Source organism: Vulpes lagopus, chromosome 5 (genome assembly GCF_018345385.1).
Source record: "Vulpes lagopus strain Blue_001 chromosome 5, ASM1834538v1, whole genome shotgun sequence".
Taxonomy (NCBI): domain Eukaryota; kingdom Metazoa; phylum Chordata; class Mammalia; order Carnivora; family Canidae; genus Vulpes; species Vulpes lagopus.
This window is the reverse complement of record NC_054828.1, coordinates 24,340,904-24,485,082: the sequence shown is the minus strand read 5'-3', so window position 1 is coordinate 24,485,082 and position 144,179 is coordinate 24,340,904. Positions and strand designations below refer to the sequence as shown.

Below are 144,179 nucleotides of genomic sequence, written 5' to 3'. Positions count from 1 at the left end.
AGGGGAGGAAATTGGCTGGTTAGATGTGGAAAGAGAGGGAGATTGATTTTGTCAGCTTCCTAAAGAACACGGGTATTGTGTGAATGTTTCTAAAGGGCCAGTGGACATTTCGTGTAACTTTTTTCCTTTCCCTCCCTCCCTCTTTCTTTCTTTCTTTCTTTCTTTCTTTCTTTCTTTCTTTCTTTCTTTCTTTCTTTCTTCTTTCTCTTTCTTTCTTCTTTTCTTTCTTTTCCTCCCTCCTTCCCTCTTTATTTTTTATTTTCTGTCACTACCATATTGGTTTCTGTCTTGCATTCTCCTATAATTGTTTATTTGCATGTTTGTGTTGACAAAGACTCTTTTCATGACCAAATTTTGGTCAGGTTCTCTGAGACCTCTCCTCCACTAGGCCTTGAACACAGCCTCAGTCATATGTCTGGTCTGCCCAGTCCATTCTTAGGAAAAGTGTCCTGCTAAGCCATCCTCCCACCTTTGATGTCTAAGCCCCTGACACACCTTGCACAAGAACTCTGTTGGGTCAATTTCGTAAGAATACCTCTACACTCGATGCCTCCTTAGTTAATTTTCTAGCTCCTGACTGCCTACCTTGCTCCTTGGTTATATCCTCCCCTATTCTTCTTGAATTTTGAATTGAGCCTGATTTCTCTCCTCTACTGCAATATTCTTGAATAAAAGTCTTTCTTACTATTTCAATTTTTTTATTTTACATTGTTCTTCACATTGTAACAGATGCTTGAGGACAGGGACTCTGCTATTTGTTTTGTCTCACCCCATTATACACGGGTGGCTAAGCAGTTTAATGCCTGCCTTTGGCCCAAGGTGTGATCCTGGAGTTCCGGGATCGAGTCGCATATCAGGCTCTCTGCATGGAACCTGCTTCTCCCTCTGCCTATATCTCTGCCTCTCTCTCCTCAATTAGGCTACATCTCACCACCCATTACACACTATTCTGGATTGAATGTGTTCACTCCCAAATTCATATGTTGCAATTCTAACCTCCAAAGACACAATAATGATGGTATTAGGAGGTGGGACCTTTGGAAAGTTGCTTAGGTCATAAGGGTAGAGTCTTCATGAATAAGATTAGTGTTTTTATAAAAGAGACACCAGAGAGATCTTTAGTGACTTTTACCACATGAAGACACAGTGAAAAGGCACTATGCACTAGATAGAGGGCCTTCAGCAGATTACAACCATGCTAGTGACTCGATCTTGGACTTCCCAGCCTCCAGAAGTGTGAGCAATACATTTCCTTTGTGCATAAGCCACCCACTGTGTGGTATTCTGGTAAAGCAGCCCAAATGGATGAAGACACCCACCCAATGCCCTTATCTCTCATCTTTTATAAATGGCTTGAAAATTCCACTGGCCACCCTATTGATAAGAGAGACAAAAGTACCATGAACACAGATCAGGTTCTCATTCCCTATCTTCAGGTGATCCTGTCCCTCACTTTTTCTGTTTCAGAGGTTTGTTTACCCCCTCCCAACCCCATCTCATCTTAACTTTAAAAAGCCTAGGCCAGTATAAGAGTGTTTTAGGGCAGATTTTTAGGTAAAATTCTTTATTCCTACAACCAAGCTGAAGAGTGATACACACAGTAAGACAGTGACAACTTTTCCTTTCTTATTTGGGGAACAGAGAGTCTATTCTCTAACAGTTAACACAAATAATTAGTAAATAAGATAGACACGTGGACATCCTCAAGCTGTACACATATGAGCCATAGCAAAGGCTTCCATAACTGTGGAGTCCTGACATTTTTAATTAACGTGGGTCACCTTTTCAGGAAAAGTTTCATTTAACTGTTTCCAACATAAAAAAAAGAAGAAGAAGAAGAATTCCATGAAGAAAGGGCACCAAAAGAACATATGGTATGGAGCAGAGGTCCAAGTGTTTCCTGTGAGCTTGAGATACTCTCCCTCCTTCAGACGTATAAGAAATGACACATGCAAAGAGACTGCTACACACCATTGTGGGCATTTGGGTAGGACCCGCCCCTTTCAAAGCTTCCTGTGCGACTTGCATTTTGGTCACTGGTTCTGATTTCTTCATTTTTCATTTCTTGACTTACAGAAATGAAGACGATTCTCAGGCAGGAGCTCTGAAACACGAGGTACCACAGCCTGGCAACGCAACAGACTCACTGAAGTGATGACAGGACCCAGGAAGAATGATGCTTTCTTTGGGCTGGATTTTTCTTTGGCTTGTCACAGGAGAGAGAATTAAAGGAATGACTACTTCAGGTAGGGTTTTCGCTTATCATGTTCACTGTGAGTCTTAAAGTCAAGATTTGAAGTGACAGATAGTCTGATATATCAGCAGCTTGACCTATTAATGCAGAGCATTTCCTTTCTGCTGTTGAGATGGGTGCAGGAAGACAGAAATGACTGGGGTGAACAGCTTTCAGCTGATACCAAGCGTCAATAAGGAGCCCAGTTATGGTAGCCAGGTGTTCAGTGGGAGCAGTTGAAGAGAAATGAGGAGTGGATCAGTCGTCTTTAATAGTTAAGTGCTGCGGCTACTGGCCAGCTCAGGTCCACTGGGAGGGCATTAGAGCCTGACCTTCTAAATGGAAGCAGTGCAGAAGACAGACAAGGGAGCTTAATTCCTCATTAAATCATGTACTCTTTATAAACATAGGTTAGAGTTTGATCTTTATTTCCTCCAGTTTTGTTGACATATAAGTGACATACAGCACTGCACAAATTTGATAGATAGCAAAATGACTTTTGCGTATAGTGAAATGATTAGCACAATGAGTTTAGTTAATATCCATGATCTCATGTAGCTACCAAAAAAGAAAAAAAGAAACTTCCTTGTTCGTTAGTTGTGATGAGAACCCTTAGAGCACATTTTTTTAACTTTCAGATCGACCACACAGCAGTGTTAACTATAGTCACTGTGTTCTCCAGTATATTCCCCTTACTTATGTATCTTATTACTGGAAATGTGTGCCTTTTGACCACTTCATCCAATTCCCCCACTTCTCATGCAGCCTCGGGTAACCACAAATCTGATCTCTTCTATTTATAAGTTTGATTTTTGTTTTGTTTTGTTTTGTTTTGTTTTGTTTTGAGACTACGTGTAAGTGACATCATCTGGTGTTGGTCTCTCTGGTGTATTTCATTTAGCATAATGCCCCCAAGATCCATCTATGTTGTTGAAAAAGGCAGGATTTTTCAAAAAAAAAAAAAAAAAGAAAAGAAAAAGGCAGGATTTCTACCTTTTTTTTTTACCACTAAATAATATTCGTGTGTGTGTGTGTGTGTGTGTGTGTAATACATCTTTATCCATTCATCTGTTGATGAACACTTATTTCCGTATCTTGATTATTGTAAGTAACGCTACTATGAACAAAGAGGTTCAGACTGTGTCTTCGACATACTGTTTTCATTTCCTTCAGATATATTCCCAGAAATGAAATTTCTGCATCTTATGGTAGTTCTATTTTTAATTTTTTTGAAGGAGACTCTACTCTTTTCCATAGTGGATGTACCAATTTATGATCCCGACAGTACGCAAGGGTTCCCTTTTCTTCGCCCCCTTGCCAGCATTTCTTATCTCTTATCTTTTTGTTGATAAGCCAACCTACCAGGTAGGAGGTGATGTTTTACTGTGGTTTTGATTTACTGTCCCCTAATGACTAGTGATGGTGAGCACATTTTCACGTACCTCTTGGTCAATTATATATGTTCTTTGGAAAATGCTTATTCAGGTTCATTGCCCATTTATAAGTGGCTTATTTGGGGGTTTTGTTTGTTCTTTTTTTTGTGGTTTTGCTTTTGAGTTGTATGTATTCTTTTTATATTTGGATGTTAATCAGGCATATTTTATTAGATACATGGTTTGTTTACTTTTTCCCATTCTATAGGTTATCTTTTCATTTTGTTGATCATTTCTTTTTTTAAAATATTTTATTTATTTATTCATGAGAGACAGAGAGAAAGAGAGACAGAGAGAGAGAGAGAGAAGGAGAGAGAGGCAGAGACACAGGTAGAGGGAGAAGCAGGCTCCATGCAGGGAGTCTGATATGGAACTCGATTCCGGGATCTAGGATCACACCCTGGGCTGAAGGCAGGCACTAAACCACTGAGCCACCCAGAGATCCCCCTGTTGATCATTTCTTATGCTGTGCATAAGCTTTTTAGTTTGATGTAGTTCAGCTTGTTTATTTTTTCTGAGATTTTATTTATTTGAGAGAGAGAGAAAGAGGACCCTGAGATCATGACCTGAGCTGAAGGCGGACGCTTAACTGACTGAGCCACCCAGGCACCCAATACTTGCTTATATTTTTTATTTGGTTGCTTGTGCTTTAGATGTCATATACAAAAACTCACTGCCAAGAGAGAGATTTGTCTTCTAATGCGCCTCCCTTTCTCTTTGTTCCTTGTGGTTTTCAGATTGCCTCACCAAAAAACTGCTCTGGGAATATTCTTCAAGGAGTGAGGAGTTTGTCCTATTTTGTGACCTAACAGAGTTACAGAAATCCCATTTGTACCACAGAAGTCAACTCTCACCAACCCAAGGCTCTGAAAACTTGCCCTGCAGTGGTCATGAGGACCTATCTGATGTCCAGTGGTACCTACAACCTCAAAATGGCGATTCATTAGGGGAAATAACTAACAACTTTCCTCACATCACCCAGGACAAGAGCAACCTATGCTTTCTGACTGCAGGAATAAGTAATGCTGGGTCATATATCTGTAGACCTAGGATCTGGTATGTCCCAAATGCATTCTTAAACGAAAACATTCCCAAGCCCTGTATTACCTGGATATAACATCTATGTTCATAGGCCTTTGTTAACTCTCCTAGGACCCCTCAGGATGAGGCCTGTTGTATCAAGACCATCTTAGAAGTTAAGCCTAAGACAAATCTATCCTGTATACCAAATAACTCTGTATCACAGCAATACCTTCTTTTTGGTAGCATTGCCAAAATTAATTGCCCTAGCCTCAACTGCCAAAGTGATGCACAAAGTCCAGAGGTGACCTGGTACCAGGTAAGAATGATTTCTCCAAAGTATGATTTCTCAGCTTTGGAACTTTATGGAGCTTTATGGAGTTACCATAAAGTATCATTTTTATGGTAACCTACCCATAGACGCTTTATAGAAACGTGGGTTTGAGGATCTGAGGTCTAGAGCTTTGCAAATACTGACCTTGTGCCTACAGAGAAGACCTAACTTTCTAAAGTGGTCTCTCTCATAGGTAACCACAGGGAACCATCTTTTTCATCCATGCCAGCAAAATTTCTAAAATTCAAGTGTATTACACCTGAGGTAAGACATAAACTTATGAGCATCAGCCAATGCAGAAGACCAGATAAGTTCCTTCCTATTGTCTTTGGAAAGCAATGGGGATTCCTATGGGGAAGGGAGCTACCAACAAGTGAGTCCTGGAGGGTTTCTGAATAAAATAGGAGACTGGAATGCTTTCCAAAGAGAGCACATCTGGGAGGACAGTTATGGCAAACGCAGATGGCCCAGGTAACAGGTGCCTTGCAGAAGTGAGACTGGGGTGGGGGGGGAGGGAGTACAGTATAAAGAGGAAAAAGGGGCAGGGATGAGGAAGAGGCAAGTTTCCTAATGATTCTGAGTTATGAACCACATGTGAATAAGCTTCATGACAAAAACAATTCTTATTGCCATTGTGTCTCACGATTTTTCCAAGTGCTAACAGATACATAAATGTCACATAACCCCATGTCAACATAGCCTCATGGTCGTTGACCTCGTGGTGGCAGAAACAAAGAATAGAATTTCCATTGCCTCCTGTAATTGTAATAATTGTTGAAAGTCTAAAACTTTGCCTTAAGTAGTTGTATAAAACATTAAATTCTATTTCAAAACATATGTTTGTTAATACAAAAATATCTTTTTAAAATTATTATTTATTCATTCATTCATGAGAGACACAGAGATGCAGAGACAGGCAGATGGAGGAGCAGGTTCCCTGGGGGGGGGGGGGCCCAATGTGGGACTCGATCCCAGGACCCCGGGATCATGTACTGAGCCAGAGGTAGATGCTCAACCACTGAGCCACCCAGGCGTCCCCAAAATTGCCACTGATCAGTCATGCCAGTGGCCATGTTTATCTGGTGGCTCTACACACTCCAAGACTCAGCAATCAGAGAGTCCTGGCGGTACAAGCACCAGGGTATGAGAAGATATATCCTCACTTGATTCCCTTGAGACCTGCTGACAATGGGTAGACAGGTGTCATCATGTCCACTATAGAATTAATATACAGAGAGAGAACAAGTGATGTGATGTGCTGTAAGTCTCACATTTGTATTTTAAAGTGACACTAAAAAAAATGTTGGCCCCCATAAACTCCTAACTTAAGAAACATACAAATTTCATAACCTCTAAAATGAGGTTAGGCAGCAAAGTCCATGGTTCTGTTCATTATCTTCAGTTCTCTTAAGAATAAAACTTCTCTTGATTCAAAAGTATTTGGTGATCTGGGCTGACAGATTCCTAGCCATGTCAGGGTCGGCTGTTCCTAGGCCAGTAAAGCAGGCTTGCCCCCCGCCCCCCACCCCGCTCCCCCGTCATTTCAGATGAAAACACATTTAAATTTTCAATCATTGTATCCCTGAAGGCAGTTTTCATTTTCAGGTAAACAGAAGCCACACAATACCTGTCAGTTTTCTGCCTGTATCTCTTATAAACAAAATCCTAACGGTGTATGACATTCACAGAAGGAGGTCTGTGGGGTCTTGATTTCACGTCTCTGGGGTCTCAATTGCAACGTCAGGATGTGCTTAGCAGTGAATAGACATCTGTCCTTAAAGTGGGTGAACGATTATGGCTCTTATCAAAATTGTACTTTCTGATGCAGATTTGGATAGGTCATTATTCATGTGATGTTTCCTAATTGCATGTATGTGTGCACACTCATACATGCATATGTGCACACACGTACATACACAGGCACGCACGCACAGACCTTATGGAAGGAGTGTATCACTAGAAGTGGTGATACTAGGCAGCAGCTAAGACATGAGGCTCCTTGCCTTCATGCTAAACCCCCGGCACTCAGGTGATGGGTGGGTCGCATCCAAGCCATCAGAAGAGATGACATATGCTAACACTGGCTGAGCAGATGAAAACATGGTGCTATTGAATTCAGATGAAACTCCTGGCCAGGGAAGCCCCCGTCAGATGTACAGAATATGCCACTGAGATAAATTCAGGGGGTCAAGGCTCTGGGGGTTTCAAAAGATTTTTAATTGACCCATCAAAAAAATGTAGGCTTGGAGATTCTTCACTGAACTATTAAGTGACCAAGAAGTCAGAATTAAAATGAATTATCTGTTATTTACTCAAGAAACATTTTCTCTATATTTTGCTGATTTCTAAAAATATAATTAAAAACTAGCTGAATAGGCACCATCTTAAATAAATGAGAATTGCATTGAACGAGAGGGCATTTTATGTTCTCTGGCTAAGCAAATCTTGGAAGTAGGCAAAATTATAACAGGGCAGTGGGGTTGGCATTGAGATACAGGTGTTGGTGATACAGGTGTCAGTGACACTGCTGTGACCTCTTGTCAGTTAGACTTGTGCCCTGAATAATCTTTCCATTGGTGCTTTAAGACAATCTCACTCATAGGCCACACTCACTGGCCACAATGATGACGGAGCTGCTGCATCATTTGAGCCCTGCTTTCCATGTAATGTGCACACACAGACTTGCCACTTCTCCTTCTCGGTTCCTTTATGGCCTCCTCTTCTCATAGTCACTAGTACTGCCTGGTATCCTTTAAGCCTAGTGACATGGGGAACTGCTGAGTTGGTGACACTGGCTAGACCTAAAATCAATGTGGTTGCAAGTAAGGAATAAGTACCGATTGTTTTGACTGGGTTTCTGAAAAATATTTTCAAGGTCGATATACTGGCCCATTCGGTGATTCTCACTGTGCAGTCTCAGAGTGCTCATAATCCTGCACAACCTCCTAACATCTGTTCAACGCTATAACCCACATGTTGCCTAACTAATAGTGAAAACAGAGAAACTATTTTTTTTCTTTGTTCTACACAGTGTATCAATGTGGTCTACGATTGCATTAGCTTTGGGACAGGTCCCTTATGTGGTTGATTCATTCTTAGTTGGCAGGTAGGGTTTGTTTTTTTTTCTTTTTCACAAGAACTGCAGTCAGGCCAATTCAGCTTTGTGCTAACAGAGTAGAATTGTAACCCATGTTCATGATTTTACATGTATTCCTATTAAATTCTGATTGGATGGTTTAAGCTCATCATTCAACATATCAAGAGGTTGGCATTTTGATTTTGAAATCCACCATGTTAGCCATCATTTTCAGATTTGTGTGACTTGTAGATAAGATGCAGACATGATACTCTTAGCAAAAATTTTGAATGGCCTGGTACTGAGCAGCCAGTCAACTCATCTATTAACTCTAGCATGATCCTCTTAGTTATATACAGTCCCTTAATCCACAACTTGGGAAGTATTACTGTTCAATTAACTTTAAAAAGTCACCTAAATGTTGAGTCATTCAGCCCGTATGTATCTATTTTTATTTAGCAAAGACATCATCAGAGTATTTTCCAAATGACTCACTACAGTGAAGCCAGGACATCTATTATATTTCTATATTCCTCTGAGCCTCTGGTCTCTTCATTTTATCATGGGAGAAAATTACAAGACTGGCATGAATGTTGGTAGTGAGTGCAAGCTGGCTGATATTAACCCACTTTTTTAAGGGCTCATAAGCCATTTGTCCAATAATCCATTCAGGATTTGGCTAGAGATGAACATCTAGCTTTTCATGATACTTTTCATAATGTACCCTTTTCCACTTAGAAGACAATTATTAGTACAGAATTTATGTAAAAGTACAATGTTGTCAGTTGATGGATAGGGCAAGAGACTGAAGTGCAGGAAAAGGTAGATGGGCAATGGAAGCAGAAGCATGAGGGACACATCGTGTGAATGGTGAGTGGCTCAGCATGGTAGGACCAGAGTGTTCCTGAGAGGTGTGGTTAGAGCTGAACACAACGGTTGTACATTGATTATGTGATATGGTTATTGGGGGTCCCTGCTGATGTGATTGAACTTTATGAGTGTGAATCCTGATCCAGGGAATGAGCAGTGGGAACAGAAAGAAGTTGGTGGATGCTAGTGATATTTTCAAGAATAAAAAAACAAGGTAAAATACTCCAGGGGGACATAAAAGAGATGACTCATGTTTTGGGTCTTTCTGGCTCAAATATATTCACAACATTTAGCAAGTTGAGAAAGTAGACATTAATTCAATGAGGAATGAGAAGAGGTCAGGTATGCAGATCTGGACATAATGAGTCATTAAAACAGTCATGGAAATGTCAAATCCATCAGAGAGGGTAGGGCTCGAGATGTCCATACGGGGAGTCCTCCCAGACTAGGTAGCAAAAGCCCCAGTAGGAGCTCCATTGTGTTGTCCAATGCTGGGGAGCACCACCCCCACAGAATAGCACCATGTGTATTGTACTCCCGAGAGGGGCTGCACTGGCCAGTAGTGTTAGAGCTTGATGATACTGGCTGGAAATATTTCAGTAACTGCTCCTACGAGAAGACATTTTCTGTGCTCTTCTTGCTTTAACATTCCTTTAGAAGTCCTGTTTTACTGTCTTCCTTGTTTCTGCAAGCTTCGCTTGTGTCTAGAACTTACTGAAACAAGTCATCCAGGTTCACCCTGAGATGTTCCTCCTTCTGTATTTTGTTCAAGAGTGTGGCACAGCTGAGCAAAACAGCCCCATCAGCACCTCCCTTCCTACTGAAATCATTTGCTATCGTCTTACTGGAATGGGACTCCCATTGTTCTTGACACAAATTACCTCTCCCTTATCTGTTTTCTTCAATGTTTCCTTTTAGTTCCATCTTATTAAGTCTTAATAATACATATGAAGTCACGTTTACTTTTTTACATTTTTTAAAATTTTATTTATTTATTTGAGAGAGAGAAAGAGACACAACAAGAGAGCACAGGAGCAGGGAGGGAGGGGCAGAGGAAGAGAGAGAAGCAGACTCCTCACTGAGCAAGGAGCCCAGTGCAGAGCTTGATCCTAGGATACTGGGATCATGACCTGCGCCCAAGGCAGACCCTTGACTGAGCCACCCAGGCGCCCTCATACTTAGCTTTTTATGAAAAAAAAAAATCAGGGCAATTTTGATTTGACCCATCCCCTCTGTGGCACAGCTGAGGTCTCAGCCCACGACTCTGCAGCCCATCACTTCCTTGTGTGATTCATGACACATCTCTGCTCCAATTTCTGCTCTTCAGATGTGATTCTTGTATTCTCTAGAGTTTTATTTCTGACTTTTACCCCATGCCCTGATCCATCCTTTTAAGAGGTCCTTGACCCCTGAGATCAGCTGATTGATATTTAACCTGGTCTGCCTAACTTCTTTGCTTTCTTTTACTTCCGGCCTGCCGTTGCTGCTCTCTGACCTGTTCCTTGCCAACCTACTGGAAGTCCCTTCTTGGGCCACAAGAACCACACCAGAGACTTGGAGTAGGGGAATCCCTGTTCCTCTGAGTTAGCAGGTGAAGGAAGGGAAATTCCTCAATGAGAACATGAAACTCAAGAATTAGAAAAATTCACATGGATGCTCGGTCCTCTCAGTTACTGGCTCTGTGATAGAGAGCCACACACAAACTCCAGAACCTCAGTTTTCTCATAGAGTCTGTGCAATCCAGGTCAGGGGATCCTTTGAGTGAATCATATGAAATAGTACATGAGAAAGGATTTTTTAATCTGTATAGATAAGAAGTACTTATTTTGTGATTTTGTTTTGTTTTGTTTTTTGCTTATCTCTTTGTTTTTGACTGCTGTGGTAAGAGTCATATACTCTGGGGGCTATTTGTTGAAGATTGGAAGGCCACGTGCTACATGGAAGTCAGGGGCTACAGAATTATTGGTACAGTGATACTTCACCATTTAACAAATATTTATTTAGCCCCAACTATGTCCTAGCCCCTAGTGATACAAAGGTGATTACATGGCTCTTATGCTTCAAAACCTTTCAATTACACATACTTTATTCATTCATCATTTACAAAGAGCTCACTGTTGCTGGCCTGTCTGCTGTGTACTAGAGACACAAAGACCCAATCCATCTACATGCATCAGCCTCTTCCCTTTGGCCTTATTTCCTATATAGAAGCTCCATTTCAAAGGTTTCTAAGATGGCACTCAGCTTCAACGGAGTGATTCTCACATATTCCTCAAGGCTCTGACTAGCCCAGAGGGAGCATCCCTGCTTCCTGTGAACAGAGACAAGGCCGCCCAAGTGCATCATACTCTGGCTTACTGCTCAGGGGTCTGCCTTCTTCAACTGAACACTCTCTCAATCCTAGAAAGCAGTCATGACTCTGCAGTCTCTAATTGGAGGGACTTCTGTTTATTCCTGCCAGTGTGTCCAGGAGCAGTGATGTGTCTTGGCACAAAGGCTGTCTCAACAACGATAGAGGAAGAGGTAACCGTGCACATAAATTATGATCAGAAGGCTATGTGCAATCATAGAGGTCTGGGAGCATGAGAAACTGGTTCTGCTGGGAGAGCGCCTGATTGCTCCCACCATGAGAGTTACCTCCTGAGTTGGAGTTAAAGACTGAGCTGCAGCCGACCCAGTTGGGGGAAGTAGTGGGAGAGATGTACACACACATGGAGAAATAATATGGTTATTTAGGGAGTGGCAAGTGGGTGGAGGGGCAGTAGCAGGGAATGAGAGCAGGAAAGAATGGCACGTTCAGCTGGGGGAGAACGTTAGACCTTAGAAGAGTATCCCTGATGGATATGCTAAGTAAGAGAGACAAATGTTCCTAATTGCAGTTTAACTCTCACCTTAGTTTGGGTCCACCATGAGCTCATTGTTTGTCACTCATCGGTCATTCTTTGTCATATCTAGGTATTCCTGTTTAGTTATTAACTTAATATTTTAAATTCAAATTTCACCTTTTTTGAGTTAAATTTATTTAGAGAAGAAACTTTATCTTAGCCTCATTACACAAGAAATTATGTCAACTTCCACAAATGTAAATACACATTTTTTTTAAAATTCATTGAGGTATCAGCTACTAAAGGAAATGAGTTTTCTATAATGTTCTCAGAGGCCTGAGTCATGCTTTGAGAAATTCTAGGCTAAATAACTCTTTGTGGGTTAGTCAGATTTGGTGCCTCGATCTTAACAGATAATGTAATTGTATCTGAAAACGCCTCTCATGAACAAATGCGAATCTTACAAACAGTTTTTGAGCAGAAGCTCTTCATAGCGTGGGTGATGCTCTCATTTGTGAAGTTTTTCTGTTGTTGTGACGAATATTAATAACAAATCTCTGGTTAAGGAAAGTTATTTATTTTTCTTGTCCCCTGGATTAGAACGGAAAACTACTCCCTAAAGAAAGGAGCAACCCGATTGTAGTGAATGAAGTTTATGAAACCAACCAGGGCACATATGTATGTGATTACACTCAGTCGGATAATACAAGTTCATGGATAGTCAGAGCTGTTGTTCAAGTGAGAACCATAGGTAAGTGAGATTTTCATTTCAAGATCTGGGATTTGAAGCCCCATTACCCAATTAAAGATACCTTCCTTTGGCTTAGTAATGGTTTCCTTTTTGGGGAAAAAAAAAAGATAATCATATACTGGTAGTCATGTGAAGCCTTAAATGTGGGAAAACATTAATTTTCCCATTAACCTAGATTCCAGCCTCCAGAGAAGGCCTAGTTTTGGATCATATTCAAATTGTCACAAGTTGGGTTTTTCCTGCATTGACAATCCCTGGCTTGTTTTTGTAATAAGTTTACAAAATAATAAATATTTCATACACAGCAGTAAGTGACACTATGAACCTATTGCCAACTTTAATACATGTTCATGTTTTTCCACATGTTTAAAATCTTGCTTTTTCTGTAAAGAAACAAAACATTGCAGGGACAGCTTGAGACCTATGCTTTTATCCTTTCCTGCTTCCTCCCTTCCCAGCTGTAGTCTAATCTTGTATACATTCTTCCATTTATATCTTTATGCTTTTCTAAAAATGTAGGTAGGCATTAAAAAATAGAATATTGTTTTATGTTATAAAATATGTTTTGTGTTAAAAATATATGTTATTATTCTAAGGTATCATTTTGTTAATTTACACCACCCTCAGCAAGGAACAGATTCCCATTATTCCCAAATAATGTTTGGTGTTGTTACACTTTTTGATTGATGTCAAGTGAGATCTCTCTCTCTCTCTCTTTTTATTTTTTTAAGATTTTATTTATTTATTCATGAGAGAGAGAGAGGGAGAGAGAGAGAGAGAGAGAGGCAGAGACACAGGCAAAGGGAGAAGCAGGTTCCACGCAAGGAGCCCGATGTGGGATTCGATCCTGGGTCTCCAGGATCATGCCCTGAACCAAAGGCGGCGCTAAACTGCTGAGCCACCTGGGCTGCCCCCTCTCTCCCTTTTTAAATCCCAATTTACATTTCCATGAAGTTTGATATCTTGTTATACGTTTGTTGGTCTGTTAGGTTTATTCTTCTGTAGCCTGCCTAGTCTTTCCACTGGGTCATTCTTACTAGATTTACAAGTGCCGGCATGAATAAATTGTATAATGCAATTAATTTAAGCATGGCTTTTGCCAAAACACAACTGAGTCAGTCATTCATGCTCTGTATTAAATAGCTACAGAATGGTTGAGTCAGCTCATAGTAAATACATTGATTATTTTTACCTCCTCTTCTTTTAGTGTAATGTACAAATTACATTAAACATGCTGAGGCCGGGATGCCTGGGTGGCTCAGGGGTTGAGCATCTGCCTTTGGCCCAGGGTGTGATCCTGGAGTCCCGGGATTAAGTCCCACATCAGGCTTTCTTTGGGAAGCCTGCTTCTCCCTCTGCCTATGTCTCGGCCTCTCTCTCTGTGTCTCTCATGAATAAATGAATGAAATCTTTAAAAAACAAACACAACACACACACACACACACACACACACACACACACACTGAGACCAAGTTAACCACTTCTACCTACTTCCTGGATGTCAGTAATTTACATTTATATTATATTGCTCCTTGGGGGAAAAGTTAGAATGCAAGTACCCCACTTGTACCATTTGCTCCCTCCAAGGGATGTGTGATTGTTCTTCACTCAAGGCATGATAACTCAGCCCATCAAATTTTCAAGGGCAGAATGTGGTTTTCTCTTTTTTCCAAGGTATGCCTTACAATATCTGTTGCATCCTTTCAACCAAGCATTCCTGTCTTCCTCATTCACTCCTTCATTCTTTCACATATTCATTTTTTACACAAATATTTGTTGAATATCTAATATGTATCAGGCACTGGGCTTGGTGCTAAGGCTGTAAGCATGAGTGTCTGGACATTTTCTGTGACTGCTCAGAACTTCCCACTTTGTGGGGCACACAGGCTATCCCAATGCATTGTAATGAGTGGAGGGAAAGCAGCGGGGCATATGGGAGGCCCACCAAACCCACACCTGGACCCACCATGTCCAAGTGAGAACTGAGGGGCAAGCCCAAACCAGAGCAATGAAGATGGTCAAGATGCGGTTCCAGGCAGAGGGAACAGCATAGTCAATGTCCCAGAGATGAGAGAGCACACACAATCTGGGAAGAAAAAGAAGGCCCACTGAGAGTGAGTGTCTGGAAACAAGACTGACATCACACTGTTTTAGTGAGTTTGAATTTCATTTAAGGAGCAATGGGGAGCTTTTGAGGGTCCTAAGCAGGAGAGCATCATGAATAGATTTGCCTTTGAGATAGATCACTCCATCTGCTGTGTATAAAATGGGTTTGGGGGGAGCGAGAATGGAGAGAGCAATGACTGATGGTGGCCTGAACCAGGAGTTGCAGTGGGAATGCACTGAAGCAGACAGACTCAAGAAATACAGAGGAGGTACATCTGAAAGGATTTGGGAATTGGCAGTGAGGAAGAAGGAAGAGGTGGGATCCAGGAGAAAAGAGTTGGGTTTATGTTGAACAACTAGATAGACATTCTGTTAGGTACTGATGGAGGGTAGCATTGCATTGCATAGGTAAGAGCTGACCTAGGGCACAAATGGGGGAGCAGCAGGTTTGATGCACATTCTAAAAAGATGTTCCTGATTGCTCACTGCACTGACTTAGCAAAGGTGATGAGAAATGGCTATTTGTGCGTCAACAGAACATGATGATGGATTTAATGTGTAAAGAGAGAAATGAAGGATGCTTTTGTTTTGTGGCCTAGTTAAGTTGGTAAACGGTGACACCAATTCATGAAGCAAGAAAAGGCTGAAAAAGAAGAGGATCTAAAAAGAAATTAAGGATTAGAGTTTTTAAAGATTTTATTTATCATGAGAGAGAGAGGCAGATACATAGGCAGAGGGAGAAGCAGGCTCCCTGTGGGTATCCCTATGTGGGACTCGATCCCAGGACTCCGGGATCACGACCCGAGCCAAAGGCAGATGCTCAACCATGGAGCTACCCAGGTGCCCCAAGGATTAGGTTTGAAAGGACTTTCAGTGATCCAAATCCCAATGGCAAGGAAGAATTTGGATAAACCAGTCTGGAGGTGTTAGGGCTGGAGATGAAATTTGAGGGTGGTCAACATGATTATCTAAAGCAAAGAGACTGAATGAGGTCACCTAGGGAGTTAGTATAGAAAGAAGGCCTGGAACTGAGGCCTGGAGCATTGCAATACTTGCAGAGGTTGGAAGGAAGGAGGGAATCCCCAGAGGAGGTGGAGCAGGGGTGTGAGAAGAGAGGGAAACTGTCCCAGGGCAAGTGACTAAAGAATGTCGGGGCAAAGGGAGTGACACTCTGCTTCAGTGGTGATGTTTGAGAACTGGTCATTGGGTTTGTGCAGATGGCAGTCATTCTTTACATAAGCCAGGGGGTGCCAGTGGGAGGAAGTGAAATTAATGACATAGGAGAGAGAGATCATTTCAAGGTTCAAGACCTATGTAGGGAAGAGGCCTAAGGAGTGAACAGCACCACAGCAGAGAAAAGGGAGAGAACTGATATTCACGAGAAGCACAGAAAGCAGAGCCCCCAGACACACACCTGGAAACGAGCAGAGAGGCAGAAGGTGAACTAGAGAGCAGAGAAGCAGGGAACCAAAGGATGAGAGGGTTCCCAGAGACAGTGCTCAGCAGTGTCCAATGCTGCTGAGAAATGAAGCTGAAGAAAAACTCAGTTGTGCCCAGTGGATTGAGGTGCCAGAAGGTCACTGGGGACTTCAGTCAAAGCAGTTTCTGTGGAGTGATGGAATCCAGCTCCACAAGAAGTGAGAGAATGGAGATGAGCATAGAGCACTGTTTCAAGGATCTGCCTGGGAAGGAAGGAGAATGCGTGCCACAGGGAAATGGGGTGCAGGGATTTTTCCCTGTTTTAAGATGGAGAGACTGAGCATGGATAAATACCAATGGGAAGAAGCCAATGGGAAGATGGGGCAGGTGAGAGAGGAGAAAGAGGCAAATATACAGGGGGAGAGATGGAGTATTTGAGGGAAGGAGGTCCCCAAGAAGTAAGTGGACCATTCCCAGAGCAGAGGTGATGAATTTTCCCCTATCAAGAGATGGGACATAGTCAGGAAGAGTTTGACCACAAAGCCCCAGTTTGGCAGTTTGTGGCAGGAAGCTGAGGGATAAATGAGTAATGGAGTTCCGGACTCAACTTTATTTTGAAATAAACCATGTACTTAGTGATGGAGGAGGTGGACTCCAGTCTAGGTGATGTGAGCATTTTCTCAGGTGCATTCTTCTTCTGGAGAAGAAGCCAGATGGTACCAAAAATAATCTTGTAGGGGAAGACAGGAACAGGGGCTCAGGCTGGCGATGGTTGAGCAGGGCTGGTGTGGAAGTAAAAGCACACCCTGGTGGATAAGGATTTACCAGGATTTACTGGTATTTCGTTAGCTCCTGTGACCTGATGTCATGGTCATTTGGGGAGGCTCATTTCTCACACGGAAATCGAAGTTCCCAGCCTTAATAGAATCCGAATCAAAGTTGAAGAGGGATCTGCAAAGCATTTAGATCAAAGTGCCACTTGATGCACACATCTTCAGCAAGCAGGCCTTCAGATTTCCCAGTGCAAATAGTAATTTCTATTTTCATCTTTTAGTGAAAGACACTACTCTCAAACCAGATATTCTGGATCCCATCAAGGATGTGCTGGAAGTAGAACTTGGTAAGGTGGATTGTATTATCTCCGTTGAATGACCTGTGCTTCTGGGAGCGGCTCTAAGTGTGATATAAGGAAAAGAGCCTTGGAATTTTTTATAAAAAATTATTTATGAGAGACAGAGACATAGGCAGAGGGAGAAGCAGGCTCCCCATAGGGAGCCTGATGTGGGACTCGATCCCAGGACTCCAGGATCACAACCTGAGCCAAAGGCAGACACTCAACCACTGAACCACCCAGGTGCCCCAAAGAGCCTTGGGATTTTAAGTCAAATAGAATTAAGTGTGAATCGTGGTTGAGCCACTGGCTACCTTTGTGACCTGATAGAGTTACTTATTCTTTCTAAGTTTCAAGTTTTAAATATGTAAATAGACGAAAGAAAACTGGCCTCATCTGGATGCACTGAGAAATGTAGGAAACTGTATGTTAGGTGACTAGTGATTGGATATGATCAACAGATTTTAGATTCTTTCTTACTCATCCCAGAAACAGGTGTTATATGTATTAGGTCCATTGGTTAAGTCTGTAAATTTAACCAAATTACCAATCTGAATAGCATGAATCCTCGCAAACATGGTATTTGGTGTGGCCTTTAAGACAATTATGGAGGAACACTGTATCTCCTGCTCAAGTAACTCATATTCCTAAGTGTGTCTTCTTGTGGGTAGAGGGGCAAAGTGATTTTCCTCTGGTCCCCTTGTATTTTATCAACCTCAATAACATCTACACTTTCTCACACAGTAAAATGAGAACTGCTCTACTTAAAATCAAATGCTGGTTGTTCCAGTGAAATAAATGCTCTTTTAAATGCTAAAATATTTATAATTACAGAAATGTAAAAATAGAGACTATGGTTAAATACCGCTAGATGGCGGTATTAGCGTGTCCTGATTCTGGAAATAGACTGCAAAACCAGTGGCATCACAAGGATGCAAGGAAGGAGGAAAGAAACACAATTAATGATTCAAAAGTAGCTGAGCCACGTATGGTTTCAGTTAATTTGAAAGTATGACAGGGTAGGGGGACAGTATTAAGGCGCACAGATGATTTTTGAATGGAGTCTTTAACCGTTTCAAGGTGAAAATTTGAGTTTGAGGCAGTGTATCTGGATACCCCTTACGGGAAAAATGAGTAGAAAGAGGATAAGTGTAATAATATGCTTCCCAACTGTAGTGCTTTTGCTCAAGAAACTGCTGAATATTTAAACAATTCCTTCTTTAAACTACATTACAGTGACCTGACGATGTTATTTGAGCATGCAAATATTGGTGAGCAGTAAAATGTTCTTTATGACGCACCTTGTCATAAAGAACATTGTCAACATCAGCGTTGAGTGAGTCAACATCACCAGTGACTCCTCATTTTGTGGAGTCAGTGACTGAGGGGACTCCTCATCTTGCTGGTGTCTATCCTTCAGCCCCATCAGAATTCTTAGTGCTATGCCTATGTAGTCGCAGGTTTGAGATATAAGTATTGCCCTTTGGAGACGAACAGACTTGGTCTTATTTGTTTCCAAATGAGAGTCAGGTAGATGTTGGGTTGTTTCTGACAGTCTCTTTTACCTGCCAACGTGATTGCAGTCATCAGCGGTCTGTGGTTGGAGTCTTCCTCCTGCACCGGACAAAGCGTTCTCACGGACTTCCTTCCTATTTTCTGTGTCGCCTTCATTTTTAGGAAAGCCTTTAACTCTTAACTGCAGGGCACGATTTGGCCACCAAAGGGACTTTAACCCTGTAGTGAAATGGTACATTAAAGATTCTGACCAGGAGAGTGAAGTCCCAACACCCGAGACGATCAGGTAAGAAGGAAATCAGCAGACTGTTATTCTCTGCAGCCCACCCTAAATGCTTTCACCTTTGGAAACCTCGAGAACGGCCCCCCAGAGGTGAGCCAACAGGTGCAGCTGACGGAGTGGCCACTCGCGCCACCTAGTGGTGACTAGAAAAGCGCGGTGACTTTTCACTTTGTAGTGGTGACTACAAAGGGCAAGCTCACGTTAAACAGCAGTTTCTGACCAGGCCGTATTAGGAAATATTTAAGTTGTGAAGTTCGGTTTATAGCAACAGTTAGATGCGGCTGCTTGAAACATCAAGCTGACAAGCAGACAGACGTAGCGACCCACGCAGCCTGAATAGAAGCAGCACGTCCAACCAACGGGGAAGGAAGGATGCCCTCCTCCTCATTTTTCCTGGTACCATCCATTGAGAGCCCTGGTGAGTTCAGGGATCCACATGTTAACAGTCTGGGATGTATCCAGGGGAAAGCGCACAATAATGCGTCTGACCAAAACTATGAGAAGTGAGGAATAGTTGAAGCAATCCAAATGGAAAAGGAGATGCAGACATGGGATAGCTTTCTTGACCTCCTTGGAAGCCATTATGTTTTATGGAAACTAGACTTAGTTTGTCACCCTCTAGAGCTCAGGACCCCCATTGGTGGACAGAATTTACCGGGAAGATAGTTCGGCTCAATAGAAAGAAAAACTCCGGCTATTCAGAGCTATCCAATGCCTCAAGAAGCTAGATGCTGGTCCCTGGAAGGATTAAGGGAGGGTTTGGATCCAATCTGTCAGGACCATCGCTAAAAAATAGAGTCCCTTGTTTTTCCAGAATGTGCTCCAAGGTAATAGTCTATGTATTAAGCACTTGCTTCTGATTTTTAAAACCATTTCAATGAACAAGTGTAGTGTTATTTTGAAAAGTACATGTCGCTGCAAAAAATAAAGACCAAATTTTGATGACAGTGATAAAATCCAGCAAGGACTTCTAACTCAAGGGAGGTCACACAAGCCCTTGAGTTTGAATCTATTTCCCACCTATTGGCAATTTGACCCTTGACCCCTGCAAGACTCCATCCCACCACATGCAATCTATGGATGCTTACGTCTACTTCACAAGGTCCCTTGAGGGAGCTGCTCCAGTAGAGGTGATACGCTCATCACAGTTCCTGACCAGTAGGAAGCATTCAGTGAATATGAGTTGATATTGTAGGCTCCAAGCAACACAGCCTAAAAACACCATCCATATAAACAATATTCCTCAATGTAAAGACAGACTATAAATCAGCAACCTTAGAAACTCATATTGTGAATAAATACTGACTCTTACAACTTGCTGAGTGGGGCAGAATGACCTAGGTCCAGGACTCAGGGTGCCATTTCCAAGCAGAGTGACCTTAGGCTGTCACCCACCTCTTGTGCCTGGTCTGTGTTGCTGGTTAAGTTAGAATGATCATATTCTTACCTCATGGGGGCTCCAGTGAAGTGAGGCATGAAGGAGACTTGATTGTCCACATTTAGTGTTCAAAAGAGTGAGCACAGATACATGATAAGCCCTTTGTGGAAATGAGTCAGTATTCAATATTATTCTTTTTTTTTTTTCAATATTATTCTTAAATTATCATCATTATTGTCTGTTTCAAGGGGAGTGCTTAGAGTAATGGAGGTCAGATGAGGCCCACACTAAATTAAATTCTGATTAAGTGAGTAAAATGATGCCCAGCAGATTCAATAATCAAAAATGAGCTCTCATCACAAGATGGTCAATATTATTGACCAAGTGCTCTTCTGGCACTTCCTGCTACTATTTGATCCCATAGATCTTCTGAAAGCCGAAACTGTTGGCTGCTAGTATGAATTCCAAATACAGCAAGAGTTGGTCAGTTTATGCTACTGAATGAGTAGGGTATTCATCCTTCTGACCTAGAGTTAAGCACACCATAAAGGATGAAGTCTATGAGCGCGTTATCCACTTGAAAGAAGTTACTCAGAGGGATCTTCGCAAGAAGTTTATTTGCTTTGCCCAGAACTCCATCGGGAACACTACCCAGTCCATCCAACTGAAAGAAAAGAAAGGAGGTAAGCCTGGAAGGTTGCCACACCATGCACACAACTGCTTTTATCTGAGAGAAGGGGAATTTTCCTAGAGATTTGTGACAGTGATGGTAGCAATTAATATTTGCTGGATGCCGGACACTATGCATTTTGCTCATATGAAGCCACTTAATACTATGACCAGGGACACATCACTAGTAAGTTTCATATCAGTTATCCAGAACTGGTCCTCTTAACTAATACCCTGTGTATTGAGGCTGTGTTGGAAAAACCTGTCATTCATTCATTCATTCATTCACTTACTCATTTATTCATTCTACAAATACCTAAAGGGCATGTCCTGTGCAACAGGTATTGTGTTTGTGTTAGGACCTAGCTCCCTTTTAGGATTTTCTTTTCCTTGCTTCTCCATCCAGAGAATGTGATGGTTGGGTATTGGAGAACGGAGAGAAGAGTCATCTTGCTCACTGCTCCGGGTGGTATGTGTATATCACAGATCACAGCCTTTTAAAACTGCAGTGGAAATGCCTGGCAAAGAAAAGGTTTGAAATTTCTTTAAGAAGATACTCAATGATGAAGTTGATATCATTCATTCATTCAATTAATAAATGATTCCAAGGACAAGCAAGTTTTGAATACTGGTGAGGCTTACATTAGACAGAATCTGTGCTTGGCCATAGTGGCTGCTCTGTAATGGGGCTCCCATCAGCAGAGGTGCGTGGAAGGGCTCGTGTGTTAGGTGCTACGGAGGGTGTGAAACCAAGCCACACGTAGCTCCTGGCCTCAGGAATTTTAGACTTTAGTAGTGATGATAGTGCATGAAAATAATTTCTAATATGCAATGAGAGGGATCCAAATGGGTGGTGTGGAGGTTTATGGGGGAAAATAATGAGAGTGGCCATGACCAGTTTCCCTGGCCACCTCAATGAGGAATAGCCCATTCCCGTGAATTGTCTCCAATTCATTGTAAGACAGTTGCCCCAAGATGTAATTGCATGTGTTTCCAGATTCAAGAGGAAAGAAAGCTTCCAAGAGCAGTGATTTTGATAAAATAATAGAGTCAGAAAAGGTGCTGGGCCAGCCCACAGCATTGGCCGGAATGTGCTCTTGTCCCAGGAAAGCTGTCTCTGTATTTGCTCATGCCTACCATGTTTCCCCCAGTGGTGTTCATATACATCTTACTTGGCACCGTCATGACTCTGGCAGGCATGCTGACGGCAGGTGCTCTGCTCTACATGTACTGGATTGAAATAGTCCTGCTGTACCGAACCTACCAGAGCAAGGATGAGACACTCGGGGGTAAGGTGACCTCAACTTGCCTCTGGCTTTTCCACTCAGAACTGGCTTAGAGGGAGAAGCTCAAGAAATGGATGTTCCCCAATGGAGAAAGTCATGCCCTCTGGCTTTGAGACCTTCTTCCAGATGTGGTGGCTTCACACCTGGGAGAGCTGGGAGCAGGTGGAGAAACAACTGCTTTTCGGTTCACTTACTGGAATCTTGCTGACCAATGGTACTATGGTAGATAGAGCATGTTGGGCTTGAAAATAATCTCTCTGCTCACCAACCTAATGCAATATGACAAATGACCTGACATCTCTGTGCCTTTGCTTCCTCTCCTTTGAAGTGGGATTGTAATCACAATTACAATGAATGCTACGAGCACTCATTGAGTTAAGACATATTAATCATTGAGAACAGCATGTAGTAAACACTCGGTAGATGGTGCCAACTATTATTACCTCTTGAGTGCTGAGGGCATGCAAGTAAGGTGTATTAGCTAGGTGAACTGTCACAGCAATCCTGCAAGCCAGGCAGAGGGACATGAAGTATTGTGCCCAAAATTGGACTGCAGGATGGTGTTAGAATCGAGGATTTGGACTCAGGTGGTTTGGCTTAGAGCCCCCATTAGCTATTACCTCAGTTAGCCTCATGTATAAAATGAGGGGTTTGAAGATGGTGTCAATGTTCGAAGAGTGTGAAACTCTATAAAACCCAAGTACTATTACAATAAATGGAATTATCTGTCCACTTCCACAGGAGACAGGATCATACTGATTAGTGTTTGCTTCTTTAGAATAGAAGAGCTGTTCGCATGTTTTCCTAGCCCTGGAGGTCTCTAAGATTAGAAGGTTTGCAATTTTAGTGAGTGATTCTCTTGCTTGGAAAGGGCAGGATCCCTTTTGCTGGATTATGGGGAAAATCACTTCCTACACCAGGGCTTGCCCCACACCAGGAACGCAGTGAGGAGCTGTCAGATTTCCAGGGAGAGGACAGGTAAAGAGATGTATCAATCGTACCTTTCTTTAGACTAATTATTGAGAATTCATGCAAGAAATCCTGAAGCTAAGAATGTTGTTTTTTTGTGTGTTTTTAGTTTTTTGGTTTATTTCCTTAAATTAGCTTTTTAGCTTTTTTGAATTGAGCAAGCTATTTAACCAATGTCTTCTTCATTCCCCTGGATGACATATATGTATATTTTTACTAAAATGCTGCTTGTCTTAAGATTCTAGAGCTTGTACAGAAGAGTTGATCATGAAATTTTTAAATCTGTACTTTCCCTTTTTACTTTACACAGTGGCTGATGAGGAGGCAGTGCCTGGTTTTAAAGTATGGAGATTTAGCACCCTCTGTGGCCAATCTAAGGTTTTACAGCAAAATGTCTGTTTCCTTGGACATTAATGTGGAATATCCACAATCTTAGACATACATAGACTGTTGGAGTTGAGAAGGACCTAATACCCCCATTTCCACTAATTTTATTACCAAAGAAATGCAATGCTTCCAGTTAGAGAAAAACCCAAGCTCACAGGAGTTTCACAGGATTTGGAAGGAATGGAGGTGATGGGGGGGGGGTGTCACACATTTAAACCACACAGACCTTCCATGCCCACCATGGCCCAGGAGCCTCCTCCTCCTTCCCACCTGGGCAATGAAGAGCTTTGCAGATGAGCCCCTTGGGCCTTGGTTTTTTGGCATCCCCCTTTTCTCATCTCCTGGACCTCCCCTCTCCTTGTTTTTCTATTGCTGGCATTTTCATCCACTAAGGCCTCTCCTTATGTCCATGTTGAGCAAGCATGCTATCAATTGCATCAGCCACCCGGGCTAATGTTTGCTATCTTGTAACACTGCTATTTCCCCGACATGGTGCAGAGGAATGGAATCTGAACCAGGCATGTCCAGATTCCAAAGCCCATAAGTTAACTTTTGAGATTTTCTACCTTTCTTGGTTAGTTAGCTACATAACACATCCCAGTACTTGATGTGCATTTGTAATAATCCACTCAACAGAAGTATGTGAGACTTTGCAAATATCCTGAAACAAATTTTATAAATATGATTTCCCATCTAGAAAGCAGGGGGAAAAGATATTTATTTTGTGCCTGCTGTGAGCCAGACACCAAGCACTTTATATACATTATATCACACAACCCTGGAAACAGTCCACCGGGGAGTCATTATTACATCATTTTACACAGGAGGATTTCTAATATAGGTACATGTGCTGTCAGCTGTTTCCTGTGCAAGTTGCTGGGTCCTGGCAGTGCTTTGCTTGCTGGATATTACCATGCTTTGATGGAACAGACTCCTTTAGGATGTGTAACTCATGAGAGAGCAACAGCACGGTGCAAAGAAAACTCAGAGGAATTCACCCCCCACCTCCCTCATCCCTGGGTACATGTGACTTAATCACAGAAGCCACAGCTGTTTGATCTGAACTCAGTGAAAAGGCAGCAGTGTGTCATAAATTAGAATTCGAATCTGGTTAGACAGTCAATACTACTCAGCAGTGTGATTTTAAAATGGACACAGCTGCTGTGTTTTATTGTTAAATCAGTTCAATAAGGAGCTCAACGCTTAATTCTTGCCCGTACATCATAGGATGCAAGCATCTGTAGATACATCACGATAGTGAGAAACATGTAAATGGTTGACTGTTTTTTTAATCGTTTCTCTTCCTCAGACAAAAAGGTATTTGATGCTTTCATATCCTATGCGAAATGGAGCTCCTTTGAGAATGAGACCACTTCATCTTTAAGTGAGGAATACTTGGCTCTGAATCTGTTCCCGGAAGTTCTGGAAAATAAGTACGGATACAACTTGTGTTTGCTCGACAGAGATGTGGCCCCAGGAGGAGGTAGGTCCTGGGTGCCAAGAGAAGATATAGAACAAAGAGAAAAGTTGAATAAAAGTGCTCTGTGGGCTTTGGTGTCATTCCTTCTGTTGGGATACACATCTTCTGGAAAGCTTCATGAGCTTAGACTATGTTGGGCCACGGCACAGAAGAACATGTGTTGCAGAACATGTAGCAGGCCTTCCCAATCAAACATATAGCTCCTGGTTCCTCTATAGGAAATTATCTCTGTCATTCTAAACAGATGGTCCCCTGGCTTTGTAGGACTCTGCTGGCCACAGCCCTCAGCATTGGGTCAGGTGGGGCACAACCCTGGCCGCTCATCAGAGGTACAGATCTCATTCAGTTCTCCCCTTCCTCTGCCCCAGGCACCCCACCATGGAGCCTGGGACATCCTGTGTCCCCCTGTTATTCCTAACTATGCCAACTAGCTTTGCTCCTAAAGGAATTGACAGCTTGAGGACAGAGAACACAAAGAGAGGAATGGAAAGTTGAGAATCACTGGACACTAGAGTCTGTCTTCAACTGTCAGTAGAGTTGATGCAGCAAAAGTGACATAGTAAACCATGCTTCCTTCCCTCCTTCCCTACAAGTGCCTTTGCAAGGAACTCTCTGGGTTGATCTGGGACATTCGGGGTTATTAAGACCCCAGGTTTAGCAATAACAGTTAATTGAATTCTTTATTTCCAGTGTATGCAGAAGATATTGTGAACATTATTAAGAAAAGTAGAAGAGGAATATTTATCTTGAGCCCCAACTATGTTAATGGACCCAGTATCTTTGAACTACAAGCAGCAGTGAATCTTGCCTTGGATGATAAAACACTGAAACTAATTCTAATTAAGTTCTGCTCCTTCCAAGAGCCAGAGTCTCTACCTCATCTTGTGAAGAAAGCTCTCCGGGTTTTGCCCACAGTCACTTGGAGAAACTTAAAATCAGTCCCTCCCAATTCCCGGTTCTGGACTCAGATGCGCTACCACATGCCAGTGAAAAACTCTAAAGGACTCAGGTGGAACCATCTCGGAAGTATCTCCAAAGTTTTTCACTGGAAATGACTCAGTAAAACAGAAACCACTGGGAGGAGCTCCCAGCCTAGAGAATGGTCAAGCGGACAGACCCTGAGCCACCTCCTTCCCATCCCTGGCGGAGTAGAGATGTCAGTGGAAAGAACACACAGCACGGATCCAGCTGATACAAGATGGGAAGGGCTTTGTCGACCCTGAGCAAGTCTGACAGGCCCCAGAATGATGAGGAACCTCTGGTTAGAGCCTCTGATATTCTGTGGACAGAGGGAGAGTAAATTCTCTAGATGCTTGCATGCATTCAGCACACAGTGCCCCAGAGACTTTCCAAGTGGTCTGAGCAGAATGGGCAGATACAGCCACTTTTGCTCTGTTGCTCTGCTCTCATGTCTGTTATGTATTATACGTATAAATTTATGTATGTATATGTATATATATATATATATATTTGCAATCAAATAAATATTACTTTGTAGAAGTGAATGATTTAAACTTTGCCTAAAGCTCCTCGGAAAGAAAGAAACACCTAGTTTTATTCCATCCATGTTCACCCATTAACTCTGGAGTACAGAAAACAAGTGAGAAAGGCAGAAACCATGGGGGAACCAGGGGCAGACAGGGCCTCCATCAGTCTCTACTCTGTCCCTGAGGGAAGTGCCCCCTCTGAGCAGATGAAATAGATGAAATAGAGGAATGCCAGGGGTAGGGGGTTGAGGCACAGCCCCCTGCCGGACACAAGGCTAGGGGAGCAATGTAGGGCTAACTTCAGCCCCTCCTTATCCCCTTGGCCATTGGGCAGAGCACAAAGTACACAACCTTACCCTGGACCACGGGAAGTAGGTACAAGTAGGTCAGAATGATCAGGCCTGGGGCGCCTGGGTGGCTCAGAGGATGAGCGTCTGCCTTTGGCTCAGGTCATGATCCCGGGGTCCTGGAATCGAGTCCTGCATTAGGATCTCCACAGGGAGCCCGCTTCTCCCTCTGCCTGTGTCTCTGCCTCTCCCTCTCTCTGTCTCTCATGAATAAACAAATAAAATCTTTAAAAAAAAAAAAAGATCAGGCCAATGAGGAAACAAGGAATGGCTGAGTATTTACTTATAAAGTAGAAAGGCAGTGGCAGGAGTTAGCAGCCCAGATTAAGAGTTCAGGAAGTAAATGCATACATTGGTCAAAAGGCAGCAAGAATGGAGCTTGAACAGAGCTTTCTGGTCTGAGCCCTTTGCCCGGCGAGGCTGGCACTCCTTGCACGTGCTTCCTGACCTACTGATCCCAGCTGAGTCCCAAGTGACAGGGTGCTATGCTAGAGCACCCAGTCGTAGTTTCTGATAGACCAGATGGATCTCATTCTCGTGTGTCTTCCTTAGGAGAGTTCAATCTGTAGTTAATGTTCTGGTCACATAGGAATGTAAAATCTTCACACTCTGTCATCCCTGTCTGAGTGGAATGATGCATTTGAGCAATAAGACAAGCAACTTTCTGGACTCATTTTACTGTAATGTGTCACATTCACCATATGAGCATGATCCCAGTTCAGGATGGACAGAAGTCATCGAGCATCATCTAGCCACCGCTTGGAGCCTGTATGAAATGCTCTGAACTCTTTTTCCACAGAGGATCCCACATCATAAAAACCACTGCGGCTTTGGCACCAAGCAACATCCTTGTTGGGAATTTCAGTGATGAAGTTAAAGATGAGTTAAAAGGTATAAATTATTCCTGGAGGAAGTTTCTTGTGGGAAGGCTCATTGTAGGGTCTCAATGGGGAAGAATCCACACTGTCATTGTGTCCTTGTGCCATGGTGATGGCCAGAACCCCTGGTTTTCCTGCCAGCTTCTCTCTCAGATCTAAGACTCAGAAACCTCTTTTGGGCCAGTTTACCCAGGTTTATTTTATCCTAAAATAAATTTCGCTAAAACTGATCTGTCCAGTGGTCCAGAGTTTTGTTCTTAGCTTCACAGAAATTCAAACTCAGCCTCAGCCTCAGGTGTGTACCTACTCAAAAAAAAAAAAAAAAAAAGCAGGGCGGGGGGGATTCTCTAAGCTGACATTTATGTCATTTATAATATACTTTATACTTTTTCCAGATTATTAGATACATAGAAGATGACAAATTAGTATTTGGAACAAGGGTTGATTTACATTTCTTACATGCAAATCAATCCAAACAAACTGGGCAGCTTAAACAAATTTTTCTGTATATAAGAAACTAATGGTAACCAAACAGTTGGACTCAGTGGACTACTATAAGAAAAGTGTTTACATTTCCCACTCCATTTTCTAGATATGGTGACCATATATTCCAGTTTCTGATTTGCACCTGTTGTCCAACTATAAATCTCACTCTGAAAATGTGTCTTAGTTTGGATGATGGTCACTCTACCCCTAAAACACACTGGAGAGTACTCCCTACTAATTCTAGATGACACCTCAGGCAAATTTCACACCATCCTGGTGTCTTCTGGGTTTTAATAGCTACATTTTCTATCTATATTATTTCCAGATCACAATTCCAGGTAAGAAGGAGTAAGTATACTCTCTCACACACTCATTGCCGCTATAAAATCTGAATAAAATGCTTAGAGAATCAGTCTGAAGATTTTGAAGGTAAATCAGAGCAGAATGGTTGAAGAGGACAAGAATTCAAAGTTTCATGATTTTATTTTCCTCTGATATCCCTTGTCTTGGACTCAACACAGTCTGAAATTCAGAAGTAGATGTTAGTAATGACAGAGGATTCCAGAAGAAGCCCTCTCATTTACCTTAACAACTGGGAGAGGGGTTTCCTAACACTCTCCTATGTTTTTTCCTTTCTAGGTTCTTTTACTTTCTGGCCCCTATGTAATTCTGCAAAAGCTGAGGCAAGAGGGCCCTTAGGAGCCTGAATCTCTGTGGAAGGGGAACTGTTCACTTTAATACAAGAAGCTGTGGTCCCTAGAGAGTGTGGCAAACCTCTTTTGATTGTCCTTTCTGGGACTCTCTGTCTTTTTACCATTTAGGTGTAGACATAGAAGCAGTTGGGGAAGTGCACTGCAGAGTAGGTACAAAAACACCAACACTCTAGCCAGAGAACTGCAACAACAACAACAACAAAAAAGAAGTTAAGAGGCCTTTAGAACCAGAAAGTACCCTGGGGATTGCAGACAGAAAGGAGTCCAGGAAAGCAAACCCATGAGGTTGCTTGCAAACCCCTGGTCTCATTCCCATGCCGCATATACACGAATCTGGCCCCAGATAGACTACCATAAATTTTGAGAATTGAACTATAGAATAGGCCATTTCCAGAGTTCCAGACTGACCACTGAAAGGTGTATATATGGAATAAGTCTAAGTAGAACTGAAAGACCGTGGAATAGAACTGACATTGAAACCACAAGGCTGGTTAGAATTTGGGGCGTGAATCCAACTGGGTCAAGTGCTTGTTAAATAAAAATAGCATTCTACATAGGATTTCAACAAGATCCAAAGTTGCATAACAGAATATTTAAAATGTTTAGGACACAATCCACTGAAAGCAAAAAATTACATTTTCTGATAGGGTTTTAAATGTAGGTAGATATAAGTTAACAAGAGAGGGAAGGGGAACTTACATGGTGATAGGTATCTATATAGCTCTTGAAGTGGTAAAATCTTGATTCTAAATAGAAAGTGAAAACATAAGTATGTCCTATTTTAATGCCTTAGGCAACCACTAAAACAAAGAACAAATTTATTTATTTTTTTAACATATTTTATTTTTTAAGATTTTATTTATTTATTCATTTTAATAAATTTATTTTTTATTGGTGTTCAATTTGCCAACATATAGAATAATATCCAGTGCTCATCCCATCAAGTGCCCCCCTCAGTGCCCGTCACCTAGCCACCAACCACCCCCCCCCCCCGGCCACCTCCTTTTCTACCACCCCTAGTTCATTTCCCAGAGTTAGGAGTCTCTCATGTTCTGTCTCCCTTTCTGATATTTCCCACTCATTAAAAAACAAATTTAAATGAAAATAGAAGAATGAAATTGTTTAACCCAAAAGAGGGAAGGAAAAGGAAAACAAAGGAACAAAAAACTGAGAAGCAAACAGAAAGCAAGTAATAAAATGGTAGACATAAATCTAAACATATCAATAATTATATTAAATCTAAAATGTATAAATATAGCTACTAAAAGGCCAAAGTTATTAGAATACATTTTTAAAATAATGACCCAACTATATTCCCTCTACAATAAACATATCTCAAATAAAAGTTAGATATAAATATATTATATGATCAGAATTAAAGGAAAGTTGGATTTCCTGTATAAATATCAACTTAAGTGGACTTCAGAGCAAAGAAAATTACTGGGATAAAGACAATATCAATGATGATTAAAAGCATAAATTTACTAAAAAGATGTAACAATCTTAAATGTGTACGCACCTAACAACAGAGATTCAAAATACACAAAGTAAAAACTGACAACCAAAAGAAAAAATAGATAAATCCACACTTGTAACCTGGAGGCTTTAATATTCTCCTCTCAGGTATTGATAAAACAAGTAAACAAAAACTTAAGGACAGAGAACTGAACAATACCATTTCATTGATAACTTCTGGATCTATTTGATGATTATAGCAGAACACCCAATAACAGCAGAATATGTATTATTTTGAAGTATACATGGAATATTTTCCATGATAGACCATATCCTAGGTCATATAGCAAACATTACAAAAAATAAAAGAATTATACAAAATACATTTTCTATAGTGGATTTAAACTAGAAATTAATTAATAACAGAAAGTAATAGGGAAAAATCTCAGAACACTTGGAAATTAGCACATTTCTAGATAATCTCTGTCTAAAACAGGAAGTCTCAAGGGCAATTAAATAGTATTTTGAACTGAAGGAAAATGCAACCTATCAAAATTTGCAGGAGAGACCAAAGTTGTGCTTAGGGGGAAATATAAAGTATTAAGTGCTTATATTAGAAAAGGAAAACATCTCAAATTAGCCATCTAAATTTCCACTTTAGCAAGAAGAGGAAGAAAATAAAGATAAAGTACAAAAAATGATTAAATTCATTATACTGAATACAGGAAAACAATAGAAAAAATTAACAACACCAAAAGCTGGATCTTTGAAAAGATCAATAAGCTTGATAAACCCTGAGCAACACTGATCAAGAAAAAAAGAGAGGACACAAATTACAAAATCAGGAATGAAATAAATAATAACACTACAGACTTTGCATATCTTAAAGAGATGAGAAGAGAATACTATGGATAGCCACACGGTCATGTATTTGACAACCTAAATGGAATGAACAAATTCTAAAAAAAACCCTACAAGCTATGAAAATATATCCAAGATGAAATAGATAAGCTGAATTACAAATACAATTAAATAAATTGAATTTGTAGTTTAAATTTTCCAAGTGCAAAATCTCCAGAATCAGATGTTTCACTGTCTAATTCTACCAAACACTTAAAGAAGAAAAACCCTCCAACAACTTTTACACAACTTCTTTCAGAAAATAGAAGATGAGGGAACATTTTCTTTTCCTTTTTTAAGATTTTATTTATTTATTTATTTATTTATTTATTCATGAGAGACACACACAGAGGGGAACATTTTCAAAGTTATTTTATTTTATTTTTTTATAAATTTATTTTTTATTGGTGTTCATTTGCCAACATATAGAATAACACCCAGTGCTCATCCCATCAAGTGCCCCCATCAGTGCCCGTCAGCTATTTAGCCCCACCCCCCACCCACCTCCCATTCCACCACCCCTAGTTCGTTTCCCAGAGTTATTTTATGTGGCAAGAATCTTCCTAACACCAAAACCAAACAAAGCATTAGAAAATTGTCAACCAAAACTCTTTATAAACATTGACACAAAATTATTCAAGAAAATATTGGCAAACTGAATCCAGCAATCCATAGCTACAATAAACCATAGCTAAGGAAGGTATCCTGGGTAGGCAAAACTGGTTTAGTATTCAAGAATCTTTCAATATAACCCTCCATATTAACAGTCTGAAGAAGAAAATTCACATAATTAATCAATTCCAAAAGAGCATCTGACAATTTATCACCCACCCATCATAAAAATTCTCAACAAACTTTCTCACTATAGTTTAAAAAAATGTAGTTAAAGTCATTCTTGATTGTAACACACTGCTTTCTCCATGGCATTGGGGGAAAAAAAGCAAGGATGTTTGCTCTCACAACCTATTCAAGCTTGTACTGAAAGTTCTCACCAGTACAACAATGCAAGAAAAAGAAATAAAATGCATCCAGTTTGGAAAAGAAGAGATAAAATTGTCCTTATCCCACTTGATTTTCTGTATAGAAAGAAAGCTACAAAAAAAAAAATCCTAGGGCTAATAGATGACTTTAACCAAAATCAAATCTCCAGCAAATAAACAATTCAAAACCAAAGATTAAAAAGCACTATAATTTACAATAGTTTCTTTCAAAAAAAGAATGACTTACGGGTGAATCAACAGAACATGCCAATGTTTCATACACTGAAAACTACAAAATACTTATGAAATAAATAAAAAAATAATTAAATAAATGGAAACGCATAGCATGTTAATTGATACAAAAAAAAATCAACATATTCTCAAATCAGCAAATCTCCCCAAATTGATTTAGAAGTTTAACACAATTTCAATCAATATCCAAGCAAGATTTTTTTATAGATACAGGCAAACTGATTATAAAATTATATGGAAGGTCAAATGATCTAGAATAACCAAAGCAATTTGAAAAAGAAAGTTGGAAGAGTTACACTACTCAATTTTATGAATCAATATAAAGTTACAGAAATGAAGACAATGTGATATTGGCAAAGTGATAGATCAATGGAACAAAGGCAAAAGTGCAAAAATATATCCACACAAATATTGCCTGATGATTCTTTTTTTTTAAGGTTTTATTTATTTATTCTTTTTTTTTTATTGGTGTTTAATTTACCAACATACAGAAAAACACCCAGTGCTCATCCCGTCAAGTGTCCACCTCAGTGCCCGTCACCCATTCCCCTCCAACACCCGCCCTCCTCCCCTTCCACCACCCCTAGTTCGTTTCCCCGAGTTAGGAGTCTTTATGTTCTGTCTCCCTTCCTGATATTTCCCAACATTTCTTTTCCCTTCCTTTATATTCCCTTTCACTATTATTCATATTCCCTAAATGAATGAGAACATACACTGTTTGTCCTTCTCCGATTGACTTATTTCACTCAGCATAATACCCTCCAGTTCCATCCACGTTGAAGCAAATGGTGGGTATTTGTCGTTTCTAATTGCTGAGTAATATTCCATTGTATACATAAACCACATCTTCTTTATCCATTCATCTTTCGATGGACACCGAGGCTCCTTCCACAGTTTGGCTATTGTGGCCATTGCTGATAGAAACATCGGGGTACAGGTGTTTATTCTTGAGAGACAGAGAGAGAGAGAGAGAGGCAGAGATACAGGCAGAGGGAGAAGCAGGCTCCATGCAGGGAGCCTGGTGTGGGGCTCGATCCCTGGACTCAGGGATCACACCCTGAGCCAAAGGTGGCGCTAAACCACTGAGGCACCCAGGCTGCCCCAATTGCCTGATGATTCTTGATAAAGTGTCATAGGTAATTGAGTGATGATAGAGTTTTAAACAAATGATGTTGGATAATTGGACATACATATGCAGTAAGATGAACTTTATACCTTATGCAAACATTAACACAAAACGGACCAGATATCTAAATGTAAAACCAAAACCTGTAAAAATGTAAAACCAAAACTAAAATGTTCAGAAGAAAATATGACCTGAGATTAGGTAAGGAATTCTTAGATATGGAATTAGAGGGACACCTGGGTGGCTTAGCAGTTGAGCATCTGTCTGCCTTTGGCTCAGGTCATGATCCTGGTATCCCTCCATCGAGTACCACATTGGGGTCTCTGCAAGAAGCGTGCTTCTCCCTCTGCCTCTGTCTCTGTCTCTGCATCTCTCATGAATAAATAGATAACATTTATTTTATTAAAAAAATAAATAAATAAAACTTATTTTATAAAAAAAAAAGATACGGAAATAGAGGGTATTATACTAAGCTAATTAACTCAGTCAGAGAAAGACAATTATCATATGATCTCAGTCATATGTGGAATTAAGAAACAAAACACGGATGCCTGGATGGCTCAGTGGTTTAGTGCCTGCCTTCAGCCCAGAGCATGATCTTCCCTACTACCTCTACCCGGGATGGAATCCCACATTGGGCTCCCTGCATAGAGCCTGCTTCTCCCTCTGCCTGTGTCTCTGCCTCTCTCTGTGTGTCTCTCATGAATAAATAAATAAAATCTTAAAAAAAAAAAAAAGAACTTTTGTTTTAAGAAAAGTGCGATTAAAAGAAGGAGAACACAAACTTTAAACTGGTAGAAAATATTTGAAAATCACATATCCTATGAAGGACATGGATCTAGAATATATAAAGATCTCTCTAAATTCAATAATAAAAATGCAAACTATTCAATTAAAAAAGAAGCAACAAACTTAAATAGACAATTCACTGAAAATGATGTACAGATGGCAAATAAGTACATGAAAAGATGGGCTGGGCAGCCCCGGTGGCCCAGCGGTTTAGCGCCGCCTTCAGCTCGGGGCCTGATCCTGGAGACCAGGAATCGAGTCCCACAGCAGGCTCCCGGTGCATGGAGCCTGCTTCTCCCTCTGCCTGTGTCTCTGCCTCTCTCTCTCTCTCTCTCTCTCTCTCTCTCTCTCTCTCTGTCTCTCATGAATAAATAAATAAAATCTTTAAAAAAAAAGAAAAGATGGGCAACGTCATCTATTAGGAAAATACAAAATAAAATGACAAACTAAAATGACCAAAAAAAAAAAAAAAACAAGAAAAAGAGAAAGGAAGGAAAGAAGGAAGGAAGGAGAGAAGGAGGGACAGAGGGAGAGGGAGGGAGGAAGAAAGGGAGGGAGGAAGGAAGGGAGAGAGGGAGGAAATAAAGATAAATCTGACAGTATCAAAATCTACACTGGAGAAATAAAAACTGATGTTCACACACACACACACAAAATCCTGTACATTAATGTTTATAGCAGTTCTATTCATCATCAATATCTGGAAAAACAAACAAACCTCAGTGACCTTCAACTAGCACCAGTCTGGGTTCAATCAGAAGATGGAAACCACACAGTAATTTTAAAGGGGAAATTTTAATTTAAAGAATTATTTGGCTATAAGAGAGTATCTACAAAAAAATGTGAAAAGAACATCAGAAGTATCTTAGGGCCAAAAAAGAATAGGAAGACAGAGTTGGAAGGGGGTCCTCCTCCAGCTGGGGTGCAGATGTCATTAAAGAAGGTGTAGTACCCAGCCAATGGCAAAGTTCTCCCGGTTGCCTGTGTCTGGGACGTGGCCACCCGAGGCTGGTGGACAGACCTGAGGCAGCATCAGCACACATCTGGGGGGATGAGGTCTGGAACACATGGTGTCCACCCTGATGGAGCTTGAGGGAATAAACTTTGGTCCGCAGGAGAGTGGCTGCTGATGTGGGGGTGCCCGGGGGACGGCAGGAGTGCCACCGTGGGCCTGAGGCCGACAAGGTCACTGAGAGACTGCTTACTCTGAGTGCAGGGCTTGTGTGGGGCTCCACCGATGTCTCACACACCCATACTGCTCAGTGATGTCGCAGCACGAGTGAGGAAAACAGAAGGGGTGGCAGGTGGACCCAGGACCCTCCGGCAATGCCCCTCCAGCTCTCACTACTGATGGAGCTTGATGTTCTTCCCCTGGCCGTGACGCAGAGCAGGTGATGAATGGTCAATTCGGGGCTGACAGGTAATAAAGTGATAATGGGCACAGGCCCAATCGATACTTAAATAGTTGTACATGCAGAAAGTTAGATACTTCTCAGTTCACTACCGAGACGCAGGACCTTGGATGAATCTCAAAGCATCATGCTGAGTGAAAAAAAGGAATCTCCAAAGATTACATTTTTTTCATGGATGTGGCATGTTAAAAAAAGAAAAAAGGCAAATCTGTGGCCAAGGAGAAATCTGTGGCCAAGGAGAAATCTGTGGGTTCCAGGGATTAGATCTGTGGCTTCCAGGAGGGTGTGACAAAGGGACACTTGAAGCGAGACAGAGCCTGATTGTCTCTGTGGTGATGTGAACCTACATGTGTGTTACCCCTCACGTGGCCGTATTTTAGTATATTTTATTTTTATTTCATTTTATTCTATTATTTTAACTTATTCTATTTAATTTTAAAACAAAAACTTGAAGTCTAGCCCTGTCTAATATCACAACTTTAATTTCAAATCCAGCTCAAACCTCTCCACTTCTCCTAGTTTACATCCTGTGAGTCTATAGACCGGCGGTGAGACGGGGGACAAGGTCTACTTTTCTCTCCTTGTTCTGTGTCCTCCTGTCTGGTTCTGCCTTTCTCCTCATCGGGTTTGCAGGGGAGGAGAGAGGAGAGGAGGAAGACAGATCTTAACTCAGATGGTGTCCTCTGAAATTGTCTCCAAATGGTGGAGTGCCCTCTCTTCTACGTGATGCCAAAGCACTAGCTCCTTCTGGGCGCGGCATTCTGGTGAATTTGAGGGACAGGATCCCCTCCCCTGCAGCCTCACTGGGACTCCCATGAATTGCCTTCTCTGGACCCCCTCAAACCTTGCCCAATGTGGTGAAGCACCTCACAGCCAGTCCTTTCAGTGTGAGTCACCTGGTTCATGAGGAATCAGATGCCCACTTTCTTGCCATCCCAATGGTCCCAGTTGACCTCCCACTGCCAATGATATTCTGCTGACGGTCAGCCACCAGCCTGATCTTTGAATCCCAATGGAGAAATGTCCCATTTGTTCTCTCAAGATTTTTTAAAATTCTTCTACATCCCAACACCAAGGCTGCTGTGGGAAGGATAATTCTTCAGCTCCCCACACCTTCAGCCAGGGGTCGGGGGGGGGGAATGTCAAATGTTAATTATCCAGCTGGCAGACAAGCTACCCCTCTGAGTTGTCCTTTTAGAGCACTCTCTCTGGTGGTAGGGCTCAAGTGCCTCTTCTCTTGGCTGCTAGGGGTTGTGGCATGGAAGTCCTGCAGGGGTTTTGTCTAACACATCTGGATAGACCAGGAGGGCACTGTCATTCACTGTCCTTAAATTTGTGATGTCTGCCCAAAATCAGAGTCAACTGGGAAAGCCCCACCTAGCATCTTGCTGCACCCACCATGAGTGAATTTTGGTGTCCTTTTCAAAACCAATTACACTAAGGCAAGTTTTGGACCACAATTTTGCACATTTAAGTACCTCATACCAGCCATTCTTACCTTTCTAACCTGGCTCAGTTCATGTTTAGATGTTTTTCACAAGCCTCTCCAACTCCAAGTGGACTATTGGACAGTCGCACTTATGAAGATACCTGCAGGAAACGGCTTTATTCTTGTCCCACCTCTGCCTTGCAACATTCCATAGAGTCTCCTTCGCTTCGGGTGCTCAGGTCCCACAGGAGGATGTTTATGAATCAACACTCAGCCATGGGTGGATGATCACTAACAGGATTTCACCTTGAGTCTAATTAAAGCTACTGCAGATGTGTAGTAGATCCTGCTATGTGTTCTCCAAGATCATCTCGTCTTTACAAGTTGGTCACTTTTCCCAGCCTCCTTTGTAGTTGGATGAGGACATGTAGACAAATTTTTCTAGAACATGAATGGAAATGATATGTGATTTCTACCCAGAGGCAAATACATGCGGGAATAATGTTTCCACACTCCCTCTCCTGCCATTGTGATCTCAGAGTCCACATGCCTGAGATGGCATTGGTGTGTGACAAAGAAGGGCTTCCCAACCCACATTGGACCATAATGTGAGTGAGACGTAAACTTGCTGTTTTGAGCCACTGAAGTTCCAGGATTATTTGCTACTGCGGCAGAACCTAAGTTGTCCTGACTAATGTAAGGCAAAAACTTTTCTCTTTTCCTTCTTAATATCTCTGAGTACTCACCTTAGGGTTTGCCATTTGAATTTGTCGTGGCTTTTGGAGTTAAAGAAAATAATACCAAAGCAGGGTTTTTTTTTGTTGTTGTTGTTGTTGTTTGTTTGTTTGTTTGTTGTTTGGTTGGTTTTTGGTGGGGAGAATCATGCTTTTCCTTTGTGTTCTTTCACCTCATTTCTCCTCTATTGACTTCTTCCTTTTGCCTTCTTGTTCTGGACAACATCTTTGTGACAGGGTTATTCAGTCAATAGTTGTTGAATCGAACTCTGGGGCTTTGCTTGAGGAACTGCTGATAAGGAAATCCATCCCACTTACACCCAGAGGTATTTACAAGTTACTCTGATAGGAGCTCTCTCTCACTCTCTTTTTTTTAAAGATTTTACTTATTTGAGAGAGAGAAGAAGGGGGAGCAGAGAGAGAGGGTGAGGGAGAAGCAGACTCCCCACTGAGTAGGGAGTCCAATGCTGGGCTCGATCCCAGGACCCCGAGATTATGACCTGAGCTGAAAGCAAACTCTCAACTGACTGAGCCACCCAGGCACCCCTGACAGGAGCTCTTTTTAACTTTCCCAAACCTGTCTTTTTCCCTTCTCTTAAAATTCACTAAATGATTCTTCTCTTTTGTTGGGTAAGCAGAATATAGACATTTCTCAAAGGGACTCGATTACACCAGAATGACATCATTTAACATATTTCTCAGTAGAATGAGATCCAGTTTGAGTGTGTAGGTATGGGTACTCCATTGCAAGGGGACATAATGTTGTAAAAAGATCACATCCTCAGTCCTTTTCTTTTGTCACACACACACACACACACACACACACACACACACACACACAGTGTACTCAATGGAACACTGAACTCAATGGAATGAAGCTGGCTGCCCCAGATGGAGCAAATGCAGACTCTCTGTGGATGATTTCTCCAGCTTTCTAGTTTTCTGTTGATCACAGAAACCAGTCACCTTCTCCACACAATAAGACTTATGTCAGAGTAAAAAGTAGTACCCAGCAAAGTAACACCATTCTTGGTACCCCACTCATCTTGGTCCTCAGAGCTATGTCAATTATATCACAAGAAACTGCACTGACAGTTCATGACTTTTGTTTAAGGGCTTTACAAACCTTGCATGTTCTTAGTTCTCAAACCAAATTCAACTTTGGTTAGGCCACAACACGAGCGGGGAGAAGGTGGAAATAATGTCTAGACCTCTAAATTCACCTTTGCCTTTGCTTTCTTGTGTCCCAGAAGTCCTTTCTTATTTCCCACAGAGAATATCTTAACTCTGAGTAAAATCTCTCTTACTACCTGGGTGGTTCTATAATGACTTTGGACTAAGAATCATGGGCACAAATTCATTTGACGACATTAAGACACAATCCCAAATGGATTAAAGACTTCATCATAAATGTTTACACCGTAAAACTTCTAGAAGAAAATAATAGGTTCTAAGCTTCTTGACATCAGTCTTGGCAATGATATTTTGGATTTGATTCCAAAAGAAAAGGCAACAAAAGCCAAAATAAAAATCTTCCGCACAGCAAAGAAAACCATCACCAAAATGAAAAGATAATGTACTGAATGGGAGAAAATATTTACAAAGCATCTGATAAGTGGTTAGTATCCAAAGTACAGAGAGAGCTCACACAATTAAATAGCAAAACATACTAAACAATGCCATAAAAAATGGGCAGAGGATCCAAATAGACATTTTTCAAGAAGACATAGAGATGATCAACAGGTATATGAAAAGGTGCTCAACATCACTATTCACCAGGGGCATGCAAATCAAAACTACAATTAGATATCACTTTATATCTATTAGAATGATTATTGTCAGAAAGACAAGAAATAACAAGTGAGGATGTGGAAAAAGGGAAACTTTTGTGCACTGATGGTGGGAATGTAAATTGGTGCAGCCACTACAGAAAACAGCACGAAGATTCTTTTAAAAATTAAAGATAATACTCCAATATGATCCAGTAATTCCACTTCTGGGTATTTATATGAAAGAAATGAAAATAGTAACTCAAAAAAATATATGCACCCCATATGTACAGCAACATTATTTATAATGGAAGACATGGAGGAACCTAAGTGTCCATCCACACATGAATGGATAAATGTAGTGTGTACACAAACACACACATCCATACACACACAGGAATACATTATTCATTCATAAAAAAAGAAGTACATTTTGCCATTTGTGACAATATGGATGGACATTGAGGACATAATGCCAAGTGAAATAACTCAGAGAAAGATAAATATCATATAATCTCACTTATTTCTAAAATCTAAAATAAAAACATGAACTCATAGATGCAGAGAATAGATTGTGATTGCCAGTGGTAGTGGTTGGGTGGGGGAGAGGCAAAATGGGTGCAGGGTGCAGGTGGTCAAACGGTACAAACTTCTAGCTATGAAATAATAAGTCCTGGGGATGTAGTGACTACAGTTAATAGTACTGCACTGTAATTTGAAAGTTGCTGAGAGAGTAAATCTTAAAGATTACCATCACGGGAAAAACGATTTGTAAGTATGTGTGCTGATGCGTACTAACTAGACTTAGTGTGGTGATCATTTGGCAATATATACACAAACACCAATCGCTACATTGTGCACCTGAAAATAGTGTAATGCTATACAGGAATTATATCTCAATAAGCAAAATAAACTTTAAAAAAGACAGAATCCTCTCCAAGTTGCTTCAATTATCAAAAAGCTACCTCCCTGTAAGAGCCTTTCTCTTATATCTGAGCTGAGTGTTCGGTATATACCCCAGAAACAGGTCTGATCTTGTGGCTTTCAAGAGGGAATCGCGTTTGGGACTCTTCCAGAGTTGATGAAACAATTCAGCAGCCCCCTATGTTTCTCTGAGAGGTGGAAAGTTGACTTTGGGGAGCAGGAACAGAGTTCAGCTCTCCTGTCCTGAAAGCAGGGTCAAAGCTCTTGACTTCCCTCCAGCGTGGGATGCAGCCTTTCAATTTAGGGGTATCGTCTGCCAGAACTCCATCCAAGGCCATCCAGCTTAATTGCTAGCTATGGGCTTGGAAAGCAAATCATGTTTCTGGACAGCACTGGCCAGTTCTCTAGCTCTGCTTTCTTGTTCTTCTTCCTGGGGGGAAACAAAAAATACAAAGTTCAGCTATGAAAAAGTAACAGGAGCTCAGGGGCAAGCAGCTAATTCTGTCAGTCCCAAAAGTACTGCACAAATAATTTCTGGTAAAGTCAATTACTGCCAGACACTCTGGGAAGGAAGGAAACAGGTGCTCATCATTTTGTTTGAAACCTGTTCTGGGAGAGAGTGGACATCATGCACGCAGGTACAGAGTAGGGAGTCAATGTCACCCTCGTTTCTTTTGCAGCTTCTCTTAAGACAAAAAAAAGTTGCCTTCGGGAAACAAAACTGAGGGTGAAAGGGAAGTGGACCAAGCCCCCAAAACTCTGCTTCCAGCTATGCACAGCTGGAGCCCTAGGGGAATGGATGATCCCTCTGCTGGGTGCACCACCCTTAATTAGTCCCATGAGGGTGGACCGGATATGGTCACTTAAATTATAAGGGATCCACTGGGGAGAGGACAGCAGGTCATTCCTCCCCCACCACTGGACTGTGTGAGTAGATGGGTTTCCAAGGGCAGAGGACAAGGATAGCAAAGATTCTTGGCACCTGGCACCAAAGGTCAGAGCAGGCCAGGTTTCTACTGCCCATACACTTATTGGATAATTAGACCAAATCATGACACATTTCAGTAGCTTGCTGCTGACCTATAATTCCAGAATAATTCCTTTCATTCTTTGTCTTGCAAGTGAGAACTGGTCTTTTTCCCCTTTACCTTTAAAATCTCTTTCTATGTAGGAGTGCTTCAGTGGCTCAGTTGGTTAAGCATTTGGCTCTTGATTTCTGCTCAGGTCATGATCTCAGGATCATGGAGCCTGCTTTGGATTCTCTGTCCCTCTCTCTGCCCCTCTCCTACTCTCTCTCTCTCTCTCTCTCTCTTTCTCTGACAAAACAAAAAAACAAAAAGATAACTCTTTCTATGTACACCAATGGATGGGTAAGTATCCAGTGCCCTACAGTGCCCTGAAACTTTCTCAATTGATCTTTCTCAAGGAATTAAATAAACTGATAATTATCATGTGGATTGTATTACAATGTAAACACACATAAGGAAGAATTTGTTTCAACTGAACAATGAGGATATAATTAAAAGGCTCCTTCTTATCAATTGCCAGGGCTCTTCCTAAATGTCTCATCTTCTCAGTTCTAGTCTGGGAAACCTGCACAATGCAAGATGTGTTCTTGAAACATCAGAGGGTACGTATCTGAGAGTGGAGTTGCTGAGTCATGTGGTAATACTGTGTTTCACATTTTGAGAAATCCAAACTGACTCATTTTAGATTTCCAGTAGCATTTTACATTCCTGCTATATATCCTTGCCAGCTTTGGCAACATTAGTTACTACATTTCTTCCTCTATTCCTCTTTCTTCTTATTATCATCACTATTTAGCCATTTTAGCAAGTATGAAATGACATCTCATTGTGGTTTTGAATCATCTCTCCCTTTGACTAATAGTATCGGGCCTCTTTTCATGTACTTATTGGCCATTTATGTACAATTTTTGAAGAAATGCCTTTTCAGATCCTTTGTCCATTTTTTTAATTGGGTTATTTATCTTTTCATTATTGGGTTGTAAGAGCTCTTTATACATTCAGGATACAAGTCCCTTATCAGACATGTGAGTTACAAGAATTTTTTCCTATTCTGTGAATTGACCTTATCACTTCCTTGACAGTATAGTTTGGAGCACAAGGTTTTTATTTTGATGAAATCCAGTTTATCTGTTTTTTTCTTTTGTTCATTGTGGCTTTGGGATGTGTATATAAGAAAGTTTTATCTAATTCAGGATCATTAAAATTTATGATTTATTCCTTTTTTTTTTTTTGTAGTTTGGGGTTTAGCTCTTACCTTAGTCCATACTCCATTTTGAATTAACTTTTAAGTATGGTATAAGGATGGAGTATGTCTTCATTCTTCTGCTTGTGGATATAAGGTTTTCTAGCACCATGTGTTGAAAAGGTTATTTTTTTTATTTTTTAAAGATTTATTATCTATCTATTTGAGAGAGAGGAGTGAGCACACAGAAGGAGAGGAAGAAGCAGACTCCCCACTGAGCTGGGATTCCCAGGGGCGCTCAATCCCAGGACCCCAGGATCACAACCCGAGCCGGAGGCAGACGCCCAACAAACTGTGCCACCCAGGTGCCCCCCAAAAGTTATTTTTTACCTATTGAATTGTGTTGGAACACTTGTCAGGAATCAATTGACAATAAATGAAAAGATTGATTTCTGTTTTCTCAGTTCTGCTCTACTTATCTGTATGTCCGTTCTTAATGCCAATATCACATAATTTTGATTACTAAAGCTTTGTAAAGATTATTTTACAAAGATTTATTTATTTGAGAGAGAAAGAAAGAGAGAGTGACCAGGGGGAGTGGCAGAGGGAGAGAGAATACTCAAGCAGACTCTGCATGGAGCATGGAGCCTAACCAGGCCAATCTCGTGACCCTGAGATCATGACCTTAGCTGAGATCAAGAGTCAGACACTTAACTGACTGAGTCACCCAGGCACCCAAACTCTGCAGTAAGTTTTGAAATTGAGAAGTGTATGTCTTCTAGCTTTGTTTTTTCTCATTTCAAGAATTTTTTTGGAGATGGGCTTTTATGGGCACATTCCATATAAATCTCAGGACCAGTTTGTCAATTTCTGAATAGAAAAAAAAGACACAGGATTTTGAAAGAGATTGTGTTGAATCTGTAGATCATTTTGGGGGAATATTCCCATCTTAACAATATTAAGTCTTTTGATCCATGAACAAGGATATCTTTCCACTTATTTAAGTCTTCTTTAACTGCTTTCAACATTGTGTTTTTTTGGAACACAAGTTTCACATTGTTTTTGTTAAGATCATTCCTAAGAAATTTAGCTTTTGATGCTATTAATTTCATTTTGGTATTGTCATTGTTACTGTAAAATACAGTTTGTTATTGTATACTGATGTCATATCCTGCAAGTTTACTGAAGTTACTTATTAGATCTAAGAGTATTTTATTCAATTATTTAGGATTTCCTATATATAAAAGGACATGTCATGTAAATACAGATGGTTTTACTTTTCCCCTTCCAATCTGTACATCTTTTACCTATTTTTCTTGCCCATTGCCCTTGCTAGAACCTCCAGTAGAATGTTGAATATGAGCGGCAAAAGCAGACATCTTTGTCTTGTTCTTGATCTTATGGGAATGTATTTAATCTTCACCATTATGGATGATGGTGGCTGTGGATGGATTTTTTTATAGATTGCCTTCTTCATGTTGAGGAAGTTCCCTTCCATTCCTACACTGTTGAGTATTCTTAAAATGAAGGGTTATTAAATTTTGTTAAATACCTCTTCTCAGCCTATTGAAATAGCCTGTGGTTTTGTCCTTTATTCTTTTGATATGATGTTATCCTAAATGACATGTGGATGGTTAGCTGGCTTTGTATTCCTGGGACAAATCCCATTTGTTATAGAGAAGTTTATAATGACTATGTTTTCTTGATAAATTGGCCCTTTTATTTTTATAAAATAAAATATTTTTGTCTTAACATCTATTTTGTCTGTTATTTGTATAGCCATTCCAGCTTTCTTACCTTATTGCCTTACAATATCCTTTCTCCATCCTTTTATTTTTAATCTACCTGTGTCTTTTTTGAAAGATTTTATTTATTTATTTGACAAAAAGAGAGAGCACGAGCAAGGCAGGCAGTGGGGGGGGGGGGCGTGGGAAGCAGGATCCCCACTGAGCAGAAGCCTGATGTGGGGTTCAATGCCAGGACCCTGAGATCATGACCTGAGCTTTAGGCAGACAATGGACTGAGCCACTCAGGTGCAGTGCCCCCATCCACCCCCCACCCCCTAAACTACTTGTATCTTTAAATCTAAAAGTATATGTTCAGGGCACCTGGGTGGCTCAGTTGGTTGCACCACCAACTCTTGGTTTCAGCTCTGGTCATGATATCAGGGTCATGAGGTCAAACCCCATGTCAGATTCCATGCTCAGCAGGGAGTTGGCTTGAGATTCTCTCCCTCTCCCTCTGCCCTTCCCACCACTTGCTTTTTCTCTCTCTAAAATAAAAAAATAAAAATAAATATTAAATAAATAAATAAATCTTTGTTTTTTAATATCTTCTGGAAATAGTATATGGTCTTACATTTTGGTTGTTGTTAAAAACTAAATATTTTAACATCTTGTAACGATTCTTGTTACTGATTCCTCCCCTTCCTCCAACACCAGGTGTTACTGTGGTTTGGTTGTCTATGTTTGTTTGTTTAGTGAATTGGATGGACTATTTCAATAAAGTCCATTTCCCTATGCAGACTTTAACCATACAGTCTTGGGTATACTCATAACCCCCCTGACTTCTTCCTCTCTCACCTGGGATGACAGTGCCTTGAATAGGGTTCTCTTTGGCTCTTTCACGGATCTCCTTATTAAGCTTCTAGCTGGTCCGTTGTCTCTATTAACATTATACCTAGCTGTTAGCCTCCAGTAATTGCTAGCTGATTGATCCATTGTGTTGAACAGGCCTTAAATTGCTCAGCAGTCTGCTCTAAAATAAAGTCAGGCCCTTTTCAGGGTAATCTTTGTGGCCAGTCTTTGACACTTCTCTGACCCTATGATGATTTTTTTTTAAGATTTTCATTTTTTAAAAAAAATTTTATTTATTTATTCATGAGAGACACAGAGAGGGAGAGAGAGGCAGAGACACAGGCAGAGGGAGAAGCAGACTCCCTGCAGGGGGCCCGATGTGGGACTCAATCAGATCCCAGGGCCCCAGTATCACGCCCTGAGAAGAAGGCAGAGGCTCAATCACTGACCCACCCAGGTGCCCCTTTTCTTATCTGTTTCTTTCCCTAGTTCTTCCATAATGCTTCTAAGTAATCTGCCTTTCACATGTTGGTGTCAGGGAGCTACTGGCCCTTCTTACTTGTGCTCTACCTAAATCTCCCTTGGGCTTGAGCTTCCCTACATTTTGTTACAAGTAAAGTCAGTTCCCTGAGAAATAACTTGAGGAGTTCTTTGTTCTATGGCCTGCCTTCTCCTTTAACAGAACCTCTGTTGCAATACCCTGGAAAGGGACAGGGACAGCAACCTGCTTCTCTGGGAGTAACACTGCTACTATATAAATGAGCTGCTGGACAGTGGCAGTAACCCTTTGTCTTCTTGGCTTGTCTTCCCTGGTGTGGAAACTCAGCCCTGTAAGTGGGGGTGAGAGTGACTGGAGCCCAGTGTTCTTGGCCCACCATGCTTGGGGTAGAATTTCAAGCCTATGAGTGAGTGGGGCTGTATAGGTGAAGGGATCTCTTGGTCATACTTGTAGGCAATACAGCTCATATAAAACCTTGCTTGGGGAATGGGGGAGGGGTGATACTGATGACAAATACTGATATTCTGACTTTCTGAGTAGAATTTGTAGCCCTAAACTAAGATCCCCATCCTCTTGTCTGTGCCCAGCTGGAGTAGAGTTTTCCTTATACTGAACAGGAAGGTAGGGGCAGAAACAAGTCTGGCCAAAGACTCTCACAGGTTTTACTAATATTTAGAAGACTGTCTTTAATTACTGTACGCCAATAGGACAATTTCTACAGACTGAATGGCTATTCCCTTTATTTTCAATAGTTCTTCCCAATTATGGTTGTCTCCCTAACACTAAAGAGGGTCTATAGAGTTCCCCACAATGCCATTCTGGAAGCATTTCTCCCTTGTTTCCTTTTTTCTCTTACTTTGCTACCTTTGGTTTGCACCACTCACGTAAGCTTTGTCTCATACTGTTTTCTAGAGAATCAAGATTAAGAAGGCAATTTTAGGGGTGTCTGGGTGGCTCATTGGTTGAGCATCTGCCTTTGGCTCAGGTTGTGATCCCGGAGTCCTGGGATCAGTGCGGCATTGGGCTCTTCATAGGGAGCCTGCTTCTCCCTCTGCCTGCTTTCTGCCTCTCTCTGTGTGTCTCTCATGAATAAATAAATAAAATCTTTTTTTTTTTTAAAGGGAAGGCAAAAAATAAAAATACAAATAAAAAAATCAAAAAGGGAAGAAGGCAATTTCAGAAAGAATATTTCAGGCAGCTGTGTGAAAGCAGTATTGATTGCATGGATGGAGGTGGTGCCAAGGGTTGACAAGGGGAAACAGCAAATCTTAACCTGGAAGACAAGGTGGTTGACTATTATAGAATTCAGGTTTTCCTCTCACTATCCCCTGATCTTGGCATCACTTCTCTGATAGTGATTGTACCCTCAGCTACCAGTTGAGTATAAGGCAAAATCTTTGTTTCACAAAGATTTGAAATTTTAGAGCAGGAAAGGATACCATATGGACAGCATCTTCATTTTATAGATGACAAAATTGAAGCTCAAAACAGGTAAAGTGGTAAATTACCTGGACTGAACCAGGTAATTAATGCCTGAGAACAGAGTTTTTCTGATTCTTACTTTTGGCCTTGGCATGGAGCATCATGGGAAATTCTCTCCCATTTCTCTTTAGAAAACAAAAGTAAAATAAAAGTGCAAATGAAAAAGATAAAATATATATTCTAAAGAAGTTTTCCATTACAAGGCTATGCATGTCATCTTTTCTGAAAATAAAAAAAAAAAAATGACCCAATATGGTGACCTGCTTGCTATCAACGTGATGGTCTCAGTTTAGTGACTAAATCAGATATATCTTAGGGCCAAATTGCAAAGGAAAGAGGAAAAAAAATCCATATGAGAGCTTTTAATCCTTGTCTTACTAAGAAGTTGCATCTAGATGCTAGCCTTCCTCACTCAACACCTCCTACCCCTGCTTCCCAGTGATCTTTGCTGAGCATGTGGTGGGGGGTGGGAGTCATCTACACTCACTAACATGAACCAAAAATATACATAAATTGTCCTGCAGTTTGATATGGAAGAAGCATTGAGACTATTTATGAATAATAATTCTCATTTTCTATTGAGCACTATTCCTCATTTAAGCAAAGCTCTTAAAAACCAACATTTAAGTGCCAGTTAAATGCCAGATACTTTACTTGCTTTATCTCATTTAATGCTTCCAGCCAGTTGATGAAGATATCATCATCCCTTACAGATAAGGATGCTTTGAAAGGTATCTAATCTGGTTAAGGCCACCTGGCCAGATGTAGAAGAAACAGAAGTAGATAAAACACTCTGTAGTACTGCTCTTTCTGAACAAATAGACCATAATAACAAGATTCTTTAAAATGAAAAACTTGCATGTGCCATGGAGTTTTTTTTAAAAAAACTAGGTTGTAGATGTATTTCATGAAACTTGTTCTTCTGTTTGTTTGTTTGTTTGTTTGTTTTCTCCTGTATGAAGTTCATGGAAATCTAGAACTTTCTTTGAATTACTTCTCATGAGTTCAGTAATGTGTTACACTGCCTCCTCTTCCTTCCTAATTTGCAGAGACCGTATGATTCCAAAACCATCCTGGCTGACACCTAGAGTCTGGCATCATTATTAATCGCTTTTCTCTGCTCTGGAACATGCCCTGTGTGGGTGATAATGACAAGACCACCTTAGTGGTTCATCATTAGAGACGCCGAAGTGTCATATTGCAGCTGCCCACTAGGTGTCAGCAGCGTAACCCCCGGAAAACACTTCAAGGCAAGCATTTCATTACAAAAGTCCTATCAGAGCAAATAATTAAGTGTGGTGCAGGAGCTACCTGCAGCCTTGCCCATTCAAAACAAATGCGAGGCAGGGGGAGGAGAGAAGGAGCAGGTGCAGGCCAGGTAGCTCCTTGCTGAGACCTAGTGGAGAGGGAAGGACTCCCTTCCTCCTCGTCAGAAGGACTCCAGTGGTATCTGGAATGAACACCGTGGTATCCTTTTTAATTTTCACCCACAAGATGAAACCAGTATGCAGTGAAGTGAGGAGACAGCTTTGAACGAAGACATACCTTTCCCCTTCCTAAACTGTTCTTCAAATCATGATCGATCGGATGAAGGTCACACAGGTGACTTGGGCTTTAACGAGTCTACTGAATGACTGATGCCTTTGAGCGAGAAGCTGAGTTGTCTGAACACAAATCCTTTAAAGGTGATTTGAAAACATCGACACTCACAACTCCATGACATGCTTGGACTCTTCTTGGAATGACCCACAGACTGTGCGTATATTACCTTTGACCCAGGTAGACGCGTCTGCTCTCTAGAAACCCTCCTCGACTGTGGATGTGTGGCACACAGTGACACAAGGGGTACGAGAAGCCCACAGGATGGGTTTTCAGATGCTTGTGCCTTTCAGTCCTTGGAACTGGTTGCTACTGCTGGTGGCCTTCAAGTGTTCTGAAGCATCTTCAGATTTGAACGAATCCACAAATTCCACTGCCCAGCATGAGCCTAATGTTCGGTTTGCTGCTGCCAGCTCAGAGGCAGATGAGAAGATATCTGTTTTTGCACTGGATTATGACTACGTGCAAATTCCTTATGAGGTCACCCTGTGGATACTTCTAGCATCCCTTGCAAAAATAGGTAAGTCCCCAAACACCTGCTTGTGGGAGTTGTTCTCCATGTGAGATAATGATGTGAAAATGCCTTGTAGGTGGTGAACTACATGGATTTTAACTGTCATTGCTATTACAACAAAAAAGAAAATATGTTCCTTTTAGTCAAGGGGAAATCATAACTGCTTTTTTTATAAAGCCGTGTAATGCTTCAGGACTGTGCTTTGAAATTTGAGCATACTTTCTGGGTTCTGGGTTGCTTTGATTTCTTCTTATTTCAGGGTGACACCCGTGTGACATTATTTGGCATGTAAAAATTTCAAGTTCTATGCATTAAGATATAGAATGAGGCAGGTAGACCTCAGAATGATGCCCATTGGACATTTCAGGAGCACATAATGATTCTTCTGTACAATATTCTTTCCTCATTCTTGACCATGTAAATGTGGGCTTCATCAATGACTCCCATTGTTTATTCTTTAAAAGTGACATGTGCTCTTTGCAGAATGACAGAAAGCAAGGAACAGGACAATTAGAGGCTACTCTTAATGTTACTCAGTGATGGGCTATGGGGGCATAGAAGATGATGTGTCAGATACTGGTTTATGCCTGAGTTATATGGCATATGGCTCCAGTGCCCCACTGGTTTCCTTTGTGAAATAAAGGGAATTCAAATTCATAGATTAAATTCTAATCAGGGTTATTTGTGCCAAAACCTCAAATAATGGCTTACACTCTGTTATCATTTAATTCCTAACTCCACCTCCTTGTCTCCTTAAAACCAGCTTATTCCAAAGTGAAAGACTGATACAGTTATCTCAATTATTAAGCTTAACATCTCCTTTGCCTTTATTATGAACTTTGTTACTTGAGTGGACAAGTTGTCCTACTGGGATAGAATCTATGAGACATTTTGATGCTTATTTATAATTTCCCTCTAGCATGGGCGTGAAATGTGGGTTGAGCTATGGGACCTGGTAGTTAACTCCTTGGGATCAGGACTGTTGGCTCTGTCTACTCATCGAACTCCCTCCCCAGGGGTGACAGAGGTACCGGCATATTTAATAGATGCTCCTTCCAAACTGCTATTCATTTTGAGCTAGGAAAGTATGAAGAGTGATGGGAGATTGTTAATTTGAAGAACTCCTGTGTGATTTGTCAAATCGTGAAATTACACAAAGGATCTCACTTTATTTCTAAAAAGCGCTCAAGTTGAAACAGCTTTCTAAGGGGATGACATTCTCAGTTCAGAGCTAGGGTTCTAGGACCTTCCGTACAACCACGTGGGCATCGAGATCGGTCAAAGTGGACTTGTGTGGATCTTGAGTTTTCCTTTGTGAACAATACTGTCCCCACCCACTCCTTCCCCCTTCATGGTAATGGGGGAAGTTGGTCTGCAAATGAAGGAAGTAGAGCTGCCACTGACTAGCTGGTCACCGTGTCTTTCTAAGTCTCCATGTGCCCAGCTATGAAAAGATTTCTAAGGCTTCCTTTTGGTGCAAAGTAGGATTTCCTAGTGGCAAAGAAATTTACATTCTACATCAGTAAACAGCCCAATGCAGAAAGGATATATTTTATCTTTGTTTTATATTAGCATAAAACACAGATTGTTTTTTTTAGAGTATTGCATTGCCCAGACTCACCACATCTAGAAGTTCAGAGGATGGTAAGGACACTGTTGTTCACAAGACTATTGGCTTAAATGTTCTTGATTTTCATTTTGATGGACTTCAACATACTTTAGATAAGGAAAAAACTTCAGTAGGTTATTAGTTGGATCATGCTTATTCAAATACATTTTCCTATTTGCTAGTCATTAAGAACTCAGACTATTTCTGTACTCTACATGGAAAGAAGGCTGCAGTTAGTGATTATTATTTCTCATGTGTCAAATACTGGGCTCATAGTTTTATACATGGTGGCTCATTTGTGTGGGGCAAGAGAAAAAGACTCAGAACTTTAACATGTAAGGAATCTATAAAGATTTCTTTAGATTCTATATTGTAAAACTTGAATCAAAATATAATTAATATTCAGGATGCCTGGATGGCTCAGTGGTTAAGCTCTGCTTTCAGCTCAGGACGTGATCCTGGAGTTCGGGGATGGAGTCCCACATCGGGCTCCCCTGAGGAGAACCTGCTTCTCCCTCTGCCTGTGTCTCTGCTTCTCTCTCTCTGTGTGTCTCTCCTGAATAAATAAATAAAATCTTTAAAATATATATATAATTAATAATCATTACATTTAACATTCATTCTTTCATTCAGTCATTCTATCAAGACACATATATTGAATGTCCATACCACATGTGGGAATGACCATGGTTCCTGGCCTCAAGATATTTAATTTAATGGGGAAAAAAATGAATCTAGCACTGCCTAGTAGGCACTCTGACACAAGAACATCACAACTTTCCTTCAATCCTTTTTAAAACAGCCAACTATGTGTATTAGAGAAGAATAATATTATAGAACAAAGACAACACAGAGTTGCCTCAGATTTTGTTGTTTATCTTTTATTTTAGTTCCACCTCTTGGCACATTATAGAAGGGTGTTTCTTGAGTTATTGGGCAGAATGGAATCATAGGGCCATCTTTGATTTTCAGGCCAAACTTTGTTATTGGTGGCCGTTCAAATTTCAGGCACTGGAGCTGTAAACTCTCAAAGTGACTAACTCTATTGTCCATTATGAAAGGAAAGGAGAATTGTAAAGTGTGAATGCACTTGGCGTTTCGCTTTACAATGCCCTACTTTACAGTGCATAGTGCCTCTTCCTGCTACCTCTGTGTAGGTGTAACTTGGCATAACATAGGTACACGTTAGATCCATCTCAGGAAACTCAATTCCTGGAAGAAGGGCCAAACTGGGGAGACACGGGTCCTGAGAAAGTCACACTAGAGGCTCTTCTACTTCTTTTACCTGTTAAAAAGTTCAGGGTAGTTAAAATAAGTACTAATTAGAGAAGAGGAAAAAGAAAGAAGAGGAAGAGGAGGGCGGAGGGGAGGAAAAGAAGGTTGTCATTAGGAAATGGAGAGAGCAGGACTCCCAAACTCTTTAAAGAGGACTTAAACCGATCTTGAAGCAGTGGGTAGGGTTGTGGTTTTGGACAAGTATCAAATATCCCTTGATTCTAATTATTCTGTAATAATTAGAATTATATTCTATCATAATAATATGTCTGCTGATAATAAATGAAATTCAAAGCTGTGATCAGGGAACCCTACATAGATTTTGGATGAGTGTACTTAAAATTGCTTTTTTAATTTTATTTTTTAATTTCAAGTTTTATTTAAATTTTAGTTAGTTAACATATATGTTTTTTTTGTATAAAATTTAGTGATTTGTCACTTACATATAACACCCAGTGCTCCTCACAATGAGTGCCCTCCTTAATACTTATCACTCATTTAGCCCATCCCTTACCCACCTCCCTCCATCAACCCTCAGTTTGTTCTCTATAGTTAAAAGAGTCTCTTATGGTTTGCTTCTTTCTCTCTCTCTTTTTAAGTTGCCCTTATGTTCGTTCATCTGTTTTGTTTCTTACTAAATTCCACATATGAGTGAAATCATATGGTATTTCTTTCTCTGACTGACTTCTTTCACTTAGCATAATACACTCTAGCTCCATCCACGTTGTTGCAAAAGGCTAGATTTCATTCTTTTCAATGGCTGAGTAATATTCCATATATATTTATATATATCTCATATCTTCTTTATCCGTTCATAGGTTGATGGACACTTAGGCTCTTTCCATAGTTTGGCTATTGTTGATAATACTACACTGGGGTGCATGTGCCCCTTTGAATCTGTATTTTTAATCCTTCGGATAAATACATAGTAGTGCAATTGCTGGGTCATATGGTAGTTCTATTTTTAACTTTTTGAGGGAACTTCATACTGTTTTACAGAGTGACTGCACCAGTTTGCATTCCCAACATCCCAAAAATACATAATCCAGATAAGAAATGGACAGAAGACATGAACAGACATTTTTCCAAAGCCTTTCTGATGGCCAACAGACACATGAAAGGATGCTCAACATCACTCATCATCAGGGAAATACAAATCAAAACCACAATAAAATACCACTTCGTACCTATCAGAATGGCTAAAATGGAATTAAAATTCCTAAAGAGACATTCAATGGCTCCGAGTGGCCTGTGGGGGAAATCTATACTCCTTAGCCTTGAACTCAAGACCTTCTCTTATTAGGATCAATCATCTTCCAACTCTCCTTCCAATATTTTTCCCAATTCATAATTTGCTCCAGCCAGGTGGATCTCCTCAATGAATGTCAGACCACTCATTCATCTGACTCAGCCACTCCCATCTTTCTTCATTTTTGTCTTGGAGTTCTCCCCACCTAATATATCTCTTCTCTTCTGCTGTCCAACTATGTAAGTCCTAATCATCCTCCAAAACCTATTCAACTTCTTCTCATATAAAAGCTTCTCTGGTGAACACATAAACCAATCAATCATTCATTTACACATTTATAGATTCTCTCAGCAAATAGACCAGCTATTGTGTGCAAGGCATCTTGCCAAGTACTTTGGGGAGATATAGAGATGTACATCATTCTGTCTGAGTTGAAAGAATCTGGAGGTTAGCAGGGGAGATAAGTCATGCACAGAAAACGATAGAAAGAGAACATTGTTGTTAGATAGTGATAAAATATTATGGCAATTCAGAGGAAGACATATGATTTCCTTGGAAAGCAGTTGGGAAAAGTTTAATTTTGAAGATTGAGCAAGACCTAGATAGATTGAAGAAAAGAACAATCCAGGCAGCAATAAATGAAGACAGGAAAGGGGAATCACAGGGAAAAGGTATGTGGTTGGTTGTAACATAGGATGCATAAGGATGGTGGTGGGTGGGAGGGATATTGACTTGGAGAGAACCCCAGAGTGGCCTGCTGTGCTCTGATCTCTTCTCATGCATGTCGATATAGTCAATATATACTTCACTGCGTACTTAGCTTTGCTTTGTGTTTGTCTTCTTATTTGTTAATGTCTTTATCTGAAATATGATTAATAGTTGGAATTAAAATAAACATGCTTGGTTCTCTGTGTCACACGCAGTGCTTAGCAGTGTGTTGGTCTTGGCTCAAGGATGCTTCACAAATGCCCTTAGTTTAAAATCTGTGAGATGCTTTGTGTGCCTTCAGAGTCTTAGATGGGTAATGAGATGGGTTTGGAAAAGTCATCTGGCATCAGGAATGGGCTGGGGGAGTGAGGGTGAGATAGAAGATCAGGAAGCCAGTACAGAAGACAGGATGGAGAATGGGACCCCCTTACATAAAGGCAGTGACTATCAAAATGGGGAGGAGGAGATGATCTTTAGGGGCAGCTACCGAGAGATATATATGATAAAATAAAAAGCTATTACACGGGGGGGCCAAGTGATGGAGGTTCAGGGAATGTAACTTGATTTCCTGCTTTCTTTAGGATTTATTTATTTATTTATTTGAGAGAGAGAGAAAGAGAGAGAGAGCACATAGGGGGAAGGACAAAGAGAGAGAATCCTCAAGTAGGCTCCCCACTAAGCATGGAGCCCAATGCATGCAGGACTCCATTCCCCAACCCATGAGAGATCATGACCTGAGCCAAAACCAAGAGTAAGGAGCACAACCAAGTGAGCTACCCAGATGCCCCTTGATTTCCTTTATACCTGGCTGGCCTGATGGCAGTGTCATTGGTTAAATAAGGAAAATAAAATAAAAGGCTGAATTTTCTTTTACTGGTTTTGTGGAAGGGAGGTTTGGAAGAAGCTGATGTTTAGGTGACTGTGACTGACTCTGAATGAGCCTCAAAGGTGGGTTTTGCAGGAATGCAAAGGAGCTCCACGGTCTTCATTCCTCTTCCCCCACTGCCCTCTTGGACCCCATAAGGTAGGGAAGCAGGGAGGAGGAAGGGGAGGGGATGGCTGGTTGAGGACCACTCTGAGACCTTCACTGGGCCCGGCATGTTAAGTATTTGACCTCATCGAGACTCCCTGAAGCACTTCCAGCCCCTGCTACAGATGGGGTCCTGAGGCTCAGGGCTGCATGCCAGCCTACCCAAGGCCCCCTCAACTGGTTTTAGAAGGCTTCTTTTATACCAGTCTCCTGGTATCTTAGTAGCTAGAGCCATCGTATTTGCAAACCTCTAAATGTGGTTCTCTGCTCTTCCCTAGGCTTCCATCTTTACCACAGACTACCAGGCCTCATGCCAGAAAGCTGCCTCCTCATCATCGTTGGGGCTCTGGTGGGTGCCATCATCTTTGGCACTGACCATAAATCTCCTCCCGTCATGGATACAAGCATCTACTTCCTGTATCTCCTTCCACCTATCGTCCTGGAAGGTGGTTACTTCATGCCCACCCGGCCCTTCTTCGAGAACATTGGGTCCATCCTGTGGTGGGCAGGCCTGGGGGCCCTGATTAATGCCTTTGGCATTGGCCTCTCCCTCTACCTCATCTGCCAGATCAAAGCCTTTGGCCTCAGTGATGTCAACCTACTTCAGAACCTGCTGTTTGGCAGCCTGATCTCAGCCGTTGACCCCGTAGCTGTGCTGGCTGTGTTTGAGGAGGCACGTGTGAATGAGCCACTCTACATGATGATCTTCGGGGAGGCCCTTCTCAATGACGGCATCAGTGTGGTGAGATATCAAAGCGAGTCCCCAGGGAGAGGAAGGGTCAGAGTGGAGCTGGAGGTGGGAGTCTGTCCTCAGGGCAAACGGAGAAGGTTGAGCGGGATGGCCCATGGCAGGGCAGGGATAGACTTCGATAGGGATAGTTGATGGACTGTGGCCCAAAGTTTGATGACCTCCGTCAGGATCTGCATCAAGTACGTGATTGCTCGCTAATGCTGCTTGCCATTCACTAGCCAAATGGCTTCTTTAAAGAGAGAAAAAGGAAAGGACATCTCCATCATTTTTTAGTTAAATTAACATTTTCACTTAGCATGAAGAAACAGTTGCCAAGGGCTCTTCTGGTCTTCACACTAGGATGAACAGTACTTAGCCATTTTTCATTTCTCTCATTCACTGGAACTCATCCTCCTCTTTATATACTTGTTTGTTTTGTTTTTAACATATTGCATGAGATGATGATGGTAAATACAAGATGGGGTAGGAAGGGCATTGAAAAGGATTTGCAAAAAATGCGTTAGCTGATCCAGAATATGTGACTCCTGGAGAAAAGCTGAGAAAAACTTACCAGGCTAAGTCAACACGTAGCACAAAGGCCCAGAAGATATCTTTGGTGCTGGGACATACAGTCTAGCCACTCTTATTCTTGGTTGTGTTACGTTACTACAAACAATCACCAGGTGTCGGTCTATGAGATTTTTATATATAGTTTCGTTTACTTTTCTTGCCTTTAAATTTCTATCACATCACAGAAGTGATACTAGAATGAATTTTTAGTGTAGAAGACTCTAACAGTACAAAATTAAACAACATAAAAACACAGAAGCCTCCTCTTGTCCCTCTCCTCACCTTCCAAACAACCTCTTTGATCAGTTTGGCATTTTTCTTCCTTGTTTTTATTATGTGTGTGTGTGTGTGTGTGTGTAGGTGTATGTTATTTTGCATAAATCGATTCTATGCATTGCTTAAATATAATAAGTCTTGGAGTCCATTCTATATCATTTTAATTGTTATATAGTGTTTCAGAGATTATACTGATGATAATTTATTTAACCATTTCCTGATGGATGGACAGTCAGGTTGCTACCAATTTTTCACTTTAAAAAAATACAACGTTCTGGTGAATATTCTTGTTTCTGCATGCATTTTTGCATGTGTGTTTGTGAGTATTTCATAGGGTATATTCTTGGAAGTGAAATTTTGAAAGTGGGTACCTTTAAAAATTTGAAAGATGCTGCTGTTTTAATCACCTCCTCTTTATCCGGTTGATAAGGGAAAGATTCCTCTTCCAGGGATAAGGAGTGACACCCGATGATGATAAAGAGATGAAACCAGTTAGATACTGTACTCACACCCCAGGGGAGGAGGACACCACATACCACGGGGGCTACATGGGGGCTGCATTTGGGAACAGAGGGATCAGTCAGGGGTGTAAGAGCAAGGTTTTGTAAGACCAAGAAGAGAGATGCCTCCTGGTTCCCTCAGGATGACATGATTGGCTTGTTTTGAATAATTCTCTAGACTGTCAGGAGACTGACATCTAATACTCAGGGATGGACAAGTATTATGCTTGGTCCCATTGGTAAGGAGGGCTGTTTGGCCTGCAAGTGGTCAGACTGGGGAGGAAGACTTGCAGTTATGTCATTCAGGACCCTCCCAGTTTTACTAAATGTCAAGGTAGCATGTAATATTGGATCTTAATTGTAGGTCTTTCATCAGAGCTACTAGAATTTTCCAGAAATGCTTTATGGTCTTACATTTTCCATAGAGTGTGTTAAATGCATTTTTCTTTATTGATGCCCACAGGGGACATTGCTTTGTAATGTATTACAGTCGAATGAGCAAAAAACGAGTTAGTCGTGTTTGTTTTAATTTGTATACATCTTTTCAACAATCTTGGATCATTTGTGTTTCTCATTCTGTAAATTGGAAGTTCATATCCTCTTAGGGTTGCCAGACTTAAAAAAAATTCAGGACACTCAGTTAAATTAAAATTTCATATAAACAATGAATTTTATATATATATATATATATATATCCCAATTATTGTATGCAGGGATCACATCCTGCCCATTTTTCTTTACTGTTTTTTAGATTTTTAAATTGATTTGTAGAAACTCATTAAATTATCTAAATTTTAAACTGTTGAGTATTACATATAAATCAAAGATTGTCTCTCATTCTGTCACTTAATTTTTTTTTAAATTACAGTATCTTTTATCCTATAAAATTTTTAAATTTTTATTAGCTCAAACCTAATGTGCTCTTTTATTGCCTCATATTTTGTTTGCAGAGATTGTGTCTAACCAAAGAACATGCAAATATTATGGGTTTTTTTAAGATTTTTTTTTTTTGAAAGAGAGAGAAAGGGTGTGTGAGCATGAGCTAGGGGAGAAGCAGAGGGAATGGGAGAGAGAATCTTAAGCAGATTGCATGCTGAGCGCAGTGTCCAATATAGGGCTTCTAATCCCAGGATCCTAAGATCATGACTAGAGCTAAATCAAGAGTCAGCATCAGAGCCAACTGAGCTATCCAGGCACCCCACAAACATTATGTTTTTGTATTTCTCCCTTTTTACAATTAGCTATTTAATTAATCTGGCACACAATACCTTATGGTGAGGATTTTATTCAAAAATGGATAGTGCAGGAGGTAAAAGGCTCCTAAAAAGTAACCCGAGGACACCTGGGTGGCTCAGTGGTTGGCCGTCTGTCTTTGGCTCAGGACATGATCCCAGTTCGGGGAACGAGTCCCACATTGGGCTCCCTGTGAGGAACCTGCTTCTCCCTCTGCCTGTGTCTCTGCCTCTCTCTTTGTCTCTCATGAATAAATAAGCAAGATCTTAAAAAAAAAAAAAAAGTAACCCAAGATATCTATTGTGGATTTGCCAAGTGAAGGAGACCCATCCTTGAAGTCGAAAATCAATTTATTGATACATAATGCAAATCTCTAACTGTTCAGCAAGATGCTAGGCTCATCAGGGCTACACATTCTTTCTTTCTGGGCAAGTTCCACAGGGAGCCAAGTTGTTTGAAGCTGCGAGGGGAGGCTGGGACTCCAGACTCCCACCATGTGCCTCAGAATCACCTCAGTGGGATTGATGAATATTTGGATTTCCAAAGCCCATCCCAGACTCTCTGAGAATGGAACCTGGCCATCTGTATTTTAACAGGGACCTCAGATGATTGCTGATGTTTGAGAACTAGTGGTTTCTTGCCTTTACGTTGAAAATAGCTGCTGTATCTTGACCTAAAACAATGCTGTTTGGAACAAGGGCTGTTCTCTCCTCAGATTGGGTCAAATTAACCTCTGAGATCCTCTTTCCTCACCTCATTCTGTCTTTAGATATGTTCGTATTTTCAGTTTTGTCGCAGTGGAGTAAGTGGCCTTGGCTGGGAACCTATTCCACTCCTAAAGTGGTCCATTTGAGCCATGATGTGTTCCTATCACGGTTCGTCTCCTGAAGATTTCACTTAAATCCAAGTGTACTGTAACCCCCACTCTTGGCAGTGTTGTTGAGGAGGCTTATCTGTGATAACATCAAAGCCACCTCTTGGCAGCCCATTCTGAGGTAATTAATTCTTCAATCTTTCCTTCACAAGTGACTTTCTAAATACTACTGCTTGTAATTGTCACAGAACATGCTATTTATAACACTGGGCTCTGCTATCTCTTTGGTATTGCCTCTGAACTTGGGAATCTGATGTCCCCCTGAATTTTCTCTAGATTTTACATCTAGAGCCAATCACAGCTTGGTTTCTGGTTGGGGTTTGTTGGCTAGCAACATTTGTTTGACTTTCCCAAAGTTTAATTGTTTCCACTTGGACATTTTTTTTAAATGATCATTTCAAAAAAAAATATTATAATTTTCAGCTGACCAGAGTATCTGCTAAGGGCACTGGTGTGACCTCCAATGGGCAAAGCTGTCGTTGTGTTGGCTCCAGGGGGGTTGCCCACACGTCACTCCCGGGTCACTCTGTGGTCACCCACAGCACAGTGAGTATTAAGTGTGTGCTGGGGCACTTCTGTGGCCCTACATGAAACCAGAGAAGCTCCAGGGCCAGATTTAGAAAGCAGTTTGAAAGCAACTGGTATTTAATGCAGTCCAGTTGTATTTTGAGCTAAGAGCATTGAACTCACCCTTTCATTGAGGAAGGGGCCTTCCCAAGGGCAGCAGTCACAAGCATGCTCTTTCAGCAGAAAGTCTGAGTCATCTGGAAAGCGATCTGTGATTTGTGGGCTACATGTGACAACTCTACAGATCTTTATCCACTAAACAGTTGCTTTCTCAGTAAAGAGGAGCTGTTCCAAAATTGTCGAAATACCAATGAATCTGATTCTCCAGGTCTCCTGTCCCATGTATTTCTCCTTCTTACTGAATATTTCTCCAGAGCATATCCTTAATGATAGGCAAAGGGAGCAGAGACAAAACCCAAATAGCTCTGAAATGATAACTAGTATCCCCAGTTAGATCTCAAGGCCAAAGTCATAGCAGGTGACTATATCCAGCTACTATATCCAATCCCTGCGTGGAGTCACTTTGACCCTATTTTATTAAATTCTTGCATTTTAGTATAAGGCATGGCCTAATAACTTTATTTCACGGATGAAGAAAACAAAGCAAAGGAAGCTAAAATTGGACAAATGTATGCTGCCTGGTGAAGGACAGCCTGACACAGACACACAGCTTAGTCTCATTCCGATATCTTTCCTTGTATTCTTACCTCTTGAATTTTCTTTCTTTCTTTCTTTTTTCTTTCTTTCTTTCTTTCTTTCTTTCTTTCTTTCTTTCTTCTTTCTCTCTCTCTCTTTCTTTCTTTCTTTTGTCTTTCTTTCTTTCTTTCCTTCTTTTTCTTTCTTTCTTTCTTTCTTCCTTCCTTTCTACCTTTCTTTTTTCCATTCTTTCTAAACATTTTATTTTTTAAGTAATCTCTACACCCAACATGGGGCTTGAACTCACAACCCCAAGCTCAAGTTGCATGGTCTACCAACTAAGCCAGTCAGGTGCCCCATCCTTTTGAGTTTTTAATTCATGGAGCCCCAAGGGTTACGAGAGAATTCATGTGTTTCTGATGAGTTCACTGGGCTTGAGTCCACTTAGTGAAGCCAGTGGTTTTTATCAGAATTGGCTCACTGGGCAAAATCCGATTGTGGCTCCAGGAGAGATTCTGATCATCTCTGTGCCTCATTTCTGTAAAATTGGGATGATGATATTACTTAGCTCATAGGGTCACTGGAAAATTCATACTAAATTTTTAGTATAGTGAATACCCAGCATGCAGTGAGTGCTCAGTGAGTGTTGGCTGCTATCATATCACAGCAGCTTATGGACATAGCATAGAGGTTGACTAGCTCTTAGTAGGCAGTTGGTTTTAAATATGGCATGACTTCATTTACTGTAGGCAGATGGTTCTTACTGCAGATGCATTGTTTCTCCCTGGTTTTCTTGGGTCAATTTGCTGAATAAGCAATAAGGCGATACTACCAAAGTTTCTTTTGTGTCCCATCTCTCCCCAGCTGCCTCTTCCTCCATCTCTTCTGAGAGGTCCAGGAGGCTAGCATGAGCCAGGACTGAGACTTGAGCTGAGGCAGATGGCTCCAGAGCATGTCTGCTTCTGACTGCTACTCACCTCTCCCTTAACCACTTTCTTTCCCTCTGGTTTTCTTTGCTTTCTCTAGTGATATATTCACTTGGCATCTTGCTGTACTGGAATCTATTCTCCAGGACTACAGTGAATGAAAGAGTAATAGAGAGAGGCAAATGAAAATGTCTGAGCACAGACCTTGGGCCACGCATATTTACAAGGCTTCATTTACTTTTCCTTATTCTATGTGGCTCAGTCAGTATCCAAAAGATAGAGTGAAAAGTTGCCCTTTCAGTGCTTCTCCAACGTGCTTTTCAAAGCCAGCAATCCATAGCAATTTCTTCACAAAGAGCCTTTACCTTTCATTCAATTTGCCCCTCTTTTTATTATGCATGCCTGTCACTGGCCTTAGATCCTGAATTGCCAGACCCCTTATGCTAGAATTCCCTGCCCTCCTCTCACCTCATCTTGCCATCCCTTTGCCAGGATTTCTCTCCAAGCATCTCCTGTTATTCTTCTAGGACCAGCATGTAGCTCTGAGCCTTGTGAGGCTGCCGAGTCAATGTTTAGAATGCAGGAATGAATGACACAAGAATGGTAAATAAATAAATGCCAATGGGGATGAGGACTAGGAGAGACTGTGCAGAGGCTGTGTTTGCTCTGGGGCTGACCAGCCATTCTGGTCGTCTCAGGGGACCACAGCTTTCCCTGCCTGACTCCCAAGAGTGGCACTCAATTTGAACTTGGGTTTGTCAAGGAAGCTGAGAGAAAACTGGGGTGTTCCCCTTCTGACACACTGGCACCACTAAAAGCAGAATTGCTCTGTGAGCCTAAATGCCAGAGGTGGGATGATACCAGTGAGAAGTGTCCCAGTGTCCTTCCTTCCCACACCTTCAGGGAGCGCCATGCCACACTGAGGCTGTCATGGGCATTGGCACATGAAGATGAATGGTGGGCCTTTGACCCTTAGGGCAATCACTCTATGGAGGAGGGACAGCCATCAACCTTACTGATTTTGAGGACAAGATGGCAAATTTAAACCAAGCTAGGATGATAGTGAGCAGCTTGCCAGAGGAAGCTACGTTAGATCTGGGAAAGATTTCTAAAACAGTTGTGTGAGGGTGAATTTTCCTTCATGATTTTCTGTGGTTTACTCTTTTCCTTCCTTAAAAGGGTCCTACCTCCAGTGACATCATTTAAAAGGCAGTGAAGTATGGCTCAAAAGCATGGATGGCAAAGCCATACGCCTTAATTCGATTCCTGGCTGCATGACTTGCAACTGTGTGACTTTGCACTAGTTACTTAACTTCTCTGGGCCTCAGTTTCTTTTCTGTAAAATGGAGATCATGCTGTGTGAGAATTAAAGAGAGTTAATACACGTAATCATTAAAATGGTTCCTGGCACAGAATAAGTACAGAATATTTGGTGCTTGTGATATTGTGATTTATAATAAATATATGTTTGGTTTTCATCCCCATTCAGGGCACAGAGCTCATAAAACCCTTGGAATTTCCAGTTATGACAGCTGTAAAGGTGTCTTTTTTATGTTAATGAGGTGGCTTTTGGAAAGCTCTTAGGTCACCTAAGGTTGGGGGCCAGTTGTCAGGGAAGCCAATTCTGTGATTAGAGGGTTGGAAATTTCAGTCCCACTCCCAGACTTCAGGGAGAAGAGAAGGGCTAGAAATTGAGTTCATTCATCAATACCCAATGATTTAATCAATCATGCCTATGTGATGAAGCCTCCAAAAAACCTGAAAAGACCAGGTTCTGAGAGTTTATGAGCTGGTGAACTTGGAGATTCAAGGACAGTGGTGTATCTAGAGAGAGCATGGAAGCTCCACACCCTGTCCCCACACTTCGCCCTACACATCTTTTCCATCTGAGTTATATCCTTCTATAACAAACTGGTAATCCAGTCAGTAAAATGTTTCACTGAGCTTTATGAGCCGTTCTAGCAAATTAATCAAGTCCAAAGAGGGGGTCGTTGGAACCTCCTTTCTGTAACCAGTTGATCAGAGGCACAGGTGACAACCTGGACTTTCGATTAGCAAGTGGGGGTGGGGAGGACATTCCTGTGGGACTGAATCCTTAACCTGTGGGGTCTGACAATATCTCCAGTTGAGCTAATTGCATGGTGTTGTTGGATAAAGCACACACAGTGATACTGATATCAGAGTCAGGTGTTATTAATAATACAAGTCCACCTACTTGAGCACTTTGGAACCACAGTGCTTGCCTCACATCCCAAGTGATGCTACATGGTCCTGTCCATCTGGTTGGACTTTGCCATCTCAGCTTTTCCTAGAGAAGTGCTGTACACAAACTTGATTCTTTGGAGGGGTGGGGGATGGTGGTTGGCAACTTTTTCTTGTCCTCTTTTTACTTCTTTTACCTCTTTATTTTCTTTCATTTTATTCAGATTCCTAGGATAGGAAGTGAGAGGCTCCACACACAAGTAGACGGTTTGCTCTGGCCAAGAATGTAGGGAGCTCAAGGTATAAGGCAGAGGTGAGCCTTACAAACTGTACAATCTTGAGCAGGAGACTCAATCCGCTTGTGCCTCCATTTTCCCATGTGTAAAATGGGACGATTAATCTGACCTCAGAGAGTGGTTTCAAGGAGGAAGTGAAAAAATACACATAGATGTCTGACACCTAGTAGGTGATGAATAAATGTCCCTTTGCCCTTCCTGTATTTGAGAGGAGGCTCCACACAGAAAGGCAATCTGGATGACAGCTGTTGGCCTAGAAATGGGAATAAGGCCTAATCGTCAGACAAACTGGGCTGTGGAGGCTTAACTGGCTGGCTTTAGTTGCCTGGGGAGTGAACTTCACCCCCACCCAAAAGGGCTCAGCAAGTGCACCTGAGCTGTGAGATATTTCCCCCAGAGCAGCTTCTGACACATGGTGAGGGAAGGGCAGGTGTCTGGTGTTCACCCAGCCCAGGACCCAGGCATTTTCCTTCAGAAATGGACTCTCAACCAAACATTTGGAGGTTAGCCCACAGCTGCCATTGGCAGTGAGATATGGTACTGACCTGCAGGATATGTGTGTGCGCCTGCCCACGCACATATGTGTCTGATGCAACAATACAAATAGCTTGGGATAATGCTTGGAGCAGGCTGGAGAAATGGAAAAAAATGGAGAAACAGAGGTACAGAAGACACTCCCATGCAAACAGGACGTTGGAGGTCAGAGATTCATGAATCTGAAGGAGGCAAATCTGACTCCTAAGTGTCTCCAACTGGATGACACCTTTACCGCTCATATCCAGGGTCTCAGCTATAGATTGTTGTTCACCAGCATCCTGAAATATCTGTCCCTTAGATCCATGTTACAATTCAGGAGCTTAAGCAGTACAGGATCAGAGAGGGACACTATAATCCCTATATCATTGGAATTCCTCAGATTTGACTCACAAACACTCGTTTGGCTCATTTTCTTTAGGTTAAAGAAATGATGATTGAAGTTGGAATTGTATAAATCAATTTTCAACCAGCCTATGCTGTGAGCCCTTTGGGGTGGTTAGAACTCCCTCCAGTTTACAAGTGCAGGAAAAAAGAACAAAGCCTCCCTGGTTATCAAGCTGTCCTTCCTTTGTCAGGAGGGTGGGCTGAGCAGCTATGGAAATGGATTTGGAAAAGAAATACTTAGGGAGAAAAGTAAACTCTTTAAGTCTTTAGAGAACAATCAGAATGATCACAGAAAAGCTTGTAGAAGCAGTTCTTTCAAAATCATAACAACCGCCCACTGCACACCAACTGTGCTAAGTGCCCGGGATGCAGAAGCAAACCAGCATTGCCTTTGAAGAACCACAAGCTATCAACATTTGCCGTGTTTCTTTTCATATGTAAATTCTTTTCTTGCCCTACAGCCAAGAACCTACCTATTCTTCTGTATTTTTGTTTTTGGTTTTTTTTAAGATTTATGTATTTTAGAGAGAAGAGAACACACAAGTGGGAAGAGGAGCAGAGGGAGAGAATCTCAAGCAGACACCCTGCTCAGCACAAGCCCCACATGGGGCTCAATCTCATGATCCTGAGATCATGACCTGAGCTGACCCTGAGATCATGAAACCAAGAAACCAAAGACCCGAAACCAAGATCATTTGTTTAACCAACTGAGCCACTTAGGTGCCCCCTTCTGTATTTTTTTTTACTGCCCTTTCAAACCATAGAGATTTCTTAGGAGATTATACAATTCATTAATAAAAGTCATTGACTGGGAGAAAAGCCTAGAACTACAAAAAGCCAAAGGAGTTTCCTAGTTCAGAGGTTTTCAATAGACCTCACCCTCCTCAACAGCATGTGTGCATGCATTCTCAGGGGTGAGTTGGGTGTGTCAGGCTGGAGTATGGACAAAATATGCTCAGTATCATGTGAAAAGTCCCATGAGTTGGCTCAAATAGTTTCCCTATAGCTTCCTCAATGATTATGTAAAGTGAATAGTATCCAGCAGAACCTGTTGTACAAGCCTGCTCTGCAACTTTATATCCAGGTCATGGGTTAGAGAGGGGAAGCCACAGATTCTATCTCTGGGCTGTGTGGTTCTCCAGACCCCTCACCACCCTGGACCAGCTACAGTCCTTAGTGACTATGAGACTTACAGCATGGGAGAAAACTGAAATATGAAATCCAGCGCCTTAATTTAATTTAATTTAATTTAATTTATTTTTTTAAGATTTTATTTATTTATTCATGAGAGACAGAGAGAGAGAGGCAGAGACACAGGCAGAGGGAGAAGCAGGCTCCATGCAAGGGAGCCCGATGTGGGACTCGATCCTGGATCCCCAGGATCACGCCCAGAGCCAAAGGCAGGTGCCAAACCGCTGAGCCACCTAGGGATCCCCCTTAATTTTAAATATAAAAGTTCAGTCCTGTTTGATTGAGCCACAGTCCCCCTGAATCTGAATTATCCATTTACTCATCATTCATTTATTCACACAAAAATATTACTGAGCAACCGTTTTTGGTTTCTGAAAGTTCAGTTTCTCCAAAGAAGCAAATCATCACCAAGCTAGCCTTCACAAACACTCTACTGGTCGCAGCTAATATTTGCTTTTATAGTTAAAAAAAAGTTCTGAGGTTAATAGCCTCTAAATGACTTTTCCTGCCATGTTGGTGTAGCAACACCAGATGGTGAAAGATAGTCCTGTGGGCATTTACTCTAAGCTGATGAGATGGTGACGTAGACTCAGGGGTGCTAGGCTGCGGCCTTCCTTGGATGGTATTTTGGGTGAGGAACAGGTGTTGGTGGGGGCCGGGTGATTACTATTAGGTTGGCTTTGACCTGCTGACTTTGAGATATCTATAAGCCATTGAAAAGAATTTTTCCATAGTTTTAAAAATAGGAGTCTGGAGCGTAATAAGGGAATGATCTAATGGAGATACGCACTTAGAAGCCATTGACAGGTAGGTGGCAATTGTAGCGCTGAAATCTTCCTACCATTCTTCAAGCTGAAAAGAATTGTCAAGCTTTTGAAATGAAAATGAATTTCTCAAAGAAGTTTCTTTGCTGTGCCCTACATCAATAAAATCCTGCCACTCACACTTCTCTTGATTAAATTTTCTGACATCTGTTTAGGTCATCTTCCTGGCCTCTGTTCTCTGAGGTTCTAAGCAACACATATTCAAGGATATACAGCCTCAGAGAGCTGGCAAATCCCATGTAACATGTCCTGTCAGGGGTTGCAGATCTTCTCTTTCCTTTCTTTGGGAGTGAGGCTAAAGCTTCATCCATTCTTCTTTTATATCATCAGGCGGTGCCTGCTAGGTCATTGCTGGTTTCCTTAGTTGGTTTCCTTCACCCATGAGAGCAAGTGGTTGTCAAGGAAATGCTCTATGACAAAGTTTAATGTGTCCATGACTCTTCAAATAACATAGAAAATTAGCTGGGTTCATTATTTAATTTCCTGTAAGGTCGATGGATACAGCTCCCTCTGACATTCTCTGTACCTTTCTGGTGTCTGACATACAGTAAGGATCATTTTTACCATTCAGCACCATGATTCTGAACTTTCAATGCTTTGTACATGTGTACAAAGCAAAGCTCAAGTAATGAAGATTAATTAAAAAGACACACAAGGCGACCAGGAAGACATAGGTCCCATAGTAGTCTGTTAGGGCCACCATAATAAATAGCACAGATGGGGGATGGTGGCTTCAACAACAGAAATGTACTTTCTCACACATCTGGAGAAGTCCAAGACCAAGATGTCAGCAGGGTTGGTTTCTGGTGAGATGTCTCCTCCAGGTTGGCAGTTGGCTGCCTTCTTGCTGTGTCTTTGTCTGTGCACCCTCTTGGTGTCCCTTCCTTTTTTTTTACAAGGATACCAATCCTACTGGATATATCCCACCATTATCACCTCCTTTCACCTTAATTACCTTTAAATAGACCCTGTCTCCTATCCAGTCACATTCTGCAGTGCTGGAGGTTAAGACTCACATAAATTTGAGGGGGTCACAATTCAGCTCATAGAAGACCCATTAGGAACCCCTCAGGAAGTGCTTTATGATCAGGCCTCATAAAAGCCATACCTGGAACCAAACAGGTTTTAAGGATTTTAGAAGAACCCAAAGTCCCAAAGGTAAAATCAATGAGTCACTGAAGTAGTTATAAGTTTATTGTTCATAGACCCAAAAAAGATGTTTGCAAACTGGGAGCCCTCAAACCAAAACATGGAATGAGGATGATAGGTATATTGTGAGAAAGCAGCTTATCTAATGTGAAGGCAGAGACTATTTGTTCTTTATAGTGATTGGTTACAATATTAGAATTTTCTTAAATGAGAGGGAATTGGTTGGCAATTACTTCATATCAATTTTTAGGGAACTATTTAAGTTTTGCTAGGGGTGCCTGGATGGCTCAGTAAATTAAGCATCTGACTCTTGTTTCAGCTCAGGTCATGTCTCAGGGTCGTGAGATTGAGCCCCTCATTGGGTCCAAGCTCAGCAGGGAGTTTGCTAGAGATTCTCTCTCTCCCTCTCCCTCTGACCCTCCCCCTGCTATCTCAGTCTCTCTCTCTCTCTCTCTCAAACAAATAAATAAAATCTTTAAGTATTGCTAATGATTTTTGGAAGTCTATGCCAAAAGTGACCCAGGTTGAGCTTGCCTGGCTTGTCTTAAAAATTAAGCTAAATTAAGATTTTGCTGACTAAACTGGTTTTGTCTTCTCAGGAAATTCTCAAGTCTGGCTTCCATTTGTGTTTGGTTTTAACAGAAACAAGATTTCATAATCTTCTCTGATAGTCAGGAAGGGCCAGGTTATGCTGTGGTAGTACCTTCTAAACCTCTGTTGGCCTAAAACGACAGAGATGTACTTCTTGTTTACACTATTTGTTTCTCACTGACCAGCAGAACACTATTCATCATGGTCACTCAGGACTGTGGACTTATAAAGCAGGCAACATATTGAGTATTGCTGGGCACTCTGCCAGAGGGCAAAAAATTTATGGAAACTCACCTCAGTAAGCAAGTGCCCCATCTCATAAGTAATATGTATCACTTCTTCTCAAAAGTCATTCAAACTCAAAATTTGCCCTGGCATAGTCACATGGTACAGCTGGAAGTGCCATCCTACCAGGTGCTTAGAAGGAAAAGAAATATGGGCTAATTGGTGCTAACAACTATCACATCATAACTCCAGAGCCCTGCCATGGATGCATCATCAGTCAGCTTCCCAGAATCTGCTGCTTTTTATAGATCTTTCTGATTTCATCCCATCTAGACTCACCATAATCTACTCAGTTATCTTTCCCCTGTTCCTTAGTGTTTAATATTCAGTTTTTGGCCCTTATAACCCATACTTTTTTGTGGCCCTTTATCATCTTTTTATTGGTCTCATGGTCCACACCTAGCCTTGTCTCCTCACATTTCTCAGAAAATACAGTTGCCATAGCTCATACCCAAGTAGAAGGTTTCACTGACAGTCCTCAGTCTATAGACAGCCTTCTCAAGGATGTGTCTGCTCCTGTTCTTGAATGGAAAGTCTCATGTTGAGAGTTACATGGGGCTACCCCTTCCTTAGATTCAATGTCATAGAAGTTACCCTTACAAGGAGCCATAAGCATGGTGGGGAGTATGGCTATGATGTCTAAGAGGGCTTGTAGTCACAAAACATCCAATAACTTATCACTACAGCCTCAGCCATCAGTGTCAGAGGAATCCAGGAGATTTAATATTGTGGAAACAAATAGCTTTCTTACTCTGAAGAATAGTTAAGAGCCAGTACATTTAATGGACTTACATGATTTTAAGATTTCTTTATTTTATGTGAAGTGGTATAATGTTAACATAAAGAATCCTGTACAAAGTTGAGAGTACCAGTGAACATAATGCAAAGAGGTATGGACAATAATAATAAAATTAAAGTAGAATTCTAAAAAGTATTCAAATAAAATGAATGTTAAAAAACAGAGGGAAAAAAGGGAAAATAAGTAATAAAATGGTAGATTTAAATCTAACCAATGCAAATTGAACAAACCTTTCAGAATCTCTAAAAGAAATAAAAAAGAGTTTTATTCAAGCAGAAGACAGGAAAGCTGCCCCCAAAACAGGAAAGAATGTACTTCAGAGAATGAACTGTTTTTACAGGGTTATGTAAAAGCTCAAAATATTATAGATTAGCATATAGGCAGAAACCACGAGTTTTATCATAAAGGAATGCAGGGAGCAAGGGCATTGATTGATATCTCAAGGACAAGATGATTTTTCTTTAGGTTACTCATTCACGAAGCAGATGTACTATACATGCATGGTGGCCATAAATCAGGCTTTTGGTTGGAACAAAGTTTATGTGCAGTCATGCTGATGTAAAGAAATCTAAAATGGCTTCCCTTGTATACTAGGCCTTTAGAGTTTTTCTCTCATCATAGTAATTACATTAAATGCTATGGACCAATGCTCTAGTTAAGAGCTAAGATGACCAGAACTGATTCCAAAGCAAGATTCAAATATATTCAATTTATAAGAAATACAATGTAATTATGGAGATACAAATAAATTGAAAGTAGGTAAATGCAAAAAGATACACCAGCAAATAGTAAGCATAAGAATGCTGGTGTGGCTATATTAATATCAGTTAAAATAGATATTGCAAAGAGTGATCACTTTCTAACTCATATTGTGAAGCTAACTTTGCCCTAACACCCAAACCAGGCAAAGATAATGCAAAGAAAGAAAACTACAGATTAATATCTATCATGAATATAGATCAAATATACTTAAGCAAAATATTAGCAAATCAAATTCAGCAATATGTAACAAGAATAATAAATCATGACCACAAAACGTATATCCCAGAAATGCAAGTGTAATATCGGGAAGAAAAAAAAATCTATCGATATAATTCATACTGTAAATAGAATTAATGATTGTATCAATTAATGCAGAAAACCATTTGACAGAATTCAATGCCGATTTATGATAAGAAACTCCTAGCGAGGTGAAGAGTAAGTAACTTCTTCAACAAAGCATATTTATGAAAAACCAGAGCTAACATCATACTTAAAGGTATCACTCTCAACACTTCTATTTATTAGGCAAGAAACAAAAAAGCATCAAGACAAAATCCCTAAAGAAATAGTATGTCTGTCTCTATTTATGGAAGATATGCTGGTTTATGTAGAAAATCCTCAAGACAAAACAGCTACTAGAATTAAAAAAGTAAATTTAACAAGGTCACAGGACATAGGGCTAATGCACAAAAATCCGCAGTACTTTAATATAGTAGTGACAAATTACTTTAAATACTAACAGCAAGGGGAAATTTCAAAATTCTATTTAAAAGTACTGTCAAATAAGTAAATAAATAAATATTTTTTAAAATACTGTCAAAATGAAAATTCTTAGAAGTTCAACAAAGATGTGCAAAAACTTTTCACTGAATATGTAGGTCGTTGCTGACATGAATTAGAAGACCTAAATAATATTATATTTGTTAATGAAAAATTGCATATTATTGAAGAGGACAGCTTTCTCTTAATTGATCTGTAGATTCAATAAAATCTCAATCAAAATCCTAGAATGTTTTTGTAGAAATCGATGAGCTAATCTTAAAATCTGATTGGAAGTTCAAATGACATTAAATAGACAAAGCAATTTTTAAAAAGAAGAAAGAAGACCTATTTGAAGACTTATTATAATGCCACAATAATAAGCAATAACATCACAATATCGATCAAACAATACATACAACATCATCAAGGAAAAATAGAGAGGCCAGAAATAGACTTACATATTTTCAGTCAGACTTATAAGTCTCCTGAAAGAAAAAAATCTTCATGACCTTGGCATAGGAAAAGACAGAAAAAAACACAAACAACAGAAGGAAAAAGGTAGTAAGTTGGATTTTATCAAAAGAAAAAATGTTGCTCTTTGAAATACACAAATAAAGAAAAATATAAACCACTGGATGGGAGAAAATGCTTGCTACTCCTATATTTCAGAAAAGACTTACACCCAGGATAAAGAATTTTGTAACTCAATAATAAGAATATAAATAACTCAAAAATGAGTAAAAGATTTGAAAAGATATATCATAAAACATGACATACAAGTGGCCAATAAGCACATGAAAATTTGTTCAACATCTTTTGGAATTAGGAAAGTGAAAATTAAAATCACAATGAAATATCACTACACAGCCATTAGAGTGGTTAGAGTTAAAAAGACTGACAGTATAAAGTGTCGACAGGGATATAGAACAACTGCAAATCTCATAAATTTCTGGTGGAAATGGAAATTATCCAGTGACTGAAAGACAGTTTGGCAGTGGCTATAGGCTAAATGTTCATGACCCCCCAAATTCATATGTTGAAACCTAATTCCCAATTTTATAGTATTGGGAGAGGGGGCCTTTGGAAAGTGATAAGATCCTGAGAGTAGGGTCCTCATGAATAGAGTTTGTGCCCTTGTAAAAGAGACCCCAGAGAGCTTACTTGCCCTTTCTACCATGTGAGGACACAGTGAGGAAAGAGCTATGTAAGTACCAGGAAGTGGGCTCTTACCAGACACCAGGACCTTGATCTTGGACTCACCAACTTCTAGAACTATGAGAAATAAATTTCTGTTGTTTATAAGCCACCCAGTCTATGACATTTCAGAGAATAGCATCCCATGTGGACTAAGACAGCAGTTTCTTAAAATTGTGACTTGTATGTACCATACTACCTAGTCATTCCACTCCCCGGTATATATCCAAGAGGAGTGAAAACATAGGCCTACACAAAAGACTTGTATGTAAGTGTTCACAGTAGCAATATTCTGATAGTAGAGCCTGGGTGGTGGGGGAAGCAGGGAACACCTGTCCTTCAACAGGTGAATGGATGAACAAAATGTGTCGTGACCATATAATGGAATATTTCTTGGTATTAAAAAGGAATGAGCCACTGATACTGGTACAACATGGGTAACTCCCCAGAACATTATGCTGAGTTAAAGAACCCGAACACACAAGAGTCCATACTTTATTACTCGATTTATATCAAACACAGATTAATCTAGGGATGCCTAGGTGACTCAGTCTATTAAGTGTCTCAGTCGATTTTGGCTCAGGTTATGATCTCAGGGTCATGAGATGGAGGCCCATCAGGCTCTGCACTGGGCGTAGAACCTGCTTAAGTTTCTCTCTCCCTTCCCCTTTGCCCTTCCCACCCATCTGCCACCCCCCCCTCTAATAAACAAAAAACAAATTAATCTACAGTGGTAATAACAGGTCAGTGGTTTCCAGGGGCCATGGTTAGAGGGAGGGATGGGCTTTAAAAGAATAATAAGGAATCTTTCTGGGTTCATGGAATTGTCTGGATCTTGAGCATGATAGTGATTTTATAGATATATACAATGGTCAGAATTCATTCATTTTTAGATGCAACTTATCAGATGTTAATTATCAATAAATTTGACAAAGAAAAAAATATCAGCACATTTAAAATCAACCCTCCACCTCTTCTAAGCCTTGGTCAGTGGGTTGGTGTCTTTAGCCATTATTTTGTATATTGAAAGGGTCTTGCAAACTTTTGCAGTAGTTTCTGTCATGATATTGGGAGGTTTCATGAAGTTCTTAAGGATCACATACAAGTACCATTTCCTGAGCCACATTCTCTGAACTGTTTTGCTTTACAACACCATTTGTGACAACAAACGTGTGGGTGTGTTTCCCTATATCAGCCAATTCTCCAACTCTCCAGACCCCAACTTGGTGTTCTACAATTTAATTCAATTCTGACACTAATTCTGAATTTACACGGACCCCATAGATTAAGGGCTCAGTCCCATTAGACTGCCCTTACTTCAGACATCAGTTGCAAGTCTGGGCCACCCATACTTCTGACTGACTGGCTGTAAAATTGGGGGTCCCACAACCATCCTCTCAGGTTTGATAACTTGCTAGAATAGCTCACAGAACTCAGGAAAGAAGTTTACCTTTGGTTACCAGTTAATTATAATGGATGCAATTCAGGAGGAGCCAAATGAAAGAGAAGCACAGGGCAAGGTATGAGAGAAAGGGTGCAGAGCTTCCATGTGCTCTCCAGGCATGCCACCCTCCTGGTACCAATCTGGATGCTTTCTGACCCTGATAGTTTAGAGTTTTTTTGGAGGTTCCATTTCATAGGCATGACTGATTAAATCATTGGCTGTTGGTTATCGAACTCAATCTCTACCCCCTCTTCTCTCCCTGCAGGTCATAGGGTAGGGATGAAAGTTGCAACCCTCTAATCACTTGGTTGTTTCTTTTGGCAACAGCCTACCTCCAGAAGCTCTCTGGGACCTAGGCAAGAATTATCTCATTAGCATAAACTCAGCTGTGGTTGAAAATTGTCCATTACAAATAACAAAGGATGTTCCTCTCAGGAAATGGCAAAGTTTTTAGGAACTCTGTGCAAGGTACTGGGGACAAAGACAATATATATATATATATATATATATATATATATATATATATATATACTTCTTATTATATCCCAATATTGCACTTCCACCCTGACTGAAGAGGGTAAATCTAATCTTGTTTCCATGAAAGCCAGGGACATGTTTGAGATTTAGCACTGGCTGAGATTTCTCCTCCAAAATGTGAAAAATATACACATGATTGTGATTGAAATGAATCCAAAGAAAACCTTTTACAACTGTAATGACATCCAGAGCCATGTAATTTGAAAGATAAGAATTGTTTTTCATGTAGTCATATGGATTGTGTCTGTAAATGTAGTCTTCTTAAATTATATGTGCTACTTTAGCTTCTCAAACTACCATGGCATCTTTCTGGCAGGGCTTACTGGTGTCCAGAGACAGGCCTGGCCCAGCTGACTTTCCCAGGCCCTTGGAACAGACTGGGTAGCTACTTATAACCCAGAGAGCGATGCAGAGGAGTTTTCGTTTGTGGCAACAACATGCAAATCTTTGAGTCTTAATTATATTCCCTGTGTTTCCTCTGGATTTGAGAGTCAAATAAGCTCCCAGGTCCCACTAACACTCAGTCAGAACCTACCTTTGGGGGGCCTTGTGGAATGTCTGGCTCCTTATCTTGGCTTCCTTATCTTGTGCTCCTTGGAATATGAGCACATCTGTAAAGATTCTGCAGGGCTTCTAGGACGTTCAATGTCGGGCAGAAAGTAACATGGGACTAAATAAACTCACTGAGTTGGGATAAGACCCCTCAGCCAAGATTTTTCTCAGAACCTGGCCTTACTTTGCTTAAATAGAAGAGACCAATATTATAACAGTTTTATAAAATATGCTTGGTACCCAATGGACAGATCGATAGATATTCCAGGTCAGCCAATGTACCAGACATTCAAAGGGCGGTGAGATGCATAAACAATGTATCAGGGGGAAACTCCTGTGAGACAAGATGGGGAGGGAGCTCGGATAAGTAGGGAGCCTCAGACCACCAAGCAGGGTGACTGCAGGTGAGGGAGAGGGAGCTGACAGGATGGATGGGACTGGCTGACCACATTTCTGAGAGAGTTTATCAAGCCAAGCGGAGTCTTCAGGCTAAGAACACCCATCAGAGGAATCCTGCACCTTCCGAGATGGGGCCTGCCTTCGTGCCCTGCCACACCAGGTGCTTGGCTGAGGACAGTGATGGGAATCCAGGTGCAGCAGCTGGCTGCTCAGATTCATTCCCTGCAGTCAGAGACCCAAGGCCTGACTGCCACAGATGGAGGGGTAGATGATAGATGCCATGCAGATAGATAGATGATAGATGGATGATGGATGGATAGATAGGTGATAGATAGGCAAACAGACAAGCAGAATTAGAAAGGATATATATTATATATATGTTTATATAATATTTACATATTTACATATGTATTTATAAATGTACATACATATACGTTTACATATATAGTATCTATAATATTCGGAGTGGCTTTCTCTGGGAGGGACTAGGAGACAATTGTGGGGATTCTCCTTTGTACTTCTATATTTTCTAAAATTTCTGTGGATCAGCGTGTGTATTCTTAATCAAATCTGGTGTGAAATTTCAGCAAGTCTCTCCCCCTCTCTTTTGAAGGCAATCCCTTTCCCAATTGCACAAACCTACAGTGCTCCTGGTGGGTCTGTGAGTATGCATGTCCTTGCTTGAGCCAATTTGCACCAAGCTTTTTGCTTCTTTTTCTTTTTTAATATTTATTTTTTAGAAGTTTTAAAAAATGTATTCATTAGAGAGAGAGAGCAAGCATGAGTGGGGAGTGGTGCAGAGGGAGAGGGAGAACAGATTCCCCACAGAGTGGGAAGTCCCATGTGGGGCTCAATCCCAGGACCCTGAGATCATGACCTGAGTTGAAATCAAGAGTTGGCTGCTTAACCGACGGAGCCCCCAGGCACCTCTTATTGCTTCTTCTTATTTATCTTCTTCAGCTTCTTCTCCCAGAAGATGCACTAGAAACATCTCTTTGGGGGAGGAAATGAACCTGTTTATAATCTTCTGTCCATATCCCCTTATCTAACCAAACTTATTGGTTACTGGCTACTAATCACATTAAAAAGCGGGAACTAACCCAGACACTGAAAACATGTGTCCTAGGGTCTCTAAAGAAATAAAATGGATCCATTCTGAGGACAAGCCACAGATTAGGGCTTTATGAAATTTAAAATGAAATTGTAGCCTGAGGGAGGTAGAACAAAAATCAGTCTATAATACAAGTCTATTTATTCATTGTAAGGTCATTTGAGTTATAGAAGCTGTACTGGATTGTAGAGTGTTTCCCCAAAACTCATGTCGACCTAGAACCTTAGGATGAGATAGGCAATGTCAAGACACGGAGAAGGGGACACACAGGGAAGGCCATATGTAGACAACAGTGGTGAGTCCGCAAGTCAAGGAATACCAAGGCTTGCCAACAACCACTAGAAACCAAGAAGAAGCAGAGAAGTGTCCTCTCCTAGAGCCTTCAAAAGGCACTGACAACGCTTTGATTGCAGACTTCTAGTTGCCAGGACAGTGAGAGAGAATAAATTTCTGTTGACTTAAGCCATCCAAGTTTGGGGTATTTTGTTATAGCCACTCTAGGCTTATATGGAGGGCAATGTGACAAAGCCACACTGGGGAGGAGAGGTGCCTGTGGATTGGGGACCTGGGAGCAGAAGGGCCACTAGACACCCTCTCATGTCCCCTCTCCCCCTTCAACTAAGTCCATTAGTGATAAAGCATCCTATGTGAGGATTGGTGACCACTGAGCTATTCTGAGGACTGACCTCTCTGCCAACTCACATTCCAAAACCAAAAGCCATTTTGTACTGGATAAGATTTTTTTCTCAAAATTCTCCTTACTAAAGGTCTTATCATTCCCAAAGCTAGAGGGTGTAGAGACTGAAATTTCCATTTAAAGGTAAGTGCTCACAGCTGCGAGGGCCATGCAGGAACAGGAAACCACACAACACATTGTCATTTCCGTAACATCAGGGCAATATAAAAGAGTCCTAAAAAGGTCCAAAAGGATCTTTGAGGGAAAATTAAATGGAACAAAATTGGAGGCTGTAAAATGGTATACTGTGAATGCATGAAAATTCCTCATACACAGAGATAGCATCGTATTTTAAGACCCATTATTAGGAAAACCCCAAAACAACAAATGACTTTCAACTTTTAACTAACAAATTCCCAGAAAAACAGAAACACTTGTGTGGGTTTTTTTTCCCCCCATGTATTGTTATCTTTTGAATTGAATTTTTTCTGTTTAACTTTTCTTCTTCGTAGGTTAGTAAATGAAGACTACCTGTGAAAAATCGCCACTCTTGCAATATCTTTATAGCAAAACCCTAATATCCTTTTGTTTGTTTGTTTTGAGAGAGAGAGAAAGAGCACATGTGTGCAATGGCAGGAGAGAGGCAGAGGGAGCAGAGGAGAGAGAGAAACTAAAGCAAGCCCCACACCCAGTGTGGAGGCTGACACAGCTCCTAAATTGGGGCTGGATCTTATGACCTTGAGATCATGACCTGAATCCAAATCAAGAGTTGGTTGCTTACACCACTGAGCCACTCAGGAGCCCCAAAACCCTATCCTAAAGAAGGTGGTATACAAGTCTGTGATTCAGAAAGGAAATTCAGGTCCAGATGTTCTGTAGGGAAAAGTAGGGCCAAAGTAGAGCATTTTCCCAATGAGCAGCTCTATTTGGCACCCAGGAATCCAAACCAGTGTAAGAAAGAATAGAATGGATTTCCAAGAGAAGGAAGCAGGGAGAAAGATCTGAAATATCAGTGTAAGAAAGAAGTTCTCTCCACTTGATTGGAGTGCACCCTGCTTTGTGTGGGAGGGGGGCCAGCACCCAGAGAATGGTATTTAAGTGTTGGTTGCAGTGTAAGCAAGTTCTGTGGTGTTCTGTGGAGTGCCCATAGTTATAGCAGTAACCGGCTAATTATGTAAAACTTGAAAGAAGGAATTATTTAAATTCTTCTTGGGAAAAACGAACACCAATTCATCATTCAGAGATGTAGTACAAGGGTACATTTTGTAGACTCTCAGGGAAAGACATGACGTGGGCATAAGGACCCATCCTGCTCCAGGTGTCACTGGCTCCTGCCCCAGCCCCTACCTCCTATCTCCAGAAAAATGACTTATGTATAAAAGTAGGAGAAATTACATGTTAACAACTGGACTCGAGAAGAATTCTGTCTACACTCCACAAACTTTTAAATAACTCTGCTGAAAAAGCTTTCAGATATACCAACTGCAATTTAAAACCTGTTGCAGGGACACCTGGGTGACTCAGTCAGTTAAGCGTCTGCCTTTGGCTCGGGTCATGATCCCCAGGTCCCGGGATTGAGCCCCAAGTCAGGCTTCCTGCTCATAGGGGAGTCTACTTCTCTCTCTCTCTCTCTCTTTATGTCTCTCTCACTACTTGTTCTCTTTCTCTCAAATAAATAAATATAATTTAAAAAAAAATGTTGCAAATCCCATATTTCCTTCCTTTTCTTCCTTTCTCCTCCCAGCTTTATTGAGATATAATTGACATATGCCTTGTGTAAAGCTGGATAAGATTTTTGATTTCCACACAGAAATCAGTAGCAAAGCGTGTTCACAGTTGACATCGTCGCTCTTGGGCATCCATGAACAGAGATACGCATTGCCACAGACCAGCTGCTTGTTCTGTTTCTGCTACTGCAGAACAAACTCAAACAAATGTGAGGCACTCCTTAGAAAAAAAAATGCAAATGAGTTGAAGTGGGACTTTGCTTGAAATGCACCTTGATAGTTTATGATTGTGAACATAACAAGAAGCCAGCCTAGGCCCCTTTGCTGGCCATCTCTGTCAGAAAACAACAAACTTTTATCATAAAGGTTATGTCATGGGGCGTCAGCAGAGGTCCTGCATAGAGCAGACCTGGAGGGTCCAGGACTGGGAAAAGAGCTGGGGAAGATCAAAGACCGTGGTCAAGGGGTCAGCATGTACACAAAGAAGTTCTGGTCAGCCCTGTGGGCGAAGCCAAGGCCGGTCTCCAAACACTGTCAGGGTGCGCTGAGGCACACAGGTGACACTAAATGTCTCAGCAAGGGTAGATAAATTGGGGATAGAGAAATGAGAGTCATGCAAGAGGCTTGGGCCTGGGCAAGTCCTGCAGGTCACAAAGCATAGGATTGTTCCAGGGGTAAGGCAAGAGCAGAATGCAAATCGGGGAAATGAATGGGATATAGACCTGACTATTCTGGAGGCTCAGTCCACTCCTGTGGTCCCACACACAGCAGATAATTGACTCTCTTCCCTTGAGTTTTAGCTTCTGCTCCTGCTCTTGATATTCTCCCTCCATTTTTCCAGATATAGCAAACAAAGGCCAATGGATATGTGCTGTGGTTTATCAGGACTCTTCAGGGCCGGACAGCCTCAAAGGTCTTCATTTTCCACAGAGATCTTACTTTACCTGTCTTGTGTGTCTCATTAACTGTGTGGCTGCTGCCAGTTTTCAGGAGCTCAGTCTCAGTTCTGGGTTGTCAAGTACATGAAGTAGTGATCCCTAGATCACTGGAATTTCTTTTTTTTTTTTTTTTAAGATTTTATTTGTTTATTTATTTGAGAGAGAGAGAGAGGGGGAGAGAGAAAGCAGAAGCGGGGTGGGGCAGAGCAGATGGAGAAGGACAAGCACACTCCATGCTGAATGCAGAGCCCAACTTGATCCTACCACCCTGAGATCATGACTGGAGCCGAAATCAAGAGTCAGAGGCTTAACTAACTGAGCCACCCAGATGCCCCCACTATGATTTCTTATACATGTTGACATGAACAGAGAAATAGCAGGAAAGTTGAAGTGTGTGTCAGGGGGGCTCAAGTGGTTTGGGGGATTTAATGAGATGACAAGCATGCAAAAAGTAGCAGGAGAGAGAAAGCACACAGTAGGTCAAACGGAAATTTTAACATCAAAATGATTGACTGTAACAAAGGCCTAGCTACAAGGTATGAGAACTCTTCCTGGAACCCTAAGGCTGAGGGACATTGCTCCCCTCAGAGGACAAAGTTGGAAGGGGTTCAGACCTCGCTGGAGGTGTGGATGGACCACGAGGCAGCAGAGGAACTGGCTGGTTTAGCCAGGGGAGCTGGTATGGAGCTGCTGGGTGTGCAACAGGCCACCCTCCAGAGGGCAGGCAGGGAGCAGGCATCAGGAGCAGCGACACCGGGCGTGCAGTGGGAGCCTGGGCTGGGGAAGGGCACAGAGCCTTCAGAGGAGCAGGCTGTGTGGACAGGGCACAGGAGAGGGTTTACACAAGAGGGCTGCTCAGAGGGACCCCGGATGACAGTTGTCCTGCATGAGGGCTTTGCCTGGGCTTCTTTTCTTCATGGCAAGAGGTCCAGGGACAGGTTATCTCCAGCTGAAGCTGTAGGGTTATGGAGGAACCTCCTCCAAGTCCTAGGGCCCTGGCAGGACCTAACGGAAGTCCTCCCCATCACCTGACTGACTCTTGCCCCTCCCACTGGAAGTTGCCAGAAAGCCCCTTTCTCCCACACTGTCTTTCCAGCGCCCTCTGCTGACAGAGCTGTAACTTGCTGCTCCCTTGAAGGGAAAAATCCTGCTGAAGGAATTGCATTGTTTATTATAGGGCCCATATTGCAAGGTGCATTCGGAGCTGGGAGGAAGTAAGTTGATAACCGACACAGAAGCTTCGCAAAGAGAGTGGCACAGAGTGGGTGCTCAGTGATTGAAAGTGTTAGACTCTTACCCAAGGTAAATGGATAAAATTACATAAGTTGGAATACATTTAAAAGTTAGGTATTAGCCATGCTAATACTCATGGTCACCGTTTTATGCACTGTTTTATGCTAATACTTATGCAAGTCACTGTTGTGCATTCTTCAACTAGACACAAGTTAAGAATCTCTGTGTTAAATATTTCTCAATTCTAATTCATGTTTCTTTTCTCTCATTTTCTTTTTGTCTAGGTCTTATACAATATATTAATTGCCTTCACAAAGATGCATAAATTTGAAGACATAGAACCTGTGGACATTTTGGCTGGATGTGCTCGATTCATTATTGTAGGGGTTGGGGGAGTATTTTTCGGCGTCATCTTTGGGTTCATTTCTGCGTTTATCACCCGTTTCACTCAGAATATTTCTGCCATCGAACCACTCATCGTCTTCATGTTCAGCTACCTGTCTTACTTAGCTGCCGAGACTCTTTACCTCTCTGGCATCCTGGCGTGAGTACAAACCAAGGACCTACTCTCACAGCAATGAGAGAATGCAGGACCACACCGTGTGGACTAGCATTTGCAAAAGGCAGAACTTCTGACACTAAGCCACAAAGGTGTTGCTGGATTTGGGTTTTTTTAAACTTTTGTAGAATCCAATTCGGGTCCTTTAGCCAAAGGAATGCTTTCCCCAGTGTTTGTATTTGCTCCTCGCCTGAATGGCCAGAGCAATTACAAGGTCAATTTAAAAGGCTCAGAAGAGGGATCCCTGGGTGGTGCAGCGGTTTGGCGCCTGCCTTTGGCCCAGGGCGCGATCCTGGAGACCCGGGATCGAATCCCACATCGGGCTCCCGGTGCATGGAGCCTGCTTCTCCCTCTGCCTGTGTCTCTGACACTCTCTCTCTCTCTCTGTGACTATCATTAAATAAAAAAAAGAAAAAAAATTAAAAAAAAAAAAAAGGCTCAGAAGAGCTGATGCAGAGAACAACTAGAAGTTCAAGGTTAAAGTCTCATTTCAATAGTTTTTTTTTTCCTTGAAAAATTCATTATTTTAAAGGTAAAGGACACATGCCATTCCTGAGCTCAGCCTTCTCCTATTTCCCTTAAATCACAACACAGCTCCAGGACTTATCAGTGTGGAATGGAACTAGGTAGATGGGATAAGACCAGAAGCCCCCATTTTTTTTCCTAATGAAAATATTTGTAAGTGTTTATCCTTCCATAGATCTTGGAATGAGACTTCTTAACTTGGTTTGCTGTATCTGGTCATGTTGTTTTCTCTATGGCATTATCCTCACACCCAGCTACTTAGGCAGAAATATTTAATTTTATTGTATATAAATACCTATTTTAATTAAATATAATAGTATAAAATCTAAAAACTCATTATTGTCCTACCTTAAAAGTGATCAAAATTAGACAAGGCAAAATTTTTTCTCTTCCCCTGTCCCCGACTGCCACCCTCACACTCTCCCCTCTCACCAGACTTGCTAGTGATTCTGGAACAAAAATATTTTATTTTATTTTTTAAAAATATTTGATTTATCTATTCATGAAATACTGAGAGAGAAGCAGAGACATGGGCAGAGGGAGAAGCAGGCTCCCCATCGGGCGCCTGATGCGGGACTCCATCTCAGGACCCCGGGATGACCTCACAACATGAGCCAAAGGCAGACATTCAACCACTGAGCCACCCAGGTGCCCCTAGAACAAAAACATTTTAAATGAAAAATTTCTCATTAAATTTTTAATGAAAAGAGAAAGGGAAAAGAGAAAGAAAGAAAATCTGTGGGGAAAAAGAAAGGGGAGAAGACATTCTCTCTGAATAAAAACAGGATGTGTGTATCTGTGGCATTGCCAGAAGGAAGGTTTTCACGGAGGGGCAAAGTCTTGGGACTTAATCTGAGACCCTGTTCCTTCTGCAGGATCACGGCCTGTGCAGTAACAATGAAAAAGTATGTAGAGGAAAATGTGTCCCAGACATCCTACACAACCATCAAGTACTTCATGAAGATGCTGAGCAGCGTCAGCGAGACCCTGATCTTCATCTTCATGGGCGTGTCCACCATTGGGAAGAACCACGAGTGGAACTGGGCCTTCATCTGCTTCACACTGGCCTTCTGCCAAATCTGGAGAGCCATTAGTAAGAGACAGCAGGACCCAATGAGGCTTCTGCTTGCTGCCTTTTTTTTTTTTTTTTCTTATCCCTTTCTGCAATGTAATAGCCTAAGCAGTGAGCTGACACTAACTGGTTTTACTGGTTAGGGGAGGATAGGCACCTTGTAGGGACTAGGAATGTTGTCTGTGTGCTCCCCCAATCATTTCGGAGTACTTAGAGGCTGATAAGCTTGTGCACCGAAGCAAGACTGGAGCAAGGAATTTGTTTTTCTTTTTGATTTGAAGAGCAAACTTTCACATCTGCACATTTAAATATAACTCAGTAAATTTATCCCTTGCTCTTCACTTCTTTGTCAATTTTTACCCTCTTGCACCTTAAATCAGATACAGATTATACACTGTGAGCATTTACACTTTTATTATAGGAAAAGTGAGATCTCACCAAGTGTATTCTGTGTAAGGCAGGTACTGTTAGAAAACATTCCCTTAAGGCACACAGGTGGTTTTAGTTGAGGGTTGAGTTTGATGTTGAAACAACCAAGGACCAGAAAGTAAATCTTTATTTTTAAAAAGTGCTTGTCGTTAATTAGTAAAAGCAACTCTATCATGTAACTGACATCACCCCCATAAAACATGCCTAATTTAAAAATTAAAAAAAGTGTCTTGACTAATGGCTGCTTATTTATCTTGTACATTTATGTTTCCAGGGCCAGCGAGAACATTCAGTACTGAACTACATTGTATGTGCTGCCTTTTGATTAGAAGCAGTTTTATTTTAAAATGATTTTGACCAGGGTTTGAAGCATTTGCTGAATTGACTTTGATCCATATTTTCAAACCAATTACAATTAAAGAGAAATTGGAGGAACGACAGGGAACTTACCTTGAACATATCAACTCTAAATTATTTAGGGTGGGTTTTAGAATCTAGGAAAGAATAATAAGAATGCAAAAAAATATTAAAATATTTATAAAACTAAGTCTGAATATATGTCCCTGTTAGGTTTCCTGGGGAGAAAAGAATGAAGGAAACTGCGCTATTTAATTATATAGATTTATCATTTCAAAGCAAATCTTGGCACTGCTACTAACTAGCTATACTCAAAATCTTCTTCCTCAACCACAAAATGGGAGGTGTGAACAAATTTCTTAGGTTCCCTTCAGTTCCAGTACTCTCTAATGTTGAGAGAAGTAACATTACTGAGCTTCAGTCCAGCCAACAGGAATATAAACCATCTAAAAGAGGATTAATATTGTGGATACCTCAACATTGTTGGCCCTTGGTGACAATCCATTCCAAGTCCTTCATATTCTAGCTGATGAGAGAGTCACTAAGAGAATGACTGACTAGGTCATGTCACAGTGAGGGACAGAGCCAGCTGTCAGGCTCCAATTCTCTCTCCCAGCCTCTTTTCATCCCGAGTCTGACTCATTGTGGCTAGTAGTAGTTCACACTCATGAAGCCTTATAATGTCATTCCCCTGCTTTCTGTTAGATATAGATATTAAATTTATGTAAATGTTCCATCTACCTTCTGAGGTAAATACCTCCTTCAGAGAGACTGAGCACAAAGATTAGAACCTTAGCCAAGATCACATGACAGTAGGTGGAGGAGTCAGAACAAACAAAAGAAAATGAAAAAGAAATTTTTTTAATATTTTATTTATTCATGAGAGTCACAGAGAAGCAGAGACATAGGCAGAAGAAAAAGCAGGCTCCCCACAGGGAGCCCAATGTGGGACTCAATCCCAGAACCCTGGGATCATGACCTGACCCAAAGGCAGATGCTCAACCACTGAGCGACCCAAGTGTCCCAAGAAAATGAAAATTTTTAAATGTTACAGTCTCTCACACTATGCATGTGCCTGTCATCAAAGATTGCTTGCTGTTAAGTCTGTGTGATTAGAAGTCACACGTGGTTACTGAGAGCTTTATTCTGCAGTAAAACCTCCTCTTTAGTCAAAGCGTTAGTGAAGGGACCTTACCCACCAGGAAGCACTGCGTTGGTGGTAAGCTAGGTTATGTGGGCCTCTCAGGGATGGAAAATCAGTGTGGTAGAAAGCACCTCTGTGTTTTAAACAATCTCTGCCACCATTCACCTTCCACTTACTGGAGTAAGAGCCTCCCCCGACTTTGAAACCTTGCCAGCTTTCTTGTTTGCATTGAACCTCAAGAAGAACCAAACCAACCACAAAAGTTTTGCTTACCCAGCACAGACCACAATCACTAAGAGACTCCTCTTCTGTTTAAAATTATATACCTCCTTTGGTTACTCATTGAGAACATGACAAAAACGTTTCTATCCCCCAAGTAATACCCTTGCTTTACCTAGTTTTACAAGGCAGGGCAAAAATTATGAGTATTGATTAGAATATATATGCCATTTCTTATATCAAAAAATATCAAGATTTTACTATTTATTACTTTTATTATACACACACACACACACACACACACACACACACAAGCTAGGAAGCTAACAACCTGAAGCACTACTATTCACAACTACTGAAGAAGTGAAGTTTTATAAGATGTTCTGTTTGGGATGGACAATAGTGGGTGTGATGAAATTAGATTGCATTGTTCTGTGGGCACATGCACACAACTTGGGTTCACTATCACTGTGTATCCACTCATTTATGACTCTCTGCTCTAATATATATTTCTCCCTTTCTAGGCGTCTTTGCTCTCTTCTATGTCAGTAACCAGTTCCGGACTTTCCCCTTCTCCATCAAGGACCAGTGCATAATTTTCTACAGCGGTGTCAGAGGAGCTGGAAGTTTTTCACTTGCATTTTTGCTTCCTCTGTCTCTTTTTCCTAGGAAGAAAATGTTTGTCACTGCTACTCTAGTAGTTATATATTTTACTGTATTTATTCAGGTTAGTAGATTTCTTCCATATTTGAAATAAATAGATTCTTTCAAGGTGATGTATTAAATTAGCATAGTACCAAAAAAGTGATTCTTTATCTAATATGTCAACATATGTGCAATACTCAAATTGAATTCCCAAATATTTCTAGATCATGTTTGTGTTCATCCTTTAACCTCTAAAATATGTTGCCTTTTAATCAATAAAGCGTATTGATCAAAATATCCCTGGATAGCAGGGGAATGATACTCTGTTGTGTTTTACTGAAAACACGTTTCCAATTAGTACTGGATAGCATAAGTTTTTATTTTAGCTGGAATTTCTTCTCAGCAAACTAATGAGAGTTTATTTTAAGGGATGACACAAAATTCCTGTTTTAAAGCAATGCCCATTTCACTATACAATTTAAAAGAATGAAATAAGAACTAAAGTAAACACTAGAGCATTTATTTAGAAGCTAGTACAAAACAAAGATATGAAAATCGCAAGCTCTAATAGTTTTCCTAATAGAGTTGCTCTCTATATAATGACAATCATCACTACAACAAAACTCTTTCTCATTTGTGGTCTAGGGAATTACAATTGGCCCCCTAGTCAGGTACCTGGATGTTAAAAAGACAAATAAAAAAGAATCCATCAACGAAGAACTTCATATTCGTGTAAGTTATCTCTGTCATAATTAATAAGTTAATACGATGTTCTCTATTTATCATTGATAGGAATAATCTAGAGCTTTGATGAGATGTTGTGTACATGGCATTAAAGGTAGCCTCTTTCCTCACCAGCTACATCAAGAGTGACTGTACTAGTTTCTGATTGCTACTGTAGGAAATTACCACAAATTTAGTGGCTTAAAAAAACACAAAGTTAAAAAAAAAACCCCAGAAAGTTATTATCTTATAGTTCTGGAAGTCAGAAGTTCAAAATGAGTCTCACTGGATTAAAATCAAGATATTATTGGACTGCATGTCGTTCTGGAGTTTTTAGGGAAGACTCTGCTTTCTTGCCTTTTCCAGCTTCTAGAAGCCTCTTGAATTACTTGGCTTGTGGACCTCTCCCATCTTCAAAGCTAGCAATGGCCACTCAGGTCTTTCTCATGCTACATCACTCTGATACTGACTTTTCTTTCCTCTTCTTCCATATCAAAGACCTTTATGATTATATTAGCCCCCTGTGGCTAATTTAGAATATTCTCTCTATCTTAATGTTATCAACCCTAAGTCCAACTACTATCTTAATTTTCCTCTGCATATAAACCAACATATTCACAGGTTCTGGGGATTGAAATGTGGACATCTTTGAGAACCATTATTTTGTCTATTACAGTCTGCTCTCTGCCCTTCAAAGATCCATATCTATTCCACATGCAAAATACATTAACTCTATCCTGACATTCCTAAAGTCTCAATCCATTACAGTGTCAATTCAAAGACCAAAATCCCATCACAATTTTATCAGCTCAAAAGTCCCAAATCTCATCATCTCAATCATCTAAATCAGGGATGATTGAACCTCTGATATTATCCATCCTGAAGCACAGCTCCTTTCTAATGCTGAACCTGTGGAATTCAAGAAAAAAGTTATCTGCTCCCAAAATACACTGGTAGGGTAGTCATAGGATAATGGCTATAGATATTCCCTTTCAAAAAAGAGGGAAATAGAAGGGGAAAAAAATCATTTCCAAGTATACCTGGAAAAACGATTTGGTTTCAAGGCCTGGGAACAGACTCTGTTCCACCAGATTGGAACTCCAATCTGGGTTCCACCCTCTGGGTTCTCAACTCCACCCTCTGAGTCATCCTTCCTTTTTCATGAAAGATAGCCTGTGTTTTCAGCTCATTCCTTTAATCAGCCTATTCCTTGCCTACAGAGCTTTGGATTCACCCCCCCCCCCCCCCACACACACACACATACAACTCCCTACCTCCCGCTTACATTTTATCTTTTCTTCTTGTCTTTTGGTCCAAGCTGCCAGTGTTTCTGTCAGGCTCAACAGGAAAGCAGAACTGGAACAAGATATATATTAAGAATTTTATTGTAAAGAATTGGCTTACCTACTGTAGGGGCTGATTAGGCAAGTCCAGAATCTATATGGCAGCCCTTTAGGAAGGGTAGACCAGAACTCTCAAGCATGAGCCACAGCTACTGTGCTTGACTAGCATTTTCTTCTTCATTAAGGAGGCATCAGTTCTACTCTTCAGGCCTTTAAATTGATCAAAGTGGGCCCACCCAGATTATCTAGGATAATCTCCCTCACTTCAAGACAACCGATTATGGACTTTAGTCATATCTGCTAAATACCTTCAGAGCAACATCTAGATTAGTGTTAATAATACACAGAGACTAGCTTTGCCTAGATGACACCTCAAAAGATGCAGAGTGACTAACGCTCTGAATTGCCCTATTTGCTTTTGAAATCATTGCTCCAAAAGAACACGAGATCCTCTGCTCTTTCTGAACTTTTCATTAGGAAGGGGTAAAAACTTCTACTACTTGCAGATATAACCTAGAGCAGTTTTCAGTGATAACATTCAACTGACAAAGATGAAAATGAAGTTGAGCATGGTTTCAGGTTTCTTTCAAGTTCAGCACAATATTAGAGAGATGCCATTTTGTATGGCTCCAGGGAATAAAAATGAGAGAGAATACCCAGAAGACAGAGGGAAAGAATGCTTTCAGCTCAGTTAATGAAGAGCATTATGGCAATTGTTTTTCTTATGGCACATCCAAAGATGAAATGGATATGTACAAACAATGACTGGGGACACTTGGTATAGCTGCTGTACAGGAGATTAAGGCTGGGAGGGGATGTATGATTGACCCAGATAATTTTTAGGTTTCTTTTATCACTGTAAATTCATGATTCTAATGTTGGAGAAACTGATGAAGTCTTTCAAAATCAGCCCTGAATTATATGACCAAAGTCATCCAAAACCAAACCAAAAATTTTCAAGGCCATTTGGAAATATTCAACAGATGGGAGTAGGGAATGAGTTTTCAAATAAGAACTGCTTTAACCTGATTGAAGATTTTTGCTTCTATCTTTATACCCTCTGTTCTTTATTTTTAGAAATTAAGTAATATACATAAGACAATGGAACTCAGATACTTCATTGTTTTCTTATTTATTTTTTCTCAGATAAAGCTGTAACTATTGTTAGAAAGTACAACAATTAGGTATTTCAGAATTAATTTAGTATTTTGATCTATTTTGCAAAAAATTAGAAGTCAGCATAAATTCAATGATTACAAGTTTAAATTATGAAGACTGGGATGCTTGGGTGGCTCAGCGGTTGGTTGAACGTCTGCCTTCGGCTCAGAGCAGCATATCTTGGGATCCAGGATGAAGTCCCATATTGGGCTCCCTGTGAGGAGCCAGCTTCTCCCTCTGTCTATGTCTCTGTCTCTCTCTGTGTGTGTCTCTCATGATTAAATAAATAAATCTTTAAAAAAATAAATAAATTATGAAGACTAATTCATAAATTTTGAAGAGATTATGCTTTTTCCTGAAATTCCTATAAATAATTTGGGTGAAGCCAAATGTAGTATAATTGGTTTAGATGGTGAAATGTAACATTGAGACAAAATGATCAGATAAATAATGAAGCAAATAGGTAAATTTTGTTGTTATTATTATAGGATATCTGTAGAATTATATTTTCAGAAACTCTATAAATTGGATACTGGCCATGTTTTTCTTTTGCAGTGAAATTAAAAGTAATAATTAGCTATTATATTTGAGTAATTTCAGTAATGAGACATTTTCTAAATCATTCTAGAAAAATATTATTCAAAACAAATGGCAGATACCCTGTTTTCACTGAGAGTTATGTGCATTATTAAGAAGCTTATCAACAGAGTGTGAATCATGAAACTAACTTGAATTACTATGGAAGGCATTATAAATTTCACTTACACACACAGAGTGATAGAAAAGAGTGCATGTTCCAGGAAATTAAAACTTCCTTGTTTTCCAAAATGTGTTAGCTTTCCTTGTGTGTCTTTTAGAGTTAACGTTTCACCAGCAGTCATTTTCCTGTATTTGGTTTGGCAGCTGATGGATCACTTGAAAGCTGGAATTGAAGATGTATGTGGGCAATGGAGCCACTACCAAGTGAGAGACAAGTAAGGAGGCCAAGGGTTTCACTGCCTGGTATGGTTATTTGTGACATGAGGAACCTGAAAATGTTACATTGAAAACTGAGCATAAGACTAGAAAAGAATCCAGAGGAACAGGACCAGGAATATGAAGGGCCTGGGAACCATGGCAGAGAAGAGGCAGGTGGAAGCCATGCAAAATGGAAAGCTGCAAAATGGAAAGCTTTGGTGGGGGGGGTGGGGGGGGTAGTGGTGCTGTAGACTTGGGCTAGGTTGCATCAGAGAGAACTAGTGCAACATTCAGATTGAAATTTTCAGATCTAAATTTAAAACAAGGACAAGTTTCCCAATGAAAAGAGAAGCTCAACCATAGAATGACTGGCTTAGTAAGTCTACAAAGGGAATTTGGTGAATCATCAGGGATCCTGGGGAAGATAGTCCTCCACTGGGGAGGGAGGCTGCAGTGGAAGACCTTCAAGGATCCTTTCTATATAATGATTCTATAAGAATGCCAAAATCCCTTTTCTCCACCACATCTCTGATTTCAGAACATATTCTCTCCCTGAATTTTAGTCTACAGCATGTTTCTTAAGTAGCCCTGAGGAGAGTTTCATTCAGCATAAGGAAGATGAGAGTTTGGGAGTTAAAGACAGCTATTAAGCAAACATAGGAGTTAGGAGTAGTTGAGTTAACCAAATGGTAAAAGTTTTCTCTCTAAAGCTTGCCCACATATTGATGTTGATGATGCCAAGAGAAACTAGGTCTTTAAAAGTCTAGCTGTCGAGGCAGGTAGTGGCACCTAAATGAGAAACTGAGAGCTTTGGGTGGCCTTTTATTTTATTTTTTTATGTTTTTTTTTTAACTTTTATTTATTTATGATAGTCATACAGAGAAAGAGAGAGAGGCAAAGACATAGGCAGAGGGAGAAGCAGGCTCCATGCACCGGGAGCCCGATGTGGGATTCGATCCCGGGTCTCCAGGATCGCGCCCTGGGCCAAAGGCAGGCGCCAAACCGCTGCACCACCCAGGGATCCCTTGGGTGGCCTTTTAAAATTTTATTTTACTTTTTATTTATTTGTGTGTGTGTGTGTGTGTGTGTGTGTGTGTAATCTATTTTTAAATTTTAATTTCAGTTAGTTAACATGCTGTGTTATATTAGTTTCAGGTGTACATTATAGTGATTCAGCACTTCCGTACATCACCCAGTGCTCATCGCAAGTGCACTCCTTAATCCTCATCACCTATTTCACCCATCCTCCCACCAACTTCCCCTCTGGTAACCATCAGTTTGTTTTCAATAGTTAAGAGTTTGTTTCTTGGTTTCTCTCTTTTTTTTTTTTTTTCCTTTTTCCCTTTATTTTGTTTCTTAAATTCTACCAGTGGATGAAATCATAGGGTATTTGTCTTTGACTGACATTTCACTTAGCATTATACTCTCTAGCTTCATCCATGTTGTTGCAAATAGCAAGATTTCATTCTCTTATATGTATACCACATCTTCTTTATCCTTTCATCTATAGATGGGCACCTGGGCTGCTTCCATAGTTTGGCTATTGTAAATAATGCTGCTATAAACATAGAGCTTCATGTATCCCTTTGAATTAGTGTTTTTGCATTTTTGGGGTAAATGCCCAGTAGTACAATTCCTGGATTGTAGGGTAGTCTTATTTTTAACTTTTTAAGGAACTTCCATACTGTTTTCCACAGTGGCTGCACCAATTTGTAATTTGAGTGGGCTCTTTCTATGAGATAAAAAGAAGGACAGTTTTAGCAGTCCTCATTGTGTTAAAATAGAATGCTTAGATTATGTAAATGTCCACCAATCTAGAGCCTAGGTCATGGATTTTTAAGTCTAAATCCTTTAGTTTTCTGAGTGAAAAATCACTTGATATTATTCCATTTAGCCAAATTTATACCAAATTTGCTAGACACTAAGGAAGATCAGTAAGGTACACTTAATGCATTCTAGGTCCTCACAATATAGTAGACAAGGTCCTGGGGAAAAAAAGAGAGAAAGAGCCTGAATGAGTAATTATGATCCGTATAAGAAATGCTATAACAGAGGTAAATTCATGGAACTATAATAGTACTGAAAGGAGAGTATATTTTGAAAATAAATGAGGAGTTCTCCAGGCAAAGAAGAATGGAAAACATGCCAAGCAACAGTAGTGACAGCAAGATATTTCAAAATGCAAAGGCAAGAAAGAGCACAGCATGGTTTGAACAAAGAACCAACTCCTGGTTCTGTTGATCTGTTCCACAGTTCTTTTGGTCTCGATATCATTGAGTTCTGCTCGAATTTTAATTAACTCTCTTCTTCTGCTGGGGGTGGGGTCTATTTGTTGCTTTTTCTCTAGTTCCTTTATGTGTAAGGTGAGCTTTTGAATTTGAGATCTTTCCAGTTTTTGAATGTATGCTTGTATTGCGATGTATTTCCCCCTCAGGACTGCTTTTGCTGCATCCCAAAGATTTTGAACGGTTGTATCTTCATTTTCATTAGTTTCCATGAATCTTTTTAATTCTTCCTTAATTTCCTGGTTGACCTTTTCATCTTTTAGCAGGATGGTCCTTAACCTCCACGTGTTTGTGGTCCTTCCATATTTCTTGTTGTGATTAAGTTCTAATTTCAAGGCATTATGGTCTGAGAATATACAGGGGACTATCCCGATCTTTTGGTATCGGTTCAGACCCGATTTGTGACCCAGTATGTGGTCTATTCTGGAGAAAGTTCCATGTGCACTTGAGAAGAATGTGTATTCAGTTGAGTTTGGATGTAAAGTTCTGTAGATATCTGTGAAATCCATCTGGTCCAGTGTATCATTTAAAGCTCTCGTTTCTTTGGAGATATTGTGCTTAGAAGACCTATCCAGGGTAGAAAGAGCTAGATTGAAGTCACCAAGTATAAGTGTATTATTATCAAGGTATTTCTTGAGTTTGGTTATTAATTGGTTTAAATATTTGGCAGCTCCCACATTCGGGGCATATATATTGAGGATTGTTAAGTCCTCTTGTTGGATAGATCCTTTGAGTATGAGATAGTGTCCCTCTTCATCTCTCACTATAGTCTTCGGGGTAAATTTTAATTTATCTGATATAAGGATGGCAACCCCTGCTTTCTTTTGAGGACCATTTGAATGGTAAATGGTTCTCCAACCTTTTATTTTCAGGTTGTAGGTGTCCTTCTGTCTAAAATGAGTCTCTTGTAGACAGCAAATAGATGGGTCCTGCTTTTTTATCCAGTCTGAAACCCTGCGCCTTTTGATGGGGTCATTAAGCCCGTTCACATTCAGAGTTACTATTGATAGATATGAGTTTAGTGTCATCATATCTATTCAGTCCTTGTTTTTGTGGATTGTTCCACTGAACTTCTTCTTAAAGGGGAATTTTAAGAGTCCCCCTTAAAATTTCTTGCAGAGCTGGTTTGGAGGTTACATATTCTTTCAGTTCCTGCCTGTCTTGGAAGCTCTTTATCTCTCCTTCCATTTTGAATGAAAGCCTTGCGGGGTAAAGTATTCTTGGTTGCATGTTCTTTTCATTTAGGACCCTGAATATATCCTGCCAGCCCTTTCTGGCCTGCCAGGTCTCTGTGGAGAGGTCTGCTGTTACCCTAATATTCCTCCCCATAAAAGTCAGGGACTTTTTTTCTCTTGCTGCTTTAAGGATCTTCTCCTTATCTTTGGAATTTGCAAGCTTCACTATTAAATGTCGAGGTGTTGAACGGTTTTTGTTGATTTTAGGGGGGGATCTCTCTATTTCCTGGATCTGAATGCCTGTTTCCCTTCCCAGATTCGGAAAGTTTTCAGCTAGGATTTGTTCAAATACATATTCTGGCCCTCTGTCCCTTTCCGCGCCCTCGGGAACCCCAATTAAACGTAGGTTTTTCTTCCTCAGGCTATCATTTATTTCCCTTAATCTATCCTCATGGTCTTTTAATTGCCTGTCTCTTTTTTCCTCAGTTTCCCTCTTTGCCATCAACTTGTCTTCTATGTCACTCACTCGTTCTTCCACCTCGTCAAGCCTCGTCGTTAGGACTTCTAGCTTGGATTGTATCTCATTTAATTGATTTTTAATTTCTGCCTGATTAGATCTAAATTCTGCAGTCATGAAGTCTCTTGAGTCCTTTATGGTTTTTTCTAGAGCCACCAGTAGCTGTAAAATAGTGCTTCTGAATTGGCTTTCTGACATTGAATTGTAATCCATATTTTGTAACTCTGTGGGAGAGTGGGCTGTTTCTGATTCTTTTTTTTGAGGGGTTTTCCTTCTAGTCATTTTGCTCAGTGCAGAGTGGCCAAAAACAAGTTGTATTGGGAAAAGGAGAAAAAGAGAGAGAAGGAAAGAAAAGAGAAAAAGAAAAAAGAGAAAGAAGAAAAAAATAGGGGAAAAAGAGAAGAAAAAGAAAGAAAAAGAAAGAAAGGAGAAAAAAGAAAAAAGGGGGGGTGGGGGAAGCAATCAGAAATCAAGAAGAAAGAGAGAAAAAAAAGCACAAAACAAAACAAAACAAAAAAACAAAAACAAAAACAAAAAAACAAAAAACAAAAAAAACCACGGGGGAGTATCTTCCGATTCTGTGTAGTTTAAGTCCCTTGACTTCCCTTGGAACTGGTCCGTGTCGCTGGTCTTCTGGGGGAGGGGCCTGCTGTGCTGATTCTCACGTGTTGGCACTTGGGGGAGCTGCTCTGCCCCTGCCTGGTGCAGGGCTCGGTGGGGGTTGTTGACCCCGTGAGGCCCCGGGAGGAAGCCACAGTGGGGGGGGCAGCTCTGGGACCCTGGATCCAGCCCCCGCAGTAGCTCCGGGGCTCTCCTTCTGCAGGGCCTGGGGGCTCCGGGGCGGGGCCGCTGATCTGCTCAGTTCCAGGCAGGAGCGTCCTTGCTGTCCTGGGCCCTCCCGGCCTCTGCCTGTCCCGGGGGAGGCCGGATCCTGGGCTGTGTCCCGGCGCCCTGTGCTCCGGGGCCTGCGCTGTTGGATTCGCGCTCCCGGCGGTGCAGCCCCCTCCGCGGAGCCGCCGCCCGAGCCCCTCCGAGCTGTTCCCGGAGCCGCGCAGCCGCCTCCGCGCGGAGCTTCTTCCTCTGCGCGAGCCGCCGCCGCTGAGCTGTTCCCGGAGCCGCGCAGCCCCCTCCGCGGAGCCGCCGCCCGAGCCCCTCCGAGCTGTTCCCGGAGCCGCGCCGCCCCCTCTGCGCGGAGCTTCTTCCTCCGCCCGAGCCGCCGCCGCCGAGCTGTTACCGGAGCCCCGCAGCCCCCTCCGCGGAGCCGCCGCCCGAGCCCCTCCGAGCTGTTCCCGGAGCCGCGCAGCCCCCTCCGCGGAGCTTCTTCCTCCGCCCAAGCCGCCGCCGCTGAGCTGTTCCCGGAGCCCCGCAGCCCCCTCCGCGGAGCCGCCGCCCGAGCCCCTCCGAGCTGTTCCCGGAGCCGCGCCGCCCCCTCCGCGGAGCTTCTTCCTCCGCCCAAGCCGCCGCCGCTGAGCTGTTCCCGGAGCCCCGCAGCCCCCTCCGCGGAGCCGCCGCCCGAGCCCCTCCGAGCTGCTCCAGGTCCCGCCGAGCGCTGCAGCCCTTAGGGAGCTCGGCGCACTCTCCGGGGCGCAGTTCCTCTGTTACTGTCCCAGGGAGCCCGAGGGCGTCCCCGCCTTTCTGGGGATCCTGCTCCAATTCCCGGGGAGCCCCTTTCCGCGGGAAGGTCGGTGCAGCTCCTGCTCCTCCGGGACGGGGCTCTCCTGTCCTGGGGACACTCGCCCCGGCCTCAGCCCGGCTCCTCGCGGGGCCCCTCCCCCTTGGAGGCCTTTTGTGTCTTTATTTCTTTTTCCCCGTCTTCCTACCTTGATAGAAGCGCGAACTCTTCTCACTGTAGCGTTCCAGCTGGTCTCTCTTTAAATCTCAGGCCGAATTCGTAGGTTTTCAGGATGATTGGATGGTTTTCTAGGTAATTTGCTGAGGACAGGTGACCTGGAGACCCTACTCCTCCGCCATCTTGCCCCTCCCCCCCTCTGGTTTGAACACACAGAGAGAGTGACGTGGTGAGACAAGACGTTGAAAAGACAGAGATATGGGCAGCCCCGGTAGCCCAGCGGTTTGGGGCCGCCTTCAGCCCAGGGTATGATCCTAGAGACCCAGGATGGAGTCCCACGTAGGGCTCCCTGCATGGAGCCTGCTTCTCCCTCTGCCTGTGTCTCTGCCTCTCTCTCAATGTGTGTCTGTCATGAATAAATAAATAAAATCTTAAAAAAATAAAAAGACAGGGATATGCTTCTATTCTGTAGTGCTAATGGCTATAAAGCCATTAATGCTATAAAATTCAGCTTGACCTTTAATACTCAGATCAAAAGATTTTTAAGTAGAAGAGTAGTGGAAACAGTTGACAAAACCTGAAGACAACCTACAGAATGGAAGATGATATTTGCAAATGTCATATCAGATAAAGGACTAGTATCCAGTTTAGCCCGGAACTCGGACCCAGCCTCTCCCCTACCCGAACACCGGCCCCGGCTCCACCGAGGCCCCCATCTCCCAACCCCGCCTCGATGCCGCCATGGCAGACCCCAAATACACTGACCTTCCCGGCATTGCCAAGAACGAGCCAGATGTTTATGGAACCAGCGACCTACCTGAGGATGATCAAGCAGAGTTTGATGCAGAGGAGCTGACGAGCACAAGTGTGGAGCACATCATTGTCAATTCCCATGCTGCCTATGACAAGTTCAAAGACAAGAGAGTGGGGACAAAGGGACTTGATTTCTCAGATTGTATTGGAAAAACCAAGAGAATAGGATATGAATCTGGAGAATATGAGATGGTTGGAGAGGGCCTAGGAGTGAAGGAGACACCCCAGCAAAATTACCAGCGACTACTGCATGAGGTCCAAGAGCTGACAACTGAAGTTGAGAAAATCAAGACAACAGTGAAGGAGTCCGCCACGGAAGAGAAGCTGACCCCAGTGGTTTTGGCTAAGCAGCTGGCAGCCCTGAAGCAGCAGCTGGTTGCTTCCCACCTGGAGAAGCTGCTGGGACCAGATGCAGCTATCGACCTTACTGACCCTGATGGAGCTCTGGCTAAGTGCCTTACTGCTGCAGCTGGAAGCAACAAAAAACAGCAAAGGAACTGGTTCAGGGGGAAAGACCACCGGTGGGACTCCCGTAGATAGTAACCTTGTCACTTACGAACTACATTCTCGGCTTGAACAGGACAAGTTCTCTCAAGCTGCCAAAGTTGCAGAACTTGAGAAGTGCCTGACAGAGCTGGAAGCCACTGTATGCTGTGATCAGGACGCTCAGAATCCCCTTTCAGCAGGTCTACAGGGAGCCTGTCTTATGGAGACCGTAGAACTGTTGCAAGCAAAGGTGAATGAATGCCCTGGACCTCACAGTTCTGGACCAAGAGGAGGCTCGGCTACAGAGTGTCCTGGGCAAGGTGAATGAGATTGCCAAGCATAAAGCTTCTGTAGAGGATGCAGATACACAAAGCAAGGTGCACCAGCTCTATGAAACCATACAGCGCTGGAGCCCCATCGCCTTCACCCTTCCTGAGCTGGTGCAGAGACTTGTCACCATCAACAGCTGCATGAGCAAGCCATGCAGTTCGGACAGCTCCTGACACACTTGGATACCACACAGCAGATGATCCCTAGCTCCCTCAAGGACAACACCGCCCTCCTGACCCAGGTGCAGACAACCATGCGTGAGAACCTGTCCACAACTGAGGGGAATTTTGCCAACATCCATGAGTGGATGAAGCAGCTGGGAAAGAGCTGCTTTCAGCATCTTTAGGAGATGGAGAAGAGGGGTAATCCCTGAGCCTTTGAACTCTGTTAACAGCTTACATAGGGCTCCCCCTTCATTATAACTCTCGCATCCCCATCCCATTTGACACTGCAAGGGGTTCTTCTTGCATGTGGGGTTTACACCCCCCTTCTGATGAATATAGAGTGGTAGCTGGAGGACTTTAGATGGTGGTCTCCCCTCAGGCCCTGGGGATGTGGGCCCAGCCACAGGGCAGCTCCTATCCAGTACTGCTTTGCCTGGGGTGGGGAAGGACTGTGTCCTGTCCTCCAGCACAGCTCCTGTGGCTGGCTGTACTACTGTACAACTGTTTCTGACCATTAAATGCTGTTGTACTCTGAATTAAAAAAAAAAAAAAAAGGACTAGTATCCAGGATCTGTAAAGAACTTCTCAAATGCAACACCCACAAAACAAATAAACCAGTCAAGAAATGAGCAGAAGACATGAATAGACATTTCTCTAAGGAAGACATGCAAATGGCCAACAGACCTGTGAAAAGATGCTCAACATCACTGGGCATCAGGGAAATACAAATCACAATGCACGATGAGATATCCCCTCATACCAGTGTGAATGGCTAAAATTAGCAAGCCAGAAAATGACAAATATTGGTGAAGATGCGGTGAAATGGGAACACTCTTACTCTGTTGGTGGGAATGTAACTGGTTCGGCTACTCTGAAAAAAAAGTATAGAAGATCCCCAAAAAGTTAAAAATATAGCTACCCTATGACCCAGCATTGAACTAGTAGGTATTTACCCAAAGGATATGAACATTGTGATCCGAAGGAGAACCTGTAGCCCGGTGTTTATAGCAGCAATATCCACAATAGCCAAACTATGGAAGGAGCCCAGTTGACCATTGACAGATGAATGGATAAAGAAAATGTGGTCTATATATATAATGAAGTATTACTCAGTCTTTAAAAAGGATGAAATCTTACCATTTGCAATGATATGGATGGAACTGGAGGGTATTATGCTAAGTGAAATAAGTCAATCAGAAGAAGACAATTATCATATGGTTTCACTCATGTGGAATTTAAGAAACAAACAGGATCACAGGAGAAGGGAGGGAAAAAGAAAATAAGACAAAATCAGAGAGGGAGACAAACCATAAAAGGCTCTAAATCATAAGAAACAAACTGAGGGTTGCTAGAGGGGGTGCAGGGGGATATGGGGTAGTTCAGTGATGGGCATTAAGGAGAGCACATGATGCAATCAGCACTGGGTGTCATATGCAATTAATGAATAACTGAATTCTACATCTGAAACTAACCATACACTGTGTTAATTGACTGAATTGAAATAAAATAAGATAAATTAAAAATAAATGAATGAATAAATAAATGGAGTAGCATGACCATATTTAGCTTTTAGAAGACAAACAACAACAGTGATATGGAAGCTGAATTTGAGATAGATACTATGGAGCAGGAGATCTCTAAGGGATATCACATGGATATTCATAAGAATTTCATCCTAAAGTAATAAAATAAGCCTCAAGTACTATGCTAGCTCTTTCATATATTATATCATACATGATATCCTGAATCTTCTGTGTTAGCACTGTTTTTCTCATTCTGAAGATGAAGAAACCAACTCTAGATCAACTAACCTACAGCAGAAACTTGATTGAATTCGGATCTAGCTTGAGAGTCTCTTCTGTTTTCAATGGACCACAGAGTTTTCAGAATCATATGGGTGAGGAACTAGCAGAAGGGGCACTGAAATATTTCTGAGGTGGACATGGTGACTGGCTCTGGGCATAGGAAGAGGAGAGTAAGGGAAGAGACAATAAGAATGACTCTCAGATTTCCAGATAGTGAGTCCAGGAGGATAACAATGCTATGGTAAAATGCATAGACTATAGAGGAACATTCAGTTAAATAATATAAGGGTGCGAAGAGGGGAAGCTGGGTGAGGACAGGACTCAGAAGCTTCCATTCCTCTGGGGCAGGTAAGGAAGAGGAAGAGATTTGGAAGAAGCCTTTAGGGAGGCTGGAAGGGAAGCAGGTGAGGATCAGGATGTGGAGGGCAGGGATGAAATGACCCAGCGGCACATCAGGAGAAACCAGGTGGCATGTAGGGCAGGGGCACCCTGCCTGGCACCCACTGGCATTGAACGGTAAAGGTCAAGGCGAGCTCAGTGTGAAGAGTGTCAGCGAAGTCCTGATGAGCAACAACAGTGGACTGAGGAATAAACAGGAACAACAGCCTCTCATGAAGAAAGGCAGAAAACAAGAAGGCTGACGGGTTGACCCATTTGGAGCAAGAGCAGGCCTGGGACGAGCCGAACATGAATCATAGGGAATCACAGCCTGCTAACCCTGGAGGAGACTTGACTGATAGAGTGTCCGTCTGCCTCACAGACCAGGAAACCAATCACCAGATAATAAGCCAACAGCCCTGGGAGTTATGTTCCCCTCCAAAAAATAAAGCAGGCACACATATTACTCTTTGAATGTAAAATGATTGGAAGTATTGAAAATTCCTACTCCAAACAAATGGCCAACTCTGAAGGCACCATGTGCATATGTGCAGCTCAGTCTAATGGGTCAGCCAGAGGTTTGCTACAATAGTCAGCGGCCATCAGTGTCTAGCCTATTCAGATTCTCCATCATTCAGACTGTCAGGATATATGGGTTCTCCCCCCACCCCTTAATTGTCAGGATTCAAAATGATCTGCAGCACAATGGGCAAAACTACTGTAACTACTGGGCCATTTAAATTTATTGGGTTCTGGTTGAATAGGCCAGTATTACTGTAAGTGCAGCTGCCACTGTTAGGAGCTATTAGAATGGAACATTTGTTCAAAAGCCTCAACCCCTCATTTCTTCTCATACAATTGGAGCTGAGCTGGGCTGGGCCTCCCCCGCTCCCCACTTATGCATACTTTCTGCCCTGATTGCAGCTTGTCCCTTCCTTTTGTCTCGTTGATTTTCAATGTATTCAGGCCACTAGGCTATTCTTTCTTTATTTAAAAAAAAATCTATAAATCCCATGATTTTTTTTTCCCAAAAAATGTATTCAAAGACTGAATTCTCAGCCTCGTCCTGGTGTTCGGGATAAAGTGAAGTAGGAGTTTGTTTAAAAAAAAAAAAATACTTCCATAACACACACAGGGGATTAAAGATTTTCAAAATGTTGGTTTTCATTTTTAGGTTTAAGAAGTTCGATCACAAGTATTTACGGAAAATCTTAATCCGAAAGAACCAGCCCAAATCCAGCATTGTCTCCTTGTACAAGAAGCTGGAAATGAAACAAGCTATCGAGATGGTGGAAACCGGTATTCTCAGTTCCACAGCCTTTTCCATACCCCACCAGTAAGTACAACATGCCCTTTGATCTGGACTTTACACTTCAGAATTCCTAAGAGCACTAACTCATTGTTCAATTTAGAGATAATATACTAGGAGTGAAGAGGCAAAAATTTGAAGGAGGAATCATGAAAAATGAATGACCTAAGTTTGTACTTTGGCCCATGCTCAGCCTCTCTCACCTGGTTTCTGAACATTACTTTTCTAGCCAAAATTGCATGCAAGAGTTGTATGATACCTTTCCTTGGAAAGAAGGGCAAATGAATTATGGTTTACAAGACTTTTTCTCTCTCTTTTTGATTAATTTCTACCCTCTCACCCCTGTTCATTTGATTTTGCTAATCATACACTAATAATAATGTGCATTTCTCCCATAAGTCATTTCTCTTCCTCTCTTGCATGAGGAGAGACCCCATCAGCATTTTGTGATGCTAGCTGGGATTCAGGGTTGGAGTGGTGGTAACAGGAGGTAGGGTGATTGGTGGGCTAGTAAAATTTACCCCTCCCTCCACAAGGATGTTCCGATTTCTTTCAAGAAGCAGTTTATGAATTAAGAAAATTGCAGCATATTTAGGATAAACAACACCTCCATCCTGTCATCTTCTATAGGTAGGTAGTTGATCATGAACTTCAATTGTGTTCTCAATGTTTGGAAAGCAGGTTGAGATAAGAGCTAAGAACAGATAGCAATAAAACTGTCACTAATGCCGGAGTGTTATCTCACATCCCTTAAGTGCTAATGAGTCAGAAACACCCTTCCCTTTCTTCTATGGCCTGGGAAGAATCTCAAGTAGGGTCCCTGAGAATATCTCCATATAAACAGAAAACTTTCTGCCTTATTTCTTGGTGAGACTGTTTTCATGCTGCTTCATTGCATGGCTTGCTTTAAGGAAACTTTTTTTTTTTAAGGAAACTTTTGATACAGAACTGGCAATGTGCTAACAAATATTTATTGGCAATGTTGTACGGAGCCATATTGAAGCCTAAGGCAGAAGAAAAAATCAGTAATATCAATCCTGTCTTTAATCATTTAAAATGTGGATATTTTATTAATCATGAATTTTTTTTTCTTTTCTGCACTGACCTTTTTTTCTAAAACATTGCATTTGCATCCCCCTTAACTTGACAGAACTTTTTTGGCATCATCTTAGGCCCAACCTGTAATAACTCACCAATTATGTGCTGGGAACTATAAAGCAGACACAGTCACTGGCCTCATGGAGTTCCTACCCTAGCAGGGTCATGGCATCAAACATACATTTGTGAAGTCTAGGGAGCTAGGAGAGTGTAAGAGGTGGCCCTTTGGTCCCCAGGCATTAGACCTGCTTACTGAAGGGTGAATGGGAGTTCATGCACTGCAGGAGGGCTGGTAGGTTGAGGCACTTTAGGCCATTAGGAACTTCCTCAATCTGTTTGCTTACTAGTTATGTGAGCTCTTGGTCTAAGAATGTAAGGGCTCTTATCTCAAGTGAGAATCAGTCTGTCATGTGCTAAAACATATTTGCAATCTCTGTATTACATTGCATTAGTTGTAGGCAGTGGCCCCATCTCTAACCTCAAGGCAGTTTTCAAGCCAGCTTTATTTGGGGGGAGTCTTTCTGTTGAGTTCATTAGTTTTTAGACATCAATTCAAAAATTACTAAGGGAGCCTTATAGACTAGAAACTATTTTTCCTCTTATAGCCCAGACCAGTTAGTTAACTGGAGTAGGAGAGGAGATTCTTTTACCTGATATTTAATACAAGTTTAACTGTATTTAAATTGCATTTATTTGATCTCATCAGAAATCTGTACGACATCAAGCAAAAAGGAATTCCTCTCCCAAGATCAAAGCAGCTAATTTCTTAAAAACAAACCTTCATACAATAATAGGAAAAAGAAGTGTGTACTCAGCTCGCTTTTTATTTTTCTGTATGAGATGATAACAAAATGCACATATATTTTTTTCTTTAGAAGTTTAAGCAATTGTTCTACAAGAGGTTTAGCTTTCCAAACTAACTCTGTGAGCTGCAGAACACTACCACCAGAAGTTGTCAATAGCTTGGTGCAGACTGTGTTGTTTCTATGGAATTCCCTTACTTTTGCACACATTATGCTATTTGACCCTCTAAACAGCCCAATGGAATGGGTAGGGTATGTACATGGACTATTATTTTAAATAAGAAGCACCTGATTTTCCCATGAGTAGTAAGCTTTTAGAAATAACAGACGACAAAGGCTCAAACCAATTAAAAGTGTCAAACCTTTAAAAAGTATTTGGTTAATATTAAAGAGATATTAAAATGTGTATAAAATTTAGAGGCATAACAAACTGCAACCATAAACTTCAAAAGATCGTCCTTAAAAAGTCCCAAAAAATCTTAACATGTCATTTATTTTAAAAAGCGTGAATTACTTTATTGTAGTTTAAGACTTTTTTTAATTGATCACACATTGACAGGCATAGGTTTACACTTATGCATTCTTACACCGAAGATTCTGAAATGAAAATTCTGGCAGCATTTTCACTTCCATAATGGAGCATTGTGTTGTTCAGAGCCAGGCTCTCTCCTGTGCCACTCTTGACTCATTCTAAATGTTGGTCATTTTGGTGACCTTTCTAGAAAGACACAAGGAACCTACACACAGAGAAGAGCAGTTGGGTACCATTGGTCAATCAGTGGGCACATTCTTCATTCACCTTACCATGCGTTTCTCATGGATTTCATGTGTAAAGCTATCACAAGAGAATGGATTCTTCCAAATGACTTAGGGTATCACACTTGATCTTTTAGGAATTCATATTATGCCATGAATTGAATATCTACTAGATTTCATATTTATATTTCTGTGTTTAGAACTGAAGCATCTTTTTACATTATTATAGCATCTGATTTTTAAAAAGTTAAGAGAAATGTGAAGCTTTTATTTCAAATACATTTAGATTCAGATTTTCCCAGTTTGATTTTAAAAGCCATGAAATTACCACAGGACTATTATTGAAGGTGACAGTAATTTCCTTTATGGATATTGAATAAATGTTCTAGTGACAAGAGTCTTTCAGCTTGTAATTTTACATTTTTGACCTAGAGATTATTAGCATTCAGGTTTTCTAAGGATTATACCTTTCCTGCACTCACAATATGATCACTTTAGGGATGATTTTGCTAACGAAGTGGCATGTAGAAAAATATAGGCATCACCTTGCCTAAATTAATAATTCCTCTGTATAATTTCATAATTGTTGCTTCTCAGTGTGGATCAGTACGAAATAGTGCCTTTGAGATACCTATATTACATATCCAGGTAATTACATATCAACACCCTGAATGCACCTTTATTAAGTCTGGTCTTCCCCAAAGTGCTCAATCACAAACTGGGAAGAGCGCCAACTACTGCTATCTAGAGCTTAACTTTACCATTATTTTATGGTTTTTGCTATTTGGTTATAAATATTATTATGAACATAGGAAATGTAACTTTTTGATTAGCTGTTGTTTCTGCTCAGCCAAAGATTGCTTCCACCATAATAAAGAAATGTATTCAGATTGTGGGAATGTGTAGGTGTATCTCAATCAGAATAAATTAAATTTCAAGGACTTTTAAATAGTGAGGTTGAAATGCCCTGATAATAATGTTTAGATCACCAAGGGTGGTAACTGAATATCAATAGTGTTGACATTTGCACCTCTGAGATATGGAAACACTGATTTCAAGGATTTTGTAGAAAGGGCATTTGTCAGTCTACAGATAGAATTGCTAAATAAAATCTGGCATCCTGTGATACCCAGTATCCAAGTCCTTAAAAATATTTTACCAGTTGTACTTACAAATGCACAAAAAGTACTCACAAAATGTCCTTGCTCTTTATGGCTATATTGCTACTAATGTTTGGGGGAAAAAATACTTAAAAAGTGGCCTGTATTGAAACCAATAATTACTGATCTCTGTGATCAATACCCTAAGACCTTTGCGAGCAGGTGGTGGCATCTCAGTGCCTTTATGCATTGAGAAGAGCTCCAGTGAAGAAAGAAAAAAAATCAACACTCTGTAAGGTTTTATATCAAGATATCAAGGGAGGTGAGAGTATTAAAAAATGAATTTGATTTTCTTTAGTTCTCTCTTTTTTTGTTCTTACTTTCTACAGTGAACATATATTATTCATATAATGAAATGTTTTCTAGAAATTCCTGCCACTAGGTTGAAATGATCGAAATCAAATATATTTGTCACATGAGAATTCTACACATAGCAGTGTCATGACCTTGAAATCCTCAGAAGACAATCGTGCATTGACATAACCTGGACATGACTTGATTTTTAAACCCTTTCGGAGGCACTGCAAGGGGAGGGAGGGTTCATGGTGAAGGAAGCCTTGGGGAGCTGGTGATGCGGAGGCAGGGAGCAGTCAACTGCTTCTAGAATCTCACAGAGTACCCAGTGTCTCAGAGCTGGGCTGGCTTTCAGAATAGAAATAGTCTAAATATTCTTGTAAAATAGGATTTTAGTTTCTCACAATTATTCTTTAACTAATGATAAAATCCCTAAAGGGACAATTCCAAGGTAAATGTACTCGCAAAATTTTAATACTCCCTTAGATCAGTATTATTCAAAATGTGCTGTGCGGATGGTGTTGTCCATGAACTGTTAGTCACCTGTCTGTGCAAAGAGATAACTACAGATCTAGCCAGAGTCAGTCTTAACTGAGTAATCTTACTTCTATTGAATCTAACAGTAAAATATTTGTTTCTAATTTTATGGTATCTTTTTAAGAATTTATTTTCTAGCAATTGATTTTTATTGTCTTTTACCAACGTGTTTGTTCACAACAGATATGGAGGGAAAAAATACTGGTTTGCGACCACCTTAAACCCCTTTTTAAAAATGAGTTAGAATAATTCCTATGTAGCAGCTTTAGGCAAGGAAACCATATTTTCAAAATATTAAGTCAAGACACATATACTGACATTTCATAGGAACCTAGTAAAACAACAGAAAAAATTATGTTAAAACAGGAGTTCTGGAACTTAGAACTCCCACACATGTATTGATACTTTTATGGCACTCTTGCCAGGATGTTAGAATAATGCTTGGCTTCCCTCCAATGATGTTTCCAGGGCCCAGAGGATACACGGAACCAAAAGGCTTTCCCCGGAAGATGTGGAGTCCATGAGGGACATTCTGACACACAACATGTACCAAGTCCGACAAAGGGTGTGTATTAGCTATCTGACTTGTCCCATTGCCTGTCCTTCGAACCAGTCATTCAGGAATCAGTTCTTGTTCACATTGTCTCCTCTATATCAGCCTTCTTGCTAAACAATTTCTTTCTGCTTAATTTGGGGGACAGAAAGTTAATTGTTTACCTTTCTGCTAAAAAAAAAAAAAAAAAAAAAAAGAAAAAAAAAAAGAAATTGGCACATGCGGTGTAAAAAGGAATGCAAATCCAATTGCTGGCCCTAGGGGTCAGGCTGCCCTAGCCCTGCAGCCTGGTACTTTCCAGAACCAACAGGTCTCCCTCTCCCTCCAAAGATGAACAAGTGGTGGAGCTCATTCACCGCACCATAGAAAAAGATGGCACCGGGACATCAATGAGAGTATCAATCTGACTGACTGTAATAGAGCTTAAAAAGTCGAGATGGTTATTGAAACTGCAGTGCTGAAAGCCTACATTAAAGGAAATATATTGGGCATATTATTTTTAATTTTGGAGAAAGGAATGGAGTCTGTACTACCACCTGGGAACCAGGACAAAGTGTATAATAAGAACATTCCTGGGGGGCAGTGAGTGAGTCTTTCTGAAATTTTGATGTAGTTAAATAACATTTAAGCTTGTGAACTCTAAGTAGGATTTTTTTTTTTTTTTTTTTTGAAGTTTGAGGATTCAATTGAACTTCCCAATTCTTGAGTATGGTATGATTACAAGTAAATGCATTGTGAGGGCCTTGGTTTTTGTGACTACATTATATATCAGTCTTGATGGGCCAAAAAAATCCATCAGGCTCAAGTGCCTCGCTTTCAAGGAGAAGATGCTAAGGTTAGGAGAGTTATTTATCTGACCTATTGAAGGTCACACAAAAGGTTCCACGTTAAGAACCCGGGTCTGCCAACTGTCTACCCAGTGCTCTTTCCATGACTCCAAACTTACATGATCCAGTTAAAGTGAACGTTTTCTGGCTTCCTGTTTTGGAAAGGTCAGTGATTAAGGCGTATGTGTCAGCCAAAGGCTCTGCACCTGCTGAAGGAATATAGGTCAGCATCAATCATAGCAAGCTTAGAGTAAATTCAAGAGCTTTCAAATCATTCCAAGTGAAACTGTTTCAGTAAGACTATCACATTCTGATAAATAGTTAGATAAATTGTTAAGAACTTCCTGGCTAAAAGAATGTTGGCTGGCTTAGAGGGGCCAGAGCTCAAAGGCTGCCTGAAACTCAGCCTTTTCCCCATGTTGATGAAGGTTGAATTTAAGGAAGGTCCAGAATGGAGATGGAGATGCTAGAACTCCAACCTAGTCTAAAGTGAGGTTAAGTTCCATTCTAACTTTTTTTCCTTTCATGCAGGTTCCAAGAGAGCCACCTTTCTGCTTTCATAAGGGTGCCTGTTCAGTCTGTCCTCTGAGTTTCTCTCTTCTAAGCTATGTAACATATCTTCCTTTCTCATTGCCCCAAATAAGCAAATGGGTCATGGAAGGTCTCATGGGGAGAACATAGGTAATAAACAGAAGGGACTTTCAAGCCCCTGAGATGGCTTTTGCTTCCACTTTTGTTGCTTTGAGAGAGTACGCCTCATCACTCCTTCCCTTCCTGTCCCCTTTCGCATCCCATGGTTTATGTAGGTCATGTGACTCCTCTTTTCCCCATGGTCCTCTTGCCCTCTTGAAAGAAAAACTACTCTAGAGATGCAATGCAGGACAACTGCCTCCTAGGGTTCTAGTGGGTGATCTATAGTTTTGAGGATTGTCAAAAGGTGGCATCTGTAATCTCTAGCCTGGGTGATAGGTCAGTGGACCTCACCTGGTGCGGGGCTGATGGCTGGGGCATTTCTCACAGTCTGCATCTGAGAAGAGGCCATTTTGAGAGTCAGGAGTCACTTCAGGGCAAGGTTAGGATGAGTGCACAGTCTGGGAGATCCTGATTCATAGTTGATCTGAAACTGGGCTGGTCCTGCCTGGTCTGTTGCACCTGGAAGGGCTCGGGACACTCCTGTTTGAAGCCACTCCTCTCCACACGTCCAGATTATCACTGCTGGGCAACTTGATTAACTAACCTCTGGAGGTTCCCAGTGGGACAGCCCTCTGGGTTGCAGAAGCTCTTTGGAATGCCCTGGGTATGGAGATTGAGAAATACTCTCTTTACATTTACAAGGGAAGAAACTGACTTCAGCTCAGACTCTAAGTCAGAGATTGATGGGCAGCCCCCTGGGGTGCTCCTAAATGATTCAGGTCACACTCAGAATCCCCACACACTTTCAAAGAAATGAACAATTTATCTAACTTCAGCAAATATTTAATGCACATTTAGAGCTTCGCCCCATAGAACTCAAGTTCAAGGGGGAAATACAGTTTTTCAGTGATGCATAGGACCTACTATGCTCCCTGCAGATAGGCAAGGAAAAGCACATGGGTGATGTGATATGAGATGAAATAGAACAAAAATATCCAAACATTCCTTAAAGTACAGCCCTCAAGTCAAGGTGTAGGAAACTCCTATTAGCAACATATACATATACATATATATATACATACAGACACATACATATATGTGTATATATAAACATACGTGCACATTGAATTCACTTTTACATGAATTTAACACTGATGAAAAATTGTGAAAGTTTGTTTTGGTATTCTAGGGATTTAATTTAAAAATCTTTTTGTGGTAGTGTCGTATGTCATTCTTTAATAGCTTCCTGTATACAATGTACTTAAGTTGAAGTCCATCATTAGTGATGGTGGATGAGAGCCCATATTTCAAACTATCTTCAAAATTTAAGTGTTTTTGCCAGGTTTTTATCAGATTGGTTGATTTGTCAAGAGTGGCTGGTAAAGATCTCCTATCAGGTGACGGTGAAAGGTGGCTTTGCAAATTCCTCATTGTTCTCTTGGCCTCCACTTATACCTTCTTTATGGAACTTCTTTTAGACAATTGTCTGTTTTGTGAGGATTATTAGTTAACAGATAATAAAGGCCACAAATCTACTTAAGTAGCTATATATACACTTAAAACAGAATAGACTAGGGATGTCTGGGTGGCTCAGTTGTTGAGTGTCTGCCTTCGGCTCAGGGCGTGATCCTGGGTTCTGGGATCAAGTCCCACATCAGGCTCCTTGCGGGGAGCCTGCTTCTCCCTATGCCTATGTCTCTGCCTCTCTCTCTGTGTTTCTCATGAATAAAAAATAAAATCTTCATTAAAAAAAAAAACAAAAACAAAATAAACTAAAAGCCAGTGAACCAGTGAGGACACTGTTGTCAACCTCTCCTCTTCTGTTCTGACAGGAAACTGGACCATCTTGTATATCAACCAAGCAGGGGTCTGTTATAAATCTGCATATTAATTACAAATAAAGCTTAATTTCTCTTGTATTTTTTATAAAAATGAATGGAAACATAAGTATTAGCATTTTTTTCCCTCACACTGGGGATCATCTTGTGGCGTCTCCTGGAGTGTGTTCGCCTCACCTAAAGGACCCTTGCCCTGGAGATGGAGTCTCCTCTTTTGGCCGGTTGTCCCCAGCTACCTCTTGTACCTCTGTCCCACTTCTCACTATACTTTGAATAAAGGACTAAATCCTCCTGTGGTAAACAGATTCCCAGCTCTGACCCAGGTGGTCCTTCTATGGCCCATAACAGTTTTTCACAGCTATGTATTTTTTTTTTTTCACAGCTATGTCTTATCTCATGTGTTCCCTCTTTCTGAAGGGACCATTTACTCATCTTTCAAGACTCAGCCCAGTGCAGTGCGCCTTTCCCACCCAAGACTGGATCAGTGCCCTTTGCCTGGACTCTATAAGTCCCTCCAGATCCCAATATCTTCTCACTTCCTGAGTGTGTAACCGTATATGCTTGTTTGACTCCCCAACTAGACCATGAGCCCTTTGAAGACCATTCTTCAAATGTATCCATTTTTTAAAAATCCTGCACCTACCATGGCACCTGACATATAGAGCATTTGCTATTTTGCTATTGAATTGGAAATCCTTATCATAATATCCATTAACCGGGAATGGTAGTACCTGCTGTCCTGAATCTGTTATCCAGTGGGACCAGTATATTTCCTGCTGCAGAGTGAAAGTAAGGAGAAAAGAAGTTCCAGTTAAGCACTCTGTAAACATCTGAGGACCAAGGTTTGTCTGTGGTTTGAGACAGGTTACCACTGGCCTGGTAAGAATAAGGAAGACATTTTTTATAAAGATAATTGATTCAGTTTGAAGGACTACTCTTTAATCAACAATTGTGTCCTTCCTACGTTTTGATGTAAAAATCTCTTCCTGAGGCGCCTGGGTGGCTCAGTCGGTTAAGCGTATGCCTTTGGCTCAGGCCATGATCCTGGGGTCCTGAAATGGAGCCCCTGTGTCGGGCTCCCTACTCAGTGGGAATCCTGTCTTTCCTCTCCCTTTGCTGCTCCCCCTACTTGTGCTCTATCTCTCTCTGTCAAATAAATAAATAAATATTTAAAAGCAAACACAAAAAATAAACAAAACCTCTTCCTTTTTGAACTGATGATGGTGATAGTAATCTGTTGATTTTTTTTAATGTATCTTTAATTGGCAAAATGTAAAAATGGCAACCTTAATGAAATTCCCAAAGTAGTTTTGACATTTTTCTCATCCATTAGATCCAAACACTCAGTAACCACTGTCCAAACATAAAAAACAACAACAACAACAAAAACAAAAACCAAAAAACAAAAACAAAAACAAACACAACCTGGGAAAGGATGTGGGTATGGGGCAGCCGAAGTGCATGGGTATGTGAGGACCCGACTGCTGCAAGGATATGAAAAAGACAGTGCAGGTGGGCAGCAGGGCTCCACAAGCCAGAAGGCATAGGCTCCAAGCCACAGCTCTGTCTTGGTAGGGGTGGCCTCAGTCACAGGCTTTTCTTCTCAGGGGTCACTGCTTGCTCCTCTGTAATTGAGGCAAAGGCTCAGGTGGCCTTTTCAGTGTCTTCTTTCTGTATAGTCTTAGTTGGTGAAATGTCCATCCATGGTCTCTGAAAGCCATGGTTGGGTGGAGATGTCCTTACCTTATCTGACATTCTGTTCTTTCTGCAGACCCTGTCCTACAACAAATACAACCTCAAACCTCAAACAAGTGAGAAGCAAGCTAAAGAGATTCTGATTCGCCGCCAGAATACCTTAAGGGAGAGCATGAGAAAAGGTCACAGCCTGCCGTGGGGAAAGCCGGTAAGGTGGGGGCTGTAGACTCACCCAGGAGCAGGTGACTGCAGGCAGGAGTAACAGGAAACCACCACCTTGTTGTCAGAGTAAAACAAAAGTAAGAGGGCACAAGACACTAGACAACTTCACTCTGGATCCAGAGCCTTCGGGTCCATGGTCAGGATGAGCCTCCAGGATGGGTCAGTGACTGGAACACTCACACTGGGCTGTGAATCTAAACCAGATGCTAACCAGGTACTGAACATTCCAGGGGAACCTCCATGGACTGGGGTGCTGGGCTTGAGGAAGCTTACTTCTCTCCCAGGGAGCTATAGGGAAGGATTTGTTCTTGTTCTGGGCTCATCTTCGGATCATTCCCTGTACATTGGAACTGTTCTATTTGAGGCCATATCGAAACAACTTCTGGACAAAGGTTAGGTCTGGAGTAGATTCTAATTTCTACCCTAATCTTAGTGGCTAAAATATAATGATAATGATGAAGATAGTAATCATAGCAACTAACCACCTGAGCAGAGGGTTAAGTGACCTTGTTCAAACATTTTAGTTTCACAATTTATCATTTTCAAAATAGAAATCAAACTATTCAACCTGTGATCTTGTAGGAATACCTATCCTAAGCTAACACTGAGAGGTACCCGTGAAATTACTAATAATGTCATGACATAGCATGCATATTGTGTTTTTAAAGCAGACACATGCTTTCTAGTGTTTTCTTTATCCTCACTTTCTGTGAACAATGTAACCCAGGCATTTTATCCCCTTTTTCCAGACACAAAATTCAAGCACAAAAAGGCTAATTGGCTTATCCCACTTAATTATAATTATTCCTGTTATCAGTGACTGGAATGCAGATCTCCTGACAATGGACTAAATAGTCTTTGTTTTTCCTATAAAAATATATATCTCAATAATCCATAAGTCTATTTTCCTTACTGAAAAACAAATGCTTTCCAAAATAAAGTCACTTTGAGAGGTTCATAATGGTCTATTTTATCATGAGAGGGAAAGGAAACACAAAGAAGCATTCTGCTGTCTTTAAACCAGAGTAACGGGGGTACAGGCGAGCCTGTAATCCTAAAGAGGTCCTCAGTGTGGGCCGATGTCTCCCAGTTTCTCATAGGACACTGAATCTCAGACTCATCTCTGCTATTCCTTTCTGCTTGTTACCCACAGGCCGGTACCAAAAATATCCGCTACCTCTCCTTTCCCTATGGCCACCCTCAGCCCGCAAGAAGAGATACAAGAGTTGATGATTTCACAGGTAACCTGCCTGCCTGGCTGCTCTTCTTTGCCTATAAAGGGTCAGATGACAAATATTTGGGAGCTCGTGGGCCAAAATATTATGTAGGTACTTATATGATAAGAAAAAGAGAAAACTTTTTTATTAATCTAATTCAGAACTTGATTTACAGTTTTTACATTTACTGAAATTTGAATTTCATGTCATTTTTACCTGTCATAAATAGTCTTATTTTTTTTTCAGCTGCTTAAAAATGTAGCAATTATTCTTAGCTCACAGGCAATACAAAAAGAGTCAACAGCCGGATATAGCCCAGGGGTGATAATTTGCTGATATAAAATTGGCACTTTTTTGAAATATTTGAAAATTCTAACTCAAATTAATTAAATATTTGAAATATTTAAAACTTAACAGGATTCTCCAAAGTTGGTTAAATTTTATTAAAATAATTTCTCAAATTTACTGATGACTGTTTCCTGTTTAATATCTAATCCTTAAGTAGAATTCTTAGAATTATTGAAACTGCCTATTGTTCTATTAAAAGCCATTATTTTTTAAGTGTATATATAAAATGATTTTCTCTTAGCAAAAACACATTTGAAACTCAAATAGGCTAAACATATAGGATTTTAGTATTAAATCTTTGAAGAGTGAATATAATTACTCTTTAAAATGGAATTTTATTTCCTTCTGATTTAAAAACATGCTTGGTATAAAATAAAAACCAATCAGTAGAAAAAAAGCATAAAATAAGAAAGTTAAAAGCACTTGAAACCCCAACACCAGATATAATCACTAGAGAACATTCTGGTAAATGTTCTTCTATAGTTCTCTCTGCACCATCTTGATCCCTACCTTATATGTATCTGATACAAGAAATAAAGAAAAAACACACAACATCATGTTATCCACAAAATCACTGTATCATCGTTGTTTTGGAATTTTTATGAATTACCTAGTTCACTCTACCATCTATGTGGACATATTTCCATTCAATGGATATAAACTAAATAATAATTTTTATGAGCAATCAATAGTCAATTATATAAAATAATCCTAGCTTAGTTAGCTAAATCCTTATTAACAAATATTAAGGTATTTTGCCTTTATATCTAATATGAGCAATGATATATAATAAGCATCTCAGATCACTCATGATTGATTTTTGCACAAATAATCTACTTCCTTAGTATGTTTCCTTGGAAGCAAAATTTGGGCATCAAAAATCACACATATTTAAATTTACCCTCACACCAACAGTCTGTGAGAAAGGTCATTTCCAGACACTTTACCCATCACTCAAACTTTTGAGTAACCTATGATGTGATAGGATAAAGTTTATATACCATATATACCGTATTAATTTTCATCTGAGTCTCTGATTTTTAATAAGGTTAAACATCTTTTCGTATTTTTTGGAAGCAACTGTGTTTCTTCTTGGGAAGTTTCTGTTTCTGTCTTTGGTCATTTTTTTTCTATTCCATTGTTTATTTTCTTAAAATTAATTGGAAGAACTCTGTATAACAAGGATATCATCTATTGTCTCATGTTTGTTGCCAATGGTTCCTCTTCCAGTTTCACATTTATCTTTTAGTTTTTAGATATACTTGCCATTTAGAAGGTTTTGTTCTGATTAATCAAATCTGCTCCATCCTCCACAGAAAAATTAGAAAAAATTTACTCAATGTTTTTAAACTTTACTAGTTTAATGATTCTGTTTAAATTTCAAACAGAAATTTAAGATTTGAGATTTATCTTTATGTGGATTAAGACAGAGACACTCTTCAGATTGTTTTCCAATGGTCATGCACCTGTCCCTACCCCATCTTTTCCTCCAAGATGAGAAGCCATTTTTGTTGTGCAAAAGTCATTTATCCTAAGAGAGTTTGGGGCTCTCAGTTCTCTTTCACTGATCTAGCCATCTATTCCCAGAACACTGTCTTGAAAGTAGTGTCATTTTATGTCATAGAAGAGCTAATCCACAAATAAAAGCAAACAAAACAAAAGACCACCACTGTAGGATGTATAATAAATTAATTTCTAAAAATCTTCCTGGTACAAACAATCCGGTGCTATTTACATTGTTTGAATGAAGAGAAAACATGAAATTCTCACAATCATTTCTTACGGTGGACCTCAATATCATGTGCTCCTGTAGCAGATCACCATATAGCAATCCCACTTGAGCACAAATGTGCTATTCTTAAATAAAGCATTATAAACAAATACAGTAGAACATTAAAGAGATACTATACCTTACAAAGTGGAATTTATTGCAGAAGTAACATTGTTTAACATTTGGAAATATGCTTTCATTATTCACCAAATGAATAGGTCAAAGGATCCTATTCTTTGGCATCTCACTCATATTTTCCATAATAATAATGAAATCTGAGAAAAATATATGTAGGATTTATATGAAGAAAACATAATAGCCTGTCATTTTCTCTGTCATTTTGTTTCAGTAAAGGGGAGAATATTGGTACCTCCCAGAAACAGCAATTTCACCCTGAGGTGAAGCCAGGCAATGCATACAAAACTCTTAGAACAGTGTCTGGAATCAAATAAATGAGAAAGAAATATTACCCATTATAATTAATACTACTGAGGAATATTGAAGAAGACTTAATTTGTCAGTGGAACATGAATTAAACTAGGCATGGAATGACATCTTGGCCTAGTGCACTTTTTTTTCTTTCAAATGTGCACAACTGGTTCAAAATTTTATTAAGTGAGCAAAAATAGACCTAGAAATATGAAAAGGGAAAGTAATGAAATGGGACCTATTTTAAAATGCTTAAGTTTTTAATTTTAATTCCAATATACTGAAGATACAGTGTTATATTAGTTTCAAGTGTATGATATAGTGATTCAACAATTTTATACCTTACTAAATGGTCATCAAAATAAATGTACTCTTAATCCCCTTCACCTATTTCACCCCCCCCCCCACCTCTTCAGGTAACTACTAGTTTGTTCTCTATAGTTAAGAGTTTTTTTCTTGTTTTGTCTCTTTTTTCCCTTTGCTCATTTATTTTGTTTCTTAAATTCCATATATGAGTGAAATCATATAGTATTTGTTTTTCTCTGACTGACTTATTTCACTTAGCATGATACTCTCTGGCTCCAGCCATGTCTTTGCAAAGAGCAAGAGTTCATTCTTTTTGATGGCCAAATAATATTCCGTATATAAAAGTATAAATATATGTATAATCCATTATATTCCAACATATTCCATTTTATATATATTCTAATATATATAATATGTATTATATATACCATTATATATAGTATATATATATATATACACACACATACTCATATATACACATACACACATGTGTATATATATATATATATATACATACACACACACACACACACACACACACATACTCCCCACGTCTTCTTTATCCATGCATCAATCAATCAGTGAACACTTGGGCTGCTTCTATAGTTTGGCTGTTGTAAATAATGTTGCAGTAAACATTAAGAATCATATATCCTTTCAAAGAAGGACTTATTTTATCATTCTTAATAAGTTATAAAGCATTATAGTAATCAGGGTTAGACTGAGATCATTTTCACTGTGTCCCTGGGCATAACTATTTGAATCCATATTCTCTCCAAACTTGAAGTCCTTCTGCACTAGGACTACTCAAGGAGTGGCCAGAGGGCCTTTAGGGGAGAATATGGAGGAGAGCCAGCATCCGGCAGGCAGTCTTTGGCTAACCAGGCTGTGACTTGGAGAGCATTCTCCTTTCTTACTGTCCCCTTGCTCTCCAGGGTTGGAGCATCACTTACTCTAGGTCTGGGGGTCCCACATATTCTTCCAAGGCTCTTTTGCAAGGAACCAAGGCTCACTTGGTATTATAAGTAGAGAGATCTTTCCTGGACACCGCTCCTCTGCTCTCAGATGGCTTACAATCCATGTGGATTGGAGAGGAGGGAAGAGTTCTGGAGATGGACACACAACAATGTGAATGTACTTAATGCCACAGAACTGTACACTTCAAAATGGTCACAATGGAAAAAAAAAGTTAAAATGGTAAATTGTATCAGAATTAAAACAGAACTATGAGGAGAGGGAGAAGAGTGGGTTGCACCCAAGGTCTGGTTCTCTAAACAGCATATATTGTAGGAAATCGTCCAGTGTCACCCCCTGGTTATCGGGCTCTACCTTGCCCTGTGCAGAAGCACTTCCTGTTTTCCTTCACCCTGCCCCTGGGTGCCCAAGTCCAGAAGTCAAAATGGAAGATAGAAGAACAGATATTCAGATTTTGCTGCCAGGTCTCCATTAATGCCTCCCTGGAACTACCTGCCTAGTTGCTGACCTGAGGGAGGTTGTGCATTTGGGAGAGCCCAGCCCCCACTCTTCCTCCTTCCTCTTCCGCTTTCAACTGGCTTCCTCCTCCCCTTTTGGACAGATCTACTGACTTAAGTTGAATGGCATCTTGCAAGTTGCCCACTCAAGCCTCTTCCTAATATTTGGAAACTACTTTTCAAGAAGCAGAGGTGGTCAGAAAACGTCAGCTATAATTTGTTTGCCGATGGGGAGCATATGCTCAGAAGAACGGATTGGAAACTAGGTTGGGGGAGAGGGGAGTGGGCCAAAGGACTGCTCTTGGCAGAAGCATCCAGGCTATTGTTTTCTTAGGTAATATTCCAAGCCCCAAAGGATCAAGAGGAACTCTTGTTCCAGGCCAGGTCATAGAGTACAAATTAAGGGGAAGTAGGGAAAAATGGACAAATATTCTTAACTTTTTTTTTTTAATTCAAAGAAGTTGATTCCTGTCCCTTACTCCCCTCAACTTCTAGAACAGATTATTTTACGTTTTTCTGATGACTAAACACATTTGTTATATATAAATCTATGTGCATCTCAGTTCTAGCTGTGGGGTTTTTATTTAATTTTGTGTCTGATTTTTTAAGATGGAATAAAGAGTGGGAGAAAGAAGCCTGCTTTCAGATTTAAGCATAAAGTTCTTAAAATACTTAAATTCTCAGGAGAATATTTAAAGGACAAAAAAATTTATAAGGTTAAAATTCGAGGAAATGAGAATCAATGGGATTTGTGAAAAATACTCCCTTAAAGATGTATGCACAGTGAAGTAAGGAAAAGGCAATGTTGTAGGCATGAAGGAGGTTTTTGGAAGGTCATCTGAGAAGGGGTATTACGTAGATACTCAGTGGCTTGCTTCTGCTCTTGGCATAGCCTCCCGACCTGTGTATGCACGTATCAGGGAGCCAGACACAGTCTGGTGGAGAGCAGATATGCAGCTGGTCAGACTCTGTTCAAACTGCAGTCCCATCTTCACTGTGTGATACTGAAACTCACTTAACCTCTTGAAAGGTTAAGTGAACCTCAGCCTCCTTACCTATGAAATCTTCATTCACTCATGAAGAGGTAATCCATTCACTCATCTTCAAGGGTTGTCATAAGGTTTAAATGGCAAAGGAGATGTAAAATAGCACAGTGACAGGTATATAGTGAGTTTCAAAATATGGACATTTCCACCACTATCATTGTTCTCATGTGCCAGCAGAAATCTGTTCACCCTCTTACCTCCTTTGAAGGGAGGACATCTAGTCACATTGATTTTGCCACACATAGCTCTCTACCCTGGCTCTCTCCCATCCCTGTTTCTCCAAGATGGGCTATTTTAAGGTCAAAGGGATGAAACTCAGATTTAGTGCTTTCTGGTAACCACTGATTAAAAAGCCAACCAACCAGAGCACCTGGGTGGCTGAGTCAGTTAAGTGTCTGCCTTCTGCTCACGTCATGGTCCCAGGGTCCTGGGATCAGGCTTCCTGCTCAGTGAAGAGTCTGCTTGTCCCTCTCCCTCTGCAGCCCTTCCCCCACTCATGCTCTCTCTTAAATCAAGAAATAAAATATTTAAAAAAAAACAAAACAAAAAACAAACAACAACAACAAGAAACCAAACCAACCATGTTCATATCACAGTTACCATAGAATCTTCAGTTAAGGATTGATCTCTGACAACACAAAGCATCTTTGTGCCTTATGGCCTATTGCCTATGGCCAGTTGATCTGATTTTGTAAAAAAACAAAACAACAACAACAACAAAAAAAACCCACTTCCTTACTTCCCTGAAGGAGTCTAGCCTGATACACAGGTCTCCATGCCTTTCTATTTATTTATAACACAGCACATAAGCTTCTATTCTATGCCCTCCTTGGGGTGGGGAAAGTCAGACAGATGAGTGTAAGAGCTAGAACCTCAAGAAGAACTCTGCTTCACTCTGAGTTCTTACCATCCAGATAGGAAGTCTTCTATCTGATGTTAAGTCATGTTCTTTTCTCCTCTTGTCGTATTTTCTTAGATAATGACAGCAGCGATTCAGAATTCCCGTCTATTATGTTCAAAGCACGCTCTCGAACAGGGACACTTCAGGAAAGACGGTTGACACAAGAGATAATCCCAATGAAGAGCTTACCCAGAGGAGGGAAGCCGCACCACTTCGGTTATCAAAGAAACACAAGCCAAGAAGAGTATGTTGGTGTGGGCAGAAGGGAGGCACTACGGCCCAAACCACTGTTCCATGCAGTAGATGAGGAGTTTGAATCTGGAGAGGAGAGTGAGGAAAAAATCTCAGCAAGTGAGTCTCGATGGTCAGCAGAGTACAGACCCAGCAGGCAACACCACAGGTCCCACAGTCCTTTACTACAAAGAAAATAGTTTCATCGTCCACATGATTGTCTCCATGTATTTCAAGAGTCCATTTTCCTACTATTATCGAAGAAGGATTTTCAGAGTTACAAAGAGAGCTACTGAATTCTTTTTTTTTTTTTTTTTGGAAGCTGTTAGATATGCATCTATAAGAGGAAAGGAGATTCTTTTGGAGAAAAACTTGGAACAAATTTGCAGGCTCCGCTACATTCCTAGTTGGTGTACTCTGTAGATGAATTCCCTGTGAGTGATAAATGTTAATCATCACAGGAATTATTACTAAAATTCCTGAGAGTGTGTGATCCATGAAAATTATTGAGATAGAAGCATGATTGGTCAGTAATTCACCTTGACTATCTGCATGTGCAGCCTGTAATCATGTTAGAACTGGGAAGGGCCTGGAAATCCTCTGGCCCAATCCTCTTGTGTTTACAAATAAGGACGCCTTGCCCAAGGTCATGTGAGTTGCTGCTTTCACAAGCTGGCTGTCCTCCCTCCCAAGAGAATGCACTCAATAATTATATTTCTGGGGAAAGGTAAAATTTGCCATAATGTGGCTTTATTTAATCAGTAGCAATAATAAATGGATGTGACATATACTAGAGGATTAATCTGCGAACAATGGGTTCATAGTCTATTTTATAATTGGAATATTTATTTTAAAAACAAAATAGCTATAAACAGGCTTTAAAAGCAATGACACGAACAGCAGGTATTTATTAGATGTGCAGTTGGAGACTGTGGTACCGTGCCCTAGGATCTGAAACTGTTTCCCAATTTAATTTTCCATCCTCATCACCCCCAGACTTGACCTTGAACCTCACACTCTGTCTAGCTCACCAACTTCGCTAGATGACTTTATCTTTCCTCCCTCCTTGCCCTCTTCCTCTTCTCTCTCTGCTGGTCACTGTAGATGAACACATATTTTTTAAGTGCTATTTATTGTGCCAAATGGCTGATCTATAATAAACAATTAACCATAATATCCTTTACCATTGCTATTTTTGTCATCCCTAACAACTGATTTAATGCTATGCATCTCTAACGTATGCTTTCCAATGCACCCAGGTCCCTACACCTGCCCTGATCCTCTTACTCAGAAGCAATGAAGTGATCTCCCTCCTCCTCGGTGCACCCACACCTCACTGAGTGTGTTACAGAACTTATCTGGGAATTACACTTATGCATGTGCATGTGCATCTACCATGATCTGAAAGACAGGGAGAATTGTCCCTTCATTTTAAATTTTATCCATTCATCAATTGCATTCTTTATCTCTTGGTTTTATTCTTTTTCTATCACTTTTAACTTGTATCCATTTTTGGTCTTAGTTATTACAGTGCCTTGTACATGGTAGATTATCTATAAATCTTGAGGCATCAGTGACCTTTTACATCAGGAAAGGACATTGGAGGAGATGTTATCAGACATCTTATTTTCCAGGTGACAAAAATGAGGTGTTGGGAAACTGGCTGGTGCCAGCTCAGCGTTTTGAAGGGCATGGACTTGTTCTCTAATATAGCCCATGCATACCAATGACTGACAAAGGATATATGACTTTCCTGGATTTATAGTTTGTGAATGGCATTTATTCAGGTTCCTGCTGCAGTGGTAGAAATGGCAATCAAAAGAGCCCACTTGGCTTTTCTTCTTTTGCATCTGATATATAAGACTGCTTCTAGGTTGTCTAAATATTTTAAATTACATATTACCAAACAATCAGCTGTAAGAGATAGAAGTATATGTAAAACCCAGGGATCTCTGGGCTTTGGGTTTGGGGTGTGTGTGTGTGTTTCTTTATTATTGTTTAAACAAACAAGCAGTCAAAGCAACAGTTTTATGAGTTTTTTCCCTCCCATGAGAGGGAGTCAGTGAGCCATTATCCTCAAATTGTAGGTGAAGATACAGAAACAGAGTAAGGGCATCAGAAACCACCTTTCCAAAGCCATATGCAAAACCAATTCTTGAGAGGTAGATAACGCTGTGTTCCTTGCTGGATTATCCATATAACAGAAATCCAAACTGTGAAGGCCCCTTCCCAGAGTCACCAGCAAAGCCTAAGGATCAATGGAATTTATCTAATTCTTTTGTTTTCTCTGACATGCTGGTGCCGTTTGAGAGAGGGATGGTGGGATTTAGTGAATGGATGGGAACTCACCCCTTTAATAGGTAAAAACCACAATAGAGTTCTTTGCCCTGAGCCCATTTGTTTACCTAGACACTGTCTAGCCCTGGCTGCCTGACTTGGGAAAGTGGCCCTGCAGTTCCTTCCTGAAAAGTATGACAGGTTGAGGGCTCTAAGGGTCCTGGTAGCTCTGGTATAGACTTGGAGAGCTTATGGTGGAAATGGCCTCTTTCCTTAGTCATCCAGGATTGTTTCAAAATGCCGTGTGATCTGATCTTCATTCCCCTAGTGACAGTCCACTCTGGGGGTTGGCTGAGGGTGTGATAGGTACCCCAAGAGTGCTCTTGGATATCGATATCACATCATGAGTTTTTCTAACAGGCACCAAGCAGTTTTTCTAACAGGCACCAAGCAGCAGAGAAAGTTCTCTCTTGAGTGTTGAGAAAGATCTGCTTCTTGCTCCCTACTCAGCTCAGGGAGGGGTTAGAATCCCTTAGGGTGCTCTCCTGGGCCTGGCCAAAGGTCCACTGAGCATCACATCTTTTCTGCCAGTGGCAGAATTTGTCCTTTTGTCTTCAACCTCGAAAAACCAAACATACAACCCACAAAATCCAATTTTCCATATATAAGTTTTTTATTTGTTTTGTTTTTTACTTTCTCAAACCTGTTCCTATTGCTAGCCTCAGTGGTCTTAGGCTTTAGTAAATTCTGAAATTGGGTAGAGTAGCATTTCCTCTTATTTATCCTATACAGCAGCTTCCTACCTAAAAGGTTATGTTGGTGTTTGGGATGTGGTGACTATTTGTGCTCACTTAGCCCAAACCTGACATGGGACCTCCCCTGTCTTTCATCAACCTGCTAAAAGAGAAACATTGGCCGTAGAAGAGAATCTGCTATGACAAAGTGGGGATGGCATGGTGAGCACTTCCTTGTGCTTCCCTCATGCTTTTCTCTCTCATGAAGGCCATATACCTCTATGCTTCTCTTCTGAGAAAAAGTTAAAGGGTCCTTGGGAGTAGGGCTAGAATTGCCACTCGAATTTAGTGATAGAATTACCATTTCTAGGTATAAGAGGTGACTACTACTACTGTTCAGCCTACATCGTTGATTTTAGCCTGCAGGGAAGCTCCTAGAACACTTCCTCGCCTTTTCAGATGCCAACCACTCGGATCATTTAGATTTTTAAATCAATATCATTAGTTCAGAGTTCAGGCTCTAGAGTGAGATTGCTTTTAGCTGTGGGACTTTGGGAAACCTAGTTATCGTCTTCAAGCTGAAATTGACTGATAAAATAATTACTTTATCTACCTCGTAGAACGATCAAAAGGATTAAATAAGATAATATTTTTAAGATTCTCAGCTTAGTGCTGGTTTGATAGTAAGAGTTTGGTTACTAACAGCTATAATTATTTAGGCAAAAATATATGTACTCATAACAGAGGACATACAGTAATTTAATTACATGAAGAGGTATAAATAACAGACATCTGAGACCTTTCTGAGAGGCAGTTTGAATAACATAATAGAGGATACTTGGGACTATGCATCAATCCATAGCAAAACCAGAGATCAGGTCTGGATACAGATTCATGTTTTTCCAGCAAACCTTATTTAATTTTTTTGTCATTATCTCAAAATTATTGTATTTTCTTGTTTGGGGAAGATGGTCACCATGGTGTCCATTCCTAATCATGGTTTATTCTCAAAGAGACAAAGAATTTAGAAGACCTAACTCTGCATATCATGATAGGTACCCAGTGAAGAAAGGGAAAATTTCTCTGTGTTGGGAAAAATTCAATGGGCTTTAATTCCTCAGCTTGGAATCTTTTCTGTAAGAGACCTCCCCTCTGAAAGAGTGATTATTTTTAATTTATAAGTATTAACTAGTGAAATAAGTGTTTAAGGATTTTCAGCATGGAAAAAAAAAGGTAGTTTTACTGTGTTTCATAACTTTCTAAAATTAGGGAAAGTAGTTTTTCCTAAATAAATAAAGTCAGTGTATGTGTTGGTGTTGTGTAGGGTTCTTGTAAATATATTTCATCCACAAGTAATACAGGTGGTTTCTTGTAGTTTAACATTTTTTTTTTTTCCTGAGTAAACTCTGTCAAGTATCTTATTTCTAACTCCTCCTGAGAAAAGCCAGCAGTGCAGACAGAAAGCTTCCTTTTAGGACATCAGTCACTGCTAATTGTTAATTGGGCCATAAGCCGAGGGGAATAAAAGAGATGCCTGCACCAGTGCTAGTCACTCCCGTAATTAGCAAGTGATGTGTTGTTTCATCTGTGCACAATATTTGATTTAATAAATTCTTTTTCTTTCTGAGACTCTAATACGCTTCCAAGCCAAGGGTCGTAGTCAAAGTGAGTATGACATGTCAGAAATAAAAATTTCCACTGCTTGGCCTTCTTCAAGTTTGGGCTTCTTCAACAGAGTAATGGGAGCCATGTTGTAAACTGAACCAAGATGGCCATGACTCTGTTTCCAGGCACAACAATGCAGACCTTGAATCAAAATTGGTCCTAAAATCAAGGTGTATACTCTATGTCCTAAGAGATCAGTCTTGCATAAAACAGCAATAATAGCCCACATTTACAGGGTACTTATTATATGCCAGGCGCTATTCAAAATGCTTTATCACATAGTACATAGATGTGGTGTCACCCCATCTTAAAAGAAAGGACAGACTGAGTAACAGGTCCAAGGTCTCCCTGCTTCCAACAAAGATCTTGAAAACCAGGTCTATTTGGTTCAGAACCATTGACTAAACTCTCTCCCTGAGAAGAATTGAGAATTTGATTTTTTTCTCACTTGGGAAAGATCCAGTGGAAAGAAACAGCAGACCTCCACCCTCAAAAAAAAAGAACTTGACTTTAAAATGGACAAATACAGCAGAAAGTGATGTAATTCTGAAAATCTGTTTTTACAAACAGGGTGGAAGGGGGTCAGGAGAGTGACTGACTACTAAAGCATTCAGATAATATCTAAAGAGGCACATATATTCTCGGTGAGCCCTGTGCCATTAATTGGAAACATATTAAGTACCTCGCTTTTTTACTAAGAATTTTTCATACACGTTTTTAAAAATTTAATTCTCTTAATAATCTTGTGAAGTTGCCATTAGGATTATTATCCCCATTTTACAGATGAAGAAACTGAGTGTCAGAAAAGCTTTCACTAAGGACACACAGTTGCTCCAAGTGTTCATCCAGGGACACAAATGGCAGTGTATTCACATTTAGAACTGAGTCCAAAGTCACTTATTCTATCCACTGAGCTAGAGTAACACCTTTAGAGATGTTGTAAAAAATATATTGAGTAACCTAAAAAATGAATTTTGTGTTTACCATCATCATTTGAATTCTTAACATCACGTCACTACATCAAGTAATGGTTCTGGTCTTGTTTATGCACCTGCTGCCACAACCAGTACTTTCCTTTCTGTTTGGCTTGATGTTCAAGTGCTAATTGAAGCTAACAGTGCCTGTGGCCAAATCATTGCTTCCGGAGTCTGTGTCTTGTATTAAGTATAGTGAAATGAGAACATGAATTATCCTTTGACTGGTTTTTATAATTTTAATATTTTTATTCCTATTGGAGTTTATCTTGGAACTAAAGAAAATACTAGAAATAAAGCCAGATAGAAACTTTCAAAATAAGGGGTCACCCAGCACCACAGCCCTGGGCCAGTGGAAAAGGAAGGAAGGCCCCATAGTGTTTCATTTATTTTGTTTCCTTACAGGAATTTTTCTGGGTAACTAAGAGCGAGCGAAACCAAGACTCTGGGTTTCGCTGGTGTACTGTTTCACGGGTGAAGGCTGCCCTTGTTTTGAGTTTGTGCCTTTTCTGGACCTAGTTCAGGAGGCAGCCCTATTATCTAATTATGCCATCTTTAAATGGGATTGTGTGTATGGGCAGGGGGGCATGTTCCAGAGTTATAAATGCAGAAGTGAAAAAAGCAATCAGAAAGAGGAAAAGAGGGATAAATGCTTTGTCCTCCAAAAAGGAGATACTCTTGAAACAAGAGGACAAAGGACAGGTCCTCACCCAGGGAAACACCCACAGGAAAGGCTTACGGAGCAGGGCAGTCCAAACCAGCAGTCTTAAGAGCATGGGGTTTAGCAAACAATGGTTGTTGTACTCCACCCACACCCCTGGAGCTGAATTTCAAGTTCTGAATTTAGACAATACAGCTGGAATTTCTGCAGTTTCTTTCCTTGACACATGGAGCTTCGGGCAGTTCTCGTTAAAAATATCTGGACAAATATTGCGAGAATCAAAATGAATATTTGAAAAGTGAAATACATCTTTGGTGAGTTGGGATAAATTCTTCCAGGCAAGATGAAAGAAAATAGCTTTTGAAGAGTACCTCCAAGCAGGATAGTAGTTTCATAATGGTTTGAGGAAGTAGAATGAATTTGTTGGAGGGGAAAAAAAAAGGTAGAATCTTGATTATTTCATACTAGATCCTTCCTTGCACTTAGGGTAGACTCAAGAAAACTTCATACACAGAAGATAACTTTACATTTGATTAATTATTTGCAAGGCTTGGTGTACCACACTGTTCCCTTCTAGACCGTAAACTCTTTAAATGCCAGCTATAAAGAAAGCCTTGGGAAATGTTGTTGCATTAATGTGTCTTTAATAAATGGTAAGAACTAAATATCCTAGAGCAGTTGGTCAAATGTTGGTTGAACACCGCAGGGTCATTTCTTCCAGGGCTTTGTTCAGAAAAATTACATTACTCCACGATTACATTGAGAGGAGTCACCCGGAAGTAGAGTCTTTCTCACTAGCCATTTCTGTCTTCCTGGGGATGACCTGACCTCCTCCTCCTCCAACACAGCAATGTAGAATTTGGAATCCAAAGGTTTGGGTTGGAGTACTAGCTCCATCCTTCCAAGCCAAGGGTCCATCCTTCCACACAAGGGTGCTTGTGTGATGCCCATCAAGCTCTTTAACCTCCTCAGTTAATTTCATATCACTAAATTGAGAGTAACAACATCTATTCTACCTAACTCATGAGAGGGGTGTGACTCTGGAATGAGGTCAAGAGTTTAGTGAACTCTAAAAAGATGGATCCCTGCATTATTCTTGAGAAAGCTGAAAATTTGAGGGGCTGTGAGAAGACTTAAGGAGGCATTCTAAGACAGTGGTTAAGAGCTGGAGTACAGGAGTAAAGCAGACCCGATTCTGAATCCCTTTCTGTGGCTTTGGGAAACTTCACTTAGCCAAGGTTTACAGTCTTCAGTTAGCGGAGTGTCTTAAATAGTTAGTGCATGATACACTTTACTTGTTACCCTAATAAAGGAGTTAGCATAGTTTTGTGATGAAAGATGGGGGCTCTGCAATCAGATCACCTAGACCTGTGAAAGGGCAAGTCCTTTTTTATTTTTTATTTATTTATTTATTTATTTTGCAAGTCCTTTTTAAAGAGTTAACATCGTGACTCTCAAAAAATAAAGTGCACACTTGTTGAAGATGATATTTAACTCATTAATTCATGAAGGAACCAATACAATATCTCAAAGGAGAATTCTGAATATCACACATTTAAGAGGCGGTCATAAATGCTAAAAGGAAATCACAGATAAATGTGAAATAAGCTTTTAACATGGTGGGAAGAGAAATCAGTTGTCTCTTCACCCAACAGAATCCATTTGCGTGTCTACAGACAAGAATTATTTGGAATGATATCAGTTTTCTACAATTTACAGAATCAAAATTAGCTGAGAAACAACAGTATAATTTAAAGACAATGAAAGCGTAAAACCATAGTGATTGGAGCAGGTTAAAGTTAATGGAGAAAATGAGAGAAAAGGACTTTTTTTTTTTCTGCACCTTGAGGTGGACTTAAATTCTCATTTGCTAAAAACTCATGGGAAATACTACAACTCAGAAAGTTCCAGTTTCTCTGGTAAAGGGGATAAACCCCAACTACATTATTGTCTACTGTTCAGATCTGCAACTAATTCAAATCTGATCCTTTCTCCTGTGCTTTCAATAGATTTGACACTTAAAGTAGTATACTGATCCAGGTGCTTCTCATGAGTCTGAGATTAGCAGTTGCCTTCATTTGATTATTACTAATTATGATACAAATATCCTAGGGTATAGTTCATTTTGTTCCCTATTTAAAACTCTTACCCCATGAGGGGAGCCTGTGTAGTGCAGTCAGTTAAGCACCCAACTCTTGGTTTGGGCTCAGGTCATCTTGGGTTGGGGAGACTGAACTCCAGATAGGTTCCACCTTCAGCATAGAGTCTGCTTAGGTTTCTCTCTCCCTCTCTCTCAGCTCCTACCCGTTGCATGTGCTCTCTCTGTTTCTCTCTTTCTCTAAGTAAATAAATCTTTTTAAAAATACCTCTAACCTTATGAATTATCTCTATGTTTGTTTTTAATCTACTCCCAACTTTTGCAAAACTGTCCTAAAATTAGTTTTCTCCTAGTTCACTATTCAGACTGTTCATTTCATTTGATATGTTAGAAAAAGCATCAGTTTAGGGATGTGATTAATGTGGCATCAAATTACAGCCATGTAACATTCGAACTGTGGGAACTCAGACAAGCTACCATAACTTGGAACCGTGTTTATTGATATACAAAATGGGAACAATATTTCCACTGATGTGAGAAATAAACAAATAATGCACATAAAAATCCTAGCCAAAGCCCCTAGCTGGCTCTAATAAATAAAGTAACTACCCTTATCCTCAATTTATCCAGGAAGAGTGTGTGTCTTGTTATTTCATACATACATCTTGATTTGGGATTATTGGATTTTTTTTCCATTAAAAAATAGTATTTTAGACTACTTTGAAGAAAACAATTAGATTTGGGAGAAGATATTGAGGACCCAAGTAAAATTAGAGGACAAAGAAAGATTCAGCATGATAAATATAGTAATTCTTCCTGGATGTATCTATATATTTCATTAAATTTAAATAAAAACCTGAACATGTTCAATATGGAATTTACCAAGATTAAAAATTTTTAGATTTAAAAGAAAATTTTAAAATTTATATGAAAGTGCCAAGTCTCAAGATTGATAAGACAGAAGAAGAGAAAAGATGAGGAAGAGGAAGATCTGGAGGGCTAGTTAAATCAGCTCTCAAATCTTTTTATAAATCTATAGCAATATTAATGAAGGGATAGATATATTGACCAATAGGATGACACTGAAAGACTCCAGAAATGAACTCACACATACTTGGAAATATACTGTCAATAAATGATCATGAGACAACTGGCAGCCCATCAGAAAAAAAACATTAAATCAAATTGCCATCTTTCATCATACATAAAAATGATTTTTCTAATATACCTGCTGTGCTCACTCATTGGCTGAGAGTGGCCCAAGAGAAATATGACCTGCTATGAATATCAAGAGAGATCTAAAGGTATGGCAACTGGAGGCTATCAATGAATTATATTCCCTATAGAAAGTTCTCTTGTTGGGCAACTGGGTGATACAGTCAGTTAAGAGCCAACTCTGGGTTTAGGCTTAGGTCATGATCTCAGGGTTGTGAGATCGATCCCTACATCAGGCTCTGTGCTCAGCATGGAATCTGCTTAAGGTTTTCTCTCCCTCTTCTTTACTCCTCACCGCACCCCCCCCCCAACACTCTCTTTCTAAAATAAATAAATAAATCTTCAAAAAAAGGAGAGAGAGAGAAAGTTCTCTTTAAAGGGAGCACAGTGGCTCCATAAAGACAACATATCCCCAATATGAAAATATTTGGAAAATGGTTAGCTGCCATAAAAATGGAAAAGAGTACTTACCCTTCCTCTCAGATACTCAAAGTCAATATAATTCTTTTTCTAAAACGTGAAACAGCCACAACAAAGTGTTCCTAGTAAACAATATTACTAGTTCTTATATGACTCAGCTTTATCCTTAAATTAAACTTGAATGAAAATTCATGTTAGGAGAGACAAGACATAATAATAGAAATTAGGTATTTATTTGCTAGTATAGCAATAGCAAATGCAAAACATAGAGTTTTATAGAGACAAGAGCCAATCCCACTTCTATTCTTGATTCTGGGATCCATGTACTGAAGTTACAGTTATTGCAGAGTCACATATTGGTGCTTAGTTCAGTCTACATTCCATGTCTTCTTAAGACTATTACCTAAGTTCACAAGGTGGTTTTTCTCAGCCTTCAACTGACTATTTCACTATCCTACTTCTGAGTGGTAGAGTATACGGTAAAACTAGTGAATTCTGTTGGTTTCAGCATACTATATTAATTCCTTTGCTATAAAACATGGGATTTTGTCAGAACAGTGTTTTGTGAAATATTGTGATTATGAATAAGTAAGCATCATGATTATAAATAAATAGTATGGCTTCCAGAAGGATGGCTTCCAAAAGGATGCAAAGCAAGGTAAGCAAATTCATTTCCAGAGTTAGTGGCAGAAAGAGGAGCTGCATAAATCTCTTCTTCATAAAAACAATGAAAATACTGGCAAAATTATCAAAATTAACTTCAAAGCACTGACAATTGGCTAAAAGCTCATAACAATCTGAAGATGGTTTATCCAAGAACTACTAATTCTCGGTAAGGACGGCAGGTTTTGTGATGTTTTGTATGGCACACTTATTCCTATTCTCAGAAAAGCTCATGACCAGAGAATTGTGATTGTCTGACAGCTCCTTGGAAAAGTCCAGTTCACAGAACTTGTTTTATTTGATCTGAATCAGAGCTTGTTCAGTGAGAAAAATTCTATCTGTGGTGTGTTTGTTAAAAACAATCAGCAGAAATTGGTTAATATCACAGCTGCCTAAGGCTATGTGATGCCAGCTGTGACAAACAATAACTAGTCAACAATTTAAAAAGAAAATCTAGGAAGTGAAATCTAGGAAGTTTCCATAGAAACTTTAAAAAGCTATGGTGTATTCCTGGGGATTTACAAGTCCTTACACATGTACAGAATAGAGCTGAAAGGGTTCTGGTCACCTCTGGCTATCTTTAAATCTCTATACAAGCTGGAAATAAAGAGTAAGGCAGACTTGTAAATTGCCTGAACATCAAAGGCATGAGTCAACAAATACCTAAATTACAACTACATGGATTTTGGTTATTTTACCATTCCATGGTATACGTTGGTGATTACATTGATGACATGCTGATAAGGCTAGGTGACCAGGAAATAGCAAGAGGCACTGATGGCTTGTTAAAACATACATTGTGGGGACATCTGGGTGGCTCAGTGGTTAAACATCTACCTTCAGCTCAGGGCATGATCCTGGAATCCCCGGATTGAGTCCCACAAAGGGCTCCCTGCATGGAGCCTGCTTCTCCTTCTGCCTATGTCTTTACCTCTCTCTCTCTGTGTGTGTATATATATCTCATGAAAAAATAAATAAAATCTTTAAAAAAAAAAAAAGACAAACATTGTGTATGAGAATAGGTGAGTTGTGTAATGAAAATTCAAGGGTCCTCCAGGTCAGTAATGTTTCTCAGGTCAGTAGTCTCAGGCAGGTTATTCTTTCTTGTATTCGTCAAGGTTCTATTAAGAATCCATGAAATCCTCAAATATTGGTAAATAAGGATTTCTTGAGGAAGAATCTATTTAGAAAGGTGAAGACAAAGTTAGGAATATCAATGAGGGATGGTGAAATACCCTTGGGCTAGTAAAGGAAGTCTTTTCTATCCCTAATGAAAGACTCCTAGAGGTAAAGGGGCCTACACCACCTGCTTGTGCAGCTTACCTGTGCCTGTTGGCCCTGTCATGCCTGATCCCAGATATACCAATATGATATTTTGCTTGTTGCCCAGCCTACCTAAGCTTCTGGTTCAATGGATTCAGATAGAACTCGCTCCCAATAGACAGTTTGGCAACATAGTTGCTTTATGTCTAATGGTCGGAAGCTGTAAGATCCCAGGAGCATGCTAAAATTTTTTAAAGCTGCTTTAAAGTGATGTGTAATTTTGTGCTACAGATGGCATGGCCTTGCTCCAAAATTGCAAGTGTTGATTTTGTGATTCTTCTACACAATTCTTTTTTATTTTTTATTTTTACAGATTTTATTTATTTACTCATGAGAGATACAGAGACAGCGGCAGACAGGCAGAAGGAGAAGCAGGCTCTCTGCAGGGAGCCCGAATGGGCCTCGATCCTGGGACTCCAGGATCATGCCCTGAGCCAAAGGCAGATGCTCAACCATTGAGCCACGCAGGTGTCCTTCTTCTACAAACTTCTGCCATAAACTCCATATAGCATCTGTTATTGTTAGATATCTAATACCACAGGGTTCACGACATCTGATGGCTCAAGCAGCAGGGTTGCTTATACCAATGTCTGGAGCCGTTGCAGAGTCCTTCTGACCCGAACCCTACTCAAAGCTGGCAGCCTTATGTGTTATTTGATACCTGGATCAGAGAAACATTACTAAGTATGGAATATGCTGCCTCCGAAACCCAGAGAGGTCTACCAGGGTTCCTTTTGGCTTGCTTTTTAGTGATGAGAAGTACAAAACACAGTATTTTGTCCTTCACGCTGGAGGGGATTGTCTCAGTACGACCCAGAACTTTGGGCATAAAAACTTCAGGAAGTGGCAGATCCCCGAATCTTCATACTGTTCATCTTCCAAATTCTGCTTTCCATGCACCTTATCAAGGCTTCCAAAAACATTTGCTGTTTCTTGTTCATCCCTCCAATTAGAATGATGTCATTACGATGTTATACATAAAGATCATAAGGCCCAGCTGCCTTCAGATTATGGCAGAGGGATAGAGAATTAACATAACCTGGGGAAGACCCCACAGGTATACTAATGTCAAGTCCATGAGAATACACACTGTTTCTGGCTCTTCTTCTGGATGGGGATGAAAAATCCTTCCACAGTGGACGGCTGCCTACTTTTTACCTGAGTCCCTGTTAGCACCTCTAGCAGATAGTACCACGTACAAGTAGCAGTTGCAACTGGGGCAACTATTTGTGTGAATTTACAATAATCCACTGTTAACGTGTCATATTTATATGCTTTTTATAGGAACCAGATTCGTGAATTAAATGGAAATATATTGGGACTATACTCACCATAATACTTAAGTCTTTAAAGGTGGAACTAATCTCTGCCATTTGCCAAGGGATAGAATGCTGTTTTTAATTTAATATCTTGGCCACAGTAGCAATGTGATAAAGGCTTCACCTTGGCTTTCTAAGCTCTTACCTCATCTGTCAAGGAAAAAGTAGGGAGTTCTTCCAACCTCCAAACATGCCCATTTCAATTATACATTTGGAGACTAGGGAAATGACCACTGGATGGGACAATGGACCCACAGTCAGCCAAACATGGGTGAGGAATCAAATTGTTATCTTGCTCCTGTATGTACCCAGTTGAACAGGTTATAATGATCCTTCAGATCTCTGGCTAATAAAGTTAAATCAGACCCTAAGTACAACAGTCCTTAAAATGTCTGGGTATCCCTCTTTTCTCAGTGAATGGTTTCCTGAGTAAATGGCTATAGGTCCCTTTAGGGAAAGACTAGGAAATCATCCCATATAAATTACAAATTTGTTACAAATTAGTTTCTTTCAGGGGTCTGGACTCTTCTTCAGTCCATGGGTTCTAGTTCTGAAATCCTGCTCAGTTTTGAAAGCCAGCAAGTAATTGTCATGTTTCTTTGGGTAGTGTGATAAACTGAATAAAGACTCCCAAAGGTGTCCATGTCCTAATCCCCCAAACCTGCGAATGTGTTACCTTATAGGGCAAAAGAGATTTTGTAGATGTGATCAAGTTAAGGATCTTGATACCAGGAGATTATCCTGGATTATGCAGGGAAACCTAATATAAGCATATGGGTCTTTATAGAGGGAGGCAGAAGGGTCAGGCTCAGAGGAAGAGATGAAAGTCAGAGAGAGATTTGAAGATGCTATACTGCTGGCTTTGAAGATGGAAGAAGAGCCATGAAGCCAAAAGATGTAGGTGGCCTCTAGAAGCTGGAAAAGGCAAGGAAATAATTTTTCCGTAGAGTCTCCAATGAGAACTAGCACTGCCAACACCTTGATATTGACCAGGGAAACCCATTTCAGACTTCTAGAATTATAGAAGAACGAACTAGCATTTGTTCAATCCATTAAATTGGCAATTTGTTAGAGCAGTGATAGGAATCTAATGTAGACAGCTTCCGGAATCATTTATCTCTTGATATTTGGTTGTAAATATTGAACAGTACAATGTGTTCACTGCACACCTATCACACCCTAAAGAGAAGACAGATTCACTTCTAAATAATTACTCTCTGCAGCTCAGGCTTACAGCCTACCACTCCAATCTTCATGCTCATCACAGTTCTTCCATCTTGCCTCTCCTGTTTTGGGATCCTTTCCTTCTCATTTCCACGAGTAAGTCTCTCCCCATCAGGCTTCCTTATAAAGGATAATGTCTACTGAGTGGTGCTGCTGTCCTCTTAATAGCACATTCTTTATTGTTAGTAGATGGAATGTCTTCCAGAAACTTCAATAGAGAACAAGGTTGGCTGGTGGTGGATTTCTGGCTTTTCATGAAAGATCCACTCAAACATTACCAATTCTTTGAGATTTTTGCTCTTTTAAAAAAAAAATTATCATTTGTCATTGAAGTTTTGGCATCACTTAATATGGGACATCACTTTCTCTAGGATTTCAAGGACTAACCTAGAGTAGTAGCACCATCTCCCAAAGTCTTTCCAGGGTGTTAAATCCTGAATCACAGGAGAGTGCTCCTATATTTATAAATCTCTTTTATCAAACTTTGTGCACCTCTCACCACCTTGATGAAGCACCTCAGGACCTTGTCCCACCACTATTGCACCAGTTCCTACCAGTGCATGTGGTCTAGGTCCTGCTGCTCAACTGGGATGTAGTCACTTTCTCCCTTCTCGGGCCTAGCACTTCCCCAGCTGGGAATGTTAAAAATTAATACCAGTTATTGGCCTACTGGCCAGGAGGAGAGGTGAAGGTAGATCATGAAGGAGCATATGTAGTCTTGCAAAGCAGAGACCTCAACACCATCTTCAACCAAAGATGGGGGGTGCTGGCCTTTGGCAGAGAATAGTGGGCCATTCCAATAGACCCAGAAATTCAGAGAATCTGCCACTGAAGATTCAAGTTCATTAGCCTTGATGTCTCAGAACCCTGATATTGGGAATTACTGGGATTGAAGATTCAACCTCTATAGAGCTCTATCTACTATCTATATTAGTTCTGGATCTGACCCTTAGCTTTTTCTGTTCTCCAGCTGCAGGAGGTAAGTGTCTTTATAGGCTTCCAAGGAGGCTTCTGGCTTCGTATTTTGTATTAAATCAGTAATTAATCACCCTCAGCATTTCATTACCTCTTCCTAATTGATTAATGGCATTCAGAAATAGCCATCTATTCTCATTTTCCTCATAATTAATACTTCCCTATGTTCCTGGAACACCTGAGTTATTGCACCTGCCTGAGTATTTCCTTTCACTGACATCTAATTGCAATAAATGACAAATAAAAGTTTTAATAACTGCACAATAGTATATCAAAGGTTATATATATATATATATATATATATATATATATATACTTACCATCATATATGAGGTCCTTATTGCCAACTGATGGGTAATAAAGTTCCAAAAATCTCACTTTGAGTCCTGATTACTGGGACCAATCCTGGCACCAACTGTGTTAGGCCTGGTTCCCAGGGGAATCAATTCTGAAAAGCAGGTTTGCATGCAGAAATGTTAATAGACGGTATTCCCAGGAACACCTGTGAGGGAGTGAGAGGGGATTGGGATTAGCCAGAAGGAGAGATTTAACTGTGACAGAGTTGCAGCAAAGTCCTCCACCAAATTCAAAGGGGATTCTTAAGCTGAGATAGCCCTTGAGAGATGACTTGAACTAAAGCAAGGAGGCCAGGCCTCTTTACCTCCAGTTGGACCCATCACTAGGTGTGGGCTGCCCCAGCAAGGATTCATAACCTTGGACAAGGCCACTTTCTTAGCTAAGGGTATTTCTAGGGAAGGAATAGCCAGCCACAAACCTTCAACAAATGACAGCTATGCCTCAGGCCTAACGGAGGTTACGAAGGGCATACACAGCACCCACTACCTCCACAAATTTTACACACAGTCTTAAAAAGACAAGTGAAATGGGGAGATATTAGTAATCACCATCCTTGCATGTTTTAAGCTTTGAAAATGGCACTGATACTTGTGATTTCCCCTAGGAATTTAGTACTAATATCAGCTGGCAATTTTGCATAGTGGAAGAAGCTCCATAGAGTTCTACTTGCTCTCTCATGATGTAGTAGCCCTCACTTGATGAATCCAGGAGCCAATGGCTATATTTTAACTATGCATTCAGAGGATGCCTGGGTGGCTCAGTGGTTAAGCATCTGCCTTTGGCTCAGGGCGTGATCCCAGAGTCCCGGGATCGAGTCCCACACCAGGCTTCCTGCAGGGAGCCTGCTTCTCCCTCTGCCTATGTCTCTGCCTCTCTGTCTCTCTCTCTCTGTCTCTCATGAATTTAATATATATATTATAATATATATATGTATATATTAATTGTGCATTCAGGATCTGGAAAATTAACCACAGTTAGATCCATAGATCTAGCAGATCATTGATAGTTGGACTCGTACCATAATTCCATGTCTTGCTTTACCTCATAAGTTTCTATTTGGACTAGTTTTCCACTGCAGAATTTTAGGTTTGCAGAAATTAAAGTTACCTCATGAACCCATGTCCAATAATTCCCTATATCTTTCTTTCTCTTGGACATAATTATAAGAAAAATATCTGCAACTCACTTTGGGAAATATTAGGTGGGAAATCTAATGTGTGTGATTCATTTATCACACTGACCTGGAAGTCCACCTCAAAGCCAGTATCTCCCGAACATATCTATGGTCTATAGAAATAGCTATTACAATATTTTTCAAAGACAATGGCATTCTCCTCATCATAATGAAGAGAAGAATTTCAGAGTTTCCTTTCAGGGACAGAACTATGGATAGGGTAAAAAGTAACACAGATACAAACACAACACTGATTATGTCTTTGGAATCCTTCCTGTACATTACCTGTGGATTTCTGGCCTCTGATCTTCATTCAGTGTAGACTGTGAATAAATTCAGGTACCAGTCAATGCAATGAACAAATATTGCTGAAGCAAGTACATTTAATCCAGAATCTCTGGTAAATGCATCTGTTTCAAAATCAACTTAATCTAAAATTTTATTTCTGCCTCCCTGGTCTGTAACCTTGTGAATTTATGATCATGGAAATACTTTCCTCATTTAATTAAAATGGACTAGAAGATATCTTGCAATTATTTTGGGGAGAAAACTTTCACTTAAGATTGGCCCCCTATAGGGGGATCCCTGGGTGGCTCAGCAGTTTAGCTCAGGATTGTGGCCCAGGGCACAATCCTGGAGTCCCGGGATCGAGTCCCATGTTGGGCTCCCGGCATAGAGCCTGCTTCTCCCTCCTCCTGTGTCTCTGCCTCACTCTCTCTCTATGTCTCATAAATAAATAAATAAATAAATCTTTTAAAAAAAAAAAAAAAGATTGGCCTCCTATGCCATGCTGGGACATGATAAGGACTTATGGTGACAGAGGTGGCTCTACTTTGCAAAGTAGCTGCTCAGTTAGGGCATTTTATGGTCTTCAAACATAGTAGACCTTTATCATGTAGAATGGAAGGAATTGCTTCTTCTGTCTAGGGAGATTCAATGGAGTTTTTTAGTTTGGGGCATTTTGAATGATTCAAATATTCCTTAATGTGCCCACTAAAATTTTCTGCATCTCACTCTTTTCCAAGCAATGCTTATGGCTTTACATAAGAGAACTTGTGAGTTGTGGATTTAAGTGATGTCTTAATTAAGCAACTCATATAGTCATGAAAAGTGAGACAAGAGGCCACAAATGGAGTCACTTATGCTAAACCCCACATCATCAAACTGGGACTTAACTTAGTTACAGTTCCAGCTCTCCCAGAAATGGAATCCCCTGATTGGCACTAACTAGGTAACCTGCCTGAGGAGTCCATTGCTGTCTTCAGAGAATTTTAAATGTTGAAACTAAGGTTGTCTTTCTTTATACCCTCCAGCACAACGGAAAGCAGCAACCCCCCTAGTATTGTGTTCCTCATGTCTTCCCTACTGTCCTAAGGCAGCACCCACTGGGTCCCATAGGTCTTGTCTGCACGGGGTATGCTATTCTGAGTGAGTGTTGACAACAGTTAAAGAACTTATTCCAGCATTGTATGCTACCGGGGCTACCAGAATCCCATCTTCTTATTCTAATCAGTTCTTTCTGTTTCAGCCAGGCCACATAAGCAATACCAGCTTCTCCTTTAAGTGAAGGCATGTTCCTTGCACCCACTGCTGGTAACAATCACTGAATCAGTCACAAACAACAGAATCCACTATCTAGTTTACAAGGAATATATTACCTGACATTCAGTAGCTCATAGTATCAGTGGGAGAGAAGGAGAAATGGGTCTAGGCCTCAACATGCACATAAAATGCCTAAAATCACCACAGAGCTGGCTTGTTTCAAAGCTGCTGTTCCTGCTGCTGCCATCATGGACCGTAGACAGCAAGTGCCAGGAACTCCACTGTAGTCCTGCTGCTATTAGCCATGTTGCCCTTTTACATCAGGGACTGGACTTTATAATCCCTAAAAGACAAATGCCTTACCTTCACCTATATCAGCAAGTAGGAGTGTCTGCAGAGCCAACTTCTTTGTTCCTTTCAACTCAAATCCAGTGCCAATGTACCTGATTGGAGGAACCTACATCCATCTGTGTTACGGCTATAAGAAGTGTATATTCAATTCTTTCTATGACACAGGAATGAAGATATCATAACATGGGAATGTACTCCAACATACAAAGGCTTTTCAAAGGATGATATATATTTTCAAGTATTAAAAATAAAATAAAGAGATCCATTACATCTTTACAACATGAAAAAAATATTTACCATGTGGTGATAGTTGTAGAAAAGCAGAGTATACCATAGTAAGTTGGCTTCATTTATTTGCTGATTTATGTATTTATTATTCACTGCTTCTGTCTATAGTAGGAGCTTCTTGAGACCTAAAAATTTAATGTTCGTAGATATACCTGCTGGCTTTAGCTAGGACAGAGTTTAAACCAGAATAGTCAATAAATCATTATTGAATAGATTAAGAAATAAATAGATATATTTATATTTGGCTATGCTTCTTGATATACAGCCTTAATGTTACACACCAACAAATGAAAGGCTTACTGTTTTGGGTTTGTTTTTTTGTTGTTGTTTTTGTTTTTGTTTTTTTTAGAATCTAAAATGGTGCTTGAAATATAATAGCAATTCAGCTAATTGTGTTACTATTTTGAAGTTGAACAAATACTGTTGTTTGACTTTTAAGAAAATAACTTGCCTGAGACTACCCAGTTAGTAAAGACATGTGATTTTGGTGTTAAAAATGCAAATTCTGCTCCTGACACCTAGGTGACTCTGAGTAAGTTACCCTACTTTTTTGTGCCTCAATTTCCTTATCTATGAAATGGGGGTAATAATAATCAACAACCTCAAGAGATTGTGGTGATTTTCAAAAACTATATGTAGACCCTAAAACAATGTCTGTTGCATGGGGGACATTCAACAGCTATTTACTATTTTTATAAAGGGCCAGTTCATTCGGTCATCATATATAGAGATGTGGTTTCTGCATCCATAGGGTCTCAGTCAGGATATCAGAGTTCTCACTTCTCTGGCTGGGTTTCCTTTTCTTTTCATTCTTTCTTTCTTTCTCTCTTTCTTTCTTTCTTTCTTTCTTTCTTTCTTTCTTTCTTCTTTCTTCTTTCTTTTTCTTTTTTTAAAGATTTTATTTATTTATTTATTCATGAGAGGTACACACACATAGAGAGAGAGAGGCAGAGACACAGGCAGAGGGAGAAACAGGTTCCATGCAGGAAGCCTAACGTGGGACTCGATCCCGGGTCTCCAGAATCAGGCCCTGGGCTGAAGGCGGCGCTAAACCACTGAACCACCTCTGGCTGGGTTTTCTTTTTTTTTTTTTTCTGGCTGGGTTTTCTTCTTTAGTATCTGTCTAAATTCAAGGAATAAACAGAGTCCATTAACAAGTCTACTACTGAATCAGCAGCTTCTTGAGGGCAATTACCAAGTCTTATTCATCTTTATTTCTCTAAAGCCTGGTGCAGTACCTAACACATTTAGCAAAATGATTTTCAGCTTTTCCTTAAACATGCTCAGATAAAGGAGTCACACATATCAAATTCTTACTTCATCAATGTTGGTTAAATATAAGAATTCTATAGGTTTGCTGAGAGAGTGTTTGGTTTAGTGTAAGATAAGGAAATGAACATGAGTTTCTCTGAAACTTAGATATCTCATACAAAGGAGAATAAAGAAACCAAGAAATAATCAGGATAAACATGACTCAGAGAGGTAGCAACCCATATTCAGAAAATGTAGCAATCCATCCTTGCACACACTGGTCACAAGGAAAGCCTTCAGGTTGAGTTACAGGGTGGGGAAGTATTTATTAAAGGAGGTTGGAGAACATGAGAACAGTGTTCTAATATTAATGTGATGTCAAGAGAACTTGTGCCTCAGTATTTTGCAAATAATCCAATTACACACACCCTTTGTAGAGTAGGAATGTAGAGTACATTTGGACACAATCTTATGAAAGCTTCCTCAGATACATGAACATTTTGGCTGCTGGGCTTTATCTGAAAATGTATGCCAAGTAAGAAAAACAACAAGAATTGCAGTGATCAAATATGGGCAAAAAAGTCCCTCCAAAAGGAGATGCTAAAGTGTTGCATAGGTGGAAGGCAGATATATACTAGCTGTTAAGATTATGGGCTTTAGAGCTTGACTACCTGGGTTTTCATATTAGCTTTAACATTGATTAGATTTATGATGTTGGGTAATTGATATTTATTTTCTCATCTCAAAAACAATGATAATGGTCATATGAGCTGTTGGGAAGTGAAAATATAATTCTTGGAAAGTATTTAAAGTACTGCGTGTCAATGGTCACTGTTCAATGCATGTTAATGGCTATGATCATTTCCAGGCAAAATATGAACCCCATTCAAACTTCCTTTGGCCTTTCAAGAATCTGATAACTAGTATCCTTCATTTTTAAAAGTACTCTTTTAATTTAAACTGGGAATGCAATGGACTCTTTTTGTCCAGGAGAATGATAGAACCACTCCATAGTAAAAGTTGTGGTGGTAGACTGTGGTAGGAAAGGAGTCTTCTGTTGGGAAAACTCTGAAAACCAAGATTTTTCTTGGCTCCCTCCCTTCCATTCATCCTACGTAATGACATTGTTGCTTGTCACTAAAACCTATTTGCACACTCCCAAACGTCCAGTGCTCACAGTTTGGGTGGGGCTTCTGTAACACTATGGCTTTGAATTTATAAGTGTAGCTTTATGGAGTCCACTTAGATCTACTTGATCTTGAATAGGGAAATCACAAATCACTGGCTAGATATGTGTGTCTATTCCTTCCAGGTATAGACACACATAGACACATACATATCTTCCATTGCACTGAATTATTATCTCTCCCTATTGCCAATATCACTGTCTTCATTTCCTCTCCTCTTGATTCCTTTATATGGATCCAAGATTCCATCTGACACCAATTCCTCTCAGCTTAAAGAAGTTTTAAAATTTTCTATAGGGCTCCTTGGAGTCAAATTTTCTAATTTTAGTTTAACTGAGAAAAAAAGTCTTCATTTGCCTCTCTTTTGTAGAGATATTTTCATTGGACACAGAATTCTAGGTTGACATTTTTTTCTTTTCAACAGTTTAAAGACCCAATTCAATTTTTTCCCTGTTAATGTATTTTTCATTTCTATAATTTTTACTTCTCTTTTTTAATAGCTTTCCTTCTATGTTGATATTATTTTTAAAGATTTTGTTTATTTATTCATGAGAGACACACAGAGAGATGCAGAGACATAGGCAGAGGGAGAAGCAGGCTACGTTTGAGGAGCCCAATGTGGAACTCAATCCCAGGAGTCTGGGACCACGCTCGGAGCCAAAGGCAGGCACTCATCCACTGAGCCACCCAGGCATCCCTGCTGTAGAGATTCTATATTTTGTTAGCTTTTTCTAAATAATACTGAGTTTTGTTTTTCCAGGCAATTAAATTACTGTATTTGTGGATGGTTTAGTTTTAGGCTACTTTTGGATAAGTTATCTCAGTGTTCATTTGTCAGATTACAGAAATTCCTTATGTTATATTGATGAGAAAATTTTATTATGATTAATTTTCACATCTTATCAACTTTTTAATGGAGTTTTTCTCTTCTTCTTTTTAATGTGGTGAATTACATTAATTGATTTCCTAATATTAAACCAAGTATGTATGCTGCTAGTAAATCAACCTTATTGTAACAAATTATCTTTTAAAATGTTGATGAATTTTTACTGCTAATATTTTACTTAGGATTTTTATATCTGTGTTCACTAAGACATATTATATATGATATATATACATAATTTTATCTTATATATAACAGAATATGAAGAGCATATTCTACTTCAAAATGAAGTCATGAACTTCCCCTTTTCTCTCAGAAACGCCAATCTAAATCCAATCTCCACCTCAAGGTTCAGTTGAACTATTCTATTTCTTTCATGAATTTAGTCTCAATTCTATTCACAACTAATCATTCCAATCTGTATATAACAGTTTATCTTTGCTATGCTTTCTCTGTATTATAACCTTTCCTATCTAGTATGTCCAGGATATTTGAATATTTCCTCCATAAGACTGTGATCCTCTTAAAAGAGACTTTTATGGGGCTCCTGGTTGGCTCACTTGGTTTACCTTCAGACTCTTGATTTCAGCTCAGATCATGACACAGGGTCATGAGATCAAGCCTGCATGGAGGTCCACATAAGGCTCACTCTGGGGGGGAGTCTGCTTTTCTCCATCTCCTTCTATCTCTGCGCCTCTCCCTGCTCTCTCTCTCTCTCTCTCTCTCAAATAAACAAACAAGTCATTTTAAAGAGAGAGAGAGAGAGAAATCTTTGTTTCTGAACTTTGCAAGCTCTATCACCATGCCTGGAACAAAGCAGGTGCTCAGCACATGGTTGTTGAACTGGTTTATACCATGTTTTACATGTTTTTCATTTGGATGCCCTTGTTCTTCATTGCCTGAGCTCACTTTCTTTGCCTACATGGATTCCATGATACCCTTTACTTTTCTCTATGTAGTCAGAATTAAATAATGATAATGATGATAATAATGTAACTGGCACAGAGCCAAAATGGCTTCTTCTGACTTCAAGCTCATTCCACTGGAGACTTGGGGTAAAAGATACATCAGTCCGTCAATAAACAAATTACTGAAAAACAATTTAGTTTTTTACTTTTCTCTTGTGAAAAGGCCAGATAAAGAACATTCTAAGCCAAATGCCTGAAATCATTTTAAAAATTAATTTCATAACTCTCTTACTTTGAGGACCTGTCTTAGTGTGCTGGTATCTGAAGTCATCCTTTTATTCAAGGCTTCCAAAAGGTTTCAAACCCAGTCACCATGCAAGATCTAGATTCTTTTTTCATACTTTTTCTCTTTCCACATCTAGTCTTTCTTTTCTGCAACAAATGATTTTTTCCCCCTTTTAAAGTTTTCCTCTCTAGGATTCAATTGGATAAGGCTGGTATAGCTGAAGGAGGCCTGAATGTCACTAGTCAAAGACAAAATGTTCCCTAGCAGGTAGAGGAAGTAAAACAACCATGAAACTCTTATTTTACTTTAACTTTTTGTCCCTTTCACATAAAAATTATCAGCCACCTATTACATTTATCAAACTTTTAATTTTCACACATATATAATTCTCATAATAACTGTAGGAACTGAGCCTTTAATGGCCTCTTGGACTAAAAAAAATTCTAGTGAACACAAGCTAATAATTCAAAAATAATGCTAATTACAAAATGTATATAAGGAAATGAAACAGAATTATGATTTCTTAATAACACATTGATCATTTTTCTTTTGAAGTATCAAATGTCACATTAACAAAGCAAATCTTTTGTTTTTTTAAACAC

The 144,179-nt window shown here is 40.5% G+C and overlaps 2 protein-coding genes and 1 pseudogene across 3 annotated transcripts; all 3 read left to right on the top strand.

Moving 5' to 3' along the window:
• Window positions 1–1,882: 1,882 nt before the first annotated feature.
• On the top strand, window positions 1,883–26,537 carry LOC121491455 (interleukin 18 receptor accessory protein). Of its 2 annotated transcripts, XM_041756377.1 has the most exons (11): window positions 1,883–1,987; window positions 2,077–2,246; window positions 4,404–4,722; window positions 4,819–5,005; window positions 12,392–12,542; window positions 17,122–17,187; window positions 18,856–18,979; window positions 20,886–21,037; window positions 22,175–22,312; window positions 24,975–25,148; window positions 25,836–26,537. In XM_041756377.1, exons 2-11 carry the CDS (start codon window positions 2,174–2,176, stop codon window positions 26,198–26,200), a joined length of 1,749 nt encoding a protein of 582 aa, XP_041612311.1. In that variant the 5' UTR covers window positions 1,883–1,987; window positions 2,077–2,173; the 3' UTR covers window positions 26,201–26,537. The 2 variants fall into 2 exon arrangements, with proteins under 2 accessions (XP_041612311.1, XP_041612312.1); XM_041756378.1 differs by lacking the exon at window positions 22,175–22,312.
• A 22,425-nt stretch (window positions 26,538–48,962) lies between these two features.
• SLC9A4 (solute carrier family 9 member A4) lies at window positions 48,963–121,635 on the top strand. Its single transcript, XM_041754072.1, has 12 exons — window positions 48,963–49,713; window positions 55,857–56,320; window positions 81,768–82,027; window positions 83,443–83,660; window positions 86,313–86,515; window positions 87,079–87,165; window positions 90,561–90,631; window positions 101,531–101,692; window positions 106,782–106,878; window positions 111,936–112,067; window positions 113,235–113,322; window positions 119,647–121,635. The coding sequence occupies exons 1-12, from the start codon at window positions 49,458–49,460 to the stop codon at window positions 120,000–120,002; spliced, it is 2,394 nt and encodes a 797-aa protein (XP_041610006.1). The 5' UTR covers window positions 48,963–49,457; the 3' UTR covers window positions 120,003–121,635.
• Window positions 97,122–98,355, top strand: LOC121490910 (annotated as a pseudogene).
• Window positions 121,636–144,179: the final 22,544 nt, after the last annotated feature.

Bases quoted from the DNA above. Each gene is read 5' to 3' on its own strand.
- LOC121491455 (XM_041756377.1), top strand. From the start codon at position 2,174: ATGATGCTTTCTTTGGGCTGGATTTTTCTTTGGCTTGTCACAGGAGAG. The intron at 4,723-4,818 runs GTATGTCCCAAA...TAACTCTCCTAG, and splicing joins ATCTGTAGACCTAGGATCTG to GACCCCTCAGGATGAGGCCT. The intron at 18,980-20,885 runs GTAAGAAGGAAA...CTTCTGACCTAG, and splicing joins CCAACACCCGAGACGATCAG to AGTTAAGCACACCATAAAGG.
- SLC9A4 (XM_041754072.1), top strand. From the start codon at position 49,458: ATGGGTTTTCAGATGCTTGTGCCTTTCAGTCCTTGGAACTGGTTGCTA. The intron at 56,321-81,767 runs GTGAGATATCAA...CTTTTTGTCTAG, and splicing joins TCAATGACGGCATCAGTGTG to GTCTTATACAATATATTAAT. The intron at 82,028-83,442 runs GTGAGTACAAAC...TTCCTTCTGCAG, and splicing joins TACCTCTCTGGCATCCTGGC to GATCACGGCCTGTGCAGTAA.